Source organism: Manduca sexta, chromosome 7 (genome assembly GCF_014839805.1).
Source record: "Manduca sexta isolate Smith_Timp_Sample1 chromosome 7, JHU_Msex_v1.0, whole genome shotgun sequence".
NCBI lineage: Eukaryota > Metazoa > Arthropoda > Insecta > Lepidoptera > Sphingidae > Manduca > Manduca sexta.
The window spans coordinates 7390592-7522737 of NC_051121.1; the positions used below are offsets into that span (position 1 = coordinate 7390592).

At 36.0% G+C, this 132146-nt stretch overlaps 1 protein-coding gene and 1 long non-coding RNA gene across 2 annotated transcripts; one reads left to right on the forward strand and one right to left on the reverse strand.

The window, feature by feature from the left end:
- Positions 1–18093: 18093 nt before the first annotated feature.
- Positions 18094–68698, reverse strand: LOC115444871. Its single transcript, XM_030170865.2, has 3 exons — positions 68514–68698; positions 67471–67597; positions 18094–21192 (listed from the first exon to the last, which is right to left on the reverse strand). Exons 2-3 carry the CDS (start codon positions 67527–67529, stop codon positions 20844–20846), a joined length of 408 nt encoding a protein of 135 aa, XP_030026725.2. The 5' UTR covers positions 67530–67597; positions 68514–68698; the 3' UTR covers positions 18094–20843.
- A 52495-nt stretch (positions 68699–121193) lies between these two features.
- On the forward strand, positions 121194–122319 carry LOC119193814. The gene is made up of 2 exons (XR_005114057.1): positions 121194–121329; positions 122217–122319. It is a non-coding gene; the product is annotated as an uncharacterized LOC119193814 (long non-coding RNA).
- The last annotated feature ends 9827 nt before the right edge of the window (positions 122320–132146 follow it).

Genomic DNA, 132146 nt, shown 5'->3' on the forward strand with positions numbered 1-132146 from the left:
ACGGTTTATCGTTTATAGAACAATTTTAAGTAGATTTATTTATATTAACTTCATAAAATGTTTCTTTGTTAATAATACTATAAAGATATTAATTTCACCATACAATGACCGCTAAGGAACAATAATACCTCTAGAAGGCGGCTTAGCTAGCATACGCTACTTAAATAAATTACATGTGTCTAGTTATGAACAGAACATTCATTTCCAAAGGAGTCGATGGTTGATATTAATACAGTAATCATTATGTACGGTACATAATTCATGGTCTATAGGTATTATTGAAAATTATTGACTAATGTATTTCTTGTTTTGTTTTTATTGCTTTGAATGACGAGACGAGCTTGCCATCCGCCTAATGGTAAGCGATATGACCGCCCATAAGTAGCAGAAACACCATCCAACACCTTGAATTACACAGTATTGTATGGTATTCCACTGCGCTAGCCATCCTGAGACATAAGATATTAAGTCTTATAATGTCCAGTAGTTACACTGGCTACAATGTACTTTCTAACCGGTATACAATAGTGACGACACACTGCTGCTTGGCGGCAGAAATAGACATTACGGTGGTACCTACACAGGTGGACTCTCACACATTAGAAACCTACCACCAGTAATTGCAAAATTTATATAGACATGGAGAATTTAGGATTTTCAGACCTACAATAATGTCTACACTTAGAATAAAACTTTCCATCTTGACCGGAAAACCAAAAACATGTAAAAAGCATAGGAATGTGTTACGACGCGTGTTTATTTAACAAACTTGTGGTCTAGATAAAGATCTGCCCATTTCATTCGACGCGGCCGTAAATCCAAGCGAAAACCAAATGTGTTTTTCATAAAAACACATAGAAAAAGTTGAGCCTCATGCCACAGTGTCAAATATTGGACATCTGGCATACGTCACGTGGAATGTAGGGAAAAAATTATATAAATGACATGCGTTTTTGCACAAACCGTCTTACGTTTGTTTGTTTAGTTTCTTTTGCGGTTTGGTATGTTAGAATTATGAATATGACTCTGTTTTATGAATTAGTATAGACAGTGTAAAAAAGCGTCGATAGCCTAGTTGGGTGTAGAACGGACTGCCAAGACGAAGTCTGCAGGTTCAAATCCCAAAGGCACACACCTCTGACATTTTTAAAATCATGTGTGTATTCTTTGTGAATTATCGTTCGCTTTAACGGTGAAGGAAAACATCGTGAGGAAACCTGCACATCTGAGAAGTTCTCTATAGGAATTTCGAAGGTGTGTGAAGTCTACCAATCCGCACTAGGCCAGCGTGGTGGACTAAGGCCTAATACCTCTCAGTAGTAGAGGAGGCCCGTGCCCAGCAGTGGGACAGTATATAATACAGGGCTGATATTATATTATTATATATATAAACAGTCTACATACATATACATTGGTCGAGCCAAATGAAGAGATAAGACGGAAAAAGAAGACTATGGTTCTATTCAACAAAGACTTTATACGTTCACTGCAAGTGACCCCTGCACCTGATGGTAATTGGAGTGGGGTCCAATAGAATTTTGACTAACGAAAGGTGATTAGCCCTTGGCAGTCGACACAATTATGCCGGCCTGTTGGAACCGGATATACACAGACTGATCCCGGAACGCGACACACTTACGTGGACCACTATGACGGGTTTTAATTCGTGTAAGGTGGTCGCTATCCGGGCAGATATGACATATATCCTACTACCAGTATTTAACATTAAACAATATATATTGCTCTCCAAAAGTTATTAACAATTGGTATAGTGCCGAAAGCTTATCTGGCCCGATGGCCGAAAGAGGAACTAACGACGTCATTTTGAAATGTCAGTCTGTCTGCCATTCGCTGACATAACTGCCATTGGTTGTTTGCTTCATGTATTTATTTTCCGTTTAGTGATTATATCTAGCGCAAAATGCTGATAGCTTTAAAAAGTGACGCGAGAAATGTTATATTAAAAGTCTTAAATTTTAAGATGGAAGAAAATAGTCTTTTTACTGCAATAATACCATTCGAAAAATTGTATGAACGCGTAGTTGCCGCCACAGGTTAGTTAGTGTTGCAGGCTTTTGAAAATAAATTCCACATAAATACTATTTCGCACGTGCTACTAGAATGGATGTAAGTATGAAAAATCAAATTCTGTAGTGACCCTGATGATGAAGTGACTAATGAATCAAATAATCCCGGTGGCTTAGGAACAGCTGGAGTATTTCAGTTAGAGAACACTCGCCATACATTAGATGATCATAATTATTGTGTTAAAATATAAATATTTTCGAGGAATATGTTTTTTTATTTATTTAATTAATATTTACCTACGTTCTTTCAAATCGCCGGGTGTTTAATGTCAAGTCCAGGTACACAGGTAGTGTGTGCATAATTTCACATATTTAACTAACTTTAAAAAAGGAGATCGATTTGGCACCTACTTATGTATTTTATTATTATAGGAACTGCAAAATATTTACATAATATAATAGTTTGTTATGGCTAATGACAAATATACAAGTCTTTATAAGTATGTACGTATATTTGTATATATGTATGTTCGTCCACGCATTTCTCCGAAACTATTAACCAGAATAGAGAATCGATTTAGTTTTCAAAATGTTGACCATAATATTTTTATTCATCGACTTGCTTACCCACTTTATGGCAAATTTATTTTTACTGGCGACACCAAATGCGGTGACAGTGACTATCTCACCGGGCCAGATAAGTTTGTGGGACTATCTCAGAACAATGACAAGCATAGAAGTAACAATATGACATTTGAGTGTACTCTGTCTTAGACAGAAAGAAATTTAATTGTGTTGCGATCCCTTCTGATATGTTATCGATATCGATAGATGCTTTGTTTATCGGCTATGGTAAATTCACAGACCTGCTAAAATAAACACTGTTCGGTCAGTCAACTACAAACCGTTGCAAATTGCTATTTAGATAAAGGCTAAAAAAAGATATCAAAATCCTGATTTGGTATTCAAGTACCAAAAGAAGTCTGGGTAAATAAAAGCACTCGCTAAGAAGCTGTTAAATTACAATAAACTATAGAACTATACCGGCTTTCTGCGAGCTTAATTTTGACCAATTTTCATTCGTTATTTACAGCAGTTTCCATGCCTTCCGAAACGTCATTCAAACAAAAATGGTCAAGCATTTAGATTATTAAATTAAGAAAATGTTAGAAATTTCGGAAGGAATGGAAACCGCTGTAAGTAACAAACAAGAAATCGGCCGGAATTTCGTTTAGGAGAAAGCCAGTACGCCTTCTGTTCTTTTCTGACTTTCTTAGGGATTAAAAGATACCCAAGAGGTGTGATTTGACAGAAGCTATTAAAATGGGACAATAAAATTAAAACACAGCGGTATCATTCATGTCACATATGTTTGATAAATTATTTCAATGTTAATAAAACTTTGTCGAAATGCTTAGAGCAAACACGGTGCTGTTTTTTCCAATGCCAATTGGGACGAGCTATGGCAACAATCCATTTTTGCCTCATAGCATCATCTGTAGGGAATCTGCAATGAAACACACTATGAAAATCCGATAGTTTCCTCAACCCCCAGCCTTCGCGCACGGTTTCCAAGTGGCTTTTACCACTTCACCACCGTATATTGAAAGTAAAACGCAATTTATGCAAAATAGTCAACTACAATATACTAACATCTATGTTATCGACAGAATATGCAGAACAACACTATTGAACACGACTACGTAAATTGATAAAAATGACAAATACTTAATAATTACTGTATCGAATGGCCAACAGCAGATTATAATATGACTACAGCGTAATAAAGATTAATTAATAATACTTTTTGCACTTATGTACAGGGTTTAAGCAAATATATTAGGTTTTTTGTTTACTCACCGATGGAAGCTGATGATTTCAGTTTCATTTTCTTTACGACAAGAATGAGATTTACACCCCACAATAACGTAGGCCATTGCTTGTTCGTAGGGCTATATTATACTTAAACAGCACTGTGTATTTATTAAAATTAACAACAAAAATATTACAAAACATGTAGCCACTTTTGAAAAGCACGCGCTGAAGTATAACGTAACTAAATTGTGTGGGCGCGTTTGTGACATTGTTTTGAGGTTGGCAAGTTGGAACATTTGACAATTTATTTGCTTTTTAATTCGGCATCATAAAGAGGACCAAAGGTAACCATTTGATAATTTTAAAGTGTACGCAAGCCGACCTTAGCACCATAATATTAGTCTCGTTCTTTTCAACGGTTTTGGCCTATTTGAAAAAAAGGATAAGTATATGAGGGTAATTTAGATTCCTTCTATGCTTGTCATTGTTCTGAGGGGACTATAAATAAGTTGTTTTGTTATTTGAAATGTCCGTGTGACAAGATGTCACAGCGTCCTATGTAATTAATATAACATTTACAGAAAATATGCTAATATGCGCATTCAAAACGTGTGAATCACGATATGGATAACATGAAATATTTTACATTGGTATTGTGCTATTTCGCGGTACATTGAGTAACCATAGCATGAACGCAGAATGAGAAACTTCCCAATGTCCGCTGTATATAATCATAGAAATCTTTGCTATTTTTTAAATATAATCATATGAGTATGTATAATATTTAAGCGACAAAGATTATTTCACGTGGATCAATTTTTTTTCATATTTTTCTTGAAGTTAACACAACATTAAAATACGTATATAAATAAGTATAAGGCCCAAAAATGTATCAAATAGTAAATGACTAGCAAAACACACATACAACTATATTGTGTAAAAAATCTGAAGTAGTTTATGGTTTGCAGCGTTAAAAACCGATTTCATGCAAACCACGTTTCAAGGTATTTTTAACAAAAATTCTTATTTTAATTAGTCCATCTGCAACGTTTAAGAGCAGAGTTATCTCACGTTTGGGACGTAACAAATCGATTTGCAGTCGCACACAGCGTATCGCTTCCTTACAACCCTTATTCAGTATAAAAACCTTAGGAGCGATCACGATTCATGCTATAATAGATTGATTGATGAAAGAAATGTATTCAGTGATATGGACAAGAGTGTTCAATATTTTTTTGTATCTGAATGAAAAGACCAGCCCACCAGCCACAAACAATAGCCACTCGTGTAATAAATTATGTTAAAGTAGATCGACATTATTATAGTAACTGCCAAAAATGCAGTGATTTTCGCCGGTCACAATTTTCATTAAACTTTATTGCACTTCATCAGAACTTGGGGGTCATCGGGCTTTGGTATAAATAATAAGTATTCGTAGCATATTTATTTCTAGTATTAACCTAGTAATACTTACTAATTCTATCTTGGAATCTCATCTTAATATCTCATTATAACATATAGTGAGTTAGATTACCAGAACAAGTTAAATGTTAGTTATGGTTTTTTGACAGTATCTTATAACACCAACAACGCAATGCTGTCTTTGCATGAATATAACTATACTGGGGAATGCAAACCCAAAATTCCGTCACTTCAAATAGGAGATATTCAATAAAACAGTCATAAACTTTCATTTTTATTGCGTTCTTCAATTGTTTTGCGATTGTATCGCGTGGGAAGCGCTAATGTGGGCGCTATTACGTTTTCCTGCAATTGAAGGGCGAGGACTGATTTTTTGAAGTGTGTAATACATATACTTATGTTTCAAAAGACAAATGACTCATACAAACTGTTTTTAAATATATTTTGTTATACCAAAATTAAAGTGATATTGGCAGAAACCAGATTCTCCGAGAGAAACACGCACGATTTCCGACAAATTGGCAGGTGTTTCGAAAAGGTGTTTATGCAGACAATGATTAGTTAGAAAGTTGTAGAGCAACACTGTATCCGTGTTTGTCTTTATGAATGAGCTTGACAGTAATATTACCACTGGAGACAGTGGAAACTCATCCATGCCATAGCGAATCAACGCTCTTTTTTTATTGCTTTGAATGACGAGACGAGCTTACCGTTCGCCTCATGGTAAGCTAAACGACCGCCCATAAACAGTAGAAACACCATCCAACACCTTGAATTACAAACTATTGTTTGTTATTCCACTGCGCTCACCATCTTGCACCATCCTGAGACATGAGATGTTAAGTCTCATAATGTCCAGTAGTTACACTGGCTACAATGTCCTTCAAACCGGAACACAACAGTGACTACTCAGTGCTGCTTGGCGGCAGAAATAGACATTGCGGTGGTACCTACCCAGGCGGACTCTCACATATGAGTGACCTACCACCAGTAAAATGAACCAACGCGAAATGCCAAAACAAATCCTCTGCACTTTTACGGCACACCAATACACTCAAATCTCATTTAGTATTCTAAGGACGTCAAATATCATTAGTAACCTTTTTTTGTTAAGTTTCCGTGCGCGTTCCATCTTCAGCCTCAAGAAATCTAACATTAGTACTAATATATTATTTCTAGTATTCCGTACCGACTTAATGACTGGTCTCTTCTAAATCTCTTTCTTTCTAAACATGCCCTTAAGCTAGAAGTAATTCTAAAGGATGTAGACGTAATTCTTGGAAAGGATATTTGTAATTACGTGAGAAAATAACCTCACGATAAGGAACACTAGTTGCGTGTGGATTAGAGATGTCCGTATGCGGACCTAATTTAGTACCAAAGAACTTGTTCGTACATCTTTCATATAAGTTTTGGGGTACAAAATCGAATTTTAACGTTCAAATAACTAGAAACTGTGTATGTTGAAACTAATTGATGAATTAACTCAAATTTGAATTATGTTGTCTTGTTCAACAAAAAAAGACAACGTTTTAATTATATGCTAATATTATTGGATAAACGCTATAATCTATTTTAAAATTAATTTATAACGCAACAGCTGTTGTGTAATGAATCCTTATACAAGTGCAACTTAGGAAATATCCTGTTCCGTTACAAAGGGAAGTCGATATTCGATACTGGACATATGCAAGGGATATGGAGGAAGTTGTGGTGAAATATATGTCCTTCTAGTCGCAAATATGTTTGAACGTAAATGTATCTTCTTGAATAATCTTCGCCATTCTTACTGAGATTTTACAAAATGATTACGTAAAGTTGACTTTGATTAGAAGACAGGATACATATTAGGTGTGTAAGGTAAATGTTAGGATGCTCAGCAATATTTGAATCAAATTTTGATAATAAATAAAATAATAATATATTTTATATTAATCAAATTTTATTCATACTCAAATAGGATTTTTTTTTTCAAGGATAAGTACTAACATTTGTAGCTACCATTAAATTAATGTATGAAAAATAGTAGAATGTAGTAATTATAGTAGTGTGAAGTACCTAGTCGTAGTAGTATATAGAGTCTAGAATATGTTTCAAATTCCAACGCACTTAGCGTAAATGTTGATTAATAAATTTCGCGTCAAGTCCATATTGTAGAGAACCAAACCATAGTGAAGTAGCATTAGTGGCTTGATCCGGAGCGATTTGTCTTATCAGTTGACCTTAAAATTAGATTATTTTTCTGATTTTATCGCGGTTTTAATATTTTATTTTTCTCCCGACGTTTCGAATTCTTTGCAGCCTTCATGGTTGCGGGAGGGATTTAGGTGTTGTTCATCCGCAAAGTCAAAGTTACAATGACATGTGTTTTATCAGATGACGTTTAAAATACTTGAATATTTGAATTAACTTTATCCCAAGTCCCGTACGTATTCAGGAATCCTATACGCACCGTGACGAGTCAGATCGCGTGAATGCATTAGTTCCCACGGGAGCGGCAGGATGTTAGTCCTTTTTTATCTTCATACTGTTCGGTTTTTCTTCGAGTAATCATAGGAAATGTTTAGATAATTGTAGGAAGGTCCTTTACGTATTGGCGCTTAGGTAATGACTGTAATTTATGTCGGTTAGATCCTGTTTTGCACAATTTACAAATGTTTACGAGTGTTGTGAGGATTTGAGATTGTGCTGCCACTGCGTAATTGTATACAACTGCCTCTATGACTTTTGTATTACGGCACGACTGTAGAACTGGGGTTTTGAGTTCGATTTCGGGTCGGCAAATGATTTTGTCACTAATGATTCACGAAGTAGTTTTATTTTCGCAAATTAACTGAAGTTAATATCGATTTTGTTTCTCATTTGGTGAAAGTAGGGGGTCGAGGTTCCGCTAATTGATACGTAATTCAAACCCCCCCACCTCCCAGCCAGGTACATTGATTTTTTCTTCTCAGTATCAGCACGCTATGCTTAAACATTTTGGGATACGCCTGTATAAACTTGGCAATTTTTTATAAATCTTATCTAGCGAATTGTATTAAATTCTATAATAAAATCCCTCTTGAAATAACCAATCTGCCCGGCTACAAATTTAAGTGTCATGTTAAGCGCGAATTAATGTCAAAGGTATTATAATGTAAAGGATTACCTCGATGATCAGACGGTTTGGAAAAACAGTCCTGCACACCCTGTCCAACCCTATGTTAACGCCAATATTATAAATTAACTACATAAACGTCTCATGTGTACCTTTCTACAATTTTGACATTATACTGGGTAACAGTTTTAAATTTACGTGACATATTTTATTTTATATTGACTCATTGAATTCTCAATGTATAATAGACGACCGACCGATCATTTTGTTGCACCAGCCTTAAAATTTATAATCAAACAATGACAAAATATTAAATGAAAATATTATGTTTGTAAATGTAGGCGTATGCACGCTGTACACTGACTGTTTCATAGTTTTTATATTTTTTTTAGTATTATTGTTTTTTTTTTTCGTGAATTTTTAGTTATTGCTAAATACTTTTATGTGGATTTTCTCCGCACTTTTATGGTGATGTGCGTGTATTAGAAATAGAAATAGAAATAGAAATAGAAATATATTTAGGTTCAGTTCACATTAGTTACATCAATTCACGGCGGTCACTGCACTAGGCTCCAGGCCCGTATCGCAGTTAACCAAATAAGAATTAACAATATACAATTACATTTTCATATGGCGACCAAATCCGGTTCACATCTTCGGTATTATTAGCTTATATAATTAATCAGACTTTGTATAGAAAAGACATATTAAAAAAATATATATATTTAATAACAATATTATAAAAGATTGGACAATTGATGACAAAAAATAAAGCCCGGAGTTTCTTTCTGCCTTTCTTCTTCGGGTAGTCATCGCTTAGGTAGTTAGTGAAAGGCTGATAGGTTAGCTAGGTTAGGGCTTTTATTGTCCTCACCGGTGAGGATCGCGACGCGTTTCTCCCTTATTGCTTATTTAAAAATACATACATACATAATTTTATTTCTTCTTCCCTGCCAGCCCGAGCTGGCTTCTTTGTTTACCAAGTATATTTTTCATTTATTTTATTGTCTTTGTTTAAGTATATAAGCTAATCTAATTAAGTAATAATTGAATATTCTCATGTACCTTGACTTATCATAAGTGCAACTATGTTCGCCTACGTGATGAATAAAGCATTTTTATTTTATTTTTTTATTTATTTAATTCGGTACAAACATAAACCATTTAAAGACCATAACAGCTATTAAATAAACTAATAATAATCATTCTCCTGAACCATATCATAAAAGTAAAAACGAATCGCATGATCGTTGCATACATATGAATCAAGTAAGCACCCTCTTGCAAACACGGCCCACTTCCTCGGAATCACAATAACATCCGAAAGTTGTATCTCATGCATAGTAATGAGGAGGAAATCCTGGTCACCCTCCACCGCCCAACGATCCAAAACATTTCGCCCATTTGAGAGGTCGTAACACAATTAACGTGGCTGTCTAGTTAACTAACGAGTGATTTCAATAAATCCCAATAATTAAGTTGGTTTGATCAGAAATATAAAACACCTTGACTAGTGGTGAAATGGGGAACTAATTTATTGTTGACAAATTTAAGTATAAACAAAAACAAAATGTAGAGCCTTTAAAGCAGGTTCATCTTTCTGGTCAGTCTGAGGGTCGGAGTATAAATAATAAAAGAGGTTACAAATATTAACAAATAAGAATCAATACTATTGCTTAAATAAAATACCGAAAGGTACAGATGACTTGATGGGTGCAATCCGCTTTTGGTTGTTCGGTTTTATTTTTAAAGGCTTATGTTTTTTTTTATACTGCCACGCTAAGTGACCAAAGAGTCCAACAAATGTCGACTGACGAGAGATGATTATCGGTCGACAATCAACACTGTTATTCCGGCCTGTTGGAATCGTATATATACAGGTTGATCTCTGAACGACGAGCGACACATTTACGTGGACGGGTACTACTATTACCACCAGCAAATGGTCCTAAGTTCAGCAGACTAGGTGACTAATGTCGATGATCATCCAAATGTAGTTTAAGTAAACAGACGACTTGATAAAGGTTGCAGGAACTCGCTGGCTGCAGGCCACTTTCGACAGGTTCATCTGGAAATCTTTAGGGGAAGCCGATGTGCAGCAGTGGACTTTATGTGGCTGATGATGATAATAAAACACGAATAAAACTGAATATTATTTATTTATAGAACTAGTATATCTGTATTTATCTAGATATGATTTATAATTGCACCGAGATTGCCTCATCTCTACATACCTAAAGGTGATACAGAATGACAGCATAAACTCCACTTGTACATTTACTGTAAATAAATTTGCCCGTTAAGTATAGCGAGGCGTTTTGTCTGCCGAATATTCCGTTGCTCATAACACATGCACCCTAATATCCGTATCCTACCTTTGCATCGCGAATAGCACATTAATTACTCTGAGCATGCTACTGAAGAGCACATGGTAGTCACGTTTATTAAATAGGTCATTCGTGTCCGTCTGGCTATATGTCGAAAACCTGTGCAAGTATTTGTGTACAAGGTTGTTGTCTATTTCTGTCGCCAAGCAGCGGTGTATAGTGACTGCTGTGTTCACGTTCGAAGGACATTGTAGACTTAACATTTCATGTCTCAGGATGGCGAGCGCAGTGGAATACCAAACAATACTTTGTAAATCAAAGTGTTGGATGGTGTCTACTGTTTATGGGCGGTCGTTTCGCTTGCCATTCAGGCGAACGGCAAGCTGTATCGTCATTTAAAGCCATAGAAAAAATAATTACCCAGCTATAAAAAAAGACAAAGTTTATCTACATTAAATACTTAAAGTGATAAAGGTATTTATTTTGGTAAGCGTTTGATAAATATTCTAAAATGTGCATAAAAAGTGTCTGATTTAATTATATTTATGGCTCGCTATTTTGGTCATAGTGGCTTCAACATTCGCGGACTTTTATTTAGAACTATTAAGGACAAACAATCCTACGGTACATCATTTTTGTCTAACTCCAACGGTTTAGGCAGCGTACGCTAAGATGGCATTTTTGTCCGACTTACTTGATATGTATCGTTATACTATGACCAAATTATGCAAAATCATTATAAATTGTAGCTTATGTGTTATTCTGATGTATAACCAATATTACTGTGAATTTTAATCCAAATCCGTTCACTAGTTTTTTAGTACATCATTCATCCATACATCTATCCTCACAGACTTTGGTATTTATAATATAAGTAGGATATACCTACCTAATAGTACCTTACTTCTTATGTTACTATTACTGTACTTTACTATTACAAATGTTTGTGAAACTGTGTGGACGTTTGGAAGAAGTAAATGCAGAAACAGCTTAACTGATTTGGATGAAATTTTACACACAGATAGATCGTTTCCTGGATTAACATATAGGTTACTTTTTATCCCAGCAATTAACTCCTATGGAAAGTAATGGGATTTTTAATCAGATTTTTGAATAAATGGCGCCGGCCTCATGCACGTAGCGCTAAAATCACTACAGTTTTTTAGGGAGTCTAGACTTTTAATGCAGGCGAAGTCGCGGGCAATACCTACATTAAAATAAAGGTTTAAGCAATCCTGGAAAACGTCAATGGGCACAGGTATGCCGTCCACCAAAAGATGCTTCCTATGTTCCAGTTTTTTCCTGAAATGCAATGAACTGATTAAGAAATATTAATTTCGAATGGTAAGAAAGCCTATAATCCCCGAAGGGAAAGGCAGTGGCGCAACTAATTCACCCACGATGTGGTAGAGACCCTATCGCTATATAGCCCACCTTTTCCTGAGAGGGTTGTGTGCACTCATATAAAAAATTAAATTAATTTATTCCTTATTTTACGACCATATAAACTGCTCTAAACAACAATAAAAAATCAATTGTATTTTCTTTTCTCCTTTCCCTATCATGTATTGTAGTCTTTACCTTAAACTGATTTTGAAAAGAGCAACACCAAAGTTTCTTGCCCGTTCTTCTCTGGTGAGAACTGCTTTCCAAAATGGTGGTAGAGTTAATATTGACGGAATCTAAATAATGTATAACATTTTACGGATTCAAATAAATCATTTCATACCATTTCATTTCATATTCCAAACACCGAGAAAAAGACCCAATATTATCCAGGATCCGGGATTCAAATCCTAGACCAAAGAGCGTCAGTAGTCCCGTGCACAAAACAAAACTTCGAAATCAAGGCAGTTTATCAATAAAACAAGATTAATCCCTGATGAACTCATATTTAATTTTCTTACCAATCTTCAATTCCATTATCAATCGCTTCATAGTAATTGGTTCATTCTGTATTATCCATCAACAATAACTTTAATTAGTTATAACAAAAACATATACCGCTTTCAAAAACCACTACCACTTAATTTTTTTAGGCACCGACTCCAAAATTGGTAACTAGTATATAGGTAAGGTGTTATTGTTTTGATTTGTAGTGGTTTTTGAAAGCGGTTAAAATTATATATCATATTAAAATAAAACTATTTTACGATTTTATCACGATCTTTTATATTATAATAATTTTCTCACGACGTTTCGAAGACTTTGCAGCCGTCGTGCTCATGGGGTTAGCTAAGGCGTTGGTCATCCGCAAAGTCAAGTCCGATCTACGCAGAATGAGCTCACAGCGTCTTGAAATCTGGCAGCCGGTCTTTGCCATATACCTCTGCAAGAACCGGGTGTATACAAGATATATTGCAACTGTGTCCTCTGTAATGACGGCTAAACAAAAAAAAATATAGGGACCCGCTGTAAGAACATATAGCTGACGTGCAACACCGACACTCTTCGACGTCTGTAGTTGTTGAACACTCTGAAGGAGGCTCCATGATTCGCGAGGTTATTGAAATTAAAAAACATCCGAATTTCGATAGAGAAGATGGTTGGAAGCTTACCCAAACTTTTTTTTACGGGCAAAAAACGCGTCTTTGCTACCCATCACTTGGAGGATGAGTGGAGAGGTAGATTGCACAACCCTGGGATCCAGCTCTACATTTAGTTAAATCGGAACCCAAAAGACCGGCTGCTAGACTTCAAGAAACTTTACTCGCATTCTGCATATATCGGACCACCAACAGCAAAAAATTTTATGTAGGTAGATATTGTAACTTTGACTTTTTGATGACCAACACCTCAGTCCGCCCCGTGACTACGAAGGCTGCAAAGTCTGCGAAACTTCGAGAAAAATTATAATTTAAAAACCGAGGTAAAATCGGTAAAATAGTTTTATTTTAATGTCTAACATTGGTATAAACATAAGAAACCATTATATCGACGGTTAAGAAGCTTAAGCGACACTAAATTTCATACCTAATTAGCCTTTCAACTCTCGATATATATGTTTACAAACAAACAGTTAAATTAAACTAAATACAACAAAGTTATAAAAAAGTATTACTAAAGAATAGAAAAATAAACAGGTATATATATTTATAAACGTAATCTATAATATAAAAAAATAAATAAACAAATAATAAAAAAAAAATAATAATAACGCTAAATGTGTTGGTAAGCGCATAACTCAAGAACGCCTGGACCAATTTGGCCAATTCTTTTTTTTTAATATTCGTCGAAGGTCAAGGATGGTTTTTACGGCGAGAAAATATCAAATAATTGCCGGAAAAACCCTAAAAACAGTCCTTTTCTTTATCCCATACAAACGTTTTCTAACTAATACGTAGAGTCAATTTGAACTTTATTGCTATTGTATAAAGTTCACTGTTGTCTAAGCAATGTAGGTGTGTTCCTAACATCAAAACAGTGTGCGTTGGAGCATAGAATATAATAATGTAATGTCGCGTTCTGAAACTCAACAAAAGTGATATCGCGGACCCGACTAAATTGAACAGTCACAAAATTTAATATATCATTAATTTAAAAGACTACAGTTTCCAGTGCGGCTTGCTTTTGCTATGACCATAAACAAGTCCCAGGGGCAATCATTAAGTGTTTGTGGTATTAATCTGGAAATCCCATGTTTCTCCCATGGTCAATTGTATGTTGCCTGTTCCCGTTTTGGAAAACCATCAGATTTATTTGTCTATGCGCCAGGGAATCAAACAAAAAATATTGTATATCATAAAGCACTACAATGAAAATAAAACTGATTTTTGTTAATAATTATGATGATTACCAATAAAGCGATTACTTACTTTTAAATGCTTATATCTGTTTTATTTAATAATTATTTTTTATTCACAACGCCCTATCATCAGGGTGAAGGTTCTGTTCAGGAGAAGTTTTGCCCCGACAATAAAATAGATAGCAGTCCATTGAAATGTTACATTTTTTAGGCCTTACCTTGCGTTTTTTAGAGGACGCAATTTTATTTTTTGTAAGTCTAAAGCTAAAACCAAGTTTGTGGGGTCGCCACCCTTGTCCCACGGCCGCCATCTTGAAAATAGGGGTTGAAATGGTTTTACGATGTATCTCTTAAACTATTTGTCTGACAAAAAATGTATAAACATTTTTGTTGCAAATTAAATTCTCTACAACTTTGGTCTAGTAACTTTTGTCGTAGAACTATAAATAAAAAAGTTATAAGCGAAAATGTTAAGAAATTCAATGTTAAGCAATGTCCATTGCAATGTCATCAGAACGTGTGTTTATAAGGTTCATAATACTTTTTTTTTGTACTCTCATTAATACCCAAATACCCAAGGGACCATTAGGGAACAAAAGAACATCTGCCTGCTATTATTATTATTATTTCTAACCTCTCTTATTGTAAGAATAGCTGATAATATTGTGTTGAAGTTGTCGTTCAACTTATATCTTTTAGTTTTGCTACATATTTCTGTACGTGCGGATGTATTTTATTCTGTTTTTAATTGTGAAGACGATTTCGAATGATTTTAGACACGATTTTAACTTTAGTGAAAACTACTTTTTTTTTATTAGCATTTTGACTTTTAAATGACTTTTAAAAGTCAATATGCTAATAAATAACTTACTTACGACAACTTCAACACAATATTATCAGCTATTCTTACAATAAGAGAGGTTAGAAATAATAATAATAATAGCAGGCAGATGTTCTTTTGTCCCTAATGGTCCCTTGGGTATTTGGGTATTAATGAGAGTACAAAAAAAAGTATTATCAACCTTATAAACACACGTTCTGATGACGTTCAATGGACATTGCTTATCATTGAATTTCTTAACATTTTCGCTTATAACTCTTTTATTTATAGTTCTACGACAAAAGTTACTAGACCAAAGTTGTAGAGAATTTAATTTGCAACAAAAAATGTTTATACATTTTTTTTGTCAGATAAATAGTTTAAGAGATACATCGTAAAAACCATTTCAATCCCTATTTTCAAGATGGCGGCCGTGGGACAAGGGTGGCGACCCCACAAACTTGGTTTTAGCTTTAGACTGACCCCCCCTACACTTCAAAAAAATAAAATTGCGTCCTCTAAAAAACGCAACCCCAAATGTAACTTTTCAATGGACTATAGGAACAAAAAACTGTCATATTACAAATCTTTTTGACAGGACGAAGTCTGTCGGGTCCGCTAGTTACATATAAAAGATTCAATCATGACATTAATTCCGCCTGTGTACTATAAGAATAAAGTTTCAATTAATAAAATAAAGAAATAAAAGAGGATAAGATCCTTTTTTATGTTTTTATTTTTAACCGAATTTACCACCATATTTCAGTAGTAATTTATTCTATGACTAGGCGAAATGGGTGGGTGCTACTTGGAGACCCACTTTTCATATGTGTATTCCGTCTCATAATATGACAGAAGGCGAGCCTAATGCCATATCGGGCACATATTCCTGACTCCAGGCCGATACAGACAACAAAAGATCCCAATATAATTTTGCTCGACCCAAAAATCCAACCAGGAAGTTCACAGTCGTATGGTACCGCGCACGCAGTTAAACTACGCCAACGAGGCAATCAATAATCTTAAAGATATTGTAATTGGGTAACTCTCTCGTATGCAAAAGTTTACCAAGTACTCTCGCAAAGTTGCAGTTTAAACTATATACTATTCTTACAAATGTTATTAGCGTTATTCAACTCCATCTTATCTCATCACACCGAGCGGAGAAGCTCGCCGAGTCTCGGAAAGCAATAATTAGTTTTAACTCGTAACGAAATGAATCAAATAGAAGAATAAGGAGGAGTTGTAATTTTTTTTTCTACTTCTCTCTATGGCAACGTGGAAGACAAAATTATTCACTACAAAAGGTATTTTCAACCTTAATCATAAGGACATTTACTACTGGCAAAACCTAGTTGTAAAGCACCACGGATTTTTTTTCATAGTACCTCGGCAAAGTGGCCTCACTGCGCCTGATGTTAAGCGAAGTGAAGCTTATAGAGAGTACCGACCGACCAAAGATACAAGCATCTCTGGACGGTCAGAACAGTCACGCGGGCCTACATAATTGCTTGTTCACGCTCCGTTTGAAGGACCCCATGTTATACCCCCACGTATGCTGGCAAACCATTCCACAGCCTGACGGAGCGGCACAGATATCAATTACTGAACCATTTGGTTTGCGTCGAAATGGAAGACACCACCGATCTGTGGTGCGGCAAGCCAGCACGCGTGGTTCTAAAAAAAGTGAGGATGAAATAAGATTGAATAGTTCTTCGGAGCATCACCATGATACAGACGATAGAAGATAAGGAGTGAGCTAATGTCCCGTCTCAACTGCAGTGGCCCTAAAATTTTTGAGCCGTCTGCATCATTTGCAATGCGGATAGCCCGTCGCTGCAATCCGTCCAAGATATCGAGCAAGTATTTTGCGGAACCATCCCAGAGGTGCGAACTGTACTCCATACTCGACCGCACTTGTGCCATATATAAACGGCAAAGCTGACCGGGCGTGAAATATCTCTGCAGCCTGTTCAGAATTCCGATTCTTCGAGCTGTGGCAGATATTACGCCCTCGATGTGACACAAAATATCGGGGAACCCATAAAAAAGCCGGAAAGGTGGCGAGTAGGCCCCTGTGCCAGTCCCTATCAAACGCTTTAGCGATGTCGAGACTCACGGCTAAAGTCTCGCCATGCTTATCCATCACCTCACCCCAGCGATGTAGCACGTACGCTAAAAGATCACCCATTGACCGTTTCGACCGAAAGCCGTATTTTCGATCATTGATCAAGGAGTGATCTTCTACGTAGCGGCCCAACTGATTATTTATGATCCGCTCAATTACTTTGCATATCACTGAAGTTACGGCAAGTCAGCGGTAATTGTTAACTATTACCGCTGACTTGCCGTAAACTTTGTTTCAGCAGGATTTCCGCCGCGTGTACGGTGGTCGCTATCCGGGAGGATAAAATTATACTACCACTAGCTGAGGTGGAGTTCGCTCGTGTATCCCTCGGTAGCCTCTTAACCCCCTCGAAAAGTAAGGGGGAGTAGATCTTATTCTGTCGCCGGCATAAATTAAAAGGTCAGCTCTTAAATTTGATTTGATTTTTTTTTCGACTGTATATTATTGTGGAATGAGAATGAGTGGTGGTAAGTTTATAATAAAAAAAAATTACTTTGGTATGGTGAGGTACTGCAAAAACATCGAGAAACAAAGTTTCTACAAAGCTGAATTCATTTTTAAAAAACACATCAAAAATGTATCACATTAAATACATTAAAAAGTTTTAGTACAATGTTGATTTTTTTAAATAAATAGCGCTGTCGCCCTACGTTTAGTGTTATCATGAATAACCAATGATTTCACCAAATATCCCAATTGTACTTTTCTAATATTTTTATCGTTTGGAACTTTAGTTTGAATGTGATGTGTACGTGAGTGTATTTTTGGCATAAACTGTAATATTCCCTCTGCGACGAATTCTGTTACAGGGCCTTCAGGCGCGTACAATTTATATTATGTAATAATAATATCAGCCCTGTATTTTTCCTGCGGGAAATGACGGCATAAAGGCCGGTCTTTTTGGAACGCTTGCGTGGGGACATGGAGCTATCCCGTAGATCAGCCCTGTATTATTAGTATACTGTCCCACTGCTGGACACGGGCCTGCTCTACTATTATTGGTATTAAACTTAGTCCATCACGCTGGACTACTGCGAAATGGCAGACTTCACACACCTTCGGTTTATTTTATAGTCTAAATGAAAATGATTAAAGTAATGGTAAACCATTACTTTAATCATTTTCATTTAGACGTTCGCGAGTAATTTATTACACGCGAACTGGTTGACGATCGGACGTGAACTGACTGATAGAATTAATACAATTATTTGGTGGTGTCAAGCGCTGCGCGATGCAGATTGTTTCAACCGTAAAGAAACCATCTTTTTACCTTTAGTTTCTTGTATCATTTTTCAAACATAGTAACTAAAGTAACTAATAAATTCTAGTTATGACCAGAAAAATAAAATACCTTGCCATGTTATAGCAAAATGGAACTTATTTCTTGTACTAAATTTGACTCTAAAACTAAAACTGAATGTGGTGCCCTCAAAGCTCGTTTTGTTTTTCTGGTCAGACTACACTTACTCTGTGATTATAATAATTATATCAGAATTTTATTATTCTATACCCTTTCCCTGTTAGACACGGGCCTCCTTTACTGCTGAGGCAGATTAGGCCTTAGTCCATCACGGTGGCCTAGTGCGGATTGATAGACGTCACATATCCTCAAAATTCTTATAGAGAACTTCTGAAGGTATGCGGATTTCCTCACGATGTTTTCCTTCACGGTTAAAGCAAGCGATAATTCACAAAGAATACATTCGACTTTAGAAAAGTCAGCGGTGTGTGTCTTCGGTTTTGAACCTGCGAATATTGTAACGACAGACGTTCCAATCCCCACTGGACTATCGTGTATTTCCCCTTAATAAATATATTTTACTAATATTATAAACTAATTTGTGAATTTTGATGTTTTTTAAAAATACACGCAGCTACCACTGAACGGATATGAATGGATTTTTTAGGTAGATAGATCATATTGCGGATTGACATATAATTCCTTCATATACAAATAGTTTTTATATGTAAAAATGGGTTATGTAGAAGAGATAAAGTATTGTAAATGAGCAGCGAGATTTTTTTTATATGTAAATGACATGATAAAGGTGGAGAAAGCAGGAGAAGTATGCCAGAGTCAAGCAAAGCAATCCATAGTCTCTGCCTACCCCTATGGGATAGAGGTGATACGATGTATGCATGTAAATGACAAATCTATGACGAGTTAAAATTTTCAAAAATCCTGTATCAAATAAACGACACAACACGTAGTATGTTACAAATACTAGAACTTACGTGTAATTATAAATACTAAATATGCGTAAGAGACGATTATTCAATTAATGACACACACACACAACATCACGCAATTATACCCAGAGGAGTATGCAGAGGCGCAACCTTAGCACCCACTTTTCGCTAATTGTGTTCCGTCTCATGATGTGATAGGGGGCGAGCCTATCGCCAAGTCGGGCATAAAATCCAGACTCCGGTACTGATACTGAGCAGAAAAACACCAATTTCACTTTGCCGGACCGGGATTCAAACCCAGGACCTCAGAGCGCTGCCATGCCACGTATGTAGTACAACTACGCCATCGAGGCAGTCGAATAGTTTTTCAATTATTGACAATAATTCATATTAAAAACTATCATGTTCTATAAAAATTTTAAATTGACTAAAAGTACGAATTAATGTAATTTTCAAAAATTCTGTTTAAGACGTCGTATTTTTGTTTTTACTTGTCAAATGTTTTTTACTTTTTGGTTATTAAAAACTATCAGTGTAGTTTTGACCAGAGTAAGATGTTTAGGTGGATGAAGCCGTGGGCAACACCATAAACATATAGAAATTGGGAAACTTCATTTTTGATCATAGATGCCATCCACCTTTTTTTTAACACGGGTAAATCCCTTTACGGATTTCTGCCGGACTCGCCGGTATAAACCGTCCTACCGACTAAAACCCCGCCATTCGATTCTCACTCTCTAATATCGAACGTCGCAGGGTGCGCAAGTACATGCATAAACATATAGAAATTAGGAAACTTCATGTGTGATCATAGATGCCATCCATCTGCCGAATTAACCCACACTCCAGTCAGTGGCTTAGGCATGATTAAACATCAACTTTCACATTTACCTTAAGAGATCTTTTTTTTTATTTTAATGGCATTGGAAGAATTCCATTCATTATTTTTTAAAATTATAAATAAATATATTATTTACTTTTTGTGTCGTAACGTACATACTTAAAATATATTTCAAGAAACGAAAGTTTATCAGGCAGAGACAAATGAAAGAGAGGAGAGTAGGCACTAGTGATGTAAGCTAACCGGTGAGTTGTCTAATGTCTATGTGGCCTACTATTTGCGTTTATTCCAACAAAATTTGCAAAAAATTTGGAATTTTTTATAAACACTGATTCCACATAGCTTTTAGAAATCACTAACTATGAGTTCATCAGGGTAGTAAGCAGCCAAGATTATAAGGACGAATCCAGTATGGCTGTAGTTGCTCGGTCTTAAACTTCCAGACCGTTCTCCTCCAATTTAATACCTTCCCCTTCATCCTCGCCTTTAACTTTGGCCTCTATTGCTTCTCCGTTCTCTTTGTTTGATTTGCCCGAGTATCCAATCCAGGTGTAGCGGTCATCGCCTTTTTCCCACTTGATGGCTCCATCAAGAGGTCGATCGTTTACAGCGTCGAAGTTCCACTTCGCACGCATTCCTTCAGCATCAGCTGTGATAATTTCTTTCATCATGTTTAAAGCTTTACTATAACTTGCTTCTCTATCGAATTCTCGATCGGGGAACAGAGACTTGACCGCAGACTGAGACGGTTCCCGCGCCGTAGTCATGTTGACAGATGATCTGGAAAGAAAAATGGTGATTTAACTGATCATATTTGATTACGAATGCACTTCTAATTTACATTACCGCGTCAGTCAAAATTTTAAAACGAATAAATCATTTTCTGGTGGTCGGTCCCTCATATGTGAGAGTACGTTTGGGTACGTACCACCGTAATGTCTATTTCTACCGCCAAGCAACAGTGTGTAATCACTGTTGTATTCCAATTTGAAAGACATTATAGCTAGTGTAACTACTGGACATAATAAGACTTAACATCTCATGTCGCAGGATGGCGAGCGCAGTGGAATACTAAACAATACTTTGTAATTGAAAGTGTTGGATGGTGTTTCTACTGTGTACCGGCAAGCTCGTGTCAAAACCCAAAGAAATAAAAAATATAAAATCTTGCATTAATTGCTCGAGCACTATTCTACTCAACTTATTATAATGACATAACTATATTACGTAACTATGATTATACACTCTTAAAATTTTATATTAAAATGTGTTGTTCCTTTGTTTCTGACTTTGTATTGTTGGATACAACTCTAACTCGGTACATCAGCAGGTGTGATTTCGACTAAAGCAAAACCAAAATCGTATCGCAATCATGAAGATTTTAACAGTTAATACATTGCTCGGAGACATATGTTTTCATCGACGAAAGCATCAAAATTCCAAAACTAATTTGCATATTCCGTAACGCATGTCGCTAACAATTGAATCCGACAATATCTTTAACGATAGTTTACTAAACAAATGGTTACGGCCATTACAGTCACACGAGAGCGGAAATATTATGTCGCTTTGGTTTGGCGGCTAACGACGGTATCCCTTTGGGTATATATCAGGTCTGAGAAAGCAAAACCATAGATTTATACACACATACATCACGCATTTATCCTCGAAGGTGTATGCCGAGACGCAACCACGGTAGTCAACCGAGTGTGTTCCGTCCTAAATTTGATAGGGGGCGAGCCTATCGCCGTATCGGGTACAAATTCCAGACTCCGGGGTGATACTGGACAGAAAAACCCAAATATCACTTTGCCGGAACCGGGATTCGATCCCAGAATCTTAGAGCGCTGTACCACGTATGCAGTACAACTACGCCACCGAGGCAGTCCATAGATTATCAAAGATATATAACAAACATAACTGTGAACAACATTTATTAGACTAACTGATAAGACGTCGGATAGAATTGACATAATTACGCAGCCGAATTATTTGAAAATCATAAAAATGCAACACGGTAGTAGGCTAAAACAGTAATATCTTTAACTATATAACAATATAAAATTCCTGGAAGTTTTGACATTTAATCTTACTTTAATACAGAGCAAATCAAAGAGACGTTACCTTCTTAAGGGCGTTTGGTAGAATGAACGAAACCGTCGAGTGACGATACCAAGTAGTGTAAACGGAGCGTAAATATACGAACCCTATTTGATAATGAAGCGCCACGATACGTCGGAGTTTATGCAAAGTACACTTGTGAATGACTTTTAACAGACGATGGAGCGAGGAATGTGTTCCGGTGTGTATCCTGGCTGAGAACTGACAAGTTTAAAGTGTTCATAATACGTTTTATAACAATTTTTTCCTATTTCTTGTTTTACTAATACAAATACTTGATTGAAAAGGTGTTTCTAGAGACTTTCCTACCCTATCACCCACCACTATAACTCCTGTAAGCCAGGATCAGCAGTGACACGCATTTTATGACACCTAGTGGTGAAGCTCGGCGAGTCTCAGCGAAAACTAATTTGTCATTATCCCGCAACGAAATTAATCAAACAGAAAAATAGAGAAGAGTTCGAAATATTAATTGTCCACTTCCCTCCATACCAAAGCGGGAAACAAAATGATTAACTACGGAGGCATTTTAACCTCAAGGATGGTGTTTGGAAGTTAACGCTACACGTTAAACGTATTTGGATAATAGACATAGTTAGCAGTGGCGAAGAACCATTCAATTCGATTCCTATTAGCTTCCCTTTTAGGTTTATATCCGTTTATTTTAATTTTTGTTTTCTGTATTCGGTCGACCGCACCAAACCTTCGAATGTCAGATATCTGACATTCTTAGTAAAGATCAGGTCAATAGTACCCGGGACTGGCGGGAATGCATGAAAAGATTAATGAAGGTGGAGGAAGCACGAGAAGTATGCTAGAATCGTGCAAAGTGGCAATCTATAGTCTCTGCCTACCCCTATGGAATAGAGGCGTGATACTATGTATGTATGTTTTCTGTTACATTCGACGCGATATGTAGAAAATTTTTTATGTCTTGGGTTACCTTTTGAACAATTTTACTTTCGCCACTAACAGGCAGACCATCTGGAGGATTAACATATATCTATTTAACTCTTTTAAAGAAGTCGGATACCTTATGTATGTTTGAGCGAAGTTAGTAAGGTGGTCCTAATGTCAACGGCAGAGAAGCGAAATTGCAACGAATTGCTGAGACAGACGCCGGGTTAAATTCCCTCCTCACGTACTCTATGTACAATATTTGTATTTTCGAAGATACATGCATACCCATTGAAAGTAATCGTTGGATTTAATAAAATATAGTACGAAAACTGATTTTCTTAGAAATTCAAAATAATTTTATGATACAAAGACTTAAGATGTATCCAGTCCTAGATTTGTAAATAGGCCGTATAGGCCGCGGCCTATGGGCGGCAGCCTCTTAGGAGCGGCAGATTACAGAGCACACTCACTCGATTTAATTAATCATTCGTTTATTTAACAATGGAAATATATTAAATATTTTAGAAACTTAAATACATACATACGTACATAAACCTACCTACATGGGGCGGCGGATATAAAGTGGCCTCCACTCATAAAAAATATAAATCCGGCGCTGGATCTATCCAGCAATGAAATTGGGTGTAACATATATTTTCAAATATGTTTTATATCCACCAGTGCCACAGCAGAATTATATATTTACCAATATTTAATGTTATCTGGACCCCTTTTTACAACAGGATATCCCAATTTGAACAATTTGTGAACGTACCAAAGTTTACCAAACATGTCTGTCTTTATTATTTTAACATATTACACATATTTATGTTCTTCCTTCCGTTGGCGCCTTTCATATAAAGGACTTGTTTCCTCAGTAGCTAATTTAAGTGTTAGAATTTCCGTCATTGTTAGTTTGATTTATTTTTTAACATTTCCAAACGGCCCTGTGAAAGCGGCCTGTATCCAGTGTGTTCCTGTGACGTTTATCAAGTCGTCTGTCTCCTTTGCAGGTAGACGTCCTACGCTGCGCGTCGGTACGTGGTATTATTTAACACCTTACAAGAAAAGGAAAGTATAACGTTTCCAAACAGAAGAACCGATATCCAAATTTTACTTGTAATAATGTGACCATTTTTCCTCTGATTGTAAAGTCAAGTTAAATTATGCAAGAAAAGACTTGACATAAATTTCTTTATAGTCTTTAGAATTTTGCCAATCTGTCTTGCTAGATAGATTGGTGACCACGGAATCGGGTTTTTATAGAGAGATTTATTCATTAAATCACGCAGACGCTACCAACTTGTCAATAGTCACTACAATACTACGAAAAAAAAAACATTCTCATCGAAATGATAACCTCCTTCTTTCTTTGAAGTTGGTTAAAAACTGACAAAATACATAGTTAATCTTGGCAGAACGTTCCATCTCCAACTTTATATCGTGCACCTCCTGTTGTACCTACTTTTACAAATTTGTACTTATTATGAAAACTATTTTATCACACCAATCTTTAATCCATGAGAGAAGATATTCAACGTGTATTTTTAAACTATTTTATATAATTGCTCTACAAAACTTCGGCAATTTGTGTACATGTTCTGTCTTTGAAAAGCCTTGGAGTACAAATAATATAATAAATAATATCAGCCCTGTATTATAAATTGTCCCACTGTTGGGCACGGGCCTCCTCTACTACTGAGAGGGATTAGGCCTTAGTCCACCACGCTGGCCTAGTGCGGATTGGTAGACTTCACACACCTTCGAAATTCCTATAGAGAACTTCTCAGATGTGCAGGTTTCCTCACGATGTTTTTCTTCACCGTTAAATCAAGCGATAATTCACAAAGAATACACACTTAATTTTAGAAAAGTCAGAGGTGTGTGCCCTTTGGAGTACAAATATATCCAGTTAATTCTCATCACTCGCTACTTCAGTTCTAAACGTATATTTATACACGTAAATAGTCAATAGACGCACAGACGGATGAAAAACTGATCCTATAAAAGTTTCTTTTGAGGTACACAACCCTGAAAATATAATATTAAATCGCTTAATGAGTAATGCCCTACTGGTTGGGCAAACCAAGGCCGTAAAATTAGACTTGAAGTTTATTGAACAGGTGCAAGAGGTTTTGATTACGAAAAACAAATCAAGTTTATGAATATGATCCCGAAATTGAAACACACCAGTTATATTAAAGGAATAAACTTAATACACGCGTCTACGTTCCTTTTTAGGGTTCCGTACCTCAAAAGGAAAAACGGAACCCTTATAGGATCACTTTGTTGTCCGTCCGTCCGTCTGTCAAGACCCTTTTACTCAGGAACGCGTGGAGGTATTAAGCTGAAATTTATATCAAATACTCAGGTGTACTGTCCCTTGGATTTGTGAAAAAATCAAACTTCTAAGCCAACGCAATCAAAAGAAAAAGCCATTTAAGCCGCATATTTTCAAACTCGCTACTACTCGCAAGGGAATCAAAACCTAAAAAGGATACTTCCAGTTGACCTATAATCTTGAAACTTGATATGAAGCAATGTTTTATAACACATATAAAGGCAAAATTCCGAAAACCTTAAATTTTTAGACCTATGTCTTTAATTTATGCTCCTCCAGCTTTCCATATTCTAATGTTATGGATTTCATGTTGCAATAAAAATATCATAACTATGACTCGATTGTCGCGATGAATGAACTTTTACTTACCTACAGGTTTGTATGGAACCCTCAGTGCGCCGACTCACACCTGGCCGGTTTCTTTATATTGCATCTAATGGTAAGTGGAGTGGGGTCCAATAGAATGTCGACTAACGAGAGAGATTACCCCTCGGCAGTCGACACAATTATGCCGGCCTGATGGAGCCGGATATACACAAGCTGAACCCGGAACGCAACACACGAGGGTCACTATGGCGGGTTTCAACACCTAGTACAGTGGTTGCTCTCCGGAGAGATATAAAATATACCCTAACACCAGCAAACTAGTATCTCTGTCTACCGCTTCGGAATTGAGTCCGTATTAGACGCTACACCGCAAGCCAGTGCAACGAACTAACACAAACTAATACCCGGCCTTGAAACCAAATCCGCAAAGTCAAAAATTCACTACAAACACGTCTACTAATAAAAAGTATACGCCGAGAGTTTGCACTTCGTTTTTCTTTAAATTAAACAATACTAACCTCGGACAATTTAAATCGAGTTAAACACACCGTGAACGTTTTTTAATGTATCTGGTTTTACAAATTACCTATTAATTCGTTAAGTTTGTTTTTTATATAACAGACAGTTGTTAGTTGATTTTGTATAATTCCAGGTTTTCTACTAGTACATTTTGTTTTTTAATCTAAAAGAAATGTGTTAGTGAAAACATCTGATTGTTAGTGGTAAACTCGTAAACCGAATGGATTGGATTTCAGATAGATAGGTCAAGTCTTGGATTAATATAATACTTATATCCTACTTTTAACGAAAGAAGGGCATAACCTCGAACAACTGATGGTCACTGGCAAAGTCAAGAGTAAACGTTCGAGTGGTCGTCCCATCATATGGTTGGTCCAAATCTGCTCCACGCTCAGCACCAAACATCATCTTGCACTCCACCATGCTAAATATAGGAATAGGTGTGAGTAGCGAACGGTCCATATAACCCGATTCCTGTCGGCTTCCCTATCGTAACTTATGTAAAATATAATTATCATTGGGACGATTTGCAGACCGCGTTTATGCATATTAGTGGTACCTTTATGTTGTGTCGGGTTTCCTTTCAAAAAATGTCACCCTTCACCACTGATAGCTGGCGCAACTTAAGAGCGTTTACGCATCCGCGCGCCGTATGTCTCAAAAACAGCACTTTTCGAAGGAGATAATATCCATCAAAACATTATTTCAAAAACATATGAATTAGTAATTATTATAGAAAATTTTGTTGTCTAAAAAGTTAGTAGAGAACATTTTTAGATTTATTGAGTATTTGTAAATTATTTAATGAAAACTGAACAGAGGTTTTCAAATTTGCGCTTCGAACGTCTATTTCGAAGCTCAAAATATCTTAAACCACTAAGGAACATAACAATATGTTATTTTTATCTAACTAAAAAGATCCTGAAGAAAAAGTTAGTAGAGAAAAAATATCTTTTTATGTTTAGTTCATGAGAAATAAAAATTCAAAGAATTCGAAAATTTCAGAAATGTTGGTCATTTAAATGATTTTTTTTTATCACTATATCTTACTTAATTGAATATAATATTGGATTACTATCATAGAAGAACATCTCCTTAAAAACATACAATTTAAAAATTCAACAAAATTAGTTCTGTTATTTTTCTATAAATATTTTAAATACCACTATAAAATGCAACGCGCAAATCGTTTCAAATTAGTCCGCCTTGAGGCTTTCTAGAGAGAGGACGTATCGCTCGTCGCTCCGGCCGGACTCCAGTTGGCCTTTGCTGTGCGTAGAAAAAATTAATGAGTGACAATCATTTTAGTAGTTACTATAAATTATTAATATATTATTATATTTCAGACACAATGGGAAGTAAAGCTATTTCTAGGCAAGAAAAGGAAACGCAACAACGCTGAAACTTCGGCTAAAGCAAAAGCGAAAAGATTGATGTACTAATGTTATAATATGCGTCTGTAGTTATGGTTGTTGCTTTTTTTACTCATTAAACACCTGAGCAACAGTTACGCGAAGGAAAAAAATTGAACCTTAAGCTAAAAACAATTAGCCCATTGAAATGTTACATGAGCTTTGTATTTTTTAGAGGACCCAATTTTATTTTTAGGACATGTGTGGGGGGTCAATAGAAGCTTAATCTCAAGTTTGTGGGGTCGCCCCCCTTGTGCCCTGGACGCCATCATGGAAAAAGGGGTGAAAACACTTTTTTCGCGATATCTCGGAAACTATGCGTCTTACATAAATTTTGTAAAGTCATAATTTGTAGCAAATTGTTTTGCCTACAAATATGTTTATATAACTTTTTGCCCTAAGTTAAAAATTAAAGAAGTTATAAGCAAATTGTGAGAAAATGTTTATAAAAGTTTTCTTTTTTACTCTATAACTTATTTTTTTACATTTTACAAAAAAATTACCTCAAACTAACTTGTAAATGATCTTTTGAGGAAAATTGTTCCCTATATTTTTTTATTTCATTCATTTAAAACGCTGTTACAGCGCTCCAAAGTTTACCGGGTTCGTCAATGCTCATGAGAATCCGGTCGAAACAAAATGTTTAACTTATTTTTGATTTTTTTTTTATTGTAAATATATTATTACAATTTTTTTGTTAAATTCGTACAACTTTACTTATTTATTCCTAACTCTTTTCTTTGCCATAGAACTTACTAAATTTAACTTATCGAATGTTATGCAGGTAGAAAAGGTATGAGTTACCATTTGGGGATAAAGGAGAAAAAAAACATATTTGCAGGCAAAACATTTTGCTACAAATTACGGCTTTACAAAATTTTTGTAAGACGTATAGTTTCCGAGATATCGCGAAAAAAGAGTTTTCACCCCTTTTTCCAAGATGGCGGCCGGGGGACAATGGTGGCGACCCCACAAACTAGAGGTTAAGTTTCTATTGACCCCCCACACATGGCCCAAAAATAAAATTGCGTCCTCCAAGAAATGCAATATTCGGTCCTTAATTTGTAACATTTCAATGGCCTAAACGCACATTTCAAAACTCGTTTTACGCCCGCGGCGTGCGCGGTTGTATGCGGTACCCGCTGTATTGGCGGCCAACTAGTAGAATCGTGCGGGCCACGGTAGCACCAGCGCGCTCTGTGGTTAGTAGGTGGGCGACTGCAGTAGTCGGTAGGGGAGGGGTGGTTACAGAAATCCGACGCCATTTTTCTCCATCGTGATCGTTTCTGATATGTGTCCATGGCGTTATGGAACTCAACTGACCGTTAACTGTCCATCTTGTAACCGCCCGCCTTGCGATAATCGCTCGCCAAGTTTGCAGGACATAATCGGAACCGCGGCGGTTACAAATCGCACAGATCTCCGATCGTCATGAGTTTGGAAATAAAACAGCCGTTTCTCAACCACGGCGGGCGCGAGTAAAAACCGCTTCGTGAGTTCTTAGCCTTATAGAATCACTTTGCTGTCCCGTTGTCAAAACGTTTACAACTCGCTAAATTACTCAGTGCGCGAGTCCAACTCGCACTTGGCTGATTTTTTTGCATAATGCATAGGTACGCTTACTTTAAAATAACAAGGTTTTTGTGTTCACTGGTGCGCACTGTTAAGAAAATTCAAGTGACGAGAGACGGAATCCTATATCTTTCTCCTCTTTGAACCTTAGAAATAAGGGATTTGGTAATTTATGTAGCTAGTGAATAAAACACTCAAAATAGGTTATTAAAAGCCGCAAAATTATAGATTTTCAATATTTTTTGAATCAAATTAAAACACTCAATAACCACAACAGAGCAACAGGTTGTAGTATCGAACATTTACAACTATTGAAAGAGAATAATGTTTGCTTGCAGTCAACATTTTTAATGAAGTGTAATATGTGCAATATGGAATTTAAGCTATTTAAGCGCTAAGAGATATACTGATAGTATGGAAGTATATCGTGGAACTGTGAATGGAGCTATGATGACTGGAGTTGGTAGATCAAATTTAAACAAACAGTTAGCTTCCATAGATTTACCAATATTAACGCAAAATGTTTAAATGAAATGTTACGACGTGTTAGCTAAATGATTGAAATTAGCTGCAGAGGACAGGATGCAAGAGGCCGCTAGGGAAGAAACTGATAAAGATGTTGCCTGTGGCGATGTAAAAGACGGTATTCCAATGCTTACAGTCATAGCTGACTGCTGTTGGTAAAAAAAAAGTACAGAACCAACTATTTTGCTTCGTCGTGTGTCGCAAATATTATTCAAAACTATGGATACAAAACTGGTAAATTGTTATACATGGATGTACAATCGATCGATTGATGATCGACGTCACTGAGAAGCAATAACTATTAAAAAAAAAAACTATCCAAAAAAATATAACCAACTTCCGAAAAAAGAAGTCTTTTATTTCTCACTTTTTAGTTATACACCTAAAAATGACATCTCATTACATACACCTTCTGACTCAAAATATACATTCCAATATGTAATTTCTAATGACTTAATTTAAACTTTCAATACGTTAAATATGACAAACTGCAGATCTATGGAGTAATTATGTGGTCCATTATAAACATCGTAGCACAGTAATTTTCCTGATTTACTGTCTGATTACGGAGTTCTGGTGCCTATCTTTCGGCTTCATGACGAGCTCCACTTTACTAAAGGTACTTTTTCTAAATGCAAATGCTTAAATTTTTTAAGCATTTGCATTTAAAAGTGAAAATAACAATTTGTAAAATTGCCGTTAAAATTTGTTAAAAATGTTTATTTTTTTTTATAATTACAAAATGATACATATAAACTATTTCATGATGAATTCTTATATATTTAGTAATAGAATTCTTCATTTATCATAAATTCATAAATCACAAGTTACATTCCAATCAGATAATTAAAGCGAAAAGATCAAAATTGGTTGGTCTGACTATAAAGATAGCCGACGCGCTAACTCTACGCACACAGCTACGCAACGGCTCTGTGTGAGTGAATTTTGCGAAGAATTACCTATAGTTGACTTCACGCGCGGCACGTAAACGCTCTTAATCAAAATAAAGATTACTCATATTCAGGGAATCGTGAGCCTCAGCAATGAGGAAAACGATGCCAGAAGGATGCTACTTTTATAATTTTTTTCACGGTATGTTTAGTCTCTGAGTTACAATAGAAGCCGGAATCGAATCCATGTCTTTCAAGTCTATAACCTACATGCCCCATCTGTAGGAATGATAGGACTGGATGACCACCTGTAAAATGGAGGTATGAGTGAGAATGTGTCAGCGGGAAGGAAGTTAATATAAAATGGCGTTGGTTTGGCTGCAAAGTTAAGGCGTAGAAGACAGAAAACCCTTAAAAACGCAGGGAGAATTAACATATCAAGTGTTTTTTATTTGTGTAACGCACCTACTTAGTGTCCGTACGTCACCGGGGATACCTCATTGGAAATCAGCGCTGAGGTATCAGACTCGTACTGCAGCAAGCAGCAAAATGAGCATTTCCATTGTTGGCACAATAGGTATAATTTATATTTCTAGTTTTATGTTTTTGTTCTAGTTTGATATATTAAATGTATACTACTGTTTATGTTCAATAATAAATCTATTCTTTCTTTCTGTTTGTCTCTGTTTCATGCCACATAACCTACAATACATAGTTTACTATCGCTTTGTATATCGCCGCTAGTTTAGTGGGCGTACGACGTAATAACAGCCCATTCTCGGCACTTACCAGAGTCAAGTAAACAGTGTCAAGTTCAACATAGCTCGGTTTACTGTGTTTACACGCGTAGACATGTAAACATTGACAAAGTTTGCCAAGTGCGTTGAGTGTGCAGATTTCTACGTTGGTTGCGAATCACAAAATAGTTCACACAATTTTACGCATTTTCACTAAAGTGGTAAAGGCGCAATTAGTGCACCCACTTTTCGCTGTGTTTATTCTGTCCCATGAACTGATTGGGGGCGAGCCTGTCGCCATATCAGTCACGGATTCTACACTCTGGACTTAGCAGGAAAACCCAATATCATTTTGCCCACCTGAGTTTCTAATTCAAGACCTCAGAGCAATACAACTACTTCACCGAGGCAGTCACGATCTTATTTGCTACATATGATCGACTTAACTAATTATTATCAGCGGTATCGTGAATAGGTTGGCAGGATGAGAAGTCCTGGATTTAATTCTCAGGTCTTACTGATCAGTTACCTATCGCCTCCCTAATCGAGTTATAAAGTAACAGATCCTTGGTTCGAATTACAGCAATTCCACTTGTATTTTTTAACAAGATTTGGGCGGCCCTGAATGCTATAGGCAGGCGACTTAGCATTTCAACTACTTAAGTATTGTAAATTGTTGAAGTGATATACATATATATGGGTAATGAAGACCACTAACCAAAGAACTGAAAGTTGAATATCAAAAATATTCCGTGGAAACTAACACACGGGATCCGTAAAGTCGTTTAGTAATACAAACTGATTTTATGATAAATCGTGTGATACGTCCCCCAATCGGTGTGGGATCAACTTGTCGGTTACACAATACGAGAGTGTCGGTTTCGGATGCACTTGTCAGAGTTCCCGAGGGGCGGAAGCGGTTCGTTGAGCCGCCATTTTGCATCCGCGCGGCGACAGCGCGTGCGCACTGCTATTAGCCCAAAAAGAGATGTAGAACAGTCATTATTTTTTACCTATTCGAAGGATAACATGGATTATTTTTTGCTGTAGTTAGTATGTGATACTGTGAAGGGTAGATTCATTTAGCATTGAAGACCAATAACTGTCCGTGTAGGTCATAGTTTTTCTACACCAGGAGCCAATAATTGATAGATCTCCATTCAATTGTTCCATGAAGGGTACGTAACTGAACAATCTATCTTTCCCTTTATTTCTTTTCATGACAAAACTCACATTTTATTTTCTGAAATTTGAAATTATTTAAGTTATCTAGAAGTCAATTGAAATTAAGTGTCAACCTATGCTGTACTCACTGGACTATGTCACTGGAGTCACATTAGAAAATGTTGGTACTCGAAGATTCCAAAATTAATTACAAATTCACTAAAGAATTTGCAGCAAACAAGTGTCCAGTCAACAACTGCGACCCTCAAGATTAAATTTAGAATGCAACGATACTTCCGAGCGCTGCGCCTGCGCCGATGTTTGACGTTATGCTTCAACAGATGTCGCATGACAATGGTCGTGCAAGTTTTATGATTTGCATTAGTAAAGTGTTAGCACGCGTCACACATGTTTGCTGAAACAACATTATTTAAAACCACTTTTTCACTATGAGATATAATATAATAATATCGCTCACCGATATTTTAACACCATGTGTATTGAAATATAGGTAATCGTATTTATATATACATCAGTAAATGTTTTATAATTATAAATATTTGTACTGCCCCGTTGGCACGACTGCAATGCTGTGTGACGTTCGAGCTCCAGGTTAGCCAATGTGATATTAGGTTTTTCTTACTCAGCTTGAGCAGCTTCAGCTTGGAGTCTGGAATTTGTGGCCGACGTGGCGATTGGATCACCCCCTATCACATCATGAGACGGAAAATGAGCACGCCAGTTGCGCCTTTGTATACCACTTCGAAGATTAAAGGCGAGGGTATGGGTATAAATATTTTATCGATAGATCAAATGATGTAAGTATCTAAAATTTATTACTCATCACTTAAATAGACGCCGTCATCGATGATACTAAATACTACATGAAAAGATATATCTTACAGATGCCAATAAAAAGAAGTCATTTAAATTTTGAAAAGTTATAGTGAAAGGCCGGCCTAAAGCATAAATAAACTGTCTACACTAAGGTATTTCTTCGGAAATTGATTATCTTTACAATTGCAGCTTAATATTCGATATTATAAACAATTACTATAATTATTTGAGATACCCTCACTAGATCAATAAAACGTTACCTATCGCGGGTAGGAAGGACCGTAATGTGCTTTTATGACTTTAACCCTTCATATTCATGCCAGTATTCATCAAAAGTGTCGATAGCCTAGTTGGGTATGGAACGGACTGCCGAGGCGAATGTCCGCAGGTTCAAATCCCAAGGGCACACACCTCTGACTTTTCTAAAAAATCATGTGTGTATTCTTTGTAAATTTATTGTTCGCTTTAACGGTGAAGGAAAACATCGTGAGGAAACCTGCACATCTGAAAAGTTCTCTATAGGAATTTCGAAGGTGTGTGAAGTCTACCAATCCGCACTAGGCCAGCGTGGTGGACTAAGGCCTAATCCCTCTCAGTAGTAGAGGAGGCCCGTGCTCAGCAGTGGGCAAGTATATAATACAGGGCTGATATTATTACTATAATTATTGTACTGCAATGATTGTACTTTGCTCAATACAAAGTGTTAGATAATTGCATAACACAGCATCCTTAACAAGCACTTTTATTGCTTTAAAATACAAACGAGTCAGCGTCTGATGGTAAGCAGCATCTGCTGTCCATGGACTTTACAATGCCAGAAGCACAGCCAAGCCGTTGCCTACTTGGAAGTGAGCACTCTTTTTAAGTCTCGTTTAAAAAGGACAAGACATTGCACTCGAAGAATACTGATACTGATCACAGATGAATCGTTACGCGTTTAAGGTGGTAGCTTAAGGTCCATTTTCATACATTTTGTTTCACCTTTAATCTGGGTAACTAAACAAGTATTGACAAGTAAAGAATTTAAATTCACGTCTAGTTAGTGATTAGTTCTCGCAGTTGAAAGAAAAACGTAAAAATAATTAATATGCATGGATATTTCGGCCTTTAAAATTTAATATGACGAAACTAATCACTAACTAGACGTGAATTTAAATTCTTTACTTGTCAATACTTGTTTAGTTACCCAGATTAAAGGTAAAACAAAATGTATGAAAATGGACCTTAAGCTATCACCTTAAAGTTAAAATTCGAGAACTTCTTGCAGGTAAATCGGCAGATTCATCGTAAATTTTAATTTATGACCTTTGATATGTATTTGCAATTATATATTTATCATAGACATATTTAATTTTATTGACGTGCACTTATTGTTCTATCATTGCGCCACCTCAGGTTGACTGGTACGGAATGCCTCTGTCATTAAATCCGCCTTTATATGTTTTGTATGAAGTGCAATAAATAAATAAATACAGGGAGTTCCTTCTAAAGTTTGCACGTGAGCAGTAAAAAGGAGCGATGAAAAAGCATTTTTATTTAAGAAACAATTTACTGTGTAAATAATCAGTTCGCAGTCGGTTCAATATTCATGAGAGCCTCAAGGACCTGCTATCCGCCCTTCATCTTCACGCATTTCACCTGTATACGCAATTCGAAAGGACTTAATTACTTTTTCGTGGTAAGTGCGTCATATTTATTGTAATTTAATTCAGTGTTTTCGAGGGTAATTTCTGATTTAAAATACTTATCAAGGCATTCATTGCATATTTTATGCTAGTTGCAAAATTCTAATGAAGATAATTTATATATGAAGAAAGAACTTTTAAAACAAGCCTATTCAAATAAATCGTTTATCTATTAAGATCGCTAATTGTGATATTTTTTAAGTTTTATTTTTAGTTAAATCTTAATGAACGCTTTCGAAATATAAATGTTGCTACATTGGAATGCCACCCCAAAAAAGTAATGTTGTCAAAAATCTAGTTTATTTGTCCCTGAGAATAATTGCGAATGTCTTTTAACTTTCAATTTACATTCCCCTATGACAATAACAGCTACTTATGTAAAACAAAACAAAATTCTAGATTATTTCTACGCATCCATGAAGTTATGTTTATGAGTTACACTACCACAACATTTCTTTCTTATTTTTCTTATTAATGGACAGGTCTAAAATTATTCTTTTTAATTCCAAGATCCACATTTTTGCCGCTTATCCAATAAGTTTGAGATTGGTTGGAACTTGTTCGAATTAAAGAACTAACGTCCATAAAAGCGGACATGTCCTCAATATACAGATTAGGTAGAATATAATTATTTTTCTAAACATAGGCCACCATTTTTCAAAACACAGGACAGCATAATTGTGAAAACTACGAGGGATAATTAGTCATATTACGTCAATGAATACTCTACCTAGACGCAATTCCACTTTCCACAACAACTGGTTCCAAGACAGCTCTACCATAATGTCGTCATTTGCAAAAAACAGCTGTGCGACCTGTTTAAACGACTTGAAAAGCATTACAGCTTTACAACGTGTAGTATAAAACAAACACTTCACATGTTATCACCTCATCGATGCACTGATAAGGTTGTATCTTTGAGACCATCACGTACGGTCAGGGTTGGCGAGTAAAAATATTTATATGTAAAAACAATGTAATATAAATTATTATTAAAATACATTTCATAGGTTATTTAAAAAACTATTAAAATTCTGTACTACATTGATAGTATAAATGGTCTAAAATATCACAAGTTTACAGCGCTGCCTCTCAAAGGCTAGATAGGTGCACAAAGGATTCTAACTTTGCACCGATATTTCCCGGCACTATTTTCCTTCTATATTAATGAACGACGATTCTAACATATTGACTTATCTAAGCGACACGATAATCCGCACCTGAGGCAATTCTTGTGCGCTCAGTCTTCACACTGAAATCACACCCATGCACGGGGAGACGTTTGTCGCGGCTCCATTCACAGTCAAGTGTGTATTTCGTGATTGAAAATACACATTGAGGCTTATAAAGACTCGCGCACATTTCCCATCCTAAAGAGGTTCCCACTCTTCCCCCAATTCCTTCCTCACTCTCCTCCGGGTCCCTGTTACGTTAAATTGATTCTAGTATCCCGTTCACAGGTCTATCCCAAAGTCAACTACAAAGACGCCTACTCTAAAAAAAACTGACGCAAAAATATTATCTAAATAAACGCATGACCTGAAATTTATAATAGCAAATTAGATATTTTTTACATTACCCATAAATCTAAAATCCTACACCTACTTGATTATTAAGTGACTACAAAATATACTAACTCAATACATACATTAACTCAATGTTGACAACCCTGCGTGTGGGAACCGATAAACCAGCTCAAAACTATGCCAATAACTATCCGATAGCATCGATTACATTCTTATTGGCTTAAGAAAATATAATGGCGAACATATGTTGATAAAAAATATAGAACAGCTGTCACCTGTTCCATAAAATTGCTAGCAAATAACAGATGTTGGTTCGATACCTAGAAATGCGTAGTATTTGCAATCACTATAATGACGTATGTCGATCTCAAAATATAATTATGACTAACCGCCATTTTCAATAAACGAACCCTAAAGCTTTTTTCGATCTATCTCAAAAATGGACACATCAGAACATAAGCATTATTGGCACGCTGACAAATGATTCATTTTGATTCCCGGATTAGGGATTAATTTCTTTTCGTACTAATAGCTGTGACAACAACACTTGACACGCAATTATAACAAAATCTAAGCGACAATCAATTTTGTATAAAGCAATATAAAGATTTGATTTTGATAAAAATAAACATAATAATTTTACTATTTACTTTTTAAAATGTAGTCTAATAATATTAAATGTACTAGACCTACAAAACCTAGATCAAACGACGCAAAAAAATTTAGAGATTCCAACTAATTTTCGGTATATTTGTCGCTTAGATATTATGCCTTTCAAGCATCGATTATAGAACGATGTACCAAATTTAGCATACGAAAGTACCCTATTACCACATACATACGGTGTCCTTAATGCCTGTAAGAAACTAACTGTACACATGATACTGTCCCGTCTCCTTTAAAACTGTACCGACATATTTGTTAAAGCCCACTGACGTATATTCTATAGACACGAACGTCCATATAAACTATTGGTTCAAAATCTGAACTAAAATGGCAACCAAAACGTCACTGTTGTAACCTATTTATTCATTTGAACAACAAATAATTTTACTTAATTGACTAATATTTTTTTTTCAAATCCGGGTTTCACTTAGACTCGAATTCTTATATCATAAGCGCCACTCCTTACACAACCACAAGCTGTCAATATTGACCATATTTAAGTCAGTTTGAATGGATTACAGTTCAATTTAGTTGAACACAGTGAATGTTCGGAACGCCAAATCTAGTGCGTAGTATATATATATTCATGTTAAAGCCCTTTTATACCAAACAAAACTAAATCACAAATCACTGACCAACTTCCTCTTCGTTTAATTCCGTATCTGGTTGATAAAAGCCTAAACAAATATAAAATGGCGTGTTTGATCCGTGAGATCGGAATGGACATGTTATATTGGAATTTTGATGCGGTCGAAGATTCCCACCTTTGGATACTGGGTTATGGAGTCATCTCGTGTGGCACGCAAGGTTTTGGAACAAAACACATAATTTCACACCTTTATAATTCATTGATGGGACCAGCAGATCACTAGACTGATAGTAAGTGAATTGAATCACAATTTTAAAATTAAAATTAAACTAATTTTCGGATTTTATCACGGTTTTTTATAATTTAGTTTTCTCCCGACGTTTCGAAGACTTTGCAGCCTTCATGGTCACGAGGGGACTGATATAAAAAACCGATATAAAATCCGAAAAGTAGTTTAATCTTAATGTCTAACATTCGCGTAAACATAAGAAATCATTATGAATCACAATATATTTCGAAGCATTTGTGCTGCGCTTATCATCTATCTATACATATAAAACAAACTCCCCAAAAGCTGTCTGTATGGTATCGATTTTATATTACTGAACAGGTTTTTGTACGGTTTTTACTTAAAGATAGTGCTATTCTTGAATAAGGTTTAGGTTAATAGTACATTATGGTTTTATGTAAATTTACTGAAATATTACTGTTAAGTGGTTACACAAGATTTCCACGTGAGCGAATCTGCGGGAACGGCTAGTTTTAAGATCAGCTTTGAATGCTAAATGAAGATTTCACATAAACTATAATATGTCGCTATAGTTTAAAAAAAATTAAGCGTTCTAATTGCATTTCAGTAGATATACACTTAAATTGTACAATTAATTTTAAGTAATAGTTGAAATCCCAAAAAGGACATTTATGAAGGCAGATCCACAGGCACAATACAGTCCCAAAATTATCAAAACATTGCAAGGAACCCGCATATTGTGAATTACGATTTCCGTATGCATAATTTATTGTTTCCAACCGCTGATTTGTCGGGGGCTAAATCACAGCCGAAAATTAATGATTGCTTTTATTGAAACATACTTTATAATAAAAATTTGGTATTACTTTATCTTTACTTTGGTTTATTCGAGTAACATTGATAAAGTATTTTCATATGCTTTGATCATGTAGTATTAAATCATGATTAATATTTTTCTAGAATATTCTATAGCCAAATTTAAAGAAACGTGGAATAATCGATAGAAAAATAATAATAAACTTTTCACGCAGAGAATAAGAATAAAACTTTAAATTTAAGATTTACAAGGGGAGACCAGAATCGGATCGTGGCGGGGGTGGAAATGTAAATAGCACCGTATTATGCGCACGCGCCGATGCATCTGCTGCAGACAGTTTGTAAAATTAGCTTTATCGAAAAGCGCCTAATGATGTTTACTTTACGGTCATTACCATTATGCGTCATTTAAAACGAGAACTAGAGCAAAGAAAGATAAAAATGGAATTTATTGATTCCTGCGTTGAATGTTTTTTTTTTTCGAGAAATATTTTTTTGGGTGGGGGGTATATGTCTAACATTGTTTTAGAATATCAATTATTACTTATTTAATACAACAAATAAGTGTGTTCTGTAGCATTTAAATTGAGAATGTTATAAAAAAGAAGGTTATAAGTTCGATTTAATTTAAATTCAATTTAATTTAGCCAATATATGGAATGTCTAAATACAAAGCATACTCGCAGCACTGCGTGTGTGCATTTTACAGATTTAAGTGAACAGCGATAACTGCTCGTTCTAAAATAATTTTTAGTACTACCAATGTTTATTTACGAATATACATTTTGTCAGTAGTCGAATGCTGTAGAGGCAAAACATTCAAAATAATATTACATGTAGACTGAACAATCCATACTTCCATAAAAATCCATACTAATATTAAAAACGTAACTAGCTGTTTTCACGTCGAAACCACTAAAAAGATTTTGATATAAGTTTTAAATGTTTGTTACGAACTTGAAACTTACCAACAGGCACTTACTTTTTAACTATTTGCCACTAACCAAATCCCACGTGGACAAAGCGAACCAATGCTAGTGCTCTAGGAAAATAAGTTAAGGGATGCTTAGACATCTAAAAGATTTCAAGACTAAATTAAGAAATAATGTTTATGCAACCTTCAAATCCATAGTAGGAATATCATGGCAGGTGTCCAGTAGTGTTTAAAATATTGTTATTTTGTAGAATGGTATGACGAATGTAATGAGTCACTAATGAGTGTCAAATGTGACATTCCAGAGGAAGTGTGAGTAGGAACTTTGAAGGTTCTTGAAGACTTCCTGTATGAGTTTAGTGAAATAGGGGCAGACCGTATGTAAATTAATCGCAAATTAGTCACAATTGACGAGAGAAGAAGACAAGAGGGATGCCAATGGCTCAGACATGCGGGCAACCACTAATTCTCACATACATGGGACCATTAACTAATAGCATCGAATTGAACGTCAATTCGAACGATGGGTAAGTGAATAATTTCAGCAATTCGGATCAATCGATCAAACGTCGGAAGAGTTTGTAATCGATTTGATGTGGTTGATTGTTAACCCTTTGAAAGAATAGATTAATGATAACACTATTGTACTCCACACACACCAAATAAATACAAATATGTTTTTTTTTTAAATTCATACGATAATCGCTTTGATATAATGGTTTTATGCGAAATTGTTGACCCTTAGTAGTAGTAATGTATTTAATCCCACGATGTTTCCCAACCCTTCCTAGTATTCGTTGGCTTGCAATGCTTCGCAGTATGGGAGACCGTTTTATTTTGTCTTCCAGGGTTCGAGTGCATGGTGAATTAAGATATATGCGTTGTTGACGATGAGCCAGTAATCAACCACGTAAAATTAAAAAACAAAACCAAATTCACCAAAAAGTATTTGCGTCGCCAACACCAGTCATAAATCAGCTATACTTTAAATGACATTTTATCCTGGCAAGGCATTAAACAATAATGAACCCCAAATTAATTCATCAAAAAAACTTTATCTATGTCACTTGTCATTCGCAACATTATACTACGAAAGTAACACAGATTTCACACCAACTTAAAAATCAATCTCAGATTTATTTACAAAACTTGAAACTACTTTTTCATAGTTAACCCTACACCATATACCACAAGAACCACTAACGCTAAAAATAGACGGGACGCATATCACATGTCGTAGGACAGCGGATGTGGGAAGGTAAGGCACTGTCCCATCGTGGGAAACGACCGGACGTCCATCATAGACCATGGTAACTACATCTAAATATTTTAAGGAATAAATATTATAATAGTTTTTGTAGCAGCCGTAAAGCGGGTGGCCTGAGGTTCGGTAAATACTTTTACTTTCAAAAGACCACTTGACGAGTAAAGTGTACTGTTTTTTTTTCGGAAGAAACTGATCATGTGTTAATCCAGTATATCTTATCTTCTAATCTCAGCTTAGTAATAATATAAATGGGAAAGTTTGTGAAACCTGTTTGAATGTGTGTTAGAAGTAAACACAGAAACAATGAAACCGATTTGGATGAAATTTGACTTACAGGTAAATCATGTCCTAGACTCACACAAAGGCTACATTTTACCCCGGTATCCACAGAAAAAATGGTAGTTTTAATCAGTTTTAAATAGAGGGCGCTAGCGTCGGGCAGTGTTTTGGGACTTAGCGAGAAAGACTTTTCAAGTTTATAAACCTGCATGCGAAACCTAGTCGTGTATATATGTAAAAAAATATTCAATGTCGTTCAGGACTTTCTGTATTTACTCGTAATAAAAATCCAAACATCGTCATGAAATTTCGCATTTATAATATGAGTATAATTATTAATTAATAAGTCCCTACTACACCATTTACGACCCTAGATTTGTAGAACCAAAGATGCCTTCAGAAACCCATCGAAAATATAACATCTAAAATCAAAAATATACATTTTAACGAACAAGTCGTAGATAACAGCTAGTCTTAAATCAATATTACCTTGAACAAATACCACGCATGCTTTCAAAGTAACTTACGCGAGGAACTCAAGAACTATTTTACGGCCTACCATAAAGTTACGCGCTGTTTTTGCACTTAGGTCACGGATCCCAATGGGCCAATGCCGTCATAAATGTTCGTGGAAAACATCATCTTAAGTGATGGAACCGCACTTAGACCAACCGCACCTACTAAAGTTTTAATTAAACGGGTTACAAAGATGTCTAAGTTATGTGCCACGAGCCAAAAACTATAAATTCATTGACCGAGTACTTAAGTGTGTAACAACGTACAATTTTTTTTATGTTTTAGTTATTTTAATTAAGTGTTCGCAATTTACTTAACAATTTTTTAGCATTCGGTTCAACGATATAGCGAATAAAATGTTTAGTGACGTAAGCCACTTGCAATATGTCAACGGGCCGCAGGTTGAGTGTAGTTGTCCCCTATGAGAGGGGGGGAATAGTGGCAGATCACTTTCTCTACGAAAACAAAAAAAATTGTAGCTGCTGAAGTATCCTTCTATGATATAAATGACGAGGTACCAACGTTGTAAAACCAACATGTAATTGTTTGCTGTTGCGTATGATGTGGCTTGTTTGCTCAATACAATACACCTCCTTTGCTTAATACATATTTTAAGGTTGGAAATGTTTAATGATCATGGGCCGGTGGAAATCACATGACACCGGGTGACTTTCTCCTTAGGCGTTTTACGCCATATGCATTAAATACTAATTTAATATTTATGGTTTCAATCAGCGGACGGGGCGAGACACCGATGCAATGTTAGACAATTGTTTCCGAAGAAGAAATAGCCACAATTTTCATATGTCTAATCTTCGTGGACATAATTTCTCATGATATATCCTGAGAGTGTAATAAAAACGTTCCTTAAAGGACTAATAGCCACACAAGTACAAGAAACATCGACATATCGAACACCGATGTTATTAGCACTCATTATAAATCATTAACCCGTCCGCGCTGGGAACACGCGGAAACGCGGGCCGCGGCCCGGCCTTGTTGACCGTCGGGTGACAACGCTGATCAGCCCGTCAGGTTATTGGCATCCATATAATGTGGGAATGCGTCCGCGTCCTGCCACCTAGACCGTGAACTAAATGGGAATCAAGTTTATGCATATTAGAAATGGCGATATGCGTGATTTTCTCACGGTTGGATTAGTTCGTCTGGCTTTGTTAGATATTTCAGACGTATTTAATTTCTGATTATGTGCTCACACCTTTACTCTCAAGAAGATAAGCAATCCTAACATTATAGAGACAATTATTAAACTCAGAATTTGTAGAGTTATTGGAGTCCATTTCATAGCCTGCTCCTACATCGGGCATAAAATTTTCTAAATAATCTAAACTGAGCATCTCAAGTGTATTTTTAAAACTCTTTTTTTACATATTACATTTATTCGACTGACATTAACATTACTATGGATATAAAGAATTTTAGTATAATTAGATTAACAACGTCGAAAATCAGATTCATCCAAGTCAATTTAGAATACAATTGGACCCAGGAAATTACTATACACTTGAATGTTACGCTTGAACAGAAGTGCAACAAATGTACAAGCGAGGTGTGTCTTCCGCCCAGTACGAACGGCTAATGGGAATCGATCGGCCATGACGGACGTTCCACTGTGACACACATTCTGATACTGGGGACGCGGCTCAATTGACGCCATTATTAAAGCGGATAGTTCCGTCGGAAAAAGGTCTTTGGGATGCAAGTCAGTTTGGCACGTATTGTTTGTTCCTGCAAGTAGAAGTATGCTTGAAAAGGGTATACCGTGTTTATCCTAGGGCCGCGCTGAATGCGCCGTAGAAGGCCATCGCGGATTTCGGTTGGTATGCCGTTGTGGGCTATACTGGGGTCAGAGAGGGTCTAATGCTCGCTCGGATGAGTATCACTGGGTTGTAAGACTAGTGAAACCAACTTAACCGTTGCACTCACCCCCCTAAGTGATGGTAGCGATAAAGCGTTTTCCGCCGCCGCCAGCCGCGATTTTTTTTAAGCTGTTATCTATTTCGGTAGATAAACAGTAATATGCAAACGATCATATATTTTGTACTGAATAATATTGTAGCTAGTGACATTGGGCATTAAAGTCTTGTACGAAACATCTAAGGATGATTAACGCTGTGGATTGCCATTTCTTTTTATTTCAAGGTTTACATGATATCGCTGCTGTTTACGGCAAGAGACTTACTCGTCGTGTAATTGAGTTATAAAAAAATGTTCTTATTTCAACATTGTCTGGTTAGTTGATGATGCAAGAAATAAGTACCATACCGTGTTTATAAAACCTAAAAATGGAAGAGCTATACTGCAGACTTTTACAACATGCTGTAGACCATTGATTCTCATAGTGATCCAGGTAGACCCTTGGGGCTCCACGGGAGACTTGACGAGGATCTACGTTGGCGTGACTAAAGAATGATGAATGAGAATCTTAGACTATAGGTAGACTTCACACACCTTCGAAATTCCTATAGAGAACTTCTCAGATGTGTAGGTTTCCTCACGATGTTTTCCTTCACCGTTAAAGCGAACGATAAATTCATAAAAAATACACACATAATTTTTAGAAAAGTCAGAGGTGTGTGCCCTTCGGATTTGAATCTGCAGACATTCGTCTTGGCAATCCGTTCCACACCCAATTAGGCTATCGCTGCTTTGTTAGTAGTGTAGCTTTAATAGTAGGTCGCTGGTTTTGATAGGAAAGTACTAAAATGTTGGCTTAACTTCGCCTATCAATGTAGGCAGATAATATTGATAAGGGTCGTAAGAGGCACGGTGACCCCAACATAACATCCAGCGATGGCTATGGTTGTAATGCACTTTCTCTGCGAAACCTCATAGAAAACCGACGGTAACATTAATATTTTTAAGTGTTGCCCAGCTCGCATACTGGAGTATCATTATAGCAAATATACAAATTAACTGGCAGTCTACCAGCAAACAACCATCAATTCTTGACACCAAACAATGGCCGAGTTAACACCGTGACGCCGTGCCAACTTGACAATAGAGAATTAACATTTGTAATTAATCCGCCACCGAAACCGACACAAAGACCTACACCCCCCGCCCTCCCCACCCACGCACAATGACAGCGCGGTGTGACATCCTGGGCTATTGTTTTACACCACCAGCGCATGAATCGCACCATTCGTAAAGGTGACTGAAATGTGAATATCCGGGATGACAAAAATTCTGATAAGTGGTCGTTACTGACTCGGTGGCGTGGTGGTATTACAGTACGACTGCAGAGCTGAAGTTTCAGGTTCGATTTCTGGATCGGATAAATGAATATTTGGGTTTATATTCAGTGTCAGCCCGGAGTCTGGAATTTGTACCCAATATGGCGATAGGTTCGACAACTATCATATCATGGGACAGTTAACAAAACAGAAAAGTGGGTGCAGCAGTTGCATCTCTGCTTACTCCTTCAGGATAAAAGGCGTTAATGTGTTATTTATTGTATTGAGTAGCCTTGATTGCATGCAGCTTAACTCGTGAGCTCACAGATTTAGTCTTCATGTGAATTAAAGTGTATGTGGTAATTTTACGATGAAACACAACCCTGAACTCAATGTTTTTGCTGTCTAACAACAAACTAGTGTTATCGTTAAGAGAGTAATGTGGTACAAATGATAACCATCAAGGTCCTGGTATAAAGTCCTGACCATGCCCTGGCTTTAACTGAAGCCAACACCAGAAAAACCGAAACCTATAATATTCGCCTGCTTCTCCCACGCCAAGATCCTAAAGACTTTTTTATACAGGATCATGTTAACATGGGGGGGGACGAATTACGTATCAAATAGCGGAACCTCCCCCCCCCCCGCACCTTATGTGAGACACAATTGTTACCCATCGATAATATTAAAGCCCATTCTTGATAAAAAAATAACTTATTCGTCTTTACCTCATAACATAGTACCAAAAATTATTCATGAATAACGAATGTTTCCACCAAAAAACATTGTTTTACTTTTCTTTTTTTTCTTATTTTGTAGTTTAGTGCGAATATGGCGTGTGCGTGAGTGAGTGCAACTGAAAGTTGATTGTGATGTGTGTACACCTCTGCGAGGAATTTTCTAAAGTAATAGTAGTGGTACTTGGTCGCGTATAACTAAAATTACTTTTTATTGATATTTATTTTATTCGAAACTTACAGTATTTTATTTTACATCTACGCTTCAAGCAACTTATAATAAAAAGTTTTTTTAAGATAATAGGTATGGTTTAAATTAATAACGCAATATCAAAACGACCTTGTATAATTTACAAACAATTCCATAGTTGCTCGAACTAGAAATCAAAGCAACGACCTCTAGGTTCATGACCGCTTTAGGCCAAGGAAGCGATAAAACCAATGCAATGGAACGCACAAGCGCTTAAATACCGTGAAGTGAACACATCCCGATGGCTTGGATTGACGGTAACGCACGAATGGGCATTGACAATCGACAGGACATGAGTGTACAATGTGATATAAGCAAGTCGAGATAATTATGCCGTCAATAATGCCTTTGCTGGGTATTATTCTTGCCCGCACTAGGCCATCGTTGTTTCGTTTCTTTTATTCAATCAGGGTAAATTGATCCCACTGCACCTGATTGTAAGTAGAACATCCAATAGAATGTCGACTGACGAGAGATGATCACCCCTCGGCAGTCGAGACAATTATGTCGGCCTGTTGGAACCGGATATACATAGGCTGTTTTGGGAACGCTACGCTCTTACGTGGGCTACTATGGCGGGTTTTAATACCTTGTCAACGATGGTCGCTATCCGGACGGATATAAAATATATCCTAACTAGCAAAAATGGTGGTAGAATAAGCTCTAACCCTCTCAGTAGTAGAGGAAGCCCATGCTTCGCAGGGGGCAGTATATAATATAGAACTGGTATTAAGGTGCTTCTCCGTGTAAAACGGAATGCTAACCGTATTTTTAATCTCCTTGAAATTTATACTGCCTGCCTCGGTGGCGTAGTTGTACTTTTTGCGCGGTACGGCAGCGCTCTGAGGTCCTGGGTTCGAATCCCGGGTCGGGCAAAAGTGATATTTGGGTTTTTCTGCTCAGTATCAGCCCGGAGTCTTGAATTTGTGCCCGATATGGCGATAGGCTCGCCCCCTATCACATCATGGGACGGAACACACTTGGCGAAAAGTGGGTGCCATGGTTGCGCCTCTGCATACCCTTTCGGGGATAAAATGCGTGATGTTGTGTGTGAAATTTATAAAACATAATATAGAAAAAAAAAATATCATATTTTGCAATATGTTATCTTAACTTTGGTAGTATTTTTTTTTTTTTACAATGTGTAAATCGTGTCCTTATTTCCCAATAAAAATGCCACTAAAATTGTTGATTCCGGGCATCACCTACTAAACTGTACATCATTTTAATTTGCAATCAACACTATCAAATAGACAATTTAATAAAGAATATTTTGATGAACCGTTTTTTTTATAAATTATTCGTAAATCTTTTCATTACCCTGAACCTTGGCGGCGAAGGGTTCTAGGTGTCCGTGGCTCCCTTACTGTCTAAAGAGTCTTCGTTTTAGGTAGACAGTGCCGGCTCTAGAATAGAGTGGGCTGGGCGGTTAGTGGTTACTTGGGTGCCAAATGCTCGGAAAGACGCCAGAGGCTCTAGGGGAACGCCGAGAACTAAAAAAAGATTAAAAATACTTCGTTCGGGGCGTCCAAATAACTAAACCCGGTTCTGGTCTTCATTCGTTTCGATCTATATCGTTTTATAATTACTCATTGTTTGGAATACTTTCTATGTTTACATCCTTTATCATCCATTGTGACTAACAACAAAGAATGTAAACATTGGAAGCATTTCAAACAATTCTTGGTAGAGTCAGTTGAAACATTGAATCGCAGTATTTCTTATGATAGGAAATGTGTAATTATAGCTTCATATGAACTTACTCGTTTCATAAATGGTTCATTATGACTTATAAATAAAACAGCATATTATAAATATTCATTAACTCTATTATCGCTTTAATAATATAATATTACCCTATATTCTATACTGTCCCACTAATGGGTACGGGCCTCCTCTACTATTAAAAGGGGTTAAGCATTAGTCCATCCCGCTGATTCAGTGCAGATTGCCAGACTACACGTACCCTCAAAATTCTTATAGAGAATTTCTCAGGAATGCAGATTTCATCACGATGTTTTCCTTCACTGTTAAGCAAGCCATCATTCACTGAGAATACTCACATAACTTTAGTAAAGTCAGAGATGTGTGCCCTTGGGTTTTGGACTTGCAAACATTCGTCTCGGCGCGGCAGTGCGTTCCACGCACGACTAAGTTATCGCCGGTTTTATAAAATAAAGGGCAAGAGTGATAAAAAGTCAAAATATTGTCTAATAAACTAAGTAATACTTAATTTAATATACTCTCTATCTAACACAAATACAATACCATCTCAAACAAAACTATCTATCTTAGAACACAACAAAAAAATAATTAAAAAGACGCGCATACAATTACCCTCCCGGGCCACAGGAAATTACTCCGACGAGTATAATGCATCTCGCACGCATTCCCACTGGCGACAAAGAAAATCCATATCGCTTCGTTACGCGACGTGATAGGGCAAGGTCAGGGCTGGCATCGGCACAAAAAATCTCTTATAAAAATCAGAAGGAATCGTTGGTGATTTGTCTACGCATGCGCTTATTACTTTATGGTTTTTTATTGAAGACTATTTTGAAAAATGTCATATATAGCTGAAGAAATTATCGTGTTCTGAAACGTGTTAATCTCTGGAAGTAACTTCAAATTACAATTCATTCAATATTACCACCATTACTCCGAGTGCTACAGGCTACATTAACGAACAAAGCGATCCCTAAACTGAAAAAAGTCGCGTGCCAAAACCAGTCTTGTGTATAATAAATAGCAAGTTTGAAAGCGGTGGATGCTTAACGGTGATGGACTAACAACCAACAAAATCCTTTGCTACTGGACCATTATTTGTGAACTTACATAACCCTATCGCAATGCGCACGCGACGGCCTAATGTTACAGACGATTTGAGCAGACGACACTTGAAACCTCGACATGACACCACTCGGGTTTGAATGGACTGATGACAATTGATACGTCAGCTCTAAGAGTGGTTATATATAAACAATGCAGTGTCTGGTACCTTTCACACTTAGCTACATTACCGTATATTCTAAAGACACGAACGTCCATATAAACTATTTGTTCAAAATCTGAACTGAAATGGCAACCAAAACGTTACTGCTGTAACCTATTTATTCATTTGACCTACAAATAATTTTACTTCTTTGACTAATATTTTTTAATTCAAATCTAGGTTTACTCTTAGACTCGAATTCTTATATCATGAACGCCACTCCGTACACAACCACAAGCTGTCAATATTGACCATACTAAGTTGAATGGATGGATGTTTGAATGGATTGCAGTTTAACTTAGTTAAACACAGTGAATGTTCGAAACGCCAAATCTAATACGTAGTACATATATATCGATGCCGGGCCATAAGGACTTCTTTAAATTGTAAGGTTTCCTTCAGCATATACATATTTAAAATCTTAAAATACAAATAGCACAGCATTACCTACATACGGCCTAATGCTGAGCTCGAGCGTTCTCTGCTACTATGAAATTTTGTATATACTGCTATAATAGAATTATTAATCGTTTCCTAAAACAACCTTTCTTATTTAAGGAAATGTTTCTCCCTCTCTTCCATGTTGCGTGCCGCAGGACTCACGATTAGGTACTTATCTTTATTTGTAAAACCTATATTTTAACAATTGTGGAGTGCAATAAACTGAGAATTGAAATTATTATTGCAGAATCTGAATACAAAAAGTTGCTTTTCAAAATATTACACAAGTAATTTCAATACAGCTCTAACTGATATCAATCAAACGGTAAATAAAGGAAAGCACCTCCTAGCTATAGATTTACCGCTCGTACGGACCTCATTCCCGTAAGATGCAAGACCATTACCGCTAGCGAGAGTAAAGCAGTGAAAGTACTCAGCGAAGTAATGTGAAATAAAAGATGACTCAACAACATCCAGTTCACGCCTTGATGTTCCTTTTTACGCCTGTTCTCCAAGCGTTAGTAGAAAACACAAGAATCTTTAATCTGTCTAGTTTTACGTCACTAAAGGTATACAGTCTTACTTATAAACTTATAAGCGTTAAGAGGTGCTTAAGAATTGCTTAAATAGCTGTCAAAAACTTCACCGGTTCCTAGTTTAAACCTTATTAAGAGACAAGATGGCGGGTTTTGACTTACAGCTGATCGAGTAAATTTTGCGTTTTAGCTAAGCATAGCTTTGCGAATTTTTAAGTCAAGCCGTGAAAGTTACTTAAGTTTGACGATAGCTTTCCTAAATTGCCGTAAATCATCCACATTAAAAAATAGAATATTCCCAATTAATGCAATTCTAGTTGCTATTTGGACGGCACTATATCTTAAATTATAATCATTGTGCAAGGAGAACAAGCTTCCAGTGGCGAAAGGTGAAATTTTTCAAAAGAGAACCCGACACAACATATAGATACTTATATGCCTGAATGCGATCTACTAATAAGCCAAATTATAATTAGATTCTACATAGAAGGAAGTCGACAGGAATCTGGTCATATGTACTTACTACTGCAAGCTTCTACTGGATCATCATGATAGTAGAATCGAGTTCTGCATTTTAAATTGATCTGATCTGATAAATATTATCTGACCACAAATTCGACGCTCGTGCCAAAGAATCAACCATTCTAATTTATACGACTTCAAAGAAATCAAACTATATCATTTAAACTCTCAGTACTGCGTAAACGTTTTCAAGTAAAAGTCAAGGGTAATTAATCACATATGGACATAACGCATGATGACATACTTAATAAGCAGTTTACTTAAGTCATTGCGATTCGCCGACCACAGTAATGGCATTCGTGGTCACCACGGCGTGTGACGCAGTCCACGAGGTGAATGACTGACCACTGCCAGTGTCAGGGAGTGGACAATTAAGGACATTGGATGTGCCTTTTTATAGAGGATTAGAGATCTGGAGAGCTTTGTTGAAAATTACATGCAATGCATTTTGAATAGGTAAAAGTGCTCAATGTAAGTACTACACATCTTAATTAGCAAGTTCTAGCAGCAATATCTTGCACAAAAACTTTTAGATGCGTATACTAACGGCAGTATTTCTATAATTCTTTAAACATCGGACAGTTGCGGAACTTGGGCTGTGAACATGTTTGGCAATTACTTAGAAATTGCTGCATGAATTTGGAAAAATTATGCACATCGCTACAAAAAGTCCAATTAATATTTGTGTTATACGTCTTTTCAACTTGGACAAATTATGGTATATAAAATTTGTATGTCGAAGTAAAAAACACGATTAACGTTGGTACGCGTCTCCCAAAACTGCTGTGGGAAGACTGTTTATAATAAAAATGTACGTGCCCCAAGTTCAAACAGTTTACCCTTGAAAGTACATCAGCGTCTGTAAATAGCTGTGAATTCTATTTCTAGCTCCGAAGGTGCCCTAATATCCCACTGTTTATTTATAGATTGCTTTAAAATAACTGAATATTGCAAATGTTGGCCAGTTATCATTGTGGACAGAGAAATTAGGCGATGTCTAAGGTAATATTCTCATATACAAGCTGGGTACGTATCAGCGCAATGTATACGTTTTTACTGGTGGTAGGTCCCTCATATGTGAGAGTCCGCCTGGATAGGTACCACCGCAATGTCTATTTCTGCCGCCAAGCAGCAGTGTGTAGTTACTACTGTGTTCCGGTTTAAAGGACATTGTAGCCAGTGTTACTGCTGGACATAATGAGACTCACCATCTCACGTCTCAGGATGGCGAGCGTAGTGGAATATCAAACAATACTTTGTAATTCAAGTAGTTGGATGGTTTTTCTACTGTTTATGGGCGGTTATATCGCTTACCATCATGCAAACGGCAAGCTCGTCTCGTCATTCAAAGCAACAAAAAAAAGTGCCTCCAAGTATAGTTTCGCAAGTACTTTTATTGTCTATTTGAAGGATATTATTCGACTTGGTTAGGCAGCAGCGTGATCCCGAGTAGAACAGACTGGCGAGACGAGTGTCCGCAGCTTCAAAACCCAAAAGGCACGCACCACTGACTTTACAACATGAGAAGTTCTCTATAGGAATTTTATGTGAAGTCCACTAATCTAAGGTCAGCGTGGTGGACTAAGGCCTAATCCCTCTCAGCAGTAGAGAAGGCCTTCAGCGGTGGGACAATTAAAATACAGGCTGCTATTATTATTATTGCTTACTTAATTATAGCTAGTTATGTGCTCGCCGCGTGCTACAGAATGAATCGTGTTCGTCTATCATTACAACCTCATATACATAGCTTCAAGAGCACATTGGCAGTATGTACAATAATTATTTTTTAAATTTCCATTAAATATTAGGATGGGAGCGGCCCAGAACCGTTCGCTATGGCGCTCAATGGGGGAGGCCTATGTCCAGCAGTGGACAATTCCCGGCTGAAATGATGATGATAAGGCTTATTTTCGCCTCCAAACTTCGACATAAGAATTATAAATGAACTCGCGCGCATGGCTGAAGAATGCGTTAATTGGCCATTAAGATTGAAATAACATGCAATATGGCCCGCGTGTGCAGTGGCTTATCATAAAATTTTACGAGCACCGATACGCGTGCATCGGTGTCATTGCCGACTATGCCAAGGCACTGATATTTGATACAATTAATAAAACAAAGCTATTCTTGATACGGTATTGTCGTTCTTGCCATGAACTGTGGATGAATAGGTTTTAGGCTTGATACCGTGATGAGGCAAGAGTTAGTTGGTTTTTAATAACATGTGTGTCGGTTTTTTAATATGTGCTGGTGGTAGGATATATTTTATTTCCGCCCGGATAGCGACTACCGTATACAAGGTGTTAAAACTTGCCATTATGGCTGAAGTATGTGTGTCAGGGATCAGCCTGTGTATATCCGATTCCAACAGGCCGACATAATTGTGTCGAATGCCGAGGAGATCTCTCGTCAGTCGACATTCTATTGGACCCCACTCTACATACCATCAGGTGAAGGCTCACTTCACCGTGCACATATAAAAAAACGCCCGGAATTGCATATTCTAATGGTTGGTAAGGTAATAATTACATTATATTTATTTATTCATTCATTTACTTAGATACCAGCTAAAATACAATATAGGTAATAACTCAGAATGCTCACTAAGTATCAAACTTGCGTCGCTCATCTTGAATTGCTCTATCTATTTAAAAAAACCGCATCAAAATCCGTTGCGTAGTTTTAAAGATTTAAGCATACAAAGGGACATAGGGACAGAGAAAGCGACTTCGTTTTATACTATGTAGTGATACATATTATGTGTATGTTGATGATCATGTAACAACATAGAAACCGGCATAGATAATCATAATACAGCGCAACAACTTACAGTAATCTCAAGTATTTGTAACCCATTTGTAAAACCGTTCGGCCACTAGCCCACAGAGACGTGCTGACTCATCATAAATAAGGAATAACGGGTAATAGAAGCGAGAGTGAATCCGCTCCCATGCTCGATATCGGAGCGTGATTGCGGTCACGCTCTGGATAACAAACCAAGACTAAGGCGATGTGGTAAAAGCACCTTAGGGCCAACGCAACGATGTATTTTGAACAATAGTTTAATGCGGAATATAGTAGATAAGTTGAAATGCAATTGTTTTTCTAACGGAATCGTTTGCAATTTAGTGTGTGATATATTGAAGTGGGCTATGAGCTTTCTTTGGGGTTAAAATTCAATTAGCCGTAAAAGTATAGCAGATATTACATTTCGCATTTTCGTGTAGTTTACGGTAGGCTTTTTTTTAATGTGCTCTCTTTAATATTTGTTTACACGTTTCTGTAGGGGTTCACAAGAGTTTTTAATAAAGAGGTTATAATACAGGGTCATTTTGACATTGCGTTACTAAATGAAACCACGTAATATTCGTATTTACCTCTGCTAACATTGTGAACAAATTATCCATGAATAACAAATCAAAGTTTGAAAGGCAATCATATCTTAGCGACTATCAGTAAATTTTTGAGTAGAGCGCTTTAAAGTTTTAATTTTGATATGAGCTCATAACAATTAAACTTTTTATTTTATAAAGATATAGTCCAATGGTATTAAAATTGTACCTAGACTTCCTAAAACTTAGACCAAATGAAGCAGAAAAAAAATGCGATTCAAAATATTTATATAATTCATTTTCGGTATATTTGTCGCTTAGATATGATTGCCTTTCAAGCATATTTTCGTCAAACTCACGAATATACTTTTTAATAATTTTTTACTTTGTTCGAATATTATGTGTGTACAAGTGTATTTCTGACTTCAAGTTTGATGTTGTCATTCTGACAAATTCTCTTCATGTAGTACTAGTGATCTTAAAGCATGTAAAATTTAAATTGCTTTATATTAATATTATTTTGTTCGAAACTTACCCTTTTTACATCTATGGTTAGAATGACTTATAGTAAAATGTTATTTTCGAGAAGACAATTATATGGTTTCATTTATTAACGCAATATGAAATGACCCTGTATACATAAATAATTATTAATGTTTGCGCTAAAGGTAAGAACTTAAAGTCCTAAGTCTTGCTATGCGAAGCGTGTATTTATTTGACTACAGGAAGCCTAAAACTAAAGGACATAATGATTTCTCATGTTTACGCGGATGTTAGACATTAAAATTAAACTATTTTTCAGACTTCATCGCGGTTTATATGTTTTAATTTTCTCCCATCGTTCGAAGACTGCAGCCTTCATGGTCACGGGGGGGACTGAGGTGTTGTTCATCCGCAAAGTCAAAGTTACAATATCTAGCAACATTTTACAATTATACAATTTACTAAAGGACATTCAACTGGGATTGAATGTGAAAAAATTTACGCCACAACATCCAAGTAACATAACAGAAATAATAAATAACAATATAGAATATACATCTCATTATCTATCATTCTAATGATATAGAGACGAATAAATGAATACAATTTCTAATGAAATCATTGAAAATAATCATAACGCAAACCCTTGATTGTTAAGTATTTGATAAAAACGACAGCTTCATGAGTCAATCAATAACTTTATCATCTATTTAATACAACTAAGGGTCAATGCATAAAGGAAAACAATTTGCAAGAATATTATTGTGTTGCGGCGCAAGTAACCGTGACGCGCGCGGCCTCGTAGGCTGTGCGCTCTTGCTGCCACAACGGAGAAAGTTTTAGCCTAGCAAAATTGAAAAGAGGTGTCACTCTATCACCTCGTCGCAAGAGCATTTTTTTTAATATAATTTTGTAATTACAGCTTCAATATAGTATTATTCGCTAATATGTGACTATGTCATTTGTGTCGGGATCGTTGAAATTATTGATGCTTCAATGTATAAACGAATATACAGATTGTTAAATCTAAGTTCTTGTTAATCTTCGTCAGTGAGTTGGAAATCTAATTTCGATGGTTATAACAAAATGCAATAATTATGGATTCCCTTTAACATAAAATATACAATGTTAGTTAATAAAGGTATTAGATGTCGTGGCTTTTCAAAATTCGGAGGGATATAATCATAGCTTCTTGACTCCACGTAAATTCCGCATTTCACATTTGTTTGCAGCTCTGCTCGCGTGATTTTTTTTTCGAGATGAAAAGTTGCTTATAACACTCGGGAGTAATGTAGCTTCCATTTAATGAAAAAATATTAAAATCGGTTTAGTATTTCTTGAGATTAGCACGTTCAAACTTTTCAGCTTTATAAATTAGTATTGATACGTAAATCCATCACAATTATATTTTCAAATACTCCATTATGTATCCGAACGTTAATTTTATAACTTTTTATTGCTTTGAATGACGAGACGAGCTTGCCATTCTGATGGTAAGCGATACGACCGCCCATAAGCAACAGAAACACCAACCAACACCTTGAAATACAAAGTACTTTTTGGTATTCCACTGCGCTCGCCATCTTGAGAAATGATGTTAAGTCTTATGTCCAGTAATTACAAAAGAAATAGTTGTCGTTAAACTACAAAACATTGCTAATTGTAAAAATGCTACGACATTGTTTTTATTATATGCCGTGTATCCTTCGTTGGAGGTCCTTAAATAAATAAAGAAATATTTATATTAAAACAAAATACGGCGTCATAAATTATATCAATACCAAACGTACTTATTTGCAACCGATTCCATTTACATTGATAACAATAGCAATAATATTTAATATCTAACTTAGCACAATAGCTATTGTCATTATTCGTCATTGCTCCATTGTTCAGTCTTTATTACTTCAATGAATTTAATGTGATAGATACAATTAACGCCTGTGATTGATTGACCGAGCTGTTCTAATTATATGCGTTCCTAGTAACAATAAGGGATATACTGCCGTGGTAAGCTAAAAAGCGATATCTCAAAAAAAAACAAAACCTTGATTTTTATACCGTCAGATAGCTTAAAGAAATACTCATCCAAAGAACTCACCTAAATAACGGTATCTTGTTTAGAACTTGTTCAAAAAAACCTTAAAAATTTTCTCTATCTCATTTTTACATACAAAACTGCAAGTATCTCGAAATATGGTTTCCCTGACATACTGCTCTTGCGCTTAGTACGGCAGTATAGGAGACACTAACAATGCCTAAATATTCTACTAAATGTATTTAATTAATTATTTTTTATTACATTGAATGACGAGACGAACTTGCCTTTTATCTAAGCGATACGATCGCCCAATACTGTAGAAACACCAGCCAACCTTGAATTGCAAAGTATTGTTTGGTATTCCACTGCGGTCGCCGTCTTGAGACATGAAATGTTGTCTTATTATGTCGAGTAGTTACACTAGCTATAATGTCCTTCAACCTAGAACACAATAGTGACTACACACCGCTGCTCGGCGGCAGAAATAGACATTACGGTGGTACCTACATAGGCGGACTATCACTATGAAAGAGCTACCACCAGTAATTCTAAAGTTTATTTTTTTAAAATAATAATAATAATGTATGTAATATATTCATTTTACAGCACATTCTGGTATAATTACTTCTTATATTTATTAAGAAAATAATCTAGGTTTTTTTCTTGCCTGATAGTTTTACTACGACTTAACGATTAAGGATTTTAGTGAATTTCTTACTAAGACCTGTCCAAACAATGCAAGTTACAATATTTTCTCATCTGTTTAGAACATTACAGCGGGCCATTGCATCGCTGTCGCCGTTCCGTCGCCGATACTAACACCGACTTGTGTAAACAAACACTTCCCCTGACAGTCCATCCCCTGAGTTACTCCCTCACCCTCCGGATTTACTAAAATAGATTCGGAGCTTTGATATTCGACATTTTTATTGCTGGTTTTGACAGTTTACGTTGAAATTTGAATTTCGAATGCATTTTACGAACGTTTTGGAAATGATAGGTAACAAAATTAATAGATTTTGAATCAACGTTGATTTTAAGAGAACGTTAAATTTTAAATTTCGAATATGAACGAACATTATTAATCTAGTTAGTTATTGTTTAAAATTAATGCTTGTTTCTTCGAACTTTGTGTTATTAATGTAAGAAAAAGATATAAAAATTTTAAAGTCAGAATTACTTATTGCGATATAATTATTTTGTTAATTAGAAAATAGAATGATTATTTAATGAAAACGTTGATGGCGTCCCACACAAATCTTTTTTGAAATATTAAGTAGAATTTTACCAACCATCTGTTTTAAATGTTATATTCTATTGAACACTTAAATCCCAAGCGAATTACTAATTTCAATTTATTCTTGTATAGCTGTCAGTTCGTTTATTTATATCGCAGCTGCGAAACAGAAATACAATGGGACTCTAATATCGATCGACTGCAATTCAACGTGGGGTTCTTAATCGGTCTGATGTTTATTATTTATCGTGCGTTAACAACAATAACGATTTACTGAGCACGCACATTGATTTTACAACATTTAACACATTTTTTCCTGACTTCAGCCAAATCTAGAGATATACAGTCAGTAGAAAAAATGTGTTACTGACGAATAAACTCGTCTCGTCATTTACTTTTAAAACTGAAGGACGAGATCAGTAAGACGGTCGCTTAATTAATACGATCGCCCATAATGATATACGCTAGGAACCTAAGACTTAATATATAGTCTCATAATCTCTAGAAGTTACACAAACTTCAAAGTCCTTTAAAGGAAGTCCTTGTGCAAATTTGCTTACTCCAAATTCGTTCTTAAGGTTAGACTGACTGATGTGGTACGCGAATACCTCTAAACTAGACCCTAAAGATAGCGCAGTAATTTAATATCATCTTTTACTAAAAGTAAATCAGTAGCGAAGGGTGGAATTTTCCGAAAGAGATCCCGACACGAAATATAGGTTCAAATATGTATAAAAGCGGTCTGCAAATCATTCTAATGATTAACATAAATTAGAAAAGGGAAGCCGGTAGGAATCGGGTTATATGATCGCTTCGCCACTGAAGCAAATGCTAAGGTCATTGTCAAATCAGTAATTAGATATTACATAAATTACGAAAGGGAAGCCGGTAGGAATTGAGTTATGTAAACGCTTCGCCGCTGAAGTAAATGCTAAGGTCATTGTCAAATCAGATCCCTAGTTCAGTAACCCCTATAGAACAGCAGGCGTACGATCGATATTGTCTCACCCACCCCTCACATCTGCTGCCGTCATTATATTGTGTAAATAAATACGATTGTTACTGAATAAATGATCACGTGTATTTAACGGATGAACAAGGTGAGTGGAATCATCTGCATGATGAGCTGTTATAAGTATACGAATGAGGAATTTAAAATTTCATATAATATTAAAACCGTCGTTGTATTGGAATGCGAGAGTATTCCGCCTTCGCATCCACTGCTGCTACTCCTGTAAGCTGGGATTTTATGGCACACATTATGACACCGAGCGGTGAAGCTCGCTGAGTCTCGAGGAACACTAATTATTGTTAACCCGCAATGAAATTAATAGGATAGGGAGTTGTAATTTTTTTCCACTTCCCTTCATAGCAAAGTGGAAGTCTAAATTATGACCAACAAAAGGAATTCTTTTACATTTTAATCATAGACATTTTTACTACTAGAAAAGCTAGATGTAAAGCACCACGGATAAAATTGAAAGGGTCCTATCATTTGCGCTGTTGTCTTGGAGTAAGGATAAGGGATTAAAAAGGAGGGGAACTTGAAACACGTTATAACAAATGGAACGCAAAAGCAAGTAACTACAAGTTCAGTTATCGTGGTACCTCCATGGCCAATGTGGTTCAGGTTGTGAAAGATAGTATACTTATCTATACTCCAGGGGCAAGGGTCCAATATCCTGATTCCTACCGGCTTTCCTTCCGTAATTCATGCAAAATCTAATTATCATTACAATGATTAATTTATGTATATATCTAGTACCTATAGTTGTATCGGATTCCCTTTAAGAAAATATCACCCTTCGCAACTGCTGTAAAGTCGAATTTACACAAGACTATTTCATCTATGCTAAGCAAAGTACGTTTGTAGAAGTTATATAATATTTTAAATGCATCTATTAATAATATTTTGACAACTATAAATACCTGTTAAAAAAGCCCTCTTTCAAACATAAACGTCCTAAGATATACATATACCTATAATAAAAAGATAACTGCCCAAAACACAGGAAACCGTCAAAAAAGTTCTTAAAACAGATAACATATGAATGTTAAGTCCGGAAACTGAGGAAGTCCCGTCTAGATGGAGTTCCACGGGCGTGTCTCGGTCTTATCGAGGCACGTGTCTATCTATATTTGCTTTGGGAGGTTGACGACTGATTACGCCGAGGATGAAGCACTAGGGACTTTACTTCGTAGTGTGGTGAAACAGTAAAGTAACCTAACCAATAAGTAAGTCCTTTTAGGTTTAAAAAAATTGCACTCAGCGAATTTTATAAAATAAAATAATAGAAGATAGAAATACGTTTTAGAAGGTTGAGAAGGTTGTGGTTAAAAGCGGTGGTTTAAAGATATTGTTTAAAATGGCCAATTTATTATTAAAATTATTTATTTACATTTTTAGGGCGAATATTCCGGCCATACGAGCAATTTAAAACATGAAACACCTAGAATCTTCTACATTAAAATGGACTCTTATTTCAAGATTGCAAGGAAACCAATTTCGGTCGCATTTTATCAAAATTAGTTCTCAAAATATTACATTTGTTCTATGCATAATTAAAACACAAAAATGTGCTGTACCGAACTCTCTATGTGAGTTTTTTGATACACGTGGAGTATGTGCATCCTTTTCCGGGCCACACGCCGTTGTTAATCTCAACCCCACGCTGTCAAAATAGTTGACTATGACATGACAGTCGGCTTAAACTTTGTTAAGACGATTAATTCCAATGTCATATGGTATCAGGGAGTCGAAGAGTCTAGTTCCATCTCACCTTGCTACCTTTTTATGCAGTAAACCAACAAAATACAATAATACTGACTGAATAAGTTAAAATTAAAAATATATAAACAATAATAATATCATCCTTGTTTGATATGCTGTCCCATTGCGGGGCACGGGTCTCCTCTACTACTTAGAGGGATTAGGCCTTAGTCCACCACGCTGGCCTAGTGCGGATTGGTAGACTTCACAAAACCTCAAAATTCCTATTGAGAACTTCTTAGGTGTGCAATTTTCCTCACGATATTTTCCTTCACCGTTAAAGCAAGCGATAATTTACGAAGAATACACACATAATTTTAGAAAAGTCAGAGGTGTGTGCTCTTGTAATTTGAACCTGCGGACACTCGTCTTGGCAGTCCGTTCCACACCCAACTAGGCTATCACCGCTTAAATTAGAAATGTTCGTTTTATTTTATTCAAAAGGAACAGAAAACAGTTACACATTAAATAAGTAAATAAATTATTTATTTCTGTTATCCTTCTATTAATAATTCAATATTATCACTCACAAACACCTTGTCCTTGGACGGGAATGTATGCAAGGTGTGAATGCCAGCTCTATGTGCAAACTATCCCAACGAAACTACTATGTAAATAGTGTTATGTGTTTCTAATCAGCTGTTATTTAAACCGTTTCTTTCTACATACACATAAATACAACAAAAAAAAAGTATAAAAAAAATAAAACACACACAGTTAACAATAACAGGCACACAACGGATTCCTTGCATGATGTGTGGTAGAAGGGATACCAGCTCAGTATACGCTGTAAAACAGCACTGATTTTTACCTGAACCCCAATATTATCATAGCACAACAAATCTTTTTGAGCGTGCGATCAGCTAGCATACAAAGAGATTCTACATATTTTGGAAATAGTCCAACATTAATAAGTATGGGTACAATAGATAATAACATACAGAACACGTATTTACATGACATTGAACGACGCGCTGCTTCACTTAAATAATGAAGATCAAATGAAACAATAATTTACCTATCAATCATCTATAAATTAAAATAATTTAGGATTAGATAAATTTATTTAAGAAATATTTTAAATTAACTATCAAAGTAAGACCACGAATGAGGTTTAAAAAAAAAGCAAAAATAGTTAAAACATACCGTATATATATTATTGTTTTCACTGCACAAATTCACTTACTCAAAACATATGTAAACAAATACTTTGAACACAACAAAACAACTGTCAAAGGATATAATCCAGTAAATTAGAGTAGGTTTGTTCAGGAAGGCTGCTTTATGCTTTAAAAGAGAAGGGGATGTTTGTAACAGAGGATGTTTTATACGACTGTTGTTATAAATGCAACACGCATGCGCAACTTAGCGCCTGCGCGGTCAAAGCCAGACGATAGTCTCGACACATTTAATGATTGTTAAATCCCACCGAGCGTGGTGGACTAAGGCCTACTCCTCTCAGTTAAGGAGCCCCGTGCCCAGCAGTGGACAGCATGTCGCATAAGACTATTTTCAATACAGGACTGCTATTATTAAATGTTACCTATTATGATATAATATATCGACATATATGTTGATTGTGAATGTAGTAAAATAAAAAAAATTAGGCATATGTTTTTATTGTTATTATTCAGTCATAAATAAATACTAAAAACTTAGTAAAAGCGAATGTAATCAATAAATTATACCACAAGTAATAGACAGTGACACCTAGACCTGGGGGCATATTCTCGCGATGTAGACATTTATATCTAATAGACTTGTCGATATTATATAACGGGTGTCATATAAAAACCAATTTTCTTACGCGTCGAAATAATTTTCTGCAATCCATAATAATTTATGGATATGTAGTTAATCGCACACAAGTCATTACTACTATTTATTGTTCTTAATCAATTTAAAAAAAATCAAGTTCTTAATTCGATCTAGTTTTTTATGTTTGTTAGCTCAGAACTTAGATATTACCCGACTTGAAAAATCTTTTTTCATTTGAAAGATTTTGATTTGATACTTCCAGATTGATGCCGTATATTTTTTTTTTCAAAATCGGCTCAGTAGTTTCGTTTTTACACTAAAATAACTGGTATAAGTAAGTCGTCCAAGTAAGCGAAATTTTGCTTTCCTGTGATATTTTCATGTGACCAATTAGTTTTATTAATAATATTAGATGGTCATTCGTAAGATGTGAACTTAAAAGATGCTGAATGGATTTAGCTAGAAAAATAGTATACCATATTTTGGATTAACTTTAAAATTAAACTACTTTGCGGATTTTATCGCGGTTTTTGTATTTAAATTTTGTCCCGATATTTCGAAAGTTGTCGAAGACTTTGCAGCCTTCGTGGTCACGGGGCGGACTAAGATGTTGGTCATCCGCAAAGTCAAAGTTACAATATCTACCTACATTTTACAATTATATAACAAATCTGGCAGTCGGTCTTTTGGTTTCCGATTTAGTTAAATGTAGAACTGGAACCCAGGCTAGTGCAAGCTTCCAACCATGTCCTCTATTGAAAATCGGATGTTTTTTATTTCAATAGCCTCGCGAATCATCCTACACAGTACTCGGTGTTCTTCTACAATAGATTAACTTGTAATCTAAATTTTATCACAGTATGACTATTACTCCGGCAGAGGTTTTTTACTCGGTCGACATCGCAAGCAACTATTAGAAACAAATGTCTACTCCGCGAGAATATCCCACCGACCACTTTCAAGGGCCGGACCGTTTATCAATGTCACGCAAACGACCTTTTATCTAATCATTTAGTGTGCAGACGCATCGTCTATTCATTCCACATTTTACTTTGTTAGGAAACTTAATTAATTAATCTTATTTAGTACTAATAGTAGTACTTATTAAAAAGTAAATGACAAGTGATCAGATATGAGGTGGATGGGCAGAATTGATGACAAAGGAAATCCGTAGGCGATTGACTTTAGTATCCGCTCGTGCAAAAAAAGGCTATCCGTTTCCCGACACTATTATTTAATGCATTTTTAAATGAAATATTACTTTAAAAAGCTTATCGCGGTTAAATATATGGATTCGAAAGAAAGTAATGGTGATTATAATTGGATGTAGTAATAATTGACAAAGATGTTCGCGGTCAAATATTTGGATTCAGAAGTTATGAATCTCTTCTTAACTTTAATTTTAGGTGTACATATCTGATAATATATTGAATTATGACAATCTGTCATAAGATATAAGAAATCGTAATTAGTGGGTAATTAATATGTAAGCTGTAGGCGTTTCTTTAAATAAATAAATAAAAAATATAGTTTTGATCTCTAAATTCTCACGAAAGAAATCGTGGACATTTTTTTTCGCTATTTAATAAACTAGCAACTATCAATTTCAGTAGTGTAGTATTCTTAAAGCCAACAGATCTCTATCTTCAGAATAATTTTAATATCACAATGCTAAGAAAACACTATGCAATCATACATAACTATAGAACACGCAATATGTTTATGAAGTGCACTGATAAGTTTCGTAATATATTTACATTACATAGTTAATTATTTCCTTGTATGCAACGCTTATCTGGCAACAAATATGCATTATCTACCAGCTTACATGATATGAAAGAGGGAACTATTTTCGTATGAATTTTTATATCTGGCACGAAAAAGGGACTTAGGTACAAGTGAAAGAGTTCAAAATGCAAAAAAGGTATCATAATTGTTTGGAAAAACAGCAATTTCCATACATATTTTCATTTGTACAGACTTTTTTTTATACACAGAGGAAATTTTTTTTTTTAACCCACGACGGGAAAAGGTAGGTGGTATATATTTTAGGTGTATCTGTGTGTCTGTCTGTAGCACCGTAACTCCCAAACGAATGGACCGCCAAAGAAGTATTTTCATCCTCCTGGTGTGGGTTCAGTTCCCGACGCGGCGACGTTTGGATAAAAATATTACTAGGTACTTCTAATATACTTAAGGGATAAACAAATATGTTTTATTTTTTAGAAAGGTAAAATTTTCCGACAGGGAGCCCAACACGACATATAAGTACTAATATGCACGTCATATAATGCGGTTTGCAAATCGTTCCAATAATTTGATTCTACATAAAGAGAAGCCGGTAGTAATCGGGTTATATGGACCCTTCTCTACTACTCAACATTGCATATTCTAAAGCATTGGATAACAGTGATTTTTGTTACTATCTTCCGCTTATACAGCGACATAGCTTAGTATCTTGTCGACTGGTTCGGATCCAAAAAAAAACAATTTGAAAAATTTTAACAAACAAAAAATATATTTCAACAAATAAAAGTCACCCGCTCTCCCTAAAACCACTACTACTATAAAAAAAATGAAAGGTTTTATTTACACATTTTGACCCCCCACTATCAAAGTATTCCCAACAATGCTGCACCACTAAACTCATATAATTCTCCAAACTTCCAACACATACTTTCCAACAAAACTAAACTCAAACATGAAACCACTCACGCATAGCGATATGCATAAATGTAATAATGGGCAAGGCCGTGAGTTCATAAACACAAGAAGGCAGACCGCATGCTCGCGACTAGCTACTAAAGACTTCTATTAAAACCTGAATTTTGGGTGAAACGTTTAAAAACTTTGTAATTTTTCTTACGTTAGTGCATAAATAGTTGTTTAAAAAAAATATAGTTGTACCAAACAGACAAGAAAACAAAGTAAAAAGGATCTACAGATTTTATAATTTATTCACATTATACCATTTTCAACATTTATTTCTTATGTTAATTTTATACATTAACTCTAGAACTTTTTTATACGTACAGGTACAACACTTAAATATCTTTTTATAGATTACATAATACATCCCATAATATATCAAAACTAAAATAATTTTGTACAATTAATGTTTTATAGTTGTTGTAGTATACTCCAGACCAAATATATTAAATAACGAAAAACGAAGCATCTTTCTACGCTAGAGTATACTTTTTTTCTGCGCAATGCCGCCTAACGCGTTGTATTAAATTGCGCGGAGACACTCTCAAATATCCCCACTCTCCAAAGACACCTTTCGCGTCTACGGCAAAATGAGGTCATTCACGCTGCCGTCCGTCCTTAAGCCAGGAGTATACCTACCTGATCGTACGTCGTCTCCGAATCACGACTAAAAGTCGGAAGTCTACACTCTGTAGCGAGCCTAAAACTAGTCATACGTCCGTGCACTTGCAGCGACCTTCGCAGCGATAAGGAGCGGTTACGTCTCTGCACGAAACAACCATTTCGCACGTTTTGCGAAAGTTATATAATCATTCAGTTTGTTATGTTCATGTTTGTAGTGTCCATACAACCCGATTCCTACCGGCTTCCCTTTTAGGTTTACTTACGTTTATCTGAATTATTGTTTTCTGTTAAATTGGCCGCGGTGTGTTAACCAAGGCATTTTTTGCCTCGGGTTAGCTTTTCAAAAAATTTCACCCTGCGCATCTGGTTCATAGTTTATTCATAAAATTTTATTGAAACGTTTTCGTTCATATTATCTAACTTTTGTTCGCGGCTCTGCCCAGACGGTTTCCGGCTTAGTCTGAGTTACTCATTCAATGGAATCAGTTAGAGCGTTAGATATCATTATTAATAGAGAAACATGGTTAAGACAGATTGGTGCTCTGTGACTCGCGTAGCCTCACCGCTCGGTAGCATATATATTTTTTATTGCAATTGATTATGAAACGAGGATTATAGTAAGCGATACGACAACCCATAAACAGTAGCAAGGCCATATAGAAGTTATAATGACTTGATTATCTCGGTGGTGAGTAATTATTAATGTACATGATATGAGTGCAATTACTGCGCTGAGGACCTGGGTTCGAATCCCGGGTCGGGCCTAAATAAATGTGACTGGGTTTTTCTATCTTAAAAATATTATGTCACAGCTCGGCGTCAGGAAGTTGGCGGTGTGATACCCCCGTGCCTCGTAAAGTACGTAAAACCGTTGGTTCTGCGCCTGATCTCTCTCCGGTTATGTCGAATTGCCGTCTCACTAAACTATGAAAGTGAAGGAACAGAGAGTGCACCTGTGTACTGCGCACACACTTGTACACTGTAATATCTTCTACGTACCTGGTTGGTCTTCGTTGAGATTAGCCGCCGCCGCTGAAGTCGGCTAGGAAGACAGTATCAATACTTACAAATTACTACGTGGCACCCCACTGCGCTCATCACGCTTGCACTTAAGATGAAGCCTCGCCAGCAATTACGCTGGCTACAAACTCCTTCAAACCAGAACACAGCAATGCAAGCACACTATTGCTTGGCGCTAGACATGGACATTCCACAGTGAAATGTGTGCAACTGCCGTTTCTGGCTTGGAGTTGCAATAGTCTTGGAACTACTAAATCTAAATGAGCATTAAAAATAGTTCTAGTGGTAGTAGAATATATTTTATATCCGTCCGGATAGCGGCCTTCGTACACAAGGTGTTAAAACCCGCTACAGTGGCCCATGTAAGTACGCCGCGTTCCGCGATCAACCTATGCATATTTGATGTCATCAGGCTGTCATAATTGTGTCAACTGCCGTGGGGTAATCAGCTCTTGTCAGTCAACCCATTGGACCCCACTCCGCTTACCATCAGGTGCAATGGTATCACTGCATTGCAAGTATAAAAAAGTAGTTACCTGTCGTTGACGGCGTCGCCATTATGTTCAATTCCGTTGTGCGAATCTTGTTGTTGCATTGTGGATTCTTTGTAAAGTAGATGACCCGTAACTTAATTGAGGTAGTTGGTAACAGCGCACTGGAAAACTATGAAATTTATAAGTTAGTTTTTGTCTAAAAAAATATTTTATAACATTGTATTAAAATTATATTTGTAGATACATTTGAATTAAAGTTTCGTTATAGTTTCATCTTTTTATTACACTGAAAGGAATAAGTCTGAGTCCACCACGATGGCCTAGTGCAGATTGGTAGACTTCACACTCCCTCGAAAATTCCTAATAGAGAATTTCTCAAGTATGCAGGTTTCCTCACGATATTTTCCTTCACCGTTAAAGAATGTCTTTCGTATAATATTCAATAAAGAGATGGTTGGACTAAACATGAGGTGTAAAGGATAACCTGTAACTCTATACAAAACTTCACATGCTCTCTGGCTCTCACGGGGCGCCATCTTGTCGAGTGTCTTAGCCCGATCCGTTATAAACATTCGCAATTCGTTTTTCTAGATACACATTTCCACTAGATTTGTATTATTGCAATTCGTATTGACAAAATGACACTAATGGCGGACCAGATGCAGTGCGAAATCAAGTTCACTATTAAGGTTAAGGCCCTGTCTAGAAACAAGTAACAAGTACCGGTTTGACAATTCAGTTTCTGCACGTGCTTGCTCCCACCATTTCTCCAATATCATTCGACTTACACATTGGACAACAAATTATAATCTGTATCTCAAGTTAATTGCTATAATTCCAATTTTAAAAATCCTAATTGAATACTACCAAACTACACGATACGTCTATACAGCCGTCTGAAGGGTCGTAGACTTCTGATTTTCTATATTTTCATTGAACGGGTCACTGTATTCTTGATATTTCCTACTGCAATAATACAAGTACTTTTACAATAACCTATTCCTTGACACTGACCCTCACGTTGCGTGAGAATGCCACGCGATAGCCAAAAAACCTAATCATATTAAGATTTTGTTCTCACTTACCTTCAAATATTTCCAAATAATCTTTCACTTGTCTGTCCTTGTCTTTCTTTTAATGTCACTATTTTAATGTAATTTTAATACAATTTTCTATAAACAAGTTTGAATTAAACTGTGCCGCGAATGTGAAATATGCTGCTATCTCGACGTTATTGGATTCAATACTGAAGGCAATGCAGCTCTGCATAGATGCGCTAGGTAACCAACAGTGTTACCTGTTATAACTAAGTTATTCAAGTTGTACTTAAGTTAAAACTTTCATTATTTTCGGATGGAATCGAATATGCATAATTTTTTATGAGACTTCTACAAATAGGCTATTATACTTACATTTTAATTACAATTCTGTTTTTGCAAGATTTTTTTGAATGATGCATTAACAAACCACGGACAATAACCTCAGATATAAAGCTTTCTTCTCACTCTAAAGAGATTGCACCGCTGAAGCGACGTAAAGGCGTTCTTACGCATATACACTGGAACACTACTTTCACTACAATTTTCCGATTGTGGCTCCATGTCTGACAAACGATGATTTTGCATATTTCAGCCTATGTCAAAGTAGGAAAAGTCACGATGAAATATGTTTGAATATACGTTTAAAGTTCAAATTAGAAGTCAAGATGACTCTAACTTCACGTTAACTACAGAACAACACAAGAAACACAACACAGAAAAATATATAAATAAATAAATAATAATGACAAGCATATTAACACCACCCAAGCATATCCTAGATTGTAAATTATTACCTATAAGTAATTGCATGCTTTACAAATTTGCCAATGGCAGAATATTGGTAATAACGATGCGGTCAATAACAACAAATTGAAATTGCACCCTTTTAATAATGATGCAAAACGATACGATAGACTATTTAACGTTTCATAGATTTATTTAAACGTTATTTTGTGAACTTCAGATGTTGTAAATGTTTTTATTATGAACACATAGCAGTCTAATTAGGGTAATTAGGGGTAGCATTCTTATTTACTTGTCTCGCATTTTTATTTGATTTCAGTGGCGAAGGGACCATATAATCCAATTCCTATTGGCTAACCTTTCGTTGTTTATGTAAAATCGAATTATTATTAGAACGTTTTCCAGACTGCATTTAGGCATATTATCAGAAGCTATAAGTAGTAAAATACCTATTAGTAAGATCATTAAAAGTTTTTAAACATAATTTTAATGTTCCAATATGTTCAGCACACGACTTTTATTATTTACTAATTAAAAAAACCGGACAAATGCGAGTTGGGCTTATGTACTGAGGGTTCCATACAAACTTTAAGGTAAGGTATATAATATAATTTTAAACTCGACAAACTTAACTTCGCCGTTCGATCTCTAGACACGGTTATTGCACCAACCGCAAATAATATGTTTGTAACTGTTAATTCGCGTTTTGTTATTAAAGTACAAATTTACGATTTACAGATTTTTTCTTCATGTGTGCTGTAATGTTTATGATTCAAGGTCAACGGGAAGTACCCTCTAGGTTTTGCTTTGTGAAACCGCAAAATATGGTCATGTAGACTTACAAGATTTTTTTACAGCTGAAAGAAACTGTAGGCCTGAAAATTTGACATAAATTTCAACTGAATACTTCTACATGTTCCTGAGAAAAAGGATCTTGACAGAAAAACGGACAACAAATTGGTTCTATATGTATTGGTTTTGAGATACGGAAACTTCAATATATACATTACATTGTTAAACATTTCGAAATTTCTCTAAAACAGAGGAAAACTCGAGAAATACTGGTCGAGACCTCTCAGCTTGGAGAAATAAAAAAAGTTGACGAATCAGAAACCCTAATACGAATCAATACTTGTTAAGTAACACTAACAGAAAGTCCAGGCAGTGATATATTGTGTTACAAAGGACAAAGAGCCGTAGCTAGGGGAGGGCATTGTGGAGCAATGCTCTACCTTAAAATACTAATGCCCTACCTTAATAATCAACAAAATTATACAGAATTACTCAATCAAAGTATATGGACCAGCGGGTTTTTTATTTCACGATTTGGAAGTTGGTCCCATAGTAAGAAAACCCTTTCGAGATTTATAGGAATTTTGTTACACTCTGTATATTACCCCAACAATTACGTAAGTATTAACCTGACGCAATCACTTTTACAAGTCAAGAAAGCCAAAAATCGATTGACCAAATCAGATCTAGTAAGATTATTACTTCCGCCCTAGCTGTAACCACTGCTGCCCTGCCTTAAATCCAAGTCTAGCTACGGCCCTGAAAGAACATAACGTCATTGTAAATTTAAAATCTGCTTGTATAGATGAGATTGGGGTCAATTAAAACTATTTTAGAAAACTCCACTAATGTGACGACAATATACAACCTATCGAAACTGTAATGGTCTTTAATTAAAGAAATATTATCTGTTTGAGACTTTCCCGCCCTCACACCCACCACTACAACTCCTGTAAGCCAGGATCAGCAGTGGCACCCATTTTATGACACCGAGCAGTGAAGCTCGGCGAATCTCAGGAAAAACTAATATGTCATTATCCCGCAACGAAATTAATCAAATAGAAAGATAGGGAGGAGTTGGAAATTATCTGCTTATATAACTTATTTATTTATTACCCAGGGTATATAGGTTTATATTAGTTAAGACACGACCCCGCTAAATTATACCGTTTAGCCGGCAGTACACCATCTCCTCGAAGGGTGGAACGTAAACGTCAGATTATGCTTATATTTCTTAGCAAATCTTTTATTTTGATACCCATATTATGGAGTGAAGACATGTGAAATAATGATCTCGTAAAATCAACAAATATTAAGTAGTAATAATTTCTCATGTTTACGCGAATGTTAGACATTAAAATAAAACTATTTTAGGTTTTTTATTAAGGTTCCGTACCTTAAAAGGCTCAAATAAAGCCCGGAGTTTCTTTCTGCCTTTCTCCTTCGGGTAGTCATCGCTTAGGTAGTTAGTGAAAGGCTGGTAGGTTAGCTAGGTTAGGGTTTTTATTGTCCTCACCGGTGAGGATCGCGACGCGTGTCTCCCTTATTATTTATTTAAAATTACATAATAAATACATCATTTTATTTCTTCTTTCCTGCCAGCCCGAGCTGGCTTCTTTGTTTACTATATTTTTCATTTATTACCAATATAAATTGTCTTTGTTTATATAAGCAAATTTAATTAAGTAATAATTAAATATTCTCATTTACATTGACTTATCATAAGTGCAACTATGTTCGCCTACGTGATGAATAAAGCATTTTATTTTATTTTATTTTATTAAAGGAAAAAGGAACCCTTATAGGATCACTTTGTTGTCTGTCCGTTCGTCCGTCTGTCAAGACCCTTTTTCTCAGGAACGCGTGGAGGTATTAAGCTGTAATTTATATCAAATACTCAGGTCTACTGTCCCTTGGAGCTGTGAAAAAATCAAACTTCTAAGCCAACGCAATCAAAAGATACGACCGTTTATGCCGCAAATTTTCGAATCTCGCAAGGGAATCAAAACCTACAAGGTACTTCCCGTGAACTCAGAATCTTGAATTTTGATACAAAGCAACGTCTTATAGTACAGATAAAGGAAAAATTTCGAAAACCGAAAATATTAGTTACATCATATGATAAACATATTTTTAATAATTTTAAAGTTATTACCCCTTTCCTCATGAACGCGTAGAGGTATTAAATTGAAATTCGTATCAAATACTGAGCTCTATAATACCTTTAAGCTGTAACAAAATCAAACTTCTGAGTCAACGCAATCAAAAGAAACAGCAATTTAAGCCGCATATTTTTAAACTCGGAACTACTCGCAAGGGAATCAAAACCTAAAGGGTACTTGAAGTCGACCTAGAATCTTGAAATTTGGCATGAAGCAACGTCTTATAGTACAGATAAAGAAAAAATTCCGAATACCTTAAATTTTTAGACCTATGTCTTTAATTTATGTTCCTCCAGCTTTCCATATTCTAATGTTATGGATTTCATTTTGCAATAAAAATACCATAACTATGACTCGATTGTCGCGGTGAGTGAACATTTACTTACCTACAGGTTTGTACGGAACTCTCGGTGCGCGAGTCCGACTCGCACTTGGCCGGTTTTTTTATATTACTTGAAGTGCTTTTAATCACAATCATAAATAAAACGAAATGTAAGCATTTCGATAATGTTCAATTACGCGTGCCGTATACTTACTTCATTTCTTCGTACGCTAGCAAAACAAGTCTTCAGTGAATCAGAAACAAAATTCACGCCAATTAAATTTTTCAGCTTTATATTTAGCATCACCATCATTATCTAAATCACATTTTATTTAACATTTTGCCCTTCTCTCATGCTAAAAGGAACGGTGCGTCAATCGATGAGTAAATAAATCAATTGATTACTGTAATTTTTTGCTTATAATCTGTGGGTACTTATTAAACCAGGGACTATCTTCGGTCCTAGATAATCCTCGGTTGGTTTCAGATTTGTATTAAGGATGAATTTTAGTCCGAGAACTAACGTTAACACCGTAACAAGCCTATACTTTTTAGTCTTGGTTTAAAACCAGTACGAAGCTATATTTTTGTAATAAGACGGTTTATGTCGCGTATTTTGCGATTTCATAAGGCAAAACCTACTTTCCGTTGACCTAGAATCATAAACTTTGCACACATAAAGGACAAATCTGAAAATCGTAAATTTGTATTTTAATAACAAAACGCGAATTTACTATTACAAAATTATTGTTTGCGGTTGGTGCAATAACCGCGTCTAGAGATCGAACGGCGAAGTGAAGTTTGTCGAGTTTAAAATTATATTATATACCTTACCTTCAAGTTTGTATGGAATTCTCAGGGCACGAAGTTCAACTCGCATTTGTCCGGTTTTTTTAATTAGTAAATAATAACAGTCGTGTGCTGAACATATTGGAACATTAAAATTATGTTTGAAAACTTTTAGTGATCTTACTAATAGGTATCTTACTACTTATAGCTTCTAATAATATGCAGTCTGGAAAACGTTCTAATAATAATTATATTTTACATAAACTACGAAAGGTTAGCCAATAGGAATTGGATTATATGGTCCCTTCGCCACTGACATCTAATAAAAATACGAGACAAGTAAATAAGAATGCTACCCCTAATTACCCTAATTAGACTGCTATGTGTTCATAATAAAAACATTTACAACATCTGAAGTTCACAAAATAACGATAAAATAAATCTATGAAACGTTAAATAGTCTATCGTATCGTTTTGCATCATTATTAAAAGGTTTCAATTTCAATTTGTTGTTATTGACCGCATCGTTATTACCAATATTCTGCCATTGTCAAATTTGTAAAGCATGTAATTACTTATAGGTCATATTTTACAATCTAGGATATGTTTGGGTGGTGTTAATATGCTTGTCATTGTTATTTATTTATTTATATATTTTTCTGTGTTGTGTTTCTTGTGTTGTTCCGAAGTTAACGTGAAGTGAGAATCATCTTGACTTCTAATTTGTACTTTAAACGTCAAATATTCAAACATATTTCATCGTGACTTTTCCTACTTTAACATAGGCTGAAAAATGCAAAATCATCGTTTGTCAGACATGGAGCCACAATCGGAAAATTGTAACGTCGTCTTTACGCAGCCTCAGCGGTGCAATCTCTTTAGAGTGTGAAGAAAGCTTTAAATCTGAGGTTATTGTCTGTGGTTTGTTAATGCATTATTTAAAAACCTCTTCCAAAAACAGAATTGTAATTAAAATGTTAGTATAATAGCCTATTTATAGAAGTCTCATCAAAAATTATGCATATTCGATTCCATCCGAAACTATTGAGAGTTTTAACTTAAGAACAACTTGAATAACTTAGTTATAACAGGTAACACTGTTGGTAACCTAGCGCATCTATGCAGAACTGCATTGCCTTTAGTATTGAATCCAATATCGTCGAGATAGCTGCATATTTCACATTCGCGGCACAGTTTAATTCAAACTTGTTTATAGAAAATTGTATTAAAATACCTTAAAGTAGCGACATTCTTTAAAGTGAAAGATTATTTGGGAATATTTGAAGGTAAGTGAGAACAAAATCTTAATACGGTTAGGTTTTTTGGCTATCGCGTGGCATTCTCACGCAACGTGAGGGTCAATGTTAAGGTGTAGGTCAATGTAAAAGTACTTGTATTATTTCAGTAGGAAATATCAAGAATACATTGACCCGTTCAATAAAAATATAGAAAATCAGAAGTCTACGACCCTTTAGACCGCTGTATAGACGTATCGTGTAGTTTGATAGTATTCAATTAGGATTTTTAAAATTGAAATTATAGCAATTAACTTGAGATGCAATTATAATTTGTTTAATGTCAAATGTGTAAGTCGAATGATATTGGAGAAATGGTGGAGCAAGCACGTGCAGAAACTGAACTGTCAAACCGGTACTCGTTACTTGTTTCTAGGCATAAGGGCTTAACTAGAGTTGACCAACTGTCGATAGTTTCGCTATCGATAGATGACTTCGAAAATTAGTAACAATATCGATAGCGCTACGACAGTATCAATACTATCGATACAATCGATAGTATCGTTGTATTAAATCAATAAATTTTGAAAAAAGAAAAAATATGGGTCTCATAATTTTAGATCTAGTTTCATAAAATATAAACATTTGAGTATGTTGAAAAAATTAAAAGTTGTGAATTAGGAAACGATACTATCGCTGGTTATTAAACTATCGATAGTCTGAGCTATCAATACTATCCATAGTATTAGTACTATCAAAGATAATACTTTTGATACTATCAATACTATATTTGTATATCAATACCATTGCCCTGTATCATACTATCGATAGTATCGATAATATCAATTCTATCGATAATATCGATTCTATCGATAGAATCGATAATATCGATATACCAACGATACTATTAATATTACGTCAATTATCGATAGACTATCGATAGTTTCGCGATCGTCGACTATCGATAGGCAACCCTAGCCTTAACCTTAATAGTGAACTTGACATCGCACTGCATCCACTCCGCCATTACTGCTTTATTTTTTCATTTCAATACGACCTGCAATGATACTCTACGAATCTAGTAAAAATATTTATCTACAAAAAAGAATTACGAATGTTTGTAACAGATCAGGCTAAGACTCGTCCAAGATGGCGCCCAGTGGGAGCCGGAGAGCAGGTGAGGCCTTGTAAATAAAGCTACAGGTTATCCTCTATACCTCATGTGAATACTGTAAGAATTACATACGTTTTATGACGTAACAATTGTGTATTTATAATATCAGCCCTGTATTATTTATCGTTCCAGGGCTGGGCACGGGTCTCTTCTACTACTGAAAGGAATGAGCCTTAGTCCACCACACTGGCTTAGTGCCGATCGGCAAACTTCACATACTCTGTTTCGGAGGTCAACGATATCGAAGAACATACTAAGATGCACTGGTTTGGTCAAATAAACAAATTTTAAGGGAAGAACGATGTGATCGTTAAGCCACTAGTTAGAGTATGAAACATTCTAACTAGTGACGTAAAGATCACATTTTCCCAAAGAGATTTTAATACTACTTTGATAATGGAACTCTTTCCACAAGACTGGTGCATCGGTGTCTCAACCTGTAAAGCGGATACGAGTAGGATATACAGAAGAAAGGTTTTAAAATACTTTTCAAAATGGCGACCGCAGTGCAAAGAAATAATTGCTAATCTCGCCTCTCGGTGTCAGTGGGGACATTGATTTCTTGGCAAAGGCTATCATTGTAATAAAAAGATGAAACAATCACGAAACCTTAATTCAAATGTATCTACAAAGATAATTTCAACATAATGTTATAAACTAATTTTTGAGACAAAAACTAACTTATAAATTTCATGGTTTTCCAGTGCGCTGTTACCAACTACCTCAATCAAGTTACGAGTCATCTACTTTACAAAGAATCCACAATGCAACAACAAGATTCGCACAACGGAATTGAACGTGATGGCGACGCCGTCAACGACAGGTAACTCCTTTTTTTATACTTGCATGGCAGTGATCCCATTGCACCTGATGGTAAGCGGAGTGGGGTCCAATGGGTTGACTGACAAGAGATGATTACCCCACAGGAGTTGACACAATTATTACGGCCTGATGAAATCAAATATGCATAGGTTGATCGCGGAACGCGACGCACTTACCTGGACCACTATAGTGGTTTTTAACTCCTTGTGTACGAAGGTCGCTATCTGGGCGGATATAAAATATATTTTACCACCACCAGAACTATTTTCAATGCTCATTTAGATTTAGTAGGTCTGAGACTACCTCTTACACAAAACTGCAACTCCAAGCCAGAAACGGTAGTTGCACACATTTCACTGTGGAATGTCCATGTCTATCGCCAAGCAACCGTGTGCTTGCATTGCTGTGTTCCGGTTTGAAGGAAATTGTAGCCAGCGTATATGCTGGTGAGGCTTCATCTTAAGTGCAAGCGTGATGAGCGCAGTGGAGTGCCACGTAGTACTTTGTAAGTATTGATACTGTCTTCCTAGCCGGATTTCAGCCACGGCGGCGAATTTCAACGGAGATCCACCAAGTACGCAGGAGGTACTATAGTGCACAAATGTGTGCGCAGTACAGTATAGGTACGCATTCCCAGGAATAGGGCCGCAGGGGTGCGTAACCGCAGGCAAAAACGTATCGGACCCCTTCGGCTAAGCTCGTGAGTGCGCGTGCGCCGGTTACTGTACTATTCCTTCAACCTCATAGTTCGGTAAAACGGCAATAGGGTACTGGACTCATTTTTGTTCTTTAGTATTATCAAATATTTACGTTATATAAACTATAACACAGAAGGAATTATTAAAATCCAGTAAAAATCAACAAGTTATAAGCCTTTGAATTTCGGTGGAAGGGGTAAGTAATGAGAAACAGAAAAGAGGCGCAATACTCACATGTGACGTCATCGGGAATTAGTACCCGTGCGACAGAAAGAGATGAAGCGATATCCCCACAACGCGACCACTTCTGCACATTGCAATTTTTTAAATGTGAACTACTGGCTTATTTTAACCAATTTTAATTAATTTCTGGCAGGAGGCTTTCTTTTTCGTATTAATAACCATTACATATACAATAATGTACAAAATCAAGCATAGGCCGGTCCCCTATTAGCTCTAGGAAAACCCGCGGGACCAGTTAGTATGTGGTATTAGTAGTGAAAATATTCGACAACGATTATTCACAGAGACTAAACTAGATTTCGCAAAGGCGTATACAATCGCAGTTCATGGAGGCAGCTGAGAAAGATGCGGCTTCAGTGGAAGGTCATAGAAGGTCACCGAGCGAGGCGAACACGGCCGAATGTTTGGCGATCTCGGCACGAACGCGGCGCAGGAGTACCGATACAGTAAATTAATTAATATGGAATATGACACAGGAAATGTGGTATCTTACATTAGTCAGGAGATGTATCAAAAAAAAAATAGTAATTTAAAAAATTATGTTTCTAATCTAATTTGAAGATATTATACGGGGGAAGTAAGAAAGCCTATAGGGGTAATACAGCCACGTGTAAAACATAATAAGAAATCAAAAACATTAAATTTATATGTAATTAAAAATGGAAAAACTGCTTTACTTGGCAGACTATGGCTTGCAGAAGTAAATATTCAATTACCCAAGTTCGAAAGTGGTACGTTAAATGCATTGAGTAGTAAGTCATTATTGTCCGATCTCAGTTCCAGATTTTGTAATGTGTTCGCCGAGGAACTGGGGAGGTACACCGGCGGACCAGGTAACATTCATGTCCGTGACGGCGCTCCCGCTGGCGTACGCGCTGCGTGCATCGATGGAGCGCGCTGGACCAGCTCGTGCGGGACGGCATCCTCACCCAGGTCGAGCGGTCCGATTGGTCCACACCAATCGGACCGACAATCAAAAAAGACGGTAGTATTCGAATTTGCGCCGATTATAAGTAATATTAAATCTATATATATATAAAAATGAATCCCCATTTCCCTTGGTCACGCCATCACGCGTGAACGGCTGGACCGGTTTCACAATTTTTTTGTTGTTGTGTTTGTTATTGTCAGAAGGTTCTTATGAAAGAAAAAAAACATTAAAATTGCGCGGAAAATTAGAAAATTTAAGAAAACTTAACGACAATATTAATTTAACCACTGTCAGTGGTTTGAAATAACTGTCAGCGATCGACAGAATGCGCGCGTGCATACATAGTTAAGACAGGACAACGTCTGTCGGGTCAGCTAGTAGGGTTATACAAATTGACCGTTATTCTTTACCGAGAGTTGAAGATTTATTAGTTCGCTTAATGCGATTGCGTTTCAACAAAATTGACTTGTCCCAAGCGTATGCAGTTCGAGTTGGGCGACTCCAAGAAATATACAGTGATCAACAAGCATAAGGGTCTGTTCGTTTATAATCGCTTGGTGTACGACCTTGCTTCGAGTCCTGGCATATTTCAACGGCGTCTAGACATGTTTGCAGACTTCTCTAGCGTCGGCGTGTTTTTAGATGATATAATAATAACGGATAAAACCAGATCTGAGCACATAGATAATTTATATAAGGTGTTTGAACGATTTAAAAAAATATGGACTTAGGGTTAAAAAGGAAAAATGTGAATTTTTCACGGAATCTATAAGTTATCGTGGTCACGTTATTAGCAAAGGCGGAGTTCACACTTGCCCAAACAAGACTAGGGCCATTTCTAACACACCACCCCCATCTAATTTGTTAGAACTTCGATCATTCATCGGAATGATCATGTATAATTTGTACCCAATATAAGCACCCTTTTGGTGCCATTATATATAATTTATTAGGGTTAATGTAAAATATGAATGGAGTCACGAATGTCAGAGGGTCTTTGAGGATCTCAAGGCTAGGTTAATGAGCAGCAAGGTGATGATGCACTACTTTGAGAAGCTGCCGCTGGTACTGACGACAGACGCGAGCGCTGTCGGCGTGGATGCGGTGCTTTCGTACGTCACATCCTCAGAACAAGAACAAGCATAGAAGGAATCTAAATTATCCTCATATACCTATCCTATTTTTTCAAATAGGCCAAACCCGTTGAAAAAAATGAGACAAATATTATGTAGCTAAGGTCGGCTTGCGTACACTTTACAATCATCAAATGGTTACCTTAGGTCTCATTACGATGCCGAATTAAAAAGCAAATAAAATGTCAAATGTTCCAACTTGCCAACCTCAGAATGTCACAAACGCGCCCACACAATTTAGTTACGTTATACTTCAGCGCGAGCTTTTCAAAATTGGCTACATGTTGTGTTATATTTTTGTTTTTAATTTAATAAATACACAGTGCTGTTTTAAGCAAAAAATAGCTCTACGAACAAACAATGGCCTGCGTTATTGTGGGATGTAAATCTCATTCTTCTCGTAAAGAAAATGAAACTGAAATCATCAGCTTTCATCGGTGACTAAACAAAAAATCTAATATATTTGCTAAAACCCTGTACATAAGTACAAAAAGTTTATTATGCTGTAGTCATAATATAATCTGCTGTTGGCCATTCGATACAGTCATTATTAAGTATTTTTCATTTTTAACAATTTACGTATTCGTGTTCAATAGTGTTGTGCTGCATATTCTATCAATAACATAGATGTTAGTATATTGTAGTTTACTATTTAGCATATTATATTGTCTTTTAATTTCAATATACGGTGGTGTAGTGGTAACAGTCACTTGGAAACCGTGCGCGAAGGCTGGGGTCGAGGAAACTATCTGATTTTCATAGTGTGTTTCATTGCAGATTCCCCACAGATGATGCTATGAGGCAAAAATGGATCGTTGCCGTAGCTCATCCCAATTAGCATTGGAAAAAACAGCACCGTGTTTGCTCTAAGCATTTCGACAAAGACTATTTTATTAACATTGAAATAAGTTATCAAACATATGTGACATGAATGATACAGCTGTGTTTTAATTTTACTGTCCCATTTTAGTAGCCTCTGTCGAACCACACCCTCTTGGGTATCTTTTAATCCCTAAGAAAGTCAGAAAAGAACAGAAGGCGTACTGGCTTTCTCCTAGACGAAATTCCGCCCGATGTTTGTTTGCTACTTACAGCGGTTTCCATTCCTTCCGAAATTTCTAACATTTTTTAAATTTAATAATCTAAATGCTAAACGATTTTTGTGGAATGACATTTCGGAAGGCATGAAAACTGCTGTAAATAGCAAATTAAAATCGGACAAAATTTAGTTCGAAGAAAGCCGGTAGTTCTATAGTTTATTGTAATTTAACAGCTTCTTAACGAGTGCTTTTATATACCCAGACCTCATTTATTACTTGAATACCAAATTAGGGTTTTGATATCTTTTTTTTTTCACCTTTATCTAAAATAGCAATTTGCAACGGTTTATAGTTGACTGACCGAAAAGTGTTTATTTTAGCAGGTCTGTGAATTTACCATAGCCGATAGACAAAGCATCTATCGAAATCGATATAATGTCAGAAGGGATCGCAACACAATTAAATTACTTGCTGTCTAAAACATAGTACGCTCAAATGTCTTAGTGTTACTTCTATGCTTGTCATTGTTCTGAGGTCACATCAGACGGCGAGCGGCAATGACGTTTTACAAATAGACGCGTTATAGACTAACAAAATTGCACATAAAAGCAGCGCAGAATTTACTATAGTCACATACCTGTACAGCTCTAGTAGCTCGCATTGATACGGCCCGAGCGTCGACCACCGTCGCCATGACAGTTGAATAAAATGCATTTATTAGTTAAGTTAAATAGTGTATACTTATTACTAACGTATGAAATGAAGCCTTTTTTTAATTCACAGTATAATTTGTACACCGTCTAAAAACACAGGAAGGCATTTTATTTATAAAAATACAAAAAGTTAGTAAGCCGACTAGCCGCGACAGTGGTTGGAGGTTGACTAAATGAATGTCGGGCAATTACCTTGTTTTCGTCTTGCCAGTATTGAGCTCGGACAACGTATCTATGTAATAAAAACATCTAAGGCGAGTGGCCTGTTGCTTACGCCTCTCGCTCGCTTACACCCGCCGAGCGGCATTACGCGCAGATAGGCCATGAAGCCCTCACGATCGTTTTCGGTTGAATATGCTACCTCTAATAAAAATTGTGTAGATGCTCTGTCGAGATTCCACCCGCGTCAAATTGAGAGGGTAGATGTAACCCGAAAGCGTAAACATCGCTGCGTGTTATGTTTTTTCTTTAAAAATGTAATTAAAACGATTTCAAGTGCGAATGATGTGATTTGTAGTGTTATTTAGTGTAATTGGTGATTCCACATGATAATAAGTAAGACAAGATCTTGGTAATCCTGCAAAAGTGTTCATGACTCGTGGTGCACACGGAACATAACCAAATAAGGTCAACGTGTACACTTGCCGATCAATTACGCACTGCCACTTTCGTCAATGCGTGCTAAGCTTGATTGGCCTTGTGGATTTTACATAAGGTGGCCACGCGTCATCACTCGTGCTAGCCGCCGAGTGTTCAAATCCCACTCCGCCGAGAAACTTAATAGTGAATTTCAAAATTATTTCATCAATATTTTCAATTTATTATTTATTATTTTATATTTTTCAATTTATTATTTCATCAATATCCTCATAACATTGAACGTCAACACAGCATAATATTATGTATTGTTCTGCATGTCTACCGAAGATAGATGATGTACACTTTTTAGAATGCTGTTCATGTATGCTGAATTATCACGAACTATTTGTGAAAGTAAGGGCTTTGATAATCTTACCACTGACGTCAAAACTAAATGGTCTTGTCCCTCATGTCGCAGTAAAATACCTAAAAAAGACAATTCCTACACTCCTGTCCGTCCGCAAATTGCACCAAGTGTTTCAACTAACGTTAATATGTCACGACATGGTAAACGTGAGCAAAGCGACCAACAAGCGTCATCAGGAGTCAATCACAATTATCCGAGACACACCCTCAAATGTAATATCATACGCGAAGAAATACGCTCTGCTATGGCAGACTTCATCAATGACTTCACATGATATAAATAAACAACTACGAACAATAAGAGATGAGTTAAATGAGATGAGATTAAAAACTCAATAAGTTTCATAAATGCCTCATTTGAAGATCTAAAATGCGAGATTACCACCATTAAAGTAGATTCATGTGAAATAAAGACGGTGAATAAATCTCTCCGGAATGAATTAAAGTTAACATCGGCGCGTATCAGTCATCTGGAGCAGTTTTTTTTTTTTGGGGAACTGCCGTGGTTATCACCGGGGGTACCCTGCTAATAGTGTACAAGCGATCCCCCGGCTTAGCAACCACACCTGTGTGAAGTTAGCAAGTGAGTTTAAATTATATTTATTTTTATATTGCCAAAGGATTGTACTAGGTTAGTACCGGATTGTACCGTTTTTTATTTTGTTTGTACCTTATAGGGCTAAGAGATGTGGTGTACTGAAAGTTTTGTTAATCAACGCCTTGAGTATAGTAACATAAACTCGCGGCATTTGCAAACCAAGCATCATTTTAATGATTTTATAACTAAATATAATGAAGGAATACGTCTCTCGGTAGTAAAATACCTCTCTAACATGGTACAATCCGAAATGAGGGAATACACACGACGGAAATGCACGAAATTCGTAGAAAATTATTATTTATAAATAAAGCACGGCCATTTTCAAATAAATAATCATTGTGATGATTTTATAGCTGAAAATGATTAACGAATGCGTCTGTCAGAGGTACAATCCCTCTCTAACAGAGTACAATCCGAAATGAGGGAGTACAAACGATGGAAATGCACGAAATTGGTAGAAAATTATTATTTATAAGTAAAGTACGGCCATTTTCAAATAAATGATCATTGTGATGATTTTATAGCTGAAAATGATTGACGAATACCTCTTTCAGGGGTACAATCCCTCGCTAACAAAGTACAATCCGAAATGAGGGAGTACAAACGACGGAAATGCACGAAATTCGTAGCAAATTATTATTTTTTTCCAAGTACGGCCATTTTTAAAAAAATCATCATTGTGATGATTTTATAGCTGAATGTGATGGATGAATATGTCACTCGGAGGTACAATCCCTCTCTAACAGGGTACAATCCGAAATGAGGGAGTACAAACGATGGAAATGCACGAAGTTCGTAGAAATTTATTATGTTTTTCCAAGTACGGCCATTTTTAGAAAAATCACCACTCTGATGATTTTATAGCTGAATATGATGGACGAATACGTCACTCAGAGGTACAATCCCTCTCTAACAGAGTACAATCCGAAATGAAGGAGTACAAACGACGGAAATGCACGAATTTCGTAGAAAATTATTATTTTCTTTCAAGTACGGCCATTTTTAAAAAAATCACCATTGTGATGAGTTTGTAGCTAAAAGTGATGGAAGAATACGTCACTCAGAGGTACAATCCCTCTCTAATAGAGTGCAATCCGAAATGAGGGAGTACAAACGACGGAAATGCACGAAGTTCGTAGAAATTTATTATGTTTTTCCAAGTACGGCCATTTTTAGAAAAATCACCATTCTGATGATTTTATAGCTGAATATGATGGAAGAATACGTCACTCAGAGGTACAATCCCTCTCTAACAGAGTACAATCCGAAATGAAGGAGTACAAACGACGGAAATGCACGAATTTCGTAGAAAATTATTATTTTCTTTCAAGTACGGCCATTTTTAAAAAAATCACCATTGTGATGAGTTTGTAGCTAAAAGTGATGGAAGAATACGTCACTCAGAAGTACAATCCCTCTCTAATAGAGTGCAATCCGAAATGAGGGAGTACAAACGATGGAAATGCACGAAATTGGAAGAAAATTATTATTTATAAGTAAAGTACGGCCATTTTCAAATTAATAATCATTGTGATGATTTTATAGCTGAAAATGATTGACGAATACCTCTTTCAGGGGTACAATCCCTCTCTAACAGAGTACAATCCGAAATGAGGGAGTACAAACGACGGAAATGCACGAAGTTCGTAGAAATTTATTATGTCTTTCCAAGTACGGCCATTTTTAGAAAAATCACCATTCTGATGATTTTATAGCTGAATATGATGGACGAATACGTCACTCAGAGGTACAATCCCTCTGTAACAGAGTACAATCCGAAATGAAGGAGTACAAACGACGGAAATGCACGAATTTCGTAGAAAATTATTATTTTCTTTCAAGTACGGCCATTTTTAAAAAAATCACCATTGTGATGAGTTTGTAGCTAAAAGTGATGGAAAAATACGTCACTCAGAGGTACAATCCCTCTCTAATAGAGTGCAATCCGAAATGAGGGAGTACAAACGATGGAAATGCACGAAATTGGAAGAAAATTATTATTTATAAGTAAAGTACGGCCATTTTCAAATTAATAATCATTGTGATGATTTTATAGCTGAAAATGATTGACGAATACCTCTTTCAGAGGAACAATCCCTCTCTAATAGAGTGCAATCCGAAATGAGGGAGTACAAACGATGGAAATGCACGAAATTGGTAGAAAATTATTATTTATAAGTAAAGTACGGCCATTTTCAAATTAATAATCATTGTGATGATTTTATAGCTGAAAATGATTGACGAATACCTCTTTCAGGGGTACAATCCCTCTCTAACAGAGTACAATCCGAAATGAGGGAGTACAAACGACGGAAATGCACGAAATTGGAAGAAAATTATTATTTATAAGTAAAGTACGGCCATTTTCAAATTAATAATCATTGTGATGATTTTATAGCTGAAAATGATTGACGAATACCTCTTTCAGAGGTACAATCCCTCTCTAATAGAGTGCAATCCGAAATGAGGGAGTACAAACGATGGAAATGCACGAAATTGGTAGAAAATTATTATTTATAAGTAAAGTACGGCCATTTTCAAATAAATAATCACTGTGATGATTTTATAGCTGAAAATGATTGACGAATACCTCTTTCAGAGGTACAATCCCTCTCTAATAGAGTGCAATCCGAAATGAGGGAGTACAAACGACGGAAATGCACGAAATTGGTAGAAAATTATTATTTATAAGTAAAGTACGGCCATTTTCAAATAAATAATCATTGTGATGATTTTATAGCTGAAAATGATTGACGAATACCTCTTTCAGGGGTACAATCCCTCTCTAACAAAGTACAATTCGAAATGAGGGAGTACAAACGACGGAAATGCACGAAATTCGTAGCAAATTATTATTTTTTTCCAAGTACGGCCATTTTTTAAAAAATCGTCATTGTGATGATTTTATAGCTGAATGTGTAGATGAATACGTCATTCAGAGGTACAATCCCTCTTTAACAGAGTACAATCCGAAATGAGGGAGTACAAACGACGGAAATGCACGAAGTTCGTAGAAATTTATTATTTTTTTCCAAGTACGGCCATTCTTAGAAAAATCACCATTCTGATGATTTTATACCTGAATATGATGGACGAATACGTCACTCAGAGGTACAATCCCTCTCTAACAGAGTATAATCCGAAATGAGGGAGTACAAACGACGGAAATGCACGAAGTTCGTAGAAATTTATTATTTTTTTCCAAGTACGGCCATTTTTAGAAAATCACCATTCTGATGATTTTATAGCTGAATATGATGGACGAATACGTTACTCAGAGGTACAATTCCTCTCTAACAGAGTACAATCCGAAATGAGGGAGTACAAACGACGGAAATGCACGAAGTTCGTAGAAATTTATTATTTTTTTCCAAGTACGGCCATTCTTAGAAAAATCACCATTCTGATGATTTTATAGCTGAATATGATGGACGAATACGTCACTCAGAGGTACAATCCCTCTCTAACAGAGTACAATCCGAAATGAGGGAATACACACGACGGAAATGCACGAAATTCGTAGAAAATTATTATTTATAAATAAAGTACGGCCATTTTCAAATTAATAATCATTGTGATGATTTTATAGCTGAAAATGATTGACGAATACCTCTTTCAGAGGTACAATCCCTCTCTAACAGAGTACAATCCGAAATGAGGGAATACACACGACGGAAATGCACGAAATTCGTAGAAAATTATTATTTATAAATAAAGTACAGCCATTTTCAAATAAATAATCATTGTGATGATTTTATAGCTGAAAATGATTGACGAATACCTCTTTCAGAGGTACAATCCCTCTGTAATACAGTACAATCCAAAACGAGGGAGTACAAACGATGGAAATCCACGAAATTTGTAGAATGTTTTAATTTTCTGAAAAGGTAGAGCCATTTATTAATAAATCATCATTGTGATAATTGAATAGTTGAATAGGATAGAAGCATCCACTTTTAGAGATACAATCCCTCTGTAATATACTTCAATCTGAAATGAGGGAGTAGAACAAAGGAAATCCACGAAATTCGTTGAAATTCATAACTTTTTGAAAAGGTAGAGTCATTTTTTATGAATCATCATTGTGATAAAAAATTAGCTGAATATGATAGAAACAAACATTGTTTAGAGTTACAATCCCTCTGTCACATAGTACAATCTGAAATGAGGGAGTAAAAACGAAGGAAGTCGACGAAATTCCTTAAAATTTATAATTTTATAAGGTAGAGCCATTTTCTAAAAAATCACCATTGTGATAATTTAATAGCTGAATATGATAGAGGCATTTAGTCTTCAGAGGTACAATCTCGCCTATATATACTACAATTTGAAATGAGGGAGTAAAAACGAAGGTAATGCCTCTCTGAGTGACGTATTATTCCATCACTTTTAGCTATAAACTCATCACAATGGTAATTTTTTTAAAAATGGCCGTACTTGAAAGAAAATAATAATTTTCTATGAAATTCGTGCATTTCCGTCGTTTGTACTCCTTCATTTCGGATTGTACTCTGTTAGAGAGGGATTGTACCTCTGATAGACGTATTCTTCCATCACTTTTAGCTATAAACTCATCACAATGGTGATTTTTTTAAAAATGGCCGTACTTGAAAAAATAAAAAAAATCTACGAAATTCGTGCATTTCCTTCGTTTGTACTCCTTCATTTCGGATTGTACTCTATTACAGAGGGATTGTACCTCTGAGTGACGTATTCGTCCATCATATTCAGCTATAAAATCATCAGAATGGTGATTTTTCTAAAAATGGCCGTACTTGGAAAAAAAAAATAATTTTCTACGAACCGTGCATTTCCGTCGTTTGTACTCCCTCATTTCGGATTGCACTCTATTAGGGAGGGATTGTACCTCTGAAAGAGGTATTCGTCAATCATTTTCAGCTATAAAATCATCTTAATGATTATTAATTTGAAAATGGCCGTACTTTACTTATAAATAATAATTTTCTACCAATTTCGTGCATTTCCATCGTTTGTACTCCCTCATTTCGGATTGCACTCTATTAGAGAGGGATTGTACCTCTGAGTGACGTATTCTTCCATCACTTTTAGCTTTAAACTCATCACAATGGTGATTTTTTTAAAAACGGCCGTACTTGAAAAAAAAAAATTTTTCTACGGAATTCGTGCATTTCCTTCGTTTGTACTCCTTCATTTCGGATTGTACTCTGTTACAGAGGGATTTTACCTCTGAGTGACGTATTCGTCCATCATATTCAGCTATAAAATCATCAGAATGGTGATTTTTCTAAAAATGGCCGTACTTGGAAAAAAATAATAAATTTCTACGAACTTCGTACACTTCCGTCGTTTGTACTCCCTCATTTCGGATTGTACTCTGTTAGATAGGGATTGTACCCCTGAAAGAGGTATTCGTCAATCATTTTCAGCTATAAAATCATCACAGTGATTATTTATTTGAAAATGGCCGTACTTTACTTATAAATAATAATTTTCTACCAATTTCGTGCATTTCCATCGTTTGTACTCCCTCATTTCGGATTGTACTCTGTTACAGAGGGATTGTACCTCTGAGTGACGTATTCATCCATCACATTCAGCTATAAAATCATCACAATGATGATTTTTTTAAAAATAGCCGTACTTGGAAAAAAATAATAATTTGCTACGAATTTCGTGCATTTCCGTCGTTTGTACTCCCTCATTTCGGATTGTACTCTGTTAGAGAGGGATTGTCATAGAGGTATTCGTCAATCATTTTCAGCTATAAAATCATCACAGTGATTATTTATTTGAAAATGGCCGTACTTTATTTATAAATAATAATTTTCTACGAATTTCGTGCATTTCCGTCGTGTGTATTCCCTCATTTCGGATTGTACCATGTTAGAGAGGTATTTTACCACTGAGAGACGTATTCCTTCATTGTATTTAGTTATAAAATCATTAAAATGATGCTTGGTTTGCAAATGCCGCGAGTTTATGTTACTATACTCAAGGCGTTGATTGACAAAACTTTCAGTACACCATATCTCTTAGCCCTATAAGGTACAAACAAAATAAAAAACGGTACAATCCGGTACTAACCTAGTACAATCCTTTGGCAATATAAAAAAATATATATTTTAAACTCACTTGCTAACTTCACACAGGTAGCAACCACGGCAGCCCCATGATGATTTGGTGGGCCCTACTGCTATCACTGGATGCTCGGTAGCCTCCAGCTAGATGGTTTTAGAGCCCGGAAGGAAGAAGGGAGGGGATAGAGGGAAGGAAAAGAAGAGGAAGGAATAGGAGTTCTTAGGATGGTTGGAAGGAAGTGAAGGGAAATGTTCACGAACCCTTAGACAGACCTCAATGTGAATTTAGCAACTAAGAGGCATACGCACGAGCTGTGCGCCCAGGGTCGCGGCAAATGTGCCCCCATGCATGGGCGTGCATTTGGTGTGGAGACCAAACGCACAAGAATTGCCTCGGGGGGGCATCTGGAGTAGTTGTCTCGCGCATCAAATGTAGAAATACAGTGTGGACCTACGGTCAGATCGGAAAACCTTGTCAACATTGTAAAGCAGTTGGAAAAAACGGTGTCATGTCCTGTCAACGACAGTGAGATTTCTTTTTGTACAAGAATTGCCAAAAAGAACCCGGAAAGCCCTCATCCACGGTCATTCCTCGTAAAGTTGTGTAGCCCCCGTGCACGAGACAATCTTTTAGCAGCCACAATCAATTATAATAAAAATCATCCTGATGACAAGCTCAACTCAACTCATTTGGGTATTGGTGTGAACAAGAAAACAGCTATCTATGTCACGGATAATCTCTCTCCTGAAAACAAAATACTGCATCTTGCAGCGCGTTTGAGGGCTAAACAACTGAATGACAGACATGTGTGGGTCCATCATGGACGCATTTATATGCGAAAAACTGACACATCTGGATACATAAATGTTGGTAATGAAGCGACGCTACTAGTTTAACCTAAATTAAAAATAATAATTCAACTTAACATTTGTCAAATAATCAATTTTTCTGTTAAATTCTTACAAATTAATGTATATTTTCAAAATGTAAGAGGTTTACGCACTAAGAGTATGGAATTGTTCAAAAATATCCTTTGCTCTGATTATGATGTTATTGTTTTATGCGAAACTTGGTTGAACCATACTATTTTTGATTCTGAAATGTTTTGTGATCGCTACGTTACATACAGACGCGACCGCGAAACTAGCTGTTTTCATAAAAATAAATCAGGTAGTGGTGTCTTAATTACAGTCTTTAAACACATCACGTCCCGCAGATTATCTGAACTAAAGAGTAAATGTGAAGATTTATGGATGAAATTAGACATGCACAACAATTATAACAATTTTGCAGAAAAGCTACTTTGTGGCGTTTACTTACCGCCCCTGGTCCAAAACCATATCCTCAACCACTATCTTGATAACACTAATAGGATATTAGAATCACACAACAATACAATAATACTAGGAGACTTCAATCTCAGCTCCATTTCCTGGAATAGTCTTAATACTGCGCCCTCTAGCCCAATCACTAGTTCGCTTGCAAATACTCTACTCGATTTCATTGCCCTCAATAACTTTAAGCAATATAACACTGTCCTTAACAGCAAAAGTAAAATTTTAGATCTCGTCCTGTATATACCAAACTTAAAAGAAAGTAAAGATGTACTCAGTTTGGTTGATCCGTACCACCCTCCATTAGATTTTATTATTACGCACAGTAACGCCCAGTTTCTGAAAGGCTGATCGACGAAAAAATTAACTAATACGTTGTCAAATCTCTTGTTGAGTGCCATTTAAGTTGCTAGAAGCAAAATTAACTAGTTTGATTTGATCAGCATGTCAGTTGACAGAGCTGTTAAAGAATCGCATGTCAAGCGCCATTTTCAGTTTCTAGAACGCGAATTAAGCCGTGATCTTTTATTAAACTGATGTCAAAGGCTTCGTCAAGTAATTAGTGATTGTCGGCGAATTAACTGTTAAAAAAGGTAAATAGACGAAATTTAATTGTTTATAATAAAATATATTTCCTTAGAAAAAGTTTTTGGAGTTGATAAAATGTAATAAGTGCTTGAAATATTCTTTCTTTTTGTTCTATATACTTAGAAATTATTATTAATGTCTAGCGTATATCGGCGTGAGCATAAGCATATCTAGCAGTGATGGTGAAAATTAAATTCCGCAAGTAGGTATTTATTTTCTATAATGTTTTTGTATCTAAAAATAAAAATTCGTAGTTTATACATCATAATAATATTATAGTGTTTATATGGGTACTCTCGTATCTAATCGTAATAAATGCAAGTTAAAAATAATTTCAATAATCAAGATATATACACATTTTGGTAATTTAAATCTTAATTCGGTCGTACTTAATTTTGAACTAATCAAAAGTTTACACTGCTCTCTCCGTGAAGTTTTTCTCTCGTAATGTAATTATTTTGTAAAATACCTTAATAATCACTATTCTAATGCTTCGAATCCAATTACAATTTGTTTGGCACAAGAATACTTGTACCTATTTTTTTTTTATTATGTTAAATATAAACTTAAATAATTTGAAATTCGCAGAATTGTCAGCGATGATAGCAGCATTTTTTTCTTTTTTACTATCATTATATACGGATTTATCACCTTTTGACAGTTGAGAATGAACTAAATTAATGATTAACTCAAAAAGGCAATCGAAAGTTGATGTCAAATCAAATTGATCATAGATTAGTAAATTTTTCACTGATCAACGTTTCAGAAACCTAAACTGATTTGACAGCGTTGTCAAATTAACAGAGGTGTTAGTTAGATAAAACTTTGATCAGCCTTTCAGAAACTGGGCGTAAGACATCTATATTTTCTCAAAATATACACAATATAAAATTTAATTTCTTCATCATCTTGCTGCAGTTCCTTGGGAAAAAGAGTTCTCTTTATTAACAAGCGTTGATGTAATGGTAGACCGATTTTATGTAATTTTAAGAAATTAAATCTTGAAACATGTATCCAAAATTATCCTGTTTGGTATACAAGTGAACTTACAAGCTTATTGCATGAAACATATAAAACTCATGTAGCTTTTCGTAAATATAAGAACTCATTAGATGGTATCTTGCCCGAAAGTTTAAGAAAACGATGTAATTTGGTAACTCTATTGTGCTATCATAATTATATCAATGTATTAAAAGATTCACTCGTCAGAAATCCAAAGCTGTTCTGGACCCATATTTAAAATAAAAAAACAAACAAAAGTACGTATCCATCTCTCATGTATTATGGTTATGAAGCTGCGATGAACGGTAAAGACATTTGTAATCTTTTTGCCTCCTTCTTTGCATCAGTCTATAGAGAGAAATCATCCTCAAGGGTTAGTCGCCTGGAGGCCATATCATCTAGTTCTGTAGAACTAGATGATAATTGTAATTACAAACACCATTTCCAAGATATCTCTTTCAAGAGAAGAAGTACTCAAAGCCCGCAATAACTTGGATCGGAACAAAGGTGCTGGTCCCGACGGTATACCTTCCTTATTTGCCTTTGAATGTTGTGAAGCCATTTCTTTACCTATTTCAATGATTTTTAAGTATTCCGTTGCTTCCGGTATTTTTCCACGGGCATGGAAGGAGTAGGGTTGTCCCCATTCTGAAGGCTGGAGAGGCTGCGTCAATAAAAAAATTACAGACCAATTTCAATTTTACCTATTTTCGCTAAAGTGTTCGAAAAACTAGTTAGTCCTATAATTTCCTGGCATACAAAGCGTATGATATCTCGGCAACAGTTTGGTTTCCATCAAGCTCGATCCACAGCAACCAATCTTGCATCGATTTTATAACGGACTCTGTCGATTCCCGAATCCCTGTAGATACTGTTTCTACAGACATACGAAAAGCCTTTGATACAGTAGATCATTTGGGTTCACAGGTAATTTACTTACTTGGTTCGCTTCGTATTTAGATAACCGCTCTTCAAGAGTCGTAGTAAACGGGTACACATCAAAATCTTTCACAACTCCCTCTGGTATCCCCCAAGGCTCCATTCTTGGGCCAATTCTATTTAATGTGTTCATTAATGACATTGTTTCTATATTTGAACATTCCAAATGTTTTCTTTTTGCGGATGACCTAAAAATTACTAAACAGATAAACTCTGATCACGATGTTATGCTTCTGCAGACAGATCTTGACCGATTGGCGCAGTGGTGTACTCGAAACAATATGGATCTTAACATAGATAAATGTAAATTTATTGGATTCTCACGTTCTACAATCCAAACTACGCAACTATTTAAAATTAATAATAATATTACACTTGAAGAAGTGAATACCATTAGGGACCTAGGAGTATATTTAGACAAATATCTCAGATTCCATATTCATATTGATAAAATTATAAATAGGGGTTTCCGAGCGCTCGGGTTGGTTATTAGAAATAGCAAAGATTTTTCTAAATCCCACACTAAGATTAAGCTTTATTCAGCCCTTGTACGTTTAGGCATAGAATATTGTACACAAGTTTGATCACCACACTACGAAATACATATCAAGCGACTTGAAAGAATCCAAAAAAGATTTCTTTGGCATCTTTGCTATGAATGTAATAAAGTTAAACAGCTGCCCAACTATCAGGATAGACTAAATTATTTTAGACTTCAAAGTCTTAAAGATAGAAGGCAGCTGTTGGATCAGATTTTTTTCTTTAATTTGATTAATGGTAGCATAGATTGTCCTCATCTTCTTCAACAAATATTCTCCATTCTTTCTGAGACACTCCAAAAGTAATTTAGGCATGTACGCTACAATTAATAGGCTGCAAAGTCAATACAACATCTTATCTAAACGTAAAGATATCGACATCAATATTTTTTCTAACCAACTCACAGCATTTAAACGCAAAATTCATGACAGCTTCAAACCCATATCGCCTCCTTGATTACATTTACTACCACAGAATGCTAAATAGTAACTATTACAGTCTAGTGTAAGCTAGCGTTAGTTATCGTGCTCGTGTCTGTATGGTTTACTGTTGTTATTAATCCTTCTGGTATTGTAATTATAATTATCTATCCCTCCCTACTCCCCCCCCCCCTTTACCCTGTCTTATCCTTTCACTCATTTTGTATTATGTGCATGCTGTGACGGCTCGTAACTGAAACAACATTTAGCTTTTTGTTTGAAACTTTGTATTAATCAGGTATCGATGTATGTTTTGCGAGTTGTTCCTTTTAATAAATAAATAAACGAGACAATAGCAAAATAATTAGGGCGGTTACGTACAGTCATTTTGTTGAAAATTTCTTACCAGTGACAAAGGTGGATGTCGGGAAAGCCACTGCTAAGGATATAACGCTCAGTAGGGTTAAAGTTTATATCGAACCGAGTTGGTCATCTTTTTGTCCGGACAAAATGAATCCATATTTTATGAGACGAAATGAGTTATATTTGGACAATGGTTGTATTATGTGGGGTTACAAAATGTTAATTCCCAAATCAATATCATATAATCATTGATATTGAAACAATTAGCCACATGAGCATTGTAAAAACTATGAGCTTAGCTAGAAACTACGTGTCGCCACTCGCCACGCATCGACTATGACTTAGAGGAACAGTGTCGAGCGTGTGATACGTGTGCGCACGAGGCATCTACGCCCCCGCGTACCCCACCGCAGCCGTGGCCATACGTAATACAATCGCTTTTTTTTCTGTTTTCTCGCAGAAAGTGCCTTATTACTACCGCCCAGCCTTCGTGGGGAGGCGACTGAGCGGTTATGCTGCGGTAACCGGCCGCCTTACGGCCCGGCGTTGAGCCGCCCGGATTTTATGGTGACTTCGGGCGACCGCCGGGCCGAGTCCCTAACCCTATATACAACTTAACCTATGCACGGCCTACCAGGTAAAAACTCCGCGGTGACCCTCTTCGACGCATTTGGGACGGCTGCGGGCTTCCTCTGACGTTGAAGTGTCTAAGTCTACGACTGCAGCCGCCCCTGCGCGGTGCCGCCTTGCGGCCCGTCTCCTATGGGGGGGGGGGTCTCAGTAGCCCCCGGGCACCGAAGGACGCCCCCCTTCGTGGCCCCTATTAGTCGCCTTTTACGACAGGCAGGGGATACCGTGGTGGAATTCTCCAAACGCCTCCATTCCACAGGGCGTGGGCGCCGGTCAGTCGTCTACTCGGCGTCTCCTTCTTCTCCTCTGACGGCGGGAGGGATCCTCCCTCTCTCGATCCCTCTCGGCACTCTCCTTCTGCGAGAGGACCACCTCGCATACGTGGGCCACCGCACGCCAGGCCTCCCGACTGCCGACCATGGAAGCGACCTCGGCCGGCAGCGAGAGATCTCCTCCGACGACTGAAACGAGAGCGCTGCGCTCCTCGTCCCAGGCTGGGCAGGACTCCAACGTATGTTGGGCCGTATCCCGCGGGCAGTTGTCACAATGGTGACACACGGCGCTTACTTCTGTACCTACTATTTGACACAGGTACTCACCGAAGCAACCATGCCCGGTGAGCACCTGCGTCGTGGCTTCTGTCCAGCCACTGTGCAAAGACAGGACGCACTGCCGCGACAGCCCGTAGCCCCGCTGTGGGGGCCTCCAGCCTGAGAAGCCACTCCTCCATGGCGGCTCGCCGAAAGGAGCCCCTTTTGGCCTCCACCTCCCTCGGGGCCGGACGCTGCCCTCGCTGGAACGCCTCCTCCCTCCAGTGAAAGGTGTCGGAGAGGGATTTGGCGTCCAGATCCCACGGCAGGAATCCGGCCAATAGACTAGCCGTCTCGAACGAGACCGTGCGGTACGCCCGTATGGCCCGCTGCGCAACGACCCGCTGCGGGCCCCTCTGGAGAGCGACAGAACGCCCTCCCAGAGCGTCAGCCCAGACCGGGCTGCCGTACAACGCCATGGACCTCACGACCCCGTGGTACAACCTTCGACAGGGGATACCAGGACCTTCCAGGTTGGGCAGCAGGCTAGAAAGAGCGCCCGCCGCCCTGGATAACTTCGTCCTCAGCTTCTCGAAATGGGTGCGGAAGTCCCATCGGCTATCCAAAATTAAACCTAAATACTTCATCGTTTTGCCGATGGGAATCCGCACCCCCTCAACCACGATGTGGGCACCGGCCGGTGGCCCCCGCCGAGGCCCGTGGAAACAAATGGCCTCGGTCTTCTCGAGGGCACCTTCAAACCCAAACGCCTGATTCGGCTCACTACGTGGCCGGAGCCCACAGGCGCCAGGATCGCGGCGTCCTGGAAGGTCTTGGACGTGGCCGTGACTAGCGTGTCGTACGCATAGTACGCCACGCCGACGCCCCAGAGATTGGCACCACGGAGCACCCAGACGTACCCGATGTTCCACAAGAGAGGGCCTAGAACCGACCCCTGTGGGACACCGCACGACATCGCTCTCCGGTGCCACCCGTCGGCGCCTGGATACACCACGTACCTGTCAGAAAGGTACGCGTGCACCAGGCGCCTGAGATAGGGCGGCACCACGTGGTACCGCAGTGCTTCGTTAATGCATGGCCAGGGGAGCGAATTGAACGCATTCGAGATGTCCAACGAAACAGCAATGACTATTTTACCCCTGGACGCAATACAACCCTGAACGCGCGTACATATTGACTTTTTAGGTCCTTATAGGGGACTTTCCTACTTAATTTTAATCAATTCGAGTTCGAAATGGATTGAAGTTTTTGACATGAAACAAAAGACGGCGGCAAGTGTCATAAAACACTTAGATGTACCTTTTCCCGATTCGGGTTACCGGTGGAGCTTGTGTCAAATCAGGGCCACCATTCACTAGCTTGGAATTTCAAAGTTTTTTAAAAAGTAATGGTATTAAATAAATCTTTTCTTCGGTTTACCACCGGTCATCCACCGGAGCCGCGGAAAATGCTGTCAAATTATGCAAGCGAGCAATTAAGAAAGCGTTACGAGATAATGTAGATATTGATGCAGCCCTACAAACTTTTTTACTAACTTAAAAAAATACTACACACTGCACTCCAGGAGAAACTCCGGCTAGGCTATTACAAAAGCGTACGTTACGTTCACGGCTAGATTAACTTCGCCATCACGACAGTGTTTAAGAACAAGTAAGATTGGCCCAAACAATCAGTCTAAATTCTCAAGAGACATAAATCGAAGGTTTAAAAGCGGTGAACCCGTGTGAGCAAAGGATTACGGTACGCAGGATACATGGATCAAGGGAAAGATTATAGAAAATGAAGGTTCGCGTGGTGCATAGTAGAAAACGATAAGGGTCAAATTATTAAAAGACACATTGATCAAATACGGCGCATGTCCCGACTATCCGTCATACCACATTGAGAAGACAAAGATTCAGAAAATCGGAGGGAGGATGCAGTGTCGGTCGTAGTCACGGTGGTGGATGGGAGTAGCAACAGTGTAGTAGGAACGCGAGATGTAGAAAAAACAGCAGTAGGTAGGTATTGTTCGCACGTCAACATTGCCAGGAAACGTCATCTCGACCCATTGCGGAATGATCTACGCCAAACGAATCCCATACACCCCCGCAATTGGACCGACGATACTCCAAGAGGGACTGTAAGCCTGTAATGAGCTATGGTTTTGATGAATAGATTCATAAGTAAAGTATTAGAAGTGCGTTTAAGTTAAATAATATTATGTTAGCTATATATATTATTTTTAATGTAATCATAGTTCTTCATTTAGTGAAGGAGGTGTAATGTAGGTTGGTAATTTAATTATTATTGTAACAATGCGAGTAGATTCAAATTGTACCGCCCCACTAATTATAAGATAGTGCTCAGTTTTAGTTTGCGAATAAACGGCTTAAATCCTGGACGCTCGAGTGTTATTTTCCCCACACGCATACAGTTCAATCAGGTATGCAAGTTTCATCACGATGTTTTCCTTCACCGTTACAGCAAGCGTTATTTCACAAAGAATACACACGTAATTTTAAAAAAGTCAGAAGTGATTGAGGATTGGACCTGCGGACATTCGTGTCCGCAGTCCATTCCATACTCAACTAGGCTATCGCCGCTTTTATAACACATTAACAATAAAACCTCAGAATAAAACGTATAGATTGCATCGACTTGACGGCCTTTGTCAACAGTTAATGTCACCTTATCTACATACTGCACGAGATTCGTGTTGGTGGATCTCCTTGTGAAAAATCCGTGTTGGTTTGATGACCGTTGATCTTTTACATGTCTGTAAACGGTATACCAGGGATTCGAATATTTCAGCTAAGCCACACAAAATGAAAATAGGTCTGTATTTGTAATGAGATCCTTACTCTTGTGGATTGGTACGATTCGTGCGTCCTTCCATTTAGTTGGGAAAACCAGAGGATAACAATTTGTTGAAGATACTATGCAAGGGAGACGATCATTGGCTGGACCGATATCACTATTTTTTTTTTGTTGTGTTTGTTATTGTCAGGAAAAGTTTTTTATGAAAGAAATAAATAAAAAAATTGCGCGGAAAATTAGAAAATTTAAGAAAACTTAACGACAATATTAATTTTACATAACTGTCAGTGGTTTGAAATAACTGTCAGCGATCGACAGAATGCGCGCGTGCATACATAGTTAAGACAGGACAACGTCTGTCAGGTCAGCTAGTTTATTAATATTTTATTCTAATATTTACCATCGGGTGAGCTACGTAATGATCTATTTGTCTTATCAATTACCTTTATAAAATATATCAGTAAGCAAGTGATATCATTTTGAATGCGGCAAAATTTCTAATTGTATACCTTTATTAGTTGTATACCTAGATTTAATTTCTCTCGCATGCATATATTTAAAACACGTCTATATTTTACCAATAATAAAACTGTCCATTATTAACGCGGTGAAACCAGCAAATTACTCCTTAATGTAAGTGCAAATTACTTTTATTCGATCTCGAATGCTAATCTCGACGTAGCGTTAGATGTTATTGCTTTTTACTCGACAGGAATTTAGTAAAAAAGCGGCCAACAACACGTTCGCTTTCTACAATCTATGGTTATTACATGCTATCTCAAACAGTCACGGTGCCTGACATTGAAATCGAAAGAGCAGGATTTTGTTGCTTTATTTTCATTCCCTGAGTAGCGGTGCTGTTTTTTATTATTATGTTTTGAAAGAGACTTACGCAGCCCTTTGTACTGACCACAAATAATGTTATAATGGATTCTACCATGGACTGGCGCTTTCATAAAATCTGCAATTACTCTTGTATGTAGCCCCAAAACATAATATGAATTATTATTAAGGATAACAGCCGAAACAGAGAGGTTTTACTGGTAGGTCTCTCATATGTGAGAGTCCGCCTGGGTAGGTACCACCACAATGACTATTTCTGCCGCCAAGCAGTAGTGTGTAGTCATTTGTGTTCCGGTTTGTAGGACATTTTAGCCAGTGTATCTACTGGATAATAAGACTTAACATCTCATGTCTCAGGATGGCGAGCGCAGTGAAATACCAAACAATACTTTGTAATTCAAGGTATTGGATGGTGTTTCTATTGATTATGGGCGGTCGTATCGGTTACCATCAGACGAACGGCAAGCACCTCTCGTCATTTAAAGCAATAAAAAAAAACGAAATTACTCACAGTCGGACGCAACGTTGCGTCCACCATACCTGCAAATAGTCGTTTACCTTAATATTTTGCGAAAATAAGGGTATAAAGGTTTTGATGTTTGTAAGAATTAAACATAGAGCCTACTGAACTGGTTTAAATAAAATTTGACACACCAATAGACCATGTTAGCACTACTTTCTATATTTGATAAGCAACATATTTTAATTACATAATTCTTGTCCGCAAACAATCGATACAAAATAAAAACTATACACAGTATAACAAAATAATTGCCATGACTACACAATCTAAGAACGTAGAAAAAACCACTCTATCAAGTACACCAGTATTTCATTACTATCCCATTTGCAATATAAAAATAGACTTCACATGCATATCAAGCCAGTAGCCGTTGCTAATGTGAACCAGTCACACATCACTAGACGAGTGTGGCTTTACTAGATATACGATACTTGAGGTTGGTCGACTCCGACCGCTGTAACTGAGCCGTGTACTCTTACAGAACAAGAGTTGGCACAATCCATAAAATAACATATCACTACATAGTATAAAACAAAGTCGCTTTCTCTGTCCCTATGTGTGCTTAAATCTTTAAAACTACGCAACGGATTTTGATGCGGTTTTTTTTAATAGATTCAAGAGGAAGGTTTATATGTATAATAACATCCATTAAATAGTGGAGAAATATTGCACCCGTGCGAAGCCGGGGCGGGTCGCTAGTATTAAGTAAACTGAGTTCAATTTAAAATTTATTTTATTGGGAGAAATTGTTTCATCTAGGTATAATAACTTGGTTTAGATCAGTGGCGAAAGGTCCATATAACCCGATTCCTATCGGCTTTCCTTATGTAGAATCTAATTATTACTAGAACATAATGATTTGTAGTCCGCATTCATGCATGTTCGTACCTATAAGTTATGTCGTGTTCCCTTTCGTGAAATTCCTTCCTTCGCCAATTTTAGATAAGTTAAGCGTTTTTTTTACACTCGGCTTCACTATTAGTTTAAATCCAGCAATGCTTCTCACCGAGTCCTTGATTCTAGTTCATGACATGCCTTAATTTCCTCGCCTCACGTAACAGCTTACGTGGTTTAAATTTGAATAAACTTTTATTTTACTTATTTTCAGATTCTCCCAAACGGATCGTAATCGTCGGTATCCTTGTGATGTATGACAAAAAATAAATTAGTTCAAAAATCCTTTCTCCCTGTCTGGCCGTCACGGCGCATGCGCGACAACAATGCGTCTGGGAGTGCTCTTGCCAGCTATAATGCATCCACACATTGCTCGTGTTACTTGACGAATAAATGTAACGGATAAAAAATGTTTCCATGAATCCAATTAGAATAATTTAAGTTACTCTAACGCCCGAAATTAATAATGTATCTACTATCCAAGACTGAAACCTATCTTAGATTGCCGACTATCTTTCGATTGCTCTCCTACCGGCATGCCAATATTTTAACTCGCCTATCCTTGCTTGCCTTCAACGATAGATCGCTGGCAGTCCTTTCCAGATGCGTTCCCTCCCTGACCATTCCATTTTATGCAGAATATTCCATTCGTAAAAAAAAATACTTTTTGTATTTTCCATACAAACTATTCGTTTCAATATTTGCCTAATTGCGAAAAATAAGACTTGGAGTGATAAAAAAATATTTTATGTATTTTAGCCCTCCAAAGGAATAATTAATAATTAGTACATGTCATATTTAAGATACAAACTTTTTTATTAGTTTCAAAATGGAACGTGAGTAATGTGGTTGCTAACATATTTTGACACTGAAGTTTAATTACATTGTTCATAATATATTAATAAATCTTTAAAGGATTTAGTTTTTAGTATGAAGTACGCAGTAAACTCGGTGCCATATAATAATAATTGGACTCTGTACACATTATACAGTGTTATTGAACAAATTACAATTCCGTTATACATAATTGTTGCATAACTTACACCGTTTATGCAGCGCACGCAACGGAAGCTCTCAAAAGTAATCAATTTTAGCCGTTTTTGGTCCCATTGGTCATAGTGTGATGATATACATATACCCTATAATAGCCATCCTCAATAAATGGGCTATCCAACACTACAAGAATTTATCAATTCGAACCGGAAGTTCCTGAGACCAGCGCGTTCAAACGAACATACTATTCAGCTTTATATAATAGTATACATAGATAATGTATAGAAATTTTGCCTGTTTCTATGTTTTAACTCTCAACTAATAAAACTATGTTAATTTGTAATTATTATTTTGAATTACAAATGTAGATAAGCAATAAAATAAATAGCAGTGATTGTAAAGGTATTTTATTTTACTAAGTAAAGAAGTTATTTGTTAATGCTGTTCTTTCTCCAACATCTTGATTCTCTATATTGTTTTCATAATATCAGCAGTTGATAACTCCACTTCGGTTGGAATTTCCTCTAGCCTGTGATTCCGACAAATATTGTGCAAAACTGCAGTTGCAATTATTATTGTTTGAACTTTAGGTAAAGATAAACGCAATGTCAATGCAATCACAGGGAAGCGACGTTTCCATGTACCAAATGTCCTGAAAAAGATAATATAAATATTTCCTATTCCTCAGCAAAAGTTGATGGAATGGAGAAACACCATAGTTCCTGAAAAACGATGCAATTGCCCCTTGTTAGTACCTATCTAATAGTTCGGTAGGTACGGTATTTTTTGTAAATAATGTCAAAAATTATTTACCTTGTACATAGAAGTAACACGAATATACGAGATCAGTTTAACTAACACTGATTGGCAAGCAGATTTCGAAAGCCTAATCTAAACGTGAAATCAAACTCATCCAGGGTCTGCATGTAGTTAACTCTTTTCATTGCCCGTGATGAAGCGCGACTTTCAGTTTCGCTATCAGTATCGCTAGTCCCTCCAAATCACTGTCGTCACTGTCACTAGAGAATATGGATATTTCCATTGCCTTTTCGTTTCCCTTAAAATCAGTGTAAGCAATTTTCAAAACATATGGAGTAAACTGAGGAATTGGTCCGATTGGAAAATGCGATTGTTTACAACAATCAAACCAAATGTCAAAACGGGTAGATAGAGTATTGGCAAGCGTAAACTGTCATTTTCAAACAGAGGGTAATCTATGATCTGTAATCCGTCCTCTCAAAGATCGATTATTGTTATTGATAGCTTACTCAATCTATGGATTGGTTATTGGCATGCTTTATCCATAAAAACGAATGAATTATCAATCTTAGATGGCATACATTGGATTAGGATTGGTTATTAATTTCGGGCGTAAGTGTATCCTTAAGCTAGTTTTTTGGATACAAACTTGTCTTCGAATAGTTTATAACTGATTCAAAACAATCGAAATGTGTTTGAATTTATAATCGCGGAAATTAATGAACTCTATTGATATTAATTTATTTATTCGATTTTCCAGCAGACTTAACACTACGATTACTATAATTTAAATATTATAACTTATAGCTATAATGTAAACCCAAGTTAGGAAACTAAATATGTACATAATTGAATCTAAAATATAAATCGATATCTGCAGATTGATAACGTAAATGCAATCAAAATAATTAAAACGTGAACGATCAAACTTGATTATGATTCGTCCATTTATACGATCGATTTCGAGATTAGATAAAAATCGATTATTACTTTCGACCGTTATTGAACCTAAATCGATGATTGATTATCTCAAATCAACTGCCTTGATTTAGTACCATAGATGCAAGTACCTATTTGATCGCTGGTGGTAGGATATATTTTATATCCGCCAGGATAGCGACCACCATACAAAAGGTGTTAAAACCCACCGTAGTGGCCCACGTAAGTGTGTCGCATTCCGGGATCAGCCTGTGTATATCCGGTTACAACAGGCCGGCATAATTGTGTCGACTGTCGAGGGGTAATCATCTCTCGTCAGTCGACATACTATTTGACCCCACTCCACCTACCATCAGGTCCGGTGCGGTCACTTTGCCTTGCCCGCATAAAACAAACCTGATGGTAAGTGGTAGCCACTGCTGCTTTACTGATCTTTGTGAGAACGAATGTTCATTATGAATTATTAAATGAATCAAGTCATGTATATTTCGCCTATTATCAGCTTTTTGCTTGTGGCTATGTCCGCGTAAATAGTTTTTCCGGGATAAACGTCTTTATATTTTCCTAAAATAAAATGGAACCTATATTTTATGTGAGGCCTTTAGCAATACATAATTGAACACTACATTTCATTTGTTTTGTATTTACTTGTAATTGTGTCTTTGTGAACTTTATGCTTCACACCAACTTAGTGTCCGTACGTCACCTGGGTCCCTCATTGAAAATCAGCGCTACAGTATCGGCCATGCTGGTACTGCAGCAAGAAGCTGAATGAGGGTTCCCATTGTTGGCACAATGGGTATAATTGTGTATTTTTCTTTGTATGTTTTGTTTTTCTCTGCTTATATTGTACTTGTTATACTGTTATTGTCCCAAAAATAAGTCTTTCTTTCTTTCTATTTAATTCCATGCAGTATTTTTGCGTGATGCGTGTACAAACATTTAGACAGAGAAGCCTAAAAACTATTGCTTTGGCTTGTATTGTTCTAATAAAGAACCCCCAAATTATTTTTTTCTATGATATCAACAATGTCCACACATAGGCCTGTTACAATTTTATTATAACATATTTTAATTTTTTTATGGTGTACTGTCGAAACGAAAGTAATGACTGGCTCGGTGGCGCAGTTGTATTGCGTGCGGTAAGACAACGCTTTGAGGCTCCGAGTTCGAACCCCGGTTCAAGCAAAGTGATATTGGGTTTTTATGTTTAGTATCAACTCGGAGCTTGCAATTTGCTGGCTATGATATCATACCACGGAACACACTAAGCAAAAAGTAAGTGCACTAGTTGCACCTCCGCCTACTCGGAGATAAAGGCGTAATGTGTATGTAAACGAAACTAATGTAGGACAATGACTAATGACGTCGATATTTGAGAGAAATGCACTCGACATGCATCTAGATAACCGAGCGTTGAACCGACAGGACAGGTCAATAAATGCTTTGATAGCACTTTTATTGTTCCGCGTCATTGATGTATATTGTATAGACATGAACGTCCATATAAACTGTTTGTTCAAAATATGAACTAAAATTTATTCACTTGAACAACAAATAGTTTTACTTATTTGACTAATATTTTTTTATTCAAATCCAGCTTTACAATTAAACTCGAGTTCTTATATTATGAGCGCCACTCCGTGGACAACCACAAGCAGTCAATATTGACCAAATTAGTCAGGTTGAATGGATTGCAGTTCAATTCAGTTGAACACAGTAAATGTTCCGCATGAATTATGTAGCGATATGAAAGGTGGTTTGAGCATTTGGAGAGGATGGATGATAGGATGTCAAAGAGGATATATAAGAGGAAAGTGGATGGAAGATACGGTAAGGGTCTACCGCACTGATCCTTCAAATGTCAGATATATGACATTCTTAGTAAAGGCCAGGTCAAAATTATCCGGTACCGGCGGGTATAACATAAAAAGATTGATGAAGATGAAGGAAGCGAGAGAAGTATGCCAGAATCGTACAGTGGTAACTGGCATTTCATTGTCTCTGCCTACCCCTATGGGATAGAGGCGTAATACTATGTATGTGTGTATGAATTATATTATTTGTGTCCCTACATAGTATATTGTTAGTATTACTATTTACATAAATAAGCCTGTGTAGTCCAAAATTGAAGTACATAAATGCAGACGGTAGTTGCTAATCTGATCATTATAGTAAATACTATCAGTTAATCATCTCTTGGTGAGCTATATATCAAATACCTTGCCCCCTCCGTCATCCTAATTATAACAACACAACACCATGTTAATTATACCTTATTAATTATTGTGAAAATATAGAAACAATCTGTGAATTCATTTGAAAAAATACCAACTCATGATAAATTGAGCATTTAATTGAAGTAACTGCTAGATTACTAGGTGTTGTATGATACTAAGTATTGTCAGCATTTAGCATTGTCTGTCTAATGCAACAAAACGACATCGGCACAAACGCGATATTTTCTTTGTCAGTAACGTGTCAATGTCCTTAAAAACGATTTTTTGTTGTGTCCAGATTTTGTCCATGCAGAGTTGTCTGTTGACGCATATAAAGAATATGCGTCAATAAACTTAAAGAAAGTTTGAGATTTTCTCTAAACTGGAAGTGAATGTAATCCGAATGTAATACAATTTAACTTTTCTTCTAAGATTTAACTTCTCAAAGCTAAAATATATAACAATAAAATGATAGTGATAATGGAACATCCGTGGCGACAGAAGCGTGGCGAGGCGTCTGTGTGGCGCTTAACCATTATGCAGTTAATGTCCTTAGCAATCATATATACAGGCCTTAGTACGCTTGTGGAGAAATTCTGCCTTCTATCTACCTACTCACCAATATATATGTACTACGTACTAGATTTGGCGTTTCTAACATTCACTGTGTTCAATTGAATTGAACTGTCATCCATTCAAACAGATTTTAGTATGGTGTCAATATTGATGCTTGTGGTTGTGTACGGAGTGCGCTCATAATATAAAAACGCGAGTCTAAGTACAAACCTGAATGTGAGTAAAAAATATTAGTCAAATAATTTAAATAAGTTATAACAGTGACGTTTTGGTTGCCATTTTAGTTCAGATGTAGAATAAATATATATGGACGTTCGTGTCTATAGAATATACGTCAATATATTTACTTTTAAGCCGTCGCAAAATGTATTTACCTAAAACACTACACTACTGAGAATGACATTTAACAACATAGCAATTGTCAGTTTTATAATGTAGTGTTTCTCTCCAAGCAGTTGACAGATTTGATATGACGTTAAAATTCAAAGCACACATCTCTATAGTGGCTTAATCCATATAATTTTCATTGAATGTATCTTGATACGTTCATCTTATAATTCACTATCTTCATAGTGAATTATAAAATGAAATCGTTTCACTTACGCTCCCGCGAGAACAATGAAAGCGGTATGACGTGAGTGAAAAGTTAGCATTAGCATTGTTTATAAAATGGTTTGCTTTGGAACTAGATATTACAGTTTAAATCCTCGTAGATAGGTTCTGATGAACTTTATGTCCTGGTTCCTGGATGGTAGGTAACCTCACAGAGGTTATCTATCATTCCTTCATTGCTTATACATTGTAGGTATAAATATTGTCATATAATACGTTAACAGTTAGCTACAGAACAGAATTTAATTTAGAACAGTAATTTTATATTCGGTAATAATATGATAGCTAAAGCAATAATACTCTTTATATTAAACGAGTTAAGATATGAACCTTTGTCCAAAAGAGAAAGTTGATAAGATATCCGGAGATTAGCCGAAATAGCTATCAAGTAGATACGTAGGTAGGTGTTACTCATATTTCAATTTAGAAATGGTACGAAAGGTATCATATTTATTATATTTACGAATTAGTAATAATTGCTCGTTCATTTTCAAAAAACGAGGGACAAACAAGCTTTAGAAATGGTACGAAAGGTATCACAGTTATTATTTTTCGATTTTGTAATAATTGGGTGCTCATTTTCAGAAAACGAGGGACAAACAAGCTAGAATGTCCATTATTGGTGTGCTTCTGTTGCCAAAAACATCCACGATATAAGAAGTTTTACAGCGTTTGAAGGTAAGGTTTTGTCAAAATAGTCTTTCGAGCCAATTGGGCTATCCCTAAACAATAACAATCCATCAACAAAGTAATAAAGATTGTGAAACAGACGGTTACTGAATTATTATTAAGACGAGTTTACGAGTACTTTATTAGATATTCATTAAAGTTGTTGAGTCCATAAGTGATAATAAGAAGTGTGTATTGTGGTTCTTGAATAATTAGATTGTTCTGTGCAAAGGTTTGTTTATGATACAAATATATTAATCATTTATTTCGGACAACAGTGATTCATTTACGGGTGAATAACAATTGTAACATCAAAATAATATTAGTAAATTAGTATATAAATGAACTCTACTATTTCATTGCTTCGGTGGCATAGTTGTAATCCGTACGAGTTTGACTACGGCGCTGAGATCCTGGGTTCAAATCCCAGGTCGAGATGAGTGGGTTTTTCCATATTAAAAAAAATAATCAGTCCCAGCTCGGAGTCAGGAAATTGACGGTGTGTTACCTCTGTGCCTCGAAAAGCATGTAAAGCCGTTCGTCCTGTGCCTGATCTCTCTCCGGTCATGTTGAATCGCCGGCATGAGACTGAAGGAACAAAGAGTGCACCTGTGTATTGCACTATATCTTCTGCGTGCCTGGCTGCTTTCCGTTGAGATTGGCCGCCGTAGTCAAAATTTGGCTTAGAAGTGATACATTCATATAATTGAAACGACGATGCTAGCTACTTCACTGCATGCAATTGTTACCAGCAAGCTAGCATCACTGGATCCAATTTTCCTAACGTTTATGTAAAGTTAAAATGTGGTATTGAGATACTTTTCATTCGTTCCTTATAGTTTAAGCCCACAACAGACTTATTTTGCTATAAATAACGCCTACAATGACAATAAATTAATTTTTTTATAAATTTTGCATCATCATCATCATCATTACTCTCATTGATTTATATTATTCAACTTAAGTCCACCTTTTATAATCATTTTATTTACTGATAAGCTTTTAATAGATACTTTCTCGGGCCAAGTGGGCGATTATTACGAAAGGCATGCCTAAGTAGGTGAAACGAGCAGATGACGAGAGGCAAGTTTTGACTAAAATTCCACTTAAACAGCATTCCAATCCGAAGCTACGTACCTCTCTTGTTTATTTTAAATGGTGTAATTAGATTATTTTATTTCCATTGACAAAATACGATAGTTTATTACATTTTTGCCTTTCTTCATTTTGGAGCAATCTGGTTTCTTGGTGCATCTCCAACAATTACATGATGGTATGCTATATTGAAATACATAAACCATTCTATTATTCACTCGAAAACTTCCTCTACTTTCAGCTTTGATCAAAAAACAAGAAAATATTCAGTCTGTTACGGCAATTTGACATAAACATTCATTCTAATGGTTAATACATTTGCGAACCCCAGAAAAAAATACGCAGAGTGTGCCATCGCTCACATGCTTAATGGTGGACATTCAGCCGAATTTAAAATAATTATCGTTAATGATTATTATCCAAAGCACAATTGCCACTCCCTAATATTCAATTAAGTATAAAATATGTATTTAGTAACGCCCCAGTAGCAATCATATTGCGGCAGTTTAAGTATGAAATCAAAGAAATGATAAAATACGTCAATTTTCGCTTCCTTTTATTCAGTTGTCATATCATATATTTGATATGCACTGATAACCTCACCTCTCCTTTCCTATTGAAGGTTATCAGCACTATCTATGATCCTCGCTGCAATTCCTTTGTTTAGATTGTTTTATCATAACTTTCATGCGACCTTCGCTGCTTTCACGATAACTGTATCGATTTAATGCATTTTTTTATAAAATCTGTGATTGATCTAGTAGCAATATTTTCGGAAACAAAACCCTTTTTCTGATTAAACAGAAACTATTTAGATTGCAACTGTGGCTTCTCTTATATCGGTTAAAATAAAATAAATATAGGGACCCGGGTAAAAGAACATATAGCTGTCGTGTCACCGACGCTCTACGAAGTCTGCAGTTGTTGAACACTCTGAAGGATGCACCAATCGTTATTTGCCACTAGACTAGACTAATCCTTGCCAAAGAACATCGATTCCTATCTAGGATAATTCGCGAGGCTTTTGAAATTAAAAAACATCCAAATTTCAATAGGAGATGGTTGGTACCTTGCACAAACCTAGGATCATGTCCTACATTTAATTAAATCGGAACCTAAAAGACCGGCTGCCAGACTTCAAGATACTGTGAGCTCATTCAAAGTGGATAGGTCCATCAACAGCTAGATTTTTTTTTTGTATACTTAATTGTAAATGTAGGTACATATTATAACTTTGACTTTTCGGATAACGAATACCTCAGTCCGCCCCGTGACCATGAAGGCTGCAGTCTTCGAAACGTGAAGAGAAAATTATAATGTAAAAACCGTGATAAAATCCGCAAAATAGCTTTATTTCAGTTTAAATAATGCATATTTCGCCCTTTTTAGTGCATGTTTTCACTTTTTGATAATTCATATAATTCTATTTCGTATTTTAACAATCATTTCATGTCATATTGCTTGCTGTTTGTTTTAAATATGAGTCCGTTGCATATCCCAACCCTCTCAATAGTAGAGGAAGCCCGTGCCCAGCAATAGGACAGTATATAACGCAGGATGCATATAATTTTTATATGCTGTATTCCTGGTTATTTGAAAAATCATGTGTTAGCTTATGTATCTAGCTATACTATTATATAAAGCTGAGGAGTTTGTTTGATTCAACACACTAATCTCTGGAACTACTGCTTCGAATTAAAATAATCTTTTATTGTTGGATAGCCCATTTATCGATTAAGGCTATAGGTTTTATAACATCACGCTATGACCAATAGGAGCGGAACATTAATGAAAAATTTTCCAAAAACCGCGGAAAATCTATTCCTATTGAGAACTTCGCTTTCGTGCGCTGCGTAAACGGTTAAAGTTACACAACAAAAATTTATGACGGAATAATTAACAAGTGCATTTGATATTGTTGAAAGTCATCAGTGATTTTTATCTTATCTAAATGCATTATTTTTCACTGCGGCTGTAATTGCTGCATGGTGAGGTTTTACATCTATAAATACCTTTGTACCTACGTACCATCTATCTTACCTATCTACTAAGTTGACACAGAACTGCACTGCAACGTGAAAAACAAGGCTAGTTAACAATGGCGAAGGATTAATATATTCAAAAAGTAACCCGAGGCAAAAAGAATTGCATTTGTTAACATATCCCGGCCAATTGAACAGAAAACCAAAACTAAGACAAACGTTTATAAACTTAAAAGGGGAGCCGATAGGAATCCGGTTGTATGGACGCTTCTTTAGCAGTGGCTTAAAGGATATGATAGTTAATATGCAATGACTGCCTCAGTGGCTCCGACGTCTTAGGTTCGAACCCAAATGTGATATATTTTTTTCGCAGTCTAAGCCCGAAGTCTGGTAATTGTAACTGATATTACGATAGGTACCCCCCCCCCCCCACTTTCACATCATGGGACGGAACACGAATAGGGAAATGTGGGTGCCCTCGTTACACCTTAGCTTACCCTTTCGGCGATAAAATGCGTAAATATATACGAATTTATTAACAGATTTTTTTAGAAATAAATGATTTATAAATTTATCTATTTTTTGCCATACTCTCACACATAAAATGTCTCCTTTGGATAGTGTCCAAATACATTTTGATTTAACAAGCTAAAACGACAAAATCCCCGCGGAACTGTGACAGGATCCTACATAAGAGAAAATATGACAAAGCCTAACTTTCTAACCCGAGATATCAAGATGATGAGTACGTCTACTTCTACGTTGTGAAACAAAAATAATAACAGATTTTGAGGGGCATTGCCCTTAGGGCGGGCCCTTGGAACATCTGACGGTCCGCCTCTAACAAACGTGTTTTGTATACACTGATCGTAGAGCATTCCTGTTCCCGTATGTGGGTATTTATTCTAAGAACCGTTAGCACAAAATCTTTGATCTCTACCCACCTTATAAGGGTGCTTCCGTTGTATTCCAAAAGTCCCAGTGCACTTACCTTACTAATGCAAAAGTTTGTGTAAATGTACGCAGCTTTAACGAGTTCTATTTGTACTCGTCTGTACCTGTCGTAAATACTAAAATCAACTGAATATATAGGTAATAATAATATCAACCCTGTATAATATACAGGATGGACGTGGATGGACAAGGGCGTTCTCTACTATTAAGAGATTAGGCCTTAGTCCACCACACTGGCCTAGTGCGGATTGGTAGACTTTACACATCTTCAAAATTCCTATAGAGACTTTCCTAGGTATGCAGGTTTCCTCACGATTTTTTCCTTCAACGTTAAAGCAAGCGATAATTCGCAAACAAACACACATCATTTTAGAAAAGTTAGAGATGTGCACTTGGGTTTTTGAACCTGCGGACATTCGTCTCAGCAGTCCGCTCCACACCCAACTAGACTATCGCAGCTTGACACTAAATATACTTTTTCTAAATAGTAATGTCGGCTTCGCTTTTGAAAACTTCGCCACTGTAAGTAAACTTTAAACGTATTAGTTAAAGTACACAGTTGCCTAATTGACCGGTGTTTAGCAAAGATAAACAACAGGTAACTCTCATTTAACACGTGTACTTACCCTATCTTCAGCTTTAAAATAACTCCACCTGCTCGAAAGATTTTATATATTTATGATTATAAATTATCTAATTTAAGTATGTTTGAGATTAACCGGTACGGATGCATGGAATCACCTGCCCCAACTAATAATTAGAAGGGTGCACGATACAATAAATTTGGATTTAATTGGTGACCATGATTTTCCTGGGGCATCGATTAAATATGCTCCTTAAAATATTATAAAGGGTAGCATTAGTTAATTAAGTTTAAACGATTCCTTAATGACTAATTCTTTGGAGGTTTTACAAAAGACTGAACGGAATTTGATAGAATTTCATCGGGATTCAAAAACTATACAAATGAGAGGTAATTGATGAGTCGTTAGTCCTTTGCCGGCCTACATTGTGGCCTTGTAACTTCATGGCATATTGGCTAATTCAAAACCAGTTATTCGATAAAATTAACATCAACCAAAAATTGCTTTTGAATGTAGATTAGCAGTCAGTTTTGATTCGCTAAATAAATATTGTATTGTTTTTATTAAGTAATGCCTCCAAATGAAAGAAATCTAAAAAAGGTCTATTGTTTAATTAAATTAAAACTACAACCTTATGTGTATAAAAACCAAATTCAATTGCAGACTAATAAAAAAACAAATTAGGTATCTTAAAGATAATTTAACAAAAATAAATCCAAAATAATCTTCTTTCGTGCTTTGTCACCATTTCAGTATACGTATGAAAATTTATGTTTACACGAAAGTTGGACATTTAGATAAAACTATTTTTCCTTTTTTTATATTTTGATTTTCTCCCGGCGTTTCAAAGACTGCAGCTTTCATGGTCATAGGGACAGAGTTCTTCGTCTTCCGAAAAGTCAAAGTTAATATCTACCTACATTAGGTTGCAATATCTTTAAAATCTTTATCTATGCAACTCCATTTAATAACCTATAAGAACCCGAACACAAGTTTATAAACAACAATGACTACCGACGCTATGTTTCCAAAACAATTCCGTCAGTCAATTAAGCTACCAACCCACAAAAATAGATTTCACGTTAACGACTTCGACAACAAACATCACCCCAATAGAACAGAACTTCTGTAAAGATCTTTATTGACCAAATTTCCGGTTAATGCAGCTGTGCCCAACCAGATTTTAATATAATGCGCTTACAAATTATCAAATGAACCGGCCCTAATCATTCTGTATTGTTTTAGGAGAAAAACGGGGTTCAACGACCTCGTGCCCACGTGTGGACACACGTGTGTTGATCTCCTTTGTGATAATCATTGTCCGATAAATCTTTTCTTAGTGTCTAAGCTCTAAATTTCGTGAGGGATTTTGTGTTAAGGTTACGGATGGCGTGGAGTCGGTGTGTTTTTTTGTTATTTTTTTATAGCGGAAGATAAGAAAGTGGGTCATGTGATGATAAGCGATGATGCCTATGAACACCCACACAAGAAGATTTATGACTGTGGTGCATAACTTTTTAGAGAAATGAGCGTGGGTGTTTTTCAAACGGTTAATCTCACTGTCTGTACGGAACATAATAAATGTGCTTCTGTAAGTCGATTATGAATAAGACCACCAGTATGATAGCACTCTACTCGAACACACTCTTAGTACGACATTAGAGCCAGCCCGAAGGTTTACAGGTTAGTACCTACTACCATTTACTATAGACATTGGACCATTTTACCGAGTACCTTTATACACTACAATAGTTTACAGTACTTGCGTTTTTGTACCATTTATAAAATTTACAAAATTTTTATATTTGAAATATTTATGTAACACAACTCGTGTTTATTTAAATATCGTCTCTATTTACAGAACTTACCTTTTTACCATTTCAAAATTATACAAAATGAGAATTTTTGAAATAGTATATGACACAAGTCGTTTTTTATTTAAATATCGTCTCTATACATTGCCGAATCCCCAAGACGTGTGAACCCTTTCTACGCACTTGTTGAACAATATGACCCTCCGTGCTCCTTGCACAGAATGCGACATTAGTCCATTGTTGAGGGTTTCAATACATCCTTTCAACCTTATGTAGGCCACTAACTCCGTTGTATTTTGTTTAGGTATTTGCTTGCAATGGCTAGAAATAAATGTTTCTTTATGTGTTCGTTTGCATGTTGATTAGTCTGTTTATTTAGTGAAAAATACCTGCGTCTTTGTAATTGTTTGAATATAAAAGTATGACGAAATGCATACAGATTTTACGTATATTAAACGACAGTTAACGCTGTAAAGGACCCGATACAAAGACATGAAACAGTATAGTTATATACGGGACATCAGGACCAAATTTGTGCTCTAAAGTTATTACCAATAGGTAATCGATGTCTTATTTGAAATGTCCATGTTACAAGATGTCTTAGCGCCCCTAGATATTTATATAAAAATAACATATTTACAGAAACATGTAATATGTGTACCAAAACGTGCAAATCACGATATGGAAAAAATATAGAATATTTAACATTGGTATTATTTCATAGCAGATTGAGTTCCCATCGCATAAGCGCAAAATTATTGTATGACAATCTTTCCAATGTCCGCTCAATATAATATTAAAACTCTTTGACTTTATAGTAAGGACTGGAAAGTCCAAACATAATACCGATAACTGCGAACATTGCGCTCTTCAATAATGCCGGATGCTCTCAAGCATATTCCCAAAGTATGACGTATAAAGCCATATGCACTCACACTATCCAACTAATATGCATCCGGTGCCTCCGACCATCAAATATGCTACTACTAATAAATAAAAGTAAATGCGTTATGTTGATTGATATAAATAAACTGGTAACAAATCGACGCTGATATGTAGTTTCATCGTAACATAACTGGGTTTTAATGATACATGACATGTTCCTGCTGTGGCGTGATAAAAAGGCCAAAATAGACTATAATTCTTAAATTATATATTAACCTTTTCACTCGGCCACAGGACATATCTATGTTCACGTTACTAAATTTTATTTATGGTAAAATTGTAAATCTTTGTGAAAAGTTTGGAAATTTTTGTTAACTAATCTTGGATAAACGCATGGATTTATATGAAATTCTATAAGTAGTTTCTTGGATTAACACAATGGCAATATTTTATTCTGCTATATCGCTGCGGAAGGATTTTTTACATTGTTAAGTTTTGTACAATTATCACTCCGGTATTTTGAACTAGATGGCGTTACTGTGGCATTAGTTCTATGATTTAAATGTAACTTATAAGTTGATATAAGTCCATGTGCAAGAAACCGCGATTAAAACAAGCACTTAATAACCCACAAACAGATTATAGAATACTAGCGACCCGCCTCGGCTTCGCACGAGTGCAATCCTGATACTAAATACACTACAGAAAAACTGTGAACATTGTATATAAAAATATAGCGGCCCGCTCTGGCTTTGCACGGGTATAACATAACAAAATAACAGTATTTCTCCACTATTTAATGGATGTTATTATTATACATATAAACCTTCCTCTTGAATCACTCTATCTATTAAAAAAAACCGCATCAAAATCCGTTGCGTAGTTTTAAAGATTTAAGCACACATAGGGACAGAGAAAGCGACTTTGTTTTATACTATGTAGTGATAAATCAGATTACATTCACTCGTTCAATTTAATTCTCTATTATAACATACATTAGTCGAAGATCTCAGATCAGCATACGTCATCTCCCCGACTGTGGTGGGCCACCCTAAAATCGTTTTTCCGGTGGCCTCACCGAGTATTTGTTGATACAAAAACACAGGACATGCACACTTTGACAGAAGGCCATTGGATTTTGCTCGTAGACTCCGATGAGTGTTTTAACGGCTTGAAAATTACTTTATTGGTGTAGTTACATAGTATGTCAATTGTGAAGGTTCAAGGCTCCGTGTTTAAGTCCAGTTGTAATTTATCCATTTGAAAATTATGAGATGAAAAGTAGCACGGAAAAATGAACAACTCGTTGAGTATCTAATATTCTAGAATATAAGCGTTACTAACAAAATTCTAGATTCAAACAATTGCCAAATAGCCATTTCCTAAAATTTCACCATACAGTTCCACAGATCAGTTCATTATTTCTGCGAAATTCACAATTTTACATGTTTTCGACATTATAACAATGGTTGCACTGTTGTTACCATTGTATTGTTCGTCTGACACGATAATTCGGTGCGTGACGGCTTGATGTCATCTGCCTCATTATATGTGTTATGCATATGTAATGTCGCATTCACTGGCACTGGATTTTATTATTTTATTTATAGTGATACCAACCGGCCGTATCAGAAACAACAAAGCACGAATAAATGAAGTCATTTTATGTACTTACATGAGTTCTGGTGAATCAACAAATAATAAAAAATGACGAGTTATTCCAAAGCTTCATCATAAATATAATGGAACACCATATTTCGTAAATATCAATGGCATTTTAAGTTAGCAAAACGTATAAATCTGTACATATTATAAAACAAAGTCCCCAAAAGCTGTCTGTATGTGAACTATTTTCTCAAAATCTACTGAATGGATTTGTGTACAGATTTTACTAATAGATAGTACAATTCTTAAGGAAGGTTTGGGTTACTAGTGCATTACGGTTTTATATAATTTGACGTAAATATAACGATTACTGTTGAAGAGGTCGCGTGGTTATAAAAAATCTCGTGGGTCAGATTACGCGGTAAAAACTTTCTGACACACTGATATACACGTGGACGAAGCCGCGGGCACACCTTGTTAAATAAAATTGATTGAAAAATAGCTAGCTATTAAAAACTCTACAACTAGTACGTACATACATATCCATAATACAACAAAATTTTGCCTTAATTGAACCTTAAATTTTATTTATCATTAAAATTACATAAATATTTTGTGTAAAATACTTAAATGAACTAGGCCTTCACGGTGGACTAAGGCCTAAGCTCTCTCAGTAATAAAAAACTACGTGACAAGCAAGAAAAAGTGAATATATAAAGTCAATCTATATAAATAAAAATCAGTTGCTACATGTATGTAAGAGAATCACTTGAGAATGGCTCGACCGGCTTTCCTGATTCCTTTTTGTTATATTCCTAATTATCATAAGATTCGTATCAAAGAATAACTTTAATAACCAAAGCAAAAGGCGGGTAAAATTTTCGATTTAGGGGATATTATCGTATATAAATATTTTTTTCGTACATGCTAATCTCCGAAACTATTAACCGATTTCAATGAAAATTTTTGTGGTTTGGTTAGGTCCTGCTTGAATCATAGAATTTTGGACCTGATAGATGGCGCTGTTGTCGAAGACTTAAAGATAAATGGTAGAAAATAAAATGCAGTCTGTGGCGGCACAATATATGCCGGCCCACTAATATTTAAAACAAAGCTGAAATATTGTTATACTTCAACAAACATTGTTTTGCAAAACACCGATATTTCCTCACTGATATATAGACGGTTTCCGACTTAATCAATATTAATACCGCATCAACACTGACTCATACAAAATGATAACAAGGACATCTCATTGCAGTCGTTATGGCCGACGCACACTCACGCTTCGATAGGGAAGAGCGAACAGGGAACCGGGAATAGGCCGGAAGAGTTCTACAGTTAAATGTCACGCGTAATTTATGGACAGTCCCGACTGTTTTAATCAGAACGACTCTTCGTATTTACATGAATATTAGTTACTAATTTCCAATGGAGAAGGGTGAAATTCGTAAAGAAACTCGACACTACATATAAATACTAATATACATAAATGCGGTCTGCAAATCGTTTTAATGATCTTTAGATTTTACATAAATTACGAAAGGGAAGCCGAAAAGGATAAAATTATAAGGACCCTTCGCCTGTTAATTCCAAAACTTCTAATGTCATACGTTTTTTTTAATAGGCGTTTTGCAGTCTATATCTGGAAGCCTGTGAACAAGGTACTGGATTCTCCTGGCTTAACGACCACAGGGGGCCGGAAGAAAGTTGTGTTTGGGGGAGAGAAGAGTGGGAGAAGGATAAGGACCCTCTTTTAAGATTGGTGGAGGAGAGGACGTTAAATGTTCGCGAGGCCCTTAAAGGCATCAGTATGAACTTACCACTACGAGGTAACACACTAACTATATGCTTAGGGCTGTGACAAATGTCCCCCATGGGCGTAATGTCATAGGTTGAGGAGATTTTATTTATGTGCCAGTATAAGCAGACGAGCTAGCGGCCCACCTGATGGTAAGCAGCCACCGCTGCTCATGGACTCGGAGATGCCAGGGATGCAGACAAGCCACTACCTACCGTATGGACACGAGGGAGTGTGGCACGTAGAGTTGAAATCAGGGACGTAGCTATCGCTGTATCAGACGTATCAGTTATGTAAGCCTTGGAGCCTTAGAGACCCTTCTTGGTCCATGCCTATAGGTACATGAAACTAAGCGGAGTGCCCAAAGTTCGCGTTGAGGCACTTACAAATCGTAATATAGGGCCCCCTTATGGCAAACTACTCCAATGGTTGAAATTTGTAGATGTGGATGGTGTTGATACAGGTTAATGGTAGGTGCTTTTCATACGTAAAATTTGTGCTGCAATAAAATAGTGAAAAGACTCCAAATTATAGTTAAGGGAAGATAAAATGACGCGTCTTTGCGCAAACGTTGCGGATAGTTTGAGATTTACTAGTCATTGTTACAGTGTAAATCTAATTGCTTTTTATTTTCCAGATGATTATCTAATCAAGATATCTCGTGAGCTTTATCTCACAGATATTTAACTTGAATTAATTTAATTTTAAACTTTGGCGCAATAAGTTGTAATTTTAGCTTAATTGAACACGGGTAAAGGTGAAGTTAATACCCAACATCCTTCGCAAACGAATTAACTACAAACCGATCGTAACGCACCGAAAACGTGACGCAAAACAACGTAGAACTAAAACATTCCCTTAGAATACGGTTGAAAAGTACAATCGTACCATTTTGCGTTACAATTATTTTGAGTCCTTCGCGGACAGTATTCCTTGTTAAATTCCATTGCTGGTTTATAAGGAAATGTTTCTTCCGTTCTGAAAGGAAGTGTTCGATGCATAGGATGTTGGGGTGGTGTGTCGTGATGTGGTGGGTGGTGTGGGGTCCTGTAATAGGCCGCATCCTCCCGCAATCACTGCGCAGGAGTCTGTGACGCGTGAACTGATTTGTTGACGGGTTACACGAGTCGAGTTTTATTGTGAAATTGAAAGTGTTTAGTCGGGAAGTGTAAATGTGCTTTCCGGAACGATACGGTTTATATTTTTTTTTGTGTATTTTTTTATTTTTGTGGAACGGTGAAAAATGAAACGAAATTTATATTAATTTAAGTTGATTTTTAAAATGTTCTGTACCTCTAGCAGGAATTTACGCGTTAAAGTCTGGTTAACGTAGTGGTTTTATTTAATTTATTTTTTGTATGGAAATTATAATAGCGAAATAAGAGTGTATTTGAAACTTAAATAGGTTAGCAAGAACATTGCGCGGGTGTCAACTTCGAATAGTAAAGCATGTAACCATTGACAGTTGAGTTAAAATGTAAGGAAACGGCAGCACGTGTCTCTTTTTTGACGTATAGTATCGACTAACAAATACTTAATACGTTAACTTACGCGATACTTGAAAATCTTATACAATAAAAGGTCCAGTACAATAATCATATTCTTAATCAATTCTATATGCTCTTTGCCGATTTCTCCCCCGTGTGGTGAGTCGGAACGTATGCGCCTGCGCACGTACGAGATTGGCACCTGTCAACCTCGGACACGGTAACCGACCACCGTCCACATTTATTACCTCGTAACTATAACGCGATGGAAAAAAATAAATTATCCTCTACAACCGCAATCCAGGACTCAAATCATTTCCAATTTGATTGAACGAATTATGAACAGAAGCTTTATGTTTGAAGGTCGTTTTGTTATTGTTTCTTTTTGTAATCATGCTACGAGTCTTTGTGGTTTCTTGGTATTTATGTGCAACGGATTTTTACTAATCCAGTAGATGAGATTCCAAAGATCGTGGCGTAGATGTTTCCAATGAAAGCATATTCTTTTATTTTGGATGCAAATTCATTTATAACCTTTTATCGAACATCTTTAGGTATGACGATGAGCGTTAGTACGAAGTAGGAAATAGACGAAGTCCTTTTATTCTGATAGAAGACCCACACGGCCGGAACCATGCAAAACTTCATAGTTTACATTCTTACCTTGTTAATCAATGGTTTACCTAATCACCGGTTTCTGCCTTCGTAAATCAATTTATAACGAATATGATCAGTGTTTTGTCTTCAACTCTCAAACAAATCACCACTAATAAATGATTATCCACAAGTTCTCATAACAAAGGCGGTATCAATTCACACAATACAATGTTTACCTTTAGCGTTACTGAGAATGGGTTGTTTATACACTTCACGCCAGCGATGACAACCGATCAGAATTGATGGTATATTAAGTTCTCTATATCACTCAACCAATCATAAGTGTGCACTTGACATTTATAAATGTTTTAATGAATTGTCATATTAAGAATAGGTTAGGTAATAATTGATTTGAGCCGAGCCGCTTCCTTTTGCCTTTATAATTATAAAATGTTATTTAGCTTTATAATATATATAACTAGTTAATATGGCAATAAACAGATTTTTAATTATTTCTTGAAACGTTGTTTCATAAAATAATACTTAATAAAGTCTTGTTTTATATCAGCCCAGTACTATAATATAATGGCCATTGGGCACGGCCTCCTCTAATTCTGAGAGGGTTTAGGCCTTAGTTCACCACGCTGACCTAGTGCAAGTTGTCAATTCAAATATCTGCAGACTTTACACTATATAGTTAGTTATAGAACGGGCTTCAGGAACAAATTTTGTTCCAAAACTTATTACTAATTTGTTATAAGTCGCTGTCTTATTTGAAATCCGTTTGACAATATGTCCCAGGGTCCTTAGATATTAATACAAAAATAATATATTTACATAAAATATGCTAATATTCGCATTACAAACGTGCAAATCATGATATGAAAAAAATATGGAATATTTTAAATTGATATTTTGCTATTTCACGGTAGATGGAGTGACCATCACGTAAGCGCAAAATGTTTGTATGACAACCTTTCCAATGTCCGCTTTATATACTAATGGTCTTATTCATAATAAAACCCTTATCGAAGGTATAAATCGCAAATAGTTAAAACGTCCTATAAGCTTATCGAGCATTCGATAAAATTTCTTATTCATAATGGTTTCATAAACCTCCGATAACAAAAAGGCCTTTAAATGTGCACAATGTTGCCATTTCGTAGAAAAAAAAATTTAAATAAGTTCTACCAATTACTACCAAGTTTTGTCTCTGGAAACAGACAATAAAAAAAATTGTCTGTCATTGTCACAATGGCGTTTGTCAAAAAAGTAAATAAAATAAATACAGGAGGAAAATTTATTTGTTGTTCTCGAAATTCTTTGTAAAACTTGGAAGAACGCAGGCAGCAAATTGCGATAAAATGGTAGAGAAGTGAAAAGTAGTTGGAGGAAGACAAGGTTGGTGCAGCTCTTTTCTGTATTTGAACGTTTGCGATATGCATTCCTGCATTACTAACTATTACTTGTTTACAAGATTATGTTGAAGAAATTGATTAGGGAGCGGGTATGAACCCGTTCCCTAACCAAAAACCTTTCTCCCTAAAAAGAATATGAATTCTTGAACGTGAATGTCGTCACGAACTACAATTTCATATAGGTGTCGTAGATTCATTTGGGGAGCTGTGCTAACTGAAATGTAATATTGCTACTCATGCATTGCGCATGTCCAACAATACGCACTATGATAGCCACTCTTAAAATATTCATATAAATAAAATATTTGGATAATATAAAATAGTGATTATGTACCCTGGTGGCATTCAGCACAAATAATAAAGTTAAAACAGCACAATGAAATATAAAAGGAATAAATCAATTTTATTTTGTAGATAATGCTCATTGTGCCTCCTCAGACCTCACTTCCAATAGAAAATATAAAGGAGATATGTATGTATCCATTTTATGCTATAATCATGTAGGATATTGTTGTTTTAGGTAGGTCATAAGTAAAATATATTTTTGAGGTCTTTATTAGTTAAAATAAAAGGAAAATAAATAAAACCTTTATTTATCATGTAGGCATATATATAAAAGGCTCTTATGACAAGTCAACATATAATCAAATATGATTTACAATTTGTAAAGACCACCGATTAAGGCATGCATATGATCCATTATTATATTATAATCCACCTCCACCTGGAAATATAAGGGAGGTATTAACAAATCATCATTAAGTAATTTATAATTTATACTATAATCCTGTGGGATACTACTGTTGTATATTTGAATAAACATTTTTTATTTCAAATTATGTTGAATGCTTATACATTGCATAATTTCAGGTTTGTCCCACATCTGCAGAATAAATTGCAACAATAGAAGTGCAACACAGAAAAGAGTTGCATGCTATTCAGATGGACAATGAGCTCCAGTGAAATAAAAAAAATAAAATTGAGATATATTAATAAAAGAAAAATATAAATTTTATAAAAATAAATGACAATGACTAACTTTAATTATGTTGTATAATTAGGTACCTTTCAGTGTGAACAACTTTAGTCTAGATTTTGGGTCAATGATGATAATAATTGATACTGACACCTCTTCAATATTGGACACACTGTTCTGTGGCATATATCTCTCTTTGAGCAATTGCAATGTTGTGTAACACTGCAAGAGCCACAATAGTAGTCTTCACATTGCCAAATTTAAGATATGCCATGAAACAGGCATTGAAAATGCTGTTTCCACACACCAAAGTTCTTGTTGCAATATCCGGGAGTTATGAGTGCTGCTTTGCCATCTAACAATATCTCTGATCTGAAGATTAGCATCACAATTCACCTACAACAAACCTTTAAATTTTACCTGAACAACAAGATTGAGGAAATAATATCCTTTTCTATATAGTGTTAGTGTAGAAAATACAACCAATTATAGATGGGCAGTCTTTTACATGGTGAAATTCCAACCTTAACAAGGGTTCCTCTGAAAAGAAGTCGGGCATTATTATAATCTGCAGCATGTAATACGAGCGCACGCTCCACTCTGCTACATAATATACCACTGGTAGTGGCTTTAGATAATCCATAGAGGTGTCCAACATCTTACATCTATTAAGAAAACGAACCTAAAAGTAGCTCATCATTAGGTATACGTATTTACCGAAGTCTGTATAAATATGGAATAGAATTAACTTACCTCATGACGATCCCAACATGTCAATGCAGTTTATTAATACTTGCAATTCTGGTGATCTGCCACAACCTATACGGTGAAACAGCAACTCTTCGCGGACTATCAGTCACTTATAAATGCAGCCGTATGTTTGGAAAAATAATACCGTTTACGGAATTCATAATTATCCAGAGAAAACGGATCTAATTTCTGACGAGACATTTTTCTACCTAAAGCAGCCTAGCTTGCATTTTTAATACGTAACTAAATAAAATTATTTCTTGAAACGAAAATGATCGAAATGTTGTTTACTTCTAAGTACAGACTGACTTTGGCAACAAGCGTCAAACACGAAACAGCTGACCGACGTCAGCCATTTTTTGCTATCGAACGCTTAACATAGGTGTAAAGACGGGGTTAGGCTCGATAAATTAAAGCATCTTTATCGGAGACTTTTAGCGCAATTGAACCATTATGAATACCAATTTTTTACATGCCTCCGATAACGCCCAGATAAACTTCCGATAATTCTGATAGTTTTATTATGAATAAGACCGTTAATCTAAGAACTCTTTGCATAAGTTAATTTCTTTATATCTCAAGTAACCAGGTTTCCTCCCGATGTTTTTCTTCACCGTTGCAGCAAGATAATCTACAAAGACACACATAACTTTAGCAGTCAGAGGTGCGTACAAGTCATTTAAATAACTTGCTTATATAACAGTAACAAAGCAAATACAAATATTTTCGAAACCTCATTAAATGTTTCACTACGGTACTAAAGATTTTGTTTCCTAGGATATATTAAAAGTCATTAAAATATAACTATATAAAAACTATATACTATGTTACTGATATACAATGCTTATATAACAGTAACAAAGTAAATACAAATATTTTCGAAACCTTTTTAAATGTTTAACTACGGTACTGAAGATTTTGTTTCCTTGGATATATTGAGACGTCCATAAAACTCTATCGTGTAGAAATTAAAATTTCGTTTGTTTTTCGAATAAAAATCTTTCACAAAGACGCATTTGCTTCACCTGGGAATCGAATCAAGAATTTGTAGAAGCAAAGCAACCTCCATTTGCAACGAGTAGGTCAATGGAACGAAACTAGAGCAATGTCGCGCGTTAATGGATAAGACCCAAGAGCTGTACTACACCTTATGGATTTTAAAGGTCAGTTTAAATAAATTCAGTAGTTATTTTTTTAATATTTTACTTTTGGATCGCCAGTGGGTAAATTCTCTAAAAACGAATTAATTAAACTTACCTAAATTATACAATCAAGGTACAGGCAACCATAATTAACATTTAGTATTTATTACAACGGCTAGTTTTATATATTATAGCATAATATATTGTGTGATATGTCAGACACTCACGCCCTTTACCCCCGAAGGGGTAGGCAGAGGAGCAACCGGTGCACCCACTTTCCGCTTTCTGTATTCCATCCCAGAATGTCATAGGGGGCGAGCCTCTCGCATTCGGACACAAATTCCGATGAAAAATATCAATTTGCCTGCTCCGGGGATCGAACCCTAAACCTCAGCACTGCAGTACTGTAATACAACTACGCCACCAAGTAAGTAATATAAACTTATTACTAGCTGTTTTACGGAAACGTCAATTAACCTGACGGCTACTGTATTAAACATTATTAAGAAAAGAAAAGCGGCGATAGCCCAGTTGGGTGTGGAGCGGACTGCCGAAACGAAAGTCAACAGGTTCAAATCCATACACTTGTGACTTTTATAAAATTATATGTGTACTCTTTATGAACTATCGCTAGCTTTAACGGTGAAGGAAAATATCGTGAAGAAACCAGCATACCTTAGAAGTTCTCTATAAGATTTTTGGGGTGTTGTGAAGTCTGCCAATCCGCACTAGGCCAGCGTGGTGGACTAAGAGCTAATCCCTCTCAATAGTAGAGGAGGCCCGTGCCGGGCAGTGCAACAGTATATAATATAGCACTGATATTATAAGAACGTAACAATATTACTGTTTACTTAAAAATCTCCAATATTTTTTTTATTAAAAGTGTGGTCCACTGTTGAGTCTTGTCTTATGGCAGCATACTATTCTCCGAGACTAAAATTACAAAAAGGTTCACAGCATTATCATAATAGAAGACAATTTGTCCTAATACTTAGAAGGACTCGGGAATTTTCTCAGACTACACTCAACCCCAAACATTAAGATAACTTTTAATGTGCTCCATAAACAAATTGCTTTCATTTTTTAACGCTCTAATTTGAATATAATGACTCGTGCAGTACGACGTTGTGTTGCCAGCTTTAATGATTTTATTCCAGGATATAAATGTTATTTTATGGAAATTCATGGAGTCAACGGAAACTGAGCTAGCGGTACAAACATTCAACATTTTTACACGTTGGTAGAAAAAAATTATGATAGTTTTGAATAATTATTGTAATACCTATTGGAGTTAATTTGTGTCATGCCAACAGAATTTGACTAGCGTTACAAACATTTTAATTTTTTACACGCTGGTTCAAAGAATTATAATAGTTTTGAATAATTATTGTAATAACTTTACCCCTAACGTTTTAATCATGGCTACAGTTGTCTAAAACACTATAAATATCTTATGTTCTGTTACTTATTATGACACATTATCTCAGAAAAACACGAAATCGTCATGGACAATTATGACATACCACAGCCAACACCCTATAAAATTACAAATCAATTAATCGACGAATACACGTAATTCTTAAATTTTTAGAAGGTACTTTTTTAAGTTTAAAAAATACAATTAAGTGACACGATATCTCTATAATTTTCAAATTACTGATATTTGTCATAGGCCATAAAAATAACTGGCAACCCTTCACAGGCGCAAGCGTAAGGATTTTTTGGTGATCCGTGATTGCACTCATGCTTCCCCGGACAAATTGATCTATGCGTGAACATCTCTAGTCCTTGTACGGCGACGCATTATTTAGTCTTTTTTTTTTAAATACCCTTTTTGGTCATTAAATGGTAGTTTACATTCCGAATGATATCAGCATGTCAATAAAAGGAGCTATTGTTGACAGGAAACTAAAAAAAAATCGTAACGATTCTTATTGCAAGGTTGTAGATATCCTAAATAAAACAGATACAGTACATTTCGTGGAAATTTAAATACATCCGACGCAAAAATCAACCTAAAAACAATAAAAAATTTAATATGTCATAACGCCATGCCATTTATACCACGCCAATACCATCTATTTAAAGAATCTGATTATATAGTACAATTATTTCTCATCAGGCTAGAAGTCGGGGTAAAAAGTAACATATATTATGTTAATCATACGGTCTATTTTGCCAATTTTCATCTGAATCTGTTCAGCTGTTTTTGAGTTCACTTCTAACACACATCCAAACAAACTTTCGTATTAATACTTTGTATTTTATATTAAATAAGACTCCTTAAATAAGTTAAATTACAATAAAGAATATAGAAAAACAATTAATTAAACGCTAATCGTTACATTGAATAAAATTTGTTGAAACAAAACATCACCATCCGCTGTAATTGGGTCGGCAGAGTTCAACAACACCGTAATTTGATAATAGGTATTTCATTGTTATGTATTTTTTTACATAGATAAACCGTTTCGGCTGTCACTTGCCCATAACTGAAGCTTGGTTTATAGTTTTATTTTAGTGCACAGTACTATTTTTTTTTTATAATTCGTCCTTAGAGGACAGGCTATAGTCTTACGACCATACTGCCTAGTCTTACGTATTTTGCACAGTACTAATGCTTTATGGTTTTATTTTTTTTTAAGATATTAGTAAAAATATGGACTTAAACACTTAAAAAAGACACTTCTTTGCAGCTTGAAACCTGTACGGATTCGTTGATACCCAGAATTGAACCCTCGAATTTTTCATATAATCATTCAAGTGGTTTATATCAGCAGTTTCAATGTATTGAAATCCGGAAAAACAAAAGTAAAATTATTCATCACTCAATTTCAAATTAGCATGTTATTAACTCGATTGACAACAAATTGTTCATGAATACGCGTTTATAAAGTAAAAAAACAAATATGAAACCATTTATAACAATAGAATACAACTCATTGCACGTTGATATTATATTGTGCAATACAAATCTCAATCACTTATAATATTATATTAAGTTTGATGACACCGAAATATCAAAATACTTAAAAATAAATATTTTTATTTTGTTATTAAAACTGTCTACAACATATTAAATTCTTTATAAAAATATGGTAGTCTGTATAAATCACGATTCCTTCGCCAAAAAAATTACAGTTCCTTTTTTAAATTATTTTTCTGTCGACTACACACGAGGTAATCTCACGGTTATTTGACACTGCAGGATCCAAGGATCTGTAAGGACGAGAGTCCCTAATGGATTACACGCGTGCCCTTGCGGCTCTGTGACCGAGAGATTGCGTTCTAATGACACTATTCGAGATGACAAGAACCGCCATTACAGAAATAGGTCGGTAGACTATGCCAACGTAAAACTATGTTACTATCCTTCGGTTTGCGGAGGTTCTTTATGATTGGAATAGGATGTGGACGATTTTGTGTTGTAACTTATAGGTTACATCGGTTTATGAATGTGTGTTCCACATGTTTTCTGCGAAAATGGTTTGACAAATTAGATCTATTAGAGGAGCTAGTGTTAGACTAAGCAGCAATGGTGTAGAAAAAGAACTTTTAAAATATTCGACTATTGGTATATTTCTATAGAATTTATACACAATATTTTAAACAATAAATTTATTCACTATTTTTATGACCTTCCAACATACAATGCCAACAATACAACATTTTTTAATATGTATGAGTATTTGCTTACTAAAAGTAGAGATAAAATCGAAAGTCACTTTTTACATTGTTCGTCATTTTATAATAATAATAAAAATCATCTCCTCTGTACGCGGCGCGAGCGCAACACATTTTTTGTATTACCCATTTTGCAGAACAATTTATAATTTTACACTTTTTCAGAAAGTTCAGTCGTTTTATAACTTTGTGAATTTATTGTTGTCTCACCGTACACTAACTAGTCTAATGACTAGTGAAGGAACAGAGAGTGCACCTCTGCATTGCATATGAGTACAATGCGTACTATATTTATATCTCCTGCGTATCTAACGTTCTTCGTTGAGAATGGCTACCATGGCGGAAATTCGGTTAGAACAGATTTACGTTTTTGAAATTCATTTAGTTATTTTTAGAGTTTACAACAGAGAACACACATTACATTATTTTCACATATAGCAGTATAACGGCAGAAGATAGCTGTGTTTCTCTCCTTACAGTAAATTACAGCATGCATCTTAACTTACATGATATTAGTAAATTTTGAATTTAAAAGATTATTATTATTGTTGTTATTTTTTTAATTTTTATTATTTCTTAACTTAATATTAATTTGCGTGGTTATCTTTAAAGTTATGGGTACATAGTCATATCTTTATATTACGGGACTACTAAATATTTTTTATAAAATCAATAAAGTATAAAGAAATCCATAAAGACAAGAACGTAGCCGTTTACGGCGGCACACAGAAATAATTTCATAATTACCATAAACCGATATCTAAAAAAAGTTGTAAAATCGGAAATCGGAATCTGTGCGGTACCAGGTGTGAGGTTCAGTTTTTGTGAGGGTAACGCCGACGAAAATGTGTTTCACATCTATCAACCCGCGATAGGGGTGGCCAGGATTCAAAATTTTACTCAACTATTTGGGACTGATGGTGTTTTTTTTCGAAGGTATATAGAGATAATAATATCAGCCCTGTATTATATACTTGCCCACTGCTGCACGGACCTCCTCTACTACTGAGAGGGATTAGGCCTTAGTCCACCACGCTGGCCTAGTGCGGATTGGCAGACTTCACACACCTTCGAAATTCCTATAGAGAACTTCTCAGATGTGCAGGTTTCCTCACGATGTTTTCCTTCACCGTTAAAGCGAACGATAAATTCACAAAGAATACACCCATGATTTTTTAGAAAAGTCAGAGGTGTGTGCCCTGAAGATTTGAACCTGCGATCTTGGCAGTCTGTTCCACACCCAACTAGGCTATCGCCGCTTATCTTATCTAGAGATATAATCTACATTTCTATACTCGTCACTGTAATGAAGTATGATCCTATTGTCATTTACCCAACACAATTCCAAACCCTGGGCTGATACCGAACAGAATAATCCAATATCACTTTAGATCTAGGACTCGACCCTATTTTTTTTTATTTATTTATTTACTTCAGGTAACAAAGGACCCATAACAGAATTACAATACTTCAACCCGAAAGCCATATCGCGTAGGTCTCCACTAAAACAATACCATTAAAACATGGTGATAAGTTTAATAAACTGCTGATATAAACGTCCGTTTTAACGCATTAACTTATAATAGTCATTCTCATGAGTCGAGTCAGTTGTTATCACTAAGGAAACGATCCCGGAACTCCGGATCAATGCACCGAAACCTTTCAATACCTCAGGAAGCGAGGGGTGAAACATTGTCTTCCTAACACCTTCGCAATTACGTCACTTTATTATATTAACAAAAAAAACAGTTATTTTTAAAATTCTGTATTCAAAAATTCAAAATAAAGATTTAAATTAAGAATACCATTTTATGAAAAATAAAATACGAGTAATTGACTTTTTCTTTTATTTCTTTATTAGGATTATGCCAACCTCGTTGTAATAATTATCCTGCAATCCCAAATATATGGTCACCCTTTCAAAAGCTATAAATACATATCCGATTCATGCCTCAACCGCGTAACTAATGCTTAAACCAAGCTTCGATGACTTATGAGTACAATTATTATTGTCGTTGATAATTAATTTATCACAGTACATAATACTAATTATTACATTAGAAATTGTTTTTATCTCAAATATATACCCCTAGAAAACCCTCCTATTCTAATTTCGACCACGAGGGATAATACAATGGAGATCAGCCATTTTACACTACTTTACACAACTACTTACTACACTTAGTAGCCCGCTAGTACTAACACATTTATATGTATCACGGCAGTTATAATTGACGGAGATATCGCGTAATTTACATACTATTTGGGACTGATAGTGATTTTTTTTTCGACGGTATGCAGAGATGTCATCCACATTTCTGTACAAGGCACTGTAATGAGGGATGAACCTATTGTCATTCACCCAACACAATTCCAAATAGATGCATTCATGATTGGGACCTATTTTGTGTTTAAAAAAATTAAAAAAAAATAATAATAAACGAGTACGAACTAAAAACCACCTTTTTAAATTCCGATGAAAATAGACGAGAAACGTTGTCATACTTCCTCAAACATTAAATATTAGATTCGATAAATAATCATAATGCTAGATAATATGTGATATTGTGAGCATGTCAGTCTCACATCCGATTTCGCTTCAAAATTGTTAAAATGAAGACGCGGTAAACGAAAATAATGCGATAAGGTAAACCAGTTAGAATGGTCTCAACAATGTTTTTTTTGTACGAATAAAATATTAAGCAGTCTTTTTACCTATTAAATGTGCACTCTTAAAATTTGCCTTTTTGTAAGTAATATTATTCAAGACTAAATGGTTCTCGTCATTCAATGATAGTTTAAAAGTAAAGCAATAAAAAAGTTTTGTTACAGTCAATAGGTTCTCATTTTTATTTTTTAATTTTGTCTTCACCAGTGGCTATGGGTGAACTTTTTCGAAAGGAAACCCGACAAAACATAAAACATTTACTAATACGCATAAATATGGTTTGCAAATCGTTCTAATGTTAATTAGATTTGACATAATACGCAAGGGAAGCCAGCAGGAATCGAATATATGGAACCTTCGCACTGATCTTCACTAATATTATAAAGCTGAAGAGTTCTTTTTCAACACGCTTATCGTAATTAACAGATTTTGAAAATTCTTTCACTAATAGAAAGTTACATTACTCTTGAGTACTATAGGCTAGTTTTATACTATACACATAGTCGTGGAAATCCGATTACAAAAGGTCGTAGCGTTCAGTCTACGGCGTAGAATGCCCGCTAATATTGCGACAGAATCCATTTATCTCAGCACATTAAGACTATCTATAAAATCCGATAAGTTTTCAGAGGTTATTTTCCACGTTTTTTGTTTACTAATTTTGAGTTTGTTTTATCATGATACAATGACCAAACAATGATTAACAGTCTTACTTATAAACTGTTTTAGCGTTAAGAGGTGGTAGAGAATTGCTAAAATAGCTGTTAAGAACATCACCGGTTCCTAATTTAAACTTTATTAAGAGGCAAGATGGCGGGTTTTGACTTACAGCTGATCTAGTAAATTTGTGTTTTAACTAAGCGTAGCTTTCCGAAATTTTAATTGCGAAAAAATCTAATACAATTTATAAATATAAAACCAACGTAATATAAGTAAATATATTATATACATACCTTCATATATACATAAATAATAAATTTAACTTACATATTGATATACTTCAACTGTTTTATGTGAAATTTTTTCGAAACGGAACGCTACACAACATGTAGGTTCTAATATACAAAAATACAGTCTGCAAATCGTTCAAATGATAATTAGTTTCTACATCAATTTTACATAAAAGGAAGCTGGTAGGAATCGATTTATATGGACCTTGCGCCACTAAACTACAGTATAAGATGATATAACCATAAACCTTATCTTCTCTAGTCCCTCACAGTCCCTCCAAATTCCTCAACTATCGATCTCCACCTGCGGAGAGAGTATTTTTTGTCTGCTTTTGAAAACCATTAATGCTAACGCCACATCTGCCGCGGAAACAGTTTTTGTAAGCGCATGCCGATATCCTGAGCCACTGATTTCCGTTATAAATAGGTCAATATGCGTTTGCTTTAAATAAATATCACATGTTAACATTGTCACTGCATCCGTCAGGAACTGATCCTGACTGTACAAAATGGCGACAAATATGAATTATATAAAGGAAAAGTTTTAATGTCCTCTTGCTTAGGTTTTAGTTTTAATGTTTTCAAGTTTGTTAGAGATAACCGTAAAAACTGCTGAACGAATTTGGATGA

Coding starts and splice junctions, on each gene's coding strand:
- LOC115444871 (XM_030170865.2), bottom strand. CDS start 67,529: ATGCAACAACAAGATTCGCACAACGGAATTGAACATAATGGCGACGCC. Junction 21,193..67,470: donor GGCGACGCCGTCAACGACAG/GTAACTACTTTT, acceptor TTTTCTTTCCAG/ATCATCTGTCAACATGACTA.